General features: G+C 35.1%; 1 protein-coding gene across 1 annotated transcript; it reads right to left on the bottom strand.

Moving 5' to 3' along the window:
- Positions 1-24,745: 24,745 nt before the first annotated feature.
- On the bottom strand, positions 24,746-141,615 carry GPM6A (glycoprotein M6A). The gene is made up of 7 exons (XM_027635936.1): positions 141,009-141,615; positions 60,887-61,079; positions 48,265-48,421; positions 36,417-36,570; positions 34,271-34,347; positions 32,966-33,031; positions 24,746-27,005 (listed from the first exon to the last, which is right to left on the bottom strand). The coding sequence occupies exons 1-7, from the start codon at positions 141,043-141,045 to the stop codon at positions 26,853-26,855; spliced, it is 837 nt and encodes a 278-aa protein (XP_027491737.1). The 5' UTR covers positions 141,046-141,615; the 3' UTR covers positions 24,746-26,852.
- Between the last annotated feature and the right edge of the window lie 2,564 nt (positions 141,616-144,179).

Raw genomic sequence — 144,179 nt, 5'->3', positions numbered from 1 at the left:
TTATTATAAGATAATAATGGTATTATACAACAAAAGTGAGATCTCTTACACTTAAGAATCGTTAGCTGTTGCAAAATACTTGTCCAAAAAGCATAAAAGAACTCCTAATAGTGAAAGGAGAGATATTCTTTGTTATAACACTAAAACCATTTGTCACTCTCTGGGTAGCATCCTATATTCAGGAAGCAAGAAAAATAACCATATCTTAATCTTATCAGTGTCAAGGGAATTGTGGTTTTCCTTTCACAATAATACTTCTTTTTCACATAACCAAACTAATTATGTTTGAAGTTCATAAAATGTCTAAGAGGTGATGAACAAACATGTAATTTCAGGCAAAAAAGAGGTGATATTTAGAAATAAGGGTCTTTTTAAAAGTTTTCCTAATTATACTACTGGGAATCAGACCATAGACTCTGAGGATCATTCAATTGCTGTAAATTTCTATAAGATTTAATTGAAGGGCAGTTCATTAATTAACAGAACATGGATTAACTTGGAAAAAACAATGAATCTGCTCAGGTCATGTACAGAAATTAGATCAGAAATGTCTGTGATACCAGAACAAAAAGACAATCTCACACTGTATTCTTTTTTAACAAAGAAGGTTGTATTTTTTATTTTTTAGTAGAAAATTCTGAATTGTCATAATTTTACAGAATCAAAATTCTCAGAAGAGCAATATTGCAATCTCTGCAAAGAATTATCTGTTCACCTCTACACTCTGGCTATGGACTTTGAGCACAGATACACCAGTGTGTTTGTCCAGGTTTCTTTTCCAAAGAAATATACTAAATATACACCTGGTAAGGTAATTTTGGTTTGGTTTCTTTTTCTTCCAGCATTAATTACATTGCATTTCTCAATAGTGAACGTCTTTATAGTACTTTGGAGAATATTAACCCTCATTAATATTCAACTGAGCTTCAGAAGAGTGAAAGTACCTTCCTGAGTCATGGAAGTGGGCACTTTGCAAGACGCAGGAACAAATCAGCCTTTTTCTTAGTATTTTCCACATGTTTCAGTGATTGGTCATTTAGTATGAATCCCTGAATTCATACATACCTCCCATTTCCAATCACGGTATGTGATACTTGGAGATTTTATAGCTGGTGAGACATCTAAATGTTAGATATTGATGCCGTGATAATAACTAAATTATATTGTGACCTATTCAATATCCATCAAAGAGTCTAGGCTTCCCTGTAAATCTTTTCACTCATAATTAAACTGATCTTGGGAGCTCAACTAAAAGGAATCAGGTCTAAAATTTTATCTAATTGTAACAAAAGTAATCTTCATTACATTTCTTAATGTTCCTTTTTTGGGAGAATATTATAGTCCAGTCATAAAAATTTGTCTTTATTACATCCTCATGTTCATGAGGACCTCACAAAGAATGTAAATCTCTGCTTTCAAGAACACTGTACAGTAAAAAGTCTTAATTATCTATGTGTGGGAATCTTTGCAAAGGAATAATTTAAATACAAGACTGCATGAAAATAATGTTTTAAAACTCCTAAGTATTCATAGTGTTTCTGCGATTTTCTTATTTTATTTTCTAGTATTTTATTTATTTATTGGTTTTACCTCGCATAAGCATATGTATCATTTCAAGCAAATACCTTCCATAATGCTGATATGAAGAACCCATGAACTCAAACTTTCTGTATTCCCAAGTGACAAGATAAAAACTATGGAAAATTACTTTTTTAATATATAATAAAAAAATTATTTGTATTTTTATTCTAGACTAATTTATGAAGTAGAAAATTAGATGTATTTTCTAACATGCTATTTGTTTATATTTTTCCAACCCCAACACTAGTTATCTTAGTAGGCTTGCAACGACATCTTGTGGCTACTCTGGGCTGATTTCTCAGTGATTAATACATTGAAAATGTATACTGATTTTCTAGAAATCTTATATACATGAACAGAAAACTTGACCTCGGTGAAGAGCCTGCATAAGATGGCTGCCTGTGACAGTGGTGTCTGGTCTTTCTAACTGCTGAGCAAGCATTTCAGTTGCTCTATTTTGCTGTTAGTGGAAAATTAACTAATTAATTTTTCATTTAAAACATCTTCTGTGAAAGTGGTGGCTCTACACTGCACAAGTGACAGCTGAAAGTCTTCAGGTTGTTAAAATCTGATAGATGAGTTAAATCTACAACATTAGGAAGAAGGAAACCAAACCTAAGATAGTGATTTACTAAGTCAGGTTCAAAATAAATCCTTTTGTACAAACTTCAGAAAGTTCTAATTTAGTTCTTTCTGCAGCTGGATGGCTGTCATATTGGTTGGCTAGCTGCACTTTTTTTTAGCATCAGTTCTCAAATATTTTGAACAGATATCCATTCTCATTCACTTCCCTTTCTTCAAAGATGAATTGCAATAAACTTTTGGGACATGTAGGTTTACCTAGAGCTATATAGCAAATATTAATGTAACCATGACTTTTATCTGTCTACAGATTTCTCTGACTTATGCACTTTTGAACCGTTGAATATTTCTTCAGTGGCTTTTTATTTCATGTGAACTCCTTCAGTGACAGACTTGGGTTTCTTTCCTTAGATATTCTCTTTCTAATAATTTGGGCAAGGCAAATGTCACCACGTCACCTCCCCTCTATTGCTAGTTCACAGCTTCTGAACAGAAAATTCCTGATAAAACTTGAAGATTCGTTGCAAATGTTTATCTTAATATTTCCTCAGATCGTACTTACACATTTGCAAGGCAGTTTTCTGGTTTGGGATAGAACAGAGACTTTCTGATTTCACATTTTATGAATCTAGACTTCTTTATAAAAATAATAATAATATAATTTTCTTTGTGGTGTATTACTAGATTTCAAAGACTTTTTGTAATTTTTTTTTTTTTTTTTACTTTTGAAAGACAACTTCATAAAGGTAATTCAGAACTCAAACCCTTTCCCTTTGAACTAGGTATAGTGTACTATAAATACACACACACATACATATAGATATGCACATACATATATGTAACCAAGTATATATTTGAAGTCTGTGTTCTGTGGGGATTGTCAGGGAATTTATGGAAGACAAGCACTGACCATCCTTTTTTAAATCTACAATTTTTAAAACAATGCTTGATTTTCCTGAACATTATATGTGGCAAATCTGATGAAATGCTTACTTACTGCTTTTCACTGCACACAGGCAGTGCTATACAGGGTCTTGGCTGAAGTATGGATATGTAAAACCCATTTGGGCTTGGGGGGATCACTGGGGGAGCCATCAGTTGACTGAGGGGGAGGGGAAACACCATTTTACCGCTTCCAGCAGTACAATGGGAAGTTCAAGGAAGGGAAGGAGTTGGCAGGGTGGATAAGAGCTGGTAAGCTCAGCTTTGCCAGTGGCTGAACGTTTTCACTGAAAGAATCAACATCAGATTGGAAGCACAATCATCAACTGCATTAAGAATCAACAGAAGCATGATGTGAAGGCTGCAGTACAACAGTGAACAGCCAAAAGAAGAGGAGGCATGATGAGAACACAGTTCCTTCAACTACTGTTGGTTAGGGTAGCTAAATATACCTACTACTTACAAGACTGGGAATGAGTGGGAAGAATGGTGAACTTTCAGCTGAGCTGTCCAAAAAAGTTATTGTGAGATCCAGGCTTTAGCCCTAACATGGAGTTGAACACTTAGTAGGGAGCTGCAGTTTTTGAAATATTACTGGTGTGCAGTTGATGGACTAGAAATTGCCAGTGTTAAGAATTATTTGCTACTGTCAATAATATTAAACTGCCTATTGGTGTTGTTTAAACTACAAAATATAGGCTTGAAAACCTTTGGCAAAAAATAGCTGCCCATATTTGCTATGAATAATCCCATTTCTATTTGCTGTTAACTTGAGCTGATCAGTAGCATATGCAGCAATGCTATCAGATAGCTGGAAACCATAGGAACAGAATCCAATGTGTTGGAAGAGACCTCTGGAGGTCCTGCAGTCCAAGTTTCTGCTCAAAGAAAGTCAAGGTGAAGTAGGTTCTACTAGCTTTCTATGCAACAGGTTCCAGTGCTTGACAGTGTTTCCTCAGAGCAGAAAAAATCTTCCTGCCTTTGCAGTTAAATTTTTCCATTCACTCTATTTCTGTGAAAATTTGGTAGCTCACAAGATAATAAATGAAAAGTCCTATGCGTTTTTCACCAAATTACAGTTGCAGAACTTTTTGTTCATTTACTTAAACTGGTATCCCAACCAGAATAAAAATCCAGCAAAATTTGTCTAACTTTACATTTGGAGATGCCTTAGACATCTGCTGGCAATCCTCACTAAGCCATATGCTAGAAAGTACCACTCTTCTGGCAGAGGTATGAATCCAGTTACCTCGGGCACTTTGACAGTATCACACCTTGATTCTCTAAGGACACTGACCCAGTAAGCAGCAACAGACAAAAAGGAATTTATTTGAAATTATCCGATAAGGCAGAAAAAGGCCACCTTGTGCTGAACAGCCTTATTCAGGGATTTCAAAACACCTACACACAGCCAGCTTTTTGACATCTGTGAACAAGCACAAGCACCAGGAGGTTTTGTGTGACAGTAATTGTGCACATGTTGTTTTGTTTTGCTGGACAATAGATTGTCACTGTCAGTTGACTGTCAGTTAACATCAATCAGCTCATTAGAAGCTCTTGGCTTTCTCATCCAAGCTACTCACAAGGTCCAGTAACAGAATGAAGGCAGTCCTGGGCTGGCATTCCCCCTCAGGATACCGAAAGATGATCAAGACAATATTGTGTTGGTGAGGTGATAAAGATTAGAAGCAAGACTGAGATGAAGACATGGTTTCTGATGCTTCTGCAATCATGAATAACAATATTGAGGAGGTAGAAAAGAGCACGAAATTGGGTTACTGCTACTGTGAAAGCAGGGGACTAGCAGCATGTCTGCAAACCCCAAGGTAAACTGCATTTGGGTACATCTCATCCAAACTCTTCCTCACTAATAACTAGGTGAAAAGTTCAGATTTGCTTCCCGCACTTAAAAAGGAAAACAATAAAAAAAAAAGAGGAAAAGAAAAAAAATAATAAAAAAGAAAAAATGTGAGAAAAAGGGGAAGTTTTCCTAGTCATCAGGTCATTTATACAGCTTACTACAGTGTAAGACATTCTTCTTGTTCTTCCTTTGAATGTAGTCAAGAGTGTAGCTAAGAATATGAGTATTGCAGTCCTAGGCATGATGCTATATACAGCTACAGCACATACTTAAGAAGGTACAGCCTATTTCTGATTTGTTTATTGTAGATGGATTTTTGTTTTGTGGGTTTTTTTGTTTGTTCATTTATTTTGGTTTAATAAAAAAAATGTAATCTCAAGATTACAAACAGAGAACAACTTCAAGTCAACTTGGTTTCTTCCCCCACCGCTGAGGAGGTTTCTTGCAAATCACACAAATTTCTAAGAGATTTCCAAAATTATTGCACCCTTCACAGGAGGCTTCCCTGTATTCTAGAGTTCAAAGCCTCTCTTCAACCTTAAAACTGACAAGTCCTTAGAAAGAAGTCATGATTCTATTAATTGTAATTAAGGTATTAATCAGGTCCCACCACTTCATATTACTCTAATCATTTTCTGAAATTTTATCGAGGACACAAAGTTCCAAAATAACTGTTATAAGACAGAGTTTGGTGCAAATTCAATAGGAACAGTAGGATTCCAAAATTCACAACACTTTCTTGTGGCAAGGGAACTTGTGCCAAGCCTAATGATAACACATAAAAGCTGTCTGCTCAGCTTAGATAAATTCACCAGTTACTTTTTGGACTCCCTCAGCAGTGGGATTTTTTGCTGTAAAAACAGTCAAAGTAAAATCAAGCTTAGGTTAATCTTGCGGACTCACAAGTATGTTAAAGAATAGGTTTCATTTGAGACACAAAATATTATTATCACAGAAACACATGTGGGAATCCGCTTATTTTCTATTCCTTCATTCAGATTTCTTGAGTGCAAACTATAAATATCAGATTAGGACAGAATGGCCCCTCTCTTACATGTTTACTCCCCTGATATTTGATATCATAATCTAAACTCAATCTTTAAAAGAAAAGAGTGAAAAACTCATTAGACTTTATTGCTATTGTAAATTGTCCTTCAGTGCACAAACTATCCTTTTATTACTATCTTGATTACAACAAAATTGTGCTTGTCTTTGTATCAAAGTTAATGACCCAAGAGTATGAATGGAGTTGCTAGCAGCAAATAAAAGTGTTATTAAGGGAGGTATGCAATTAAATAGCTTCAATTAAAGTGTTTATGTCTTACTGATAGCACAACTATTCTTCCATCTACAATGAACTTCCATCATGAGAAGAGTTGCAGAAGCTGTATGTCTATGAATTTTATAGCAATAGAATTGACCAGTACATACCATGATTCAGAAGATCAAGAGCAATACCTTTAAAATTGAATGTAGAAGACAGAGCAGTGACAAACAGGCCTGAAAAAATATGAATACTAGTTACCAGAACAACATTATGGATCCAATTTTGAACATGTAATTTATAAGTAACTTCAAAATAAAATACTGGAAAAGATGTTTATGGGTTTAAAAGCAGTGAAAAGTATGTAGTGGATATTTGCAGTATTATAGGGAAAAGAATATAAAAACAAATCAATATGTAAATCTGTATGGTGTGAACTAAACACATGGTGCTGCTTATGAGTGGAATCTGAGTTTTTCCCTAGCAACCAGATGAAAGAACAAAACCGATAGAAATGTCATGATAAAGACATAATGCATAATTAATAGATGCCAGAAGAATAGATCAAAAGTCACTGATTTAGGATCCACAGCCCAGATCCAGGCTGCTGTATGGATGTAACTTGTTGTCACTTAGTGGGTCACCAGCACATGTACCAGTCACTACACTTCCTGCCTAGTCTATCATTCTAATGCAAAATAATAGCTCTGGTGTCAAGTGGAGTTTTGCTGATGAACCAGTTTTATCACATCAAAAGAGTTGTGAATGTCTTCCTGACCTATCCAGACCCTCAGGGAAGTGTTTAGTGGCTCAGCTCAAGTGTTTAGTGGCTCAGCTCAAGTGTTTAGTGTTTAGTGGCTCAGTAATAGAGGGTAATATTGAGTACCAACAAAATGACCTCTGAAGAAAGTAGAGGACTTGAGCAAAACAGAAACTGGAGGGTCCAATGTTGTGCCTTGGAGCATACAGACACTGTTCATGGGGATCACATATGTATTGTGATCCAACTGCATGTTCCAATTGTTCTGCCTAAATTGTGATTTCAACAGAAACATATCATGCTGCTTAATCAAAGTCCTGTGTAGAGTCAAGTGTCTTCAAAAATGTAAATTTGGTATTAAAACATTAAACTCTTCACGTGTGGAATATCTAAAAGACCGGTTCAGAAAGTATTGGACCCTGACACAACCAGTCACAGTTATGTATAATTAATCTAGACTGGAAATTTGTGTGCTCAGTTTGCCAACAGGCAACTGTATGCAAGTCTCTTCTTGATTTGATTTTGGCCCATTCCTCTTCTTAAGTCATTATATGCAGTATTTTCTCCATTTCTAATGGTGTGTAACAACACACAGCTAAATTAATATGCTTGATTAGTACTCAGATTCTAAGCCCATGAACTTTCTGTTTCCTGCAGCTCGATCAATCCACTGCTTAACTTCCTCCTAAATGATAAAAAGCTTTTAAAATGTTTTTCAAACAAGTGGGTGAGCTCTGAAATAATTTCTGTCTCTGCTAAGCTAAGTACTAGCCAAACCAGGTAAAATATTCTAGCAAAAGAACTCATTAATACCATGAAGATGTAAACCCTTTTATTCATATTATACTTAGTTCATAATATCCTGAGGTCTGAATTATGTGTATTAGAATTTTTTGCATTTAATTTTCTCTTCTAGAGCTGCAACAACTATTCTTATTTGGATTCAGCATTATAAGACAAATTTTTATAAACCAGCATATTTTTCCATAACTATAAAACCAGAATGTTGACATTTAAATGCAGCATAACAAAACATTAGGTGAATGAATCATAAGATCAATTTTAAATCAAAATATGCAGAAAATATTGAACTGAGCTCTTGTAGAACCAGTGCTAAGTAACCCTTAGGATTATACTGTTCAAGTTATTGAAACAAGCCTACATTGTACCCTACAACACCCAGTGAAAAGCTATTGTGCTTTCACTAATATTTTATTTGAATCATTGATTTGTAAGATGAAATTCCTCTTCCATAGTTTTCATACAGGATTACAAACTATAAACTATAAGCAAACTTCTTGACATGAAACATCACCTTATCCCCACCTTGTGGAAATTTTCTGCATATGCTATTACTTAGTGAAAAATAAATTTGTAGGTATGATCTGAACGAGTCTAGTAATGTAGCTGTAGCATGTAATGTATCCGTAGAGATCCTCTTACATTCACCTTGTCATGGAGTTTATAACTCCAAAATTGTTTTCATTAAATGAGCCTGTTAATCAGGAACACCAGGAGAAAGGATGCAAGGGGAAGAGGGGAGATCACAGCAGCAGAGCAGGTAAAAATTCAGATTTGGATTTTGTTCCAAAAACTATTGATTCCAAACTTGGATCTAAAACATAGATAATAAGAAATGAACTGAGCTGAAATTTTATTGTTGGATATTGTACGATACAGCTGCATTTCTGAGCATTAATCATATCCATTCTACAAACAATTCGCTGAAGTACTGAATAGTTCATTTATACAAAAAGAAACCAGGAACATGGAGAAACAATAAAAAATAAATTAATAAAAAAATTAATTCTTACCTTGATCTGGATTTGAATCCCATAGAGTAAAACTTCTTTAATTGACAGGTCCACTGTAAAATCTGCTTCTCCCAGTTCTCTTCTGGAACTGAAAATACATTATCTTCTTGCATTTAGAGGTCTGGATAAACCCAGAAATGCAGAAATAGAATGATCCCTGGCATCACTGCATTTGGTTCCTTTCTATTATTAAAAATAGCATAAAATAATTTCAAAATCACTATTAAGTTCTGTTTATGATGCTGAAAAGATAGTATTTTTTGCTCTTTCTATGTTGCCATTAGAAGGTTGTTAAAGAAAAGCTTTACATCCAAAGTTAGGAATCTTGGGTTTAATTTGCAGCCTAAAACGAAACTGGTTAACTTTTAACTATTTATTCTTTTTCTGATGCTAGCTAACTGACCAAATAACTATTTGTCCTTCCCTAGTATTCACTGTCACACAAAATTTCAGTTACAGACAAGAAACAAATTCTCTCAGTCTTGATCTGCTTGGCTAAATATGTTGGTCCCTTCATGGCCTACCTGGTCATCTTTGGAACATTTCCATGCATTTTTACTAGAATCAACTCCTTTGAACTGCACACAGTGTCTCAGTTAAGACCTTACACAAGGTAGTTCTGCTATCATACTGAAGCGTCTATTCTCATTTAGCATGGCAACAGAATCACTTTTCTGCAGAAGGTCTGTCCATTCTGCCTGCATTCAATATGTTCAGAAAAAATGTATGTTTTCTTTAAATTTTTTGTTTACCCTCATTCTGTTGGTAAGTTATTTGTTTATGTGGATAGGAGAGAAACAGCATTAAAATGAGAAGGGGGTTTCACATTAATTTTCAGCTAATAAAATACCATATCTTAAATGTTTTAGGTTTTTTCCGTAATCTTTATTTAGTGAGGTTTCAGATCTAATATGTATATATTAAATATGGTATTGCTTATTTCCAAGTCCACAAATGAGATGAAATTTTACTAGTCAGGTAAAAAAAACAACAGAAGCAACATACAGGGAAATAGTAGTCTTAATATTTTTTTTAACTGGTATATTTCTTTCTGCTATTCTTTACATGTTATTTTTCATTTCATCTTAGGGAAAATAAAAAAAAATTAAAAATGTTAAGTTTTTTCTGACTTTAGTGAAAGACAGTGTTTTACTTCTTGTATAAAACCTTCCAGGATTTTAAATTTCCTACTCCAAGCTATATCTTAATGGAAGAATGTCAAACCTTTCAAAACCACAGAATACAAGGTACTGACACCAAAAATGCTAACAAAAGGAAGGTTATGTAAACAAATAAACAAACAGAACAAGGCGAGGGACTGTTATCTCAGTGCAAATCTAAGTAGTACAGACTGGTCCACACTCATGCTGCACTGCTCTTGACTGTGCCTCTCCTCTAGCCCGTATCTGGTATCTTTACAACTCTAAAATATAATTGTTATTTTCTTTAATTACTTAAAACTTCACAGTGAAAAACATAAAATGAAGGACATATTGTAATCCATCAGAACATTTTCCATGCAGAACAGAGGAAGAGTGTCACAGAAATATGAAACTATGGAGAAATAACAGCAGCAAACATTATAAGTGACTGGTCAGGGACTTTAAAAGATTACAAACCAAACCTGTCACAGTCTCATCATTTTTGCCTAGTGCACATCATCCCAAAAAAATGAACCTTGGCATTGTCTGTCTGAAAATATATCGGCTGGCAAACCGAATTAGCAGTGAACCAAAATGAATAACCAGAATAATTCAGTGCTTAAATTCACCTTTCACTTCAATCAGAATGTAATCTTAAGGGCAAAACATACAAACTGGCTTCCTGTGGGGCATTGCAATTATATTTTCAAATATGGAAAGCAAGTGCTTCATTGGTGCATTGCTCCAACGAGCTCAACAAAGCATCAGTGTTGGGTGCTGGGTGCAGAGCTGGTGGCAGAGGACAAAAAGACTTTGAGCTTAGACTTCTAATACTTCCTTGATACATGACAATGTCAGTGATCTTTTTTGTTTTGGGGGGGGGGGGGGGATTTTTCATTATATTACAGTGAATACCTAGTTTTTATTTTCTCTTTGTCTGTGATAAACAGACATATTAGGCATATTTTATCTGCCTAAATCTACAGAAAATCTGAAAGCAGCTCTGAGAGATTTTTTCTAACCATATGTAATCATCAGGACCAGTTATCTGGAGGGATTCACATTCAACTCTTCTCTGTCTTACAGGGTCAAACAGAAGCCTCTTGCTTTTATTCCTAAATTACAAATTTTTCATTCACCCTATAAGAGATTTGCATACTTTTGATATCCTGCTAGGGAGAGGCAGAAATCCCTGATTTCGTCTCTCTGCTGAGGAAGTATGCCATCTTTACTCTGGTTAAAGCAGCATTCTGACAGCCATGGGTGTTTTTGTGTGGGTAAGTAAGAGATTTTGGGAGTGGTAGCTATGTAAGTATATGTAGAGCAGAGACCTTAACAGTCTTCTAGCTGACATTCTGGCACAGCATCTAATACCACTTTTTTTTTTTTTTTCATGTGAGTATTTGTACAAGTAAAAGGTCAACACAAATAGTGTATCATTGCCATTTTTTATATTGTTATTAAATTAGTCCGAAGGGTTTGCTGTTCTTTTCCAGTCTCATAAACAAACTCACATACTTGCCTAGCAACTGCATCAGACACTAAATATTTTCTCCTTGTTTGGAAAGTACAATATTACAAAACTAACACAATCCTATGGGTAACCATTCCAGCCACTCTGTGTGACAACAGCAGGTGGCAGCAAAGGATCTGGATTTAGTCTTTAGGAAAAAAAACAACAAAACATCACGGTTTACAAAGCATGGATACAGTAGAGAAACTGTATTTTCTACAGGAACAGCTCCTCTTATGAAAATAATTTCCTCCAATCCAAACTGCTATTTGGGAAAGCGTTTCCAAAATCTTTTTGATTGAAACTGAAATAAAATAATTTAATTTGGTTTAGTTCTACTTATCCCAAAGCTACCTGACGTGTTTCATTTCCAAATGATTTAAAAAATCCTAAGACACTAAACAGTTTCCTTAATTTAGGATGTTTAGGAAGACGTAACATGGGTCTACCTAGTTTCCTCAGCTAAGCTCCCGAATGTTCCAAAAGCAGTCTGAACATCGACAATACGGGTCAACCAGCTCTGACAGCTGCAGGACATACTGAACACTTCAATTTTCATTCATTTGAGGAAAAGCAAAATAATTTGATGACCATATAAAATACTTCCATTTCAGATATCCTGAAACAAAAGGCAATAAGAATACGGAAGGACATGTTTGCACTATGCAGAAGTCAATTTTTTTAGGGTTATTTTTTAAAAAAATTTTTGAATTTTAAACTATTCAATTTACACATTACTAAAACAGTAATATTTCTGAATTTCACTAATTTCTGGCTATCACTTCCCTCTGTCTATTCTAGTGTTCTCCGGCTAATCTGAACAGACCCTTACCAGAACAGACCAGAAACACTTGTAAGGAAGTAGGTAATCTTTCATAGCTTTCATTTGTTATGCTTGTATCACCTGGCATCCTCAGGTCAGCATATTTTTCTGCTTGTTGCTAGACAAATATAGGGTAAAAAAGGCTTCCTGATAGTTGAAAAATTGTATAGCAATGAAGATGCAGCAGACAAAAGGAGACTAGGAGATAATCCTAGCCAACACAAAAGGTTGTATGGACTTCACCACCTCTCAGGAGTCAGAGACAGCCACCACCTCCCCCAACCTTTTAAAGAAATGCTCTATAGACAAGTAACACAATAGACAATTCCTATTATGCAAAACAAATGGACAAAACAGATGCTGATAAGGACAACTAGGATGATTATATAACAAAATGAAGAGGTATTAGAAGAAAAGTATTGATGCTGCCTTCTCCTTCAGCTCATATCAGAGAGACTTCTGTGATGGATCTAGGAGGCTTCATCTGCATTAGTCCTGTTTGAAAGCTGGATAAACTTCTGTTTCCTGGGAGACTGTTGATTTCCTCCTGGTGGGACAGCAGCGTAGACAAATTCATTTTCCTTAAAAGATATGTCATACTAGAAATATGAAAGTATAATACTTTCTGAAGCTAAAAGCAAATATTTGCACTATGCTTAATTTCCTTGGTTTTGTTACATTTATCCTTTATAATTCCTATTCTTATCCTCCTAATTCTAAAACAAACAAAGAAACAAAACAAACCAAACAAAAAATTACAAGCAAGTGGTACCAGCCTAATCACATAAGCTAGAAAACCCTTTGTGATGTTCAGAGGTACATTAATAATTTTCTGATATGTGAAGACTCAGTCAAAATATGATAAGACATTTTTCATTTCCAAATTCATGGAGTAGAAAAACAAACTACAAAAGACAGAGCAAACAGCAGTATAAAGTACATCAGTACATTTGTAATTTTATGGAAAAAAAATTACCTTTGGGAATGATTGCTTTATTTCCTGTAATTATATACTGTATACATTTGTAATACTCTACACAACTTTTGAAAACATGGTAGAGAAGTCCCATTAGATGTTTGAAATCTTTTTGCCAGTTGCTATAAATCTGATGTCAGAAATAAATTCAAAAGGAAGTACTTTTATTTCATTCTGCTCTCTGGCCACAGGGGATCTTCTTCCTCAGTCTCAATGACTGAGTCACTGCAAAGTCACAGACTTACAGAGGAATATCTTTCTTCTTCCTTTTTGTTCGTTATTTCAGCCTTATTATAGGTGTCTGACTGCCAAGAGGTATTTTGTAAAAATGTCTCTTGACTCTTGACAGCTGTATTTTTTATTTTTTTATTATTATTATTTCAAGGTCCCACTGAGTTTGTAAGTTCCCACTGGAACTAGAAATTTGACTACAGATATTCTATCTTTGAATTTGTGTAATCACTTATTCTGGTGCCTTATTCTGGGCTTAGAGACTAACTGAATGTGCAGCCAGTTCTGAGTTACTTTTAAGAGGAAAGGTTTGTGAAGAAGGCAGTGTCTCAGCAAGTTCAGAAGGAAGTCTAGGTTTCAGGAACACAGTGAGGATCCTTTCTCATCACAAGTTCACTGGTTACCTCTCTCTAATCATTTTTTTTCTTCCTAAACTGCATGGACCAAAGTCCTGTGTTGCAATCTTTCTGCTCTATTTCATATACTCATACCTCTACAGAGGAAAGATAGAGCCTTTTGTCTCTTTTGTCTCTCCCTTTCCACTTATAGCTCTTGTTTCTTTGAAATTTACTACTCTTCCCTGTGCTCTGTGCTTGGAAATTTTGTTATGACATTTCTCTTGAGTTCTGTTTATTTCATAGCACACCTTTCATTTCACCTCCAGCCTTAAAATCTTAAAAATAAAACCCCATAATATCTGCTAGATGAATATCTGTTTGAGCCTGCAGTAAGGTAGAATAGGACCTCCAAGAGATAAAACAGCTCCAGGCATTTCAGTAAGTTCAAGATTTTTGTGAAGAAGGAAGAAAACAGCAGACCCAGCTCTGACATCCAAGCAGATATAGCTCGGCCATGGGATAATGTCTTGCTTTTTATCAAATGCCAGTTGCAAGAGCAGAGGAGACTTGTGCCTCAAGTTTCTTGATAATCAGATTTGGATTCAAATTAAACTAGCTTGAGTTCATAAGGCTGTACTTTTTGGTCTGAATTAGATTTATCACAAAAAAAAACCCCTAAAGTACTTATAGCATCTCTTTATTAGTCCTGGAACTCTGTACATTTTGGTCGTGTGTTTACTTCTCAAATAACACTCCTAGTTCTGGAAATTTCGGAACTATCAGGATGCTTGAACACCTGAGTTCATGTGTTTGTATGTAAGAAAACTGTGTAAGATCTCTTCACAGCTAATTTAGATCATAAGTTCAATTCAGCAGCCTGATTGTATGTAGAGCCTTATGAGATGATACTTTAGCATACCTGTGATGTGTGTGCAGAGCTGGTATATGAATCCCAGGAGACTTAGACCTTTCTGTATGGAAAACTGGAGGTCAAGTGGGACAGTCTACAACGGCTCACTAAATGCTTATGTCTAGACAACTGAATTAAGCAATATCAATAACAAGTGGAGCTTGCAGTAATACAGCCAGCAAGCTCCTGGGCATCGTCTTTTGCTGATCTGAATTGCTTTCTAGACTCATTGTACTGGAAGAGGAGCTTAGACACTGGGCAAGATCATATACACACCTCACACATACATATGCTTCTAGTTGTCTTCTTGTAGAGATGAATTAGTCTCTACTGTCCCACTCAAGAGCAACACTCATCTGTGATCCCACATAGATCAGAGAAGGATATTGTATCTTTTTTAGGAACACAGTAGTCAAATCATACATTCAGTCTGCTAATATATTAAAAAAAACCAACCAACCAACCAAACAGAAAAACCCAAACAGAAATGCAACTTGGTTTTGTTCATTACTAATGAAAAATGATTCTACTGGTTTTGACCCTGTGATGGGAACTTTCTAAAGTTGCTTCTCTGAAATAAAACTATATTCCAAACTAGTCCAAGTTACTAATGTTCTAAATAATATTTTTCTATGTGTGTGTTTAAAAACACTTAGTAAACATGTCTTTATGATTTTTCGGTCATATTTGCAATTACTCTTTTATCCCTAAACATTAATGACGCCCATGAATACCGAAATAATAATTTTAATGGGAATACTCTTTAAGGAAGACATTGCCTCTTCTTCCTTATTATCTCTAAGAGACTACTGTCCTTTTTGATTTTGGCAAGAAACATTTGTTGACAATTAAGTAATAAATGCTTCAATTAAAACCAATATTTTATACTCAAGATGCTTTTTACATTAGTTTTCCAGTTATAATAAGGTAATTTGCTACCATATTGTGGCATTAACCATCTATGTTTCCATATAATAATAGCATCAAATAATCTGTTAGACCTTTACATTTGGTACAGAAAGAGTTTGTATCACCATATTAATTCTTACTGGAAAATAAAATCATAAAAGTGGTCAAAATGTCAAATTCTGCATTTTCATTGATGTTAAATTTATAAAGATTTTACAGTAAAAGACAGTAATTTTTCATACTGGTCAAAGCATCTCTGGTAAGAGGTAACTGACATTTTTTTCATGAACACTGAACTAAATCAAAACTGTGGTAACAGTTACTGACCGGTTTTCAGGATATTAATAAATCATGTGCACTATGTCTCTTCTTGTTAGGAATCACAGAAAAAACAACCAAGTAAAAAAACTATTTATGTGAAATCATTGCTCTTTGAACCAACAGTTCTAAAATTCATAGAGACGCAAGGGCTTAGCTGAAGGGTTTCACAGAATGCTTCATTAAAGACAAAAGTACAATAACGTAAATTCAAATAAAATTAGTATGGATGTTTGGAAAGTCTTAACAAAGTGGGCTCCAGAAACCATAAATACATATTTATTATCAAGAAGGAAGTTCTTTATGCTTTTTTAGGGAGATAAAACAAGTTTTGCTGAGAAAGGTCTCCAACTAATCTTTACAACTGTTTCAATCAAGCAAGAAAACAACATGTAATTTATGCCAGCTATTGTCCTCCAGACAGGGTTTATATGCAAGTAAACTTAAGTATCTCCTAAAATTAAGCAGTGGCTAAGGCACATTTCCCATACTTAAACATATCAAGAAAAAAATTGTCAAGAACACTATTTTTGTGCTAGCCTGGAAGTTTCTTCCTGGAAAGGAAGAATGCATTGTTAAACTGAACTAAGAAAGAACTAAGAAAATTATATGTTTGGTAAGGCATTCAGTTAACTTTTTTTTTTTTTTAATAAGGCTTTGTTTCCCTTGCTAGAATAGTGTTTTCATAATGAATTAATTCCTGACAAGTTTCCCTACATTTGGGGAAAATACCATAAAAAACCAAACCACATCACAGCTGAATTAGTGTTTTTTAAAAAATATTTTCTATTTCAGTCACCAAGAAAGTTTGCTTTAGAAAGGCACCAGAATGTGAAGGGCTAAAGTTCTCTGCTGCCCTAAGCAGTAATCCTACCTATTTTCATTATTCAATCAGATCTATATTTTAATTATCTGTTAAGGGGAAATGCTATATCAAGAGAAAGGCTACACGTGTGATGTATGTACACGTTCCTCCAGCTGTGATTCTGTGAGAGCTGGAAGAGCCACAGATGGATTTACGTGTGTGTCTTCCTACCAAGGAGCCCAGGCTGGAGAGCTGAGCCAGGGACAGCAGCACAGGGCTGGCTCTACAGACTTTGCTATGCTGAGAAGCCCCAGCCAAAACACTGAAGATTTGGAGAAGTAAGACTCACTTACCTAAGCGTAATAACTTGGTGTCATTTTCCATATTTCAATGTTGGATACCCTTCACAGGTATCACACCCTACCAACAGGTGCGAGATGTCATGTTTGACACCCCTTCTGGAGAAGTAGCTGAAGACTAGGTGAGATACCCTGAGGCATCTAAAATGGCCATAAAGCATCATCTGGTCTATCCCCCTCCATGTTTTAGGCTCTAGAGATAACACAACTTACTTTTGGACAGCTGCTTGGCTAGGTAGATACCAAGGCAACTTCAATGTGTGTAGAGGTAACACCACTGACCACAGTAATTATCAAGCTGAGTTGCTCCACAATCCCATGGCTTTTGAACCAAGCACAGCTTAGCGCCACAGAAACTGTTCTTGTTGTTTTAATGCCAAAGGAGGTTTAGTTATATCTGGAAGCTGCTTCTACTGACACTCATTAGTTTATTAAATGTTCTATTCTAGAAAGTGGCAAAGTATTTCTAAAAGGCTAGTATCCCTAGTTTCCCACCAGGTAAGTCAGCATCATAAGAAGTATTTTTATAAAGTGTACCTGTAAAATAAAAAAAAAAAAATCACTCTACTATACAAATAAGTGTTATTTTGGGGGAGGTGGTGGGCAATGTATGCGTGATGATTCAGAGAACTATCTTGCAATGATAACTATGTACAAATGCCATTTATAAAGTAGATAGGAAAACCTGTTAAAGATTAAAAATCCTTTTAGAATAATAAGCAATGCCAAGAAGTCAGGTTCCCCACTGAAATCTTTTAATTATTCACTTTCTGTTACTTGACCAGTTGTGACTAATATTTAAGGGATGAATCTACTTATGTATATATACATATATATATATAAAATGACAGTGTGTTTGGATGCTTTTAAGTCGTGTTACAGAATAATTTTTAAATATACCGAAGTATAAAAGAAACAGATTGATCTTCTGAAAATGATTATTTAAAATCATACTCAGACTAATTAGCCACATCCTTTGGTTTAAGCAGTTTTACCACCAGATGTCAGTAGTTTACAAATTTCAGTGAGAGATTTACCACTGTCTTCCCCTTCAGTAATTTTCCTCATTGTCATTAAAAGCTACAAAATAATACCTGACATGTATAATCTCCTTGTGTTGTATTTTGTGAGGTTTTTTTAATATGCAAAAATACTTAAATTTAATCAGGAATAAGTAAGAAGCTCATCATGTTTTCAGTTTACCTACAATTGAGTCTATTAATAGAACACTCAGCTCTGTCATACAGCCAGGAAAAACAATCCATAATATTTTCACTTCTGTTAGGGTTTTCACTGATGTTTATTTAAATTACTTTAAAGAGGTGTGACGGGTCTGGTCATCAAGAAACAAACTACTTGAATTTCAAAGGAAGATTTCTACTGTTTATAGCACATGCTGACATGTAATTCAGGACTGAAAAATATGTCTAATATCCAATTTCAGTGTCACCACAGCACTTTTACTTGATTCCACTCTTTTTTTTTTTTTTTTTGTGAATCTAATTATTTAGGTAGAAGAAAATGTATCTGGTTCTTCAGATACATTTTGAAACTTTTAATGCTTCAAAAAGAAACAATAAGTACATTAAGTTAGTTTAGTTATATTTCTCAGTCTGAACAAATTCCTATAAAGAAATAGAGCTGGAATTATCGCATTTTCAAAAATTCATATGGAAAAAATTGTTTAAAATTGTAAAAAAGGGTTTTAAAATTACCAAAAAACTCAACATCAAACAAGTTGAATGCTATTGAGAAAGTCTCTCTACTTACAACACAGAAAAAATTAAGTTAAGTCACCCATAAGTGTATGAAATCAGGACTGTAGGTGCAAAAATAAAAACACAGAATAAGTAAGGGTTACTTCCTGTAGACAAGTGAGAATTTTAACACCAGATTTTCAAGGCCATTCAATCTGTTGATCATGACCTGTGCTTCAGAATGGAGAAGAAAATAATAATTTCTGCAACATTTATCAAATTGAAATGTAGCACCAGCTTATGCATTTGTTGCCTCTGCCTAACATCAAACCAAAAACTCACAAGTAGTAGCCAAACAATGTTAAATCAAACACAGATTATTTTCCACCCAGAAGGCTCTCTATAATTTTTTCTTTTTTTTTTTTTCCAGGTCGATAAAACAAAACAAAACAATTGAACTGTTTAGAAATACTATGATCCTAGAAAGAGATGCAAATTATGAAGTCTTCTTAGTTAGCCTCCTGGGAAAACCTGTGACACAGAGTTCAACTATAATCTTCTGGAACATAGTCAAATAGTCTGCATGTCTATTCATAAATACATGTTCAGCAGATCCAGCCCATATACTAGTCCAGGAACTGAGTGGATTTTGTTCTCAAGAATTTAATCCAGTTAAAGAGATTAATGCAGATAACAAACTCTTACTGCTCCTCATGGTACACAGGGAAACCTTTGGTAAGAGGAGACAACTTTCACAGTTCAATAGCTCCTTCAATGCACATGGTCTTCAATTATATTTTAATAAAATTAAGCACAAATGGATATATGAATCTGTGTATTTGTTGTCAAAACACAAAAATTTCACACTATACACTAATTACCAAAACATTAAAATGCATGCCAATTCTGAGTACTGTTAGTTAGTCTTGTACTTCAAATAAAGACAGTCTTTTAATCTCTGCTTTTAATAAACTTTTTTCCTTTGGAAAAATAATTAACATCTCCTACAGTTCATTTAAGTATATCACATAAATTATTGTATGAACTCACATTATTATTTTCAACATTTTCTTTGTAAACTTAGTGGATTTGGTTTTTTTATTATCATTTGCCTTGCCCCAGATAAACACCCTTGCTGATTTAGGAAAATATTACTTTGTTTAATATTACTATTTATTATTGTGTTTGATTTTAAAGAGAAACAATAATAAATCTTGAATATCAGTTGAAATGTGTTGCATATCACAAATTTGCATAGGACTTACTGTAACATGATATGTATAAACTTCCTGATTCCCCTTATGGTTACATTAAGATTATCGAAGGATGACAGAAATTTCTTTAAAGAGCTCAGATTTTTCTCCTTAGTTAGTGTCTTCTCCATACTCTTCTTCACAGGGTACCCACATGACCTCATATTTGAATAATCAGACTGAGAATGTGCTAGGAGAAGCAGGATGAATAACCATGGACTTAGCTGGGTACAGCATTGTGTTTGATCCAAGTCAGGTAAGGTTAATCCTAATGCCATTCTCAGTTGCTTGCAGGTGGAGCAAAGCAGACTTGCAGAGATCCAGGCCCACCATGGGTTTGCCCAGTGGCAGTGATGTGTGGGTGAAGGAGACACCGGGAAAATGCTAGGAAAAAGCGAGCATGAAGCACAGCACCTGCGGAAACACTCTGGAGGCTGTGCAGTGAGAGAAAGAACAGTACTGAACTTAAAGAAAGACAGGGAAAAATATCTGCTCATGCACGTACTTGCATATGTTAAATGCTGTCCTAAGTACTTTTGTGCTTAACATTTCTGTCTGGATGTTCGGAAGAGCTGTAGGGGAAAAAAAGAATAACACACTGAAGGTTCATAAAGAAAAGTCAAAGCTGCTATTATTTCCAAATGATCTTATCATTTGCACAAGTATGTGATGAATATGATAGAGTAAAATTCATGCCAATTCTTGTGTGAAAAAAAATTCACCTAATCATTGAATTTGCTCTTTTCCTTTAAGGATGGCATTAATATTACTGTAGCAGAGAGGTTTATTAAAAATAATGTATTTTATAAGACTATATATTGTATGTGTGTGTGTATGTTATGAGAGATGAAAGATGTAAGTGCTTAACTTTAACTACTACGTTACAAAAACCCTTAACATGTCTCACATACAAACACCAGACTTTCCAGACTGCTCAACCTCAAATCCTGACTTTTTCCCTTCTGTTAGTGAAAAACAATCTTTCTCCAGTGGGACCAGGATTATGTCTGCAGTGGTTGTCCTCTTCCACATCATTCCATGAGTTGCTTTAAATGGCACAAACTCTACCCCATTGTTCCATGCAGCTGCATATGTGACACATTCTGCTCTGCCATCGTGTTACTCATGCTGGGAAGAGATCTTGAGAACACATGGCCAGATGACCAGTGACTTGGTCCTGCTGTGACAGTTAAAGGGGACTTGCAGCTACAAATTTTCCTCGGCCATCTGCTGCTTTAAGGAGAAATATGGACTGTCCCAAATCAGTATGTTCCAAGCAGTATTTGCCCTTTGTACCTTGTCAAAAACTCTTACTACTCCTTAAGCCCTAGTTCTGTGAGGTATATTTGTATATAACGCTTTAATTGAGGCATAGGTTTGGAGCCCAGCTTATTAGCTTACAGCTAGGGCTTACTACGAAAGGAAAATCTTACATTTCCTATTCCCTGCCTTGCTTTTTCATTATCCTCATCCCTCTTTCCAGGCATGTGGTACATCACCACTCTGTGACATTGGTGAGATCTCCCCTTCTCAGTAGCAGTAGTTTTATGTTGCTTCAGTTTCAATTCAAATTATGTCACAAGGAACAGCATGTCACAAGGAAGAAGCAAATAATGAAAGGAGAATACAAATATTTATTAAACACAATTAAACACCTTAATGAGGTATTCCTGCCTAACACGTTGTTTCATATCTCAGAAGATAGCATCGAATGAGGCTTTCAACACTGCCTTCTTGGTAAAGGTTTACATCTGCTTAGTCAGTTCAAACCAGTCAGCTGATGAACTGACAATTTTCCTCTGTGTATAACCATGTGACTTAGTTTATTATTACAAAAAGAATTATACCAAAGTTGTGAGGGTGTGATTGTATATCCAAATTAAACTTGCTGAATTATAAAATTCCAGGAATTAATTTGCATGTTTAACAGGAACATTAATTTGTCAAGGATAAATTTGTTTCCCGATGAGATTTGTTCTTAAATTAATATTTATCCTTAAGAAGAAATACATGTGAATAAATCTGTTTAAAAAAATGCAGGACTTACTGTCTCAAAGACCAAAATATTCTTTATTAACCCCAGGAAAGTGATTCATGCATAAATATCCTTTTCCTGGACAACTGAGGAGAAAAATATTTAGAGCTTTTGGAAAACCTAGCTCTTATCATCACTTTTCTGGCTTACACAGCATTTCTGACTTGAGTAACTCAACATGCAGAACCATAGGATATTCATGCAAGTCTCTAGTTTGTTTGGTTTTGGGTTTTTTTAAATAAATCCTAAAGGAGATACATCCACCCACAAACCACCCCTTTCAGCCACAAGAAGTTCAGCAATGCCAGTTCAGAGATCAACTGAAATGATCTTCCCTGGGACTCACATTTATCTGACTAGGCACTAGTTGACTCAGGGAAAGAGTCCCCAGTAGCTTGTACAATGTGGGCAGAACCCTTTTCACAAGGTAAATTTCTCCTTGCAAATAGCTGTGAATGTGTTTAGACTACTGCAAGCCAGAGATGCTCCACTTCTCTACTAGTCACCACTCTCTTGCTGTGCCAGCAGAATCACTTACCTGTCATTGTCATTGCTAACAACTGTTAAACACAGAAGTAGCCCTCTGATGCGTTGGGATCCTCTGCAGGTACCTGAAAGAACAAGAAACTACAGTTGAAAACTCGAAATTCAGAAACTGCTGGAGTTTCTCCCTTTTATAAAATATAAGTTAGAAGAATTCATGTGGGACAGAAAGAGCTGTTACATATACTAAGTACTTTGAACTTGTTCTTTTTAATTGATAGCCGCCCCTAAAATGTAGGCAGTGCTGAAACGTGATATCAACTGGAGACATAAATTGGCTTGCTGCTTAACTATACATATATATGTGGAGTTTCTGTGCAACTCAATGAAAATGTTGCTTTTTTTTAAGAGAGAGTTCCTTTTCTCCTGGAATGAAGTGTATTATAGTCTGCTCTTCTATGTTTTATAAATTGAGCTGTGTTCTTCAGAAGACTAGCTACATTAGCACTTGTGGTAACCCAGAACTGAATAATTGAAAAATGCATTGGATTTTGGATCTTGATGATGTAAAAAACTCTATAAACTGTTGCCATTGATTATTATAGAAGTACACTACAGAAATATTCTGTCTTAAAATCTACTACGCCAAGTGAAGGTGAATTGCAACCATGGTAATGTTCAACAAATCCTTACAATCAATGCAAACATAATAAAATTTAAATAATTACACTATAATTAAGATTAATAATTGCATAGATTATTAAAAATAATTTATAGATATATTTCCAGTTATGGTTTAAATCCTCTTACTTTAGCTCCTGTGACAAAAAAAAATACTATTGTTAACTATTTAGAATTATTAAATTAACAAATAATTTCAGTGCCTCCTGCTTTTAACTATACCGTGTAACTATATGTTACATTGGCTTCAAGAATAAGGCTGTCTTTAAAATTCCCTTTCTCTCCACCCCTGGTGCAAACACTCAGCCCCACGTTTGCAGTGCACTGCTCTATTACCTGAATCATGCTGACTGAATGTTTTATGTGCTTGTGCTGGAAGCAGAAACGCTGATATGATCCTGCTGAGGGAGAAAATAACCTTATTCAAAAAGAAGGAGGTGATGTGAGTGGGGGAAAATGAGTGGGAAGGATTTCTACCTGAAATAACTTTTTGGATCTGTTTGGTAACATGCTATGAGCACTATTGATGGGGCATAGTAAACTGTGAAGAAAATGCAGAACTGAGTACCTAGTGCTGGAAACTTCTTAAACTGAATTTTTCATTTAACTACATCCTTTTGTGCAGCAAAAACCTGCACCAAACAGATTGATCTACAATGGGTTTTATTGTTTCTGAAAAGCACAATAGTCAGTGGTTTAGATTAAGCACAGAAGAGTCTATAGAAATCAAGACCCATGCAGCCTACCTCAGGAAAAATCAGCTTAGGGTGTCAACAAACAGAGAAGAGTCTGGAATAAACCAAATATGCACAGACTTTGAAGTGAATCAGTTATGACTGATGTGCTGTGCTATGGGAAGCTCATCTCCTCCCTTGGCTTGTGCTGCTCCTGAAAAATTGTTTGCTATTATGGCACATGTTCTCACAGAAAGCACATAAAGAGCTACATAACAGCTAGTTTACCAAGAATAAACACATTGTGGAACTGTATTTTAAATAATTTTCTTTAGAGATATCACGTTAGTGGGCACAGCTATAGATTTCTCTTAACCATTTAAGTTACTTTACATGCACATAGCAGTATTGTTATCAAGGTTTCATAGTATTAGCTACTGTAACATCCTGGAATCATTATCCTCAGCAACATTCAAAGAGATGTCAGATTAGCTTCTGTTGAGCTGTTCCAAATGACACTGCAGTAATGTTGTGCCCTGTTGTTCTTTTGACTGATATGTTAAAAATATAAGAATGGCTCATGCTACCTGGCTTGTCCTAGACCGTGAAATTCCGCTCTGAGAAAATATTTTACTCTCTTATTCTTAGGATATATAATTTCTGACACTAAATTCTGATTAAGAGACATATTTGAAGCAATCTGCACAATAGCAAGGTTAATAGAAGGAGCAAGCTGCTTCCCTTTTGGGTTACAATGATTTGTTCAGTATAGGCAAAGAAAACTACACAAAGAATTAACAAGAACACAAAGTACACAAGTGTGTTTATTACATTTTTGCAAGCACTTTGTTCTACATTTCAAAAACGCCACCATCAAGCTGTTGGCACATTTATGTACAAAACAGATTAATTGTAATGCCTGCTACAAAGCATTCTTTGTGAAAATACAAACTCTAATACCAGAGAAGAGCCAAAAGCATTAACATCATTACATGAGTTTAAAAGACATAGTTTTAAAAATCAGCACAAACATTTTAAGACACAAAACTGAAACACTACAATATAGAATCCAAAAAGAGGTTTCTAATACTTTTTGCAGAACTGTAATACCGGTACTGCACATTATCAGAAAACTGTTGACCCTGTAGGACAGCCTAAGTGTAAAAAAAAACAAACCAAAACCAAAACCCCAAATCAAAAACACAACCAAAAAACCCCCAAAACAATCAAAAGAAAACAAAAAGAAAAAAAACTCAACCAACTAATACTACTTAATGCATTATCATGCCACAAGTAACTATAGTATTACCTTCTACTTACTACAAGAATTGTTAAAAATTACTGATGATGCATGACTAGTAATAGTACAAAGAAGAGTTTTACTCAATAAGTTTTATTAGAAATGCACTTACACTGAGAGAGAATTCACAATGGTCCAATAAGTGCACAAAACTACCTAAGATTCTTAACACTGACAAAAATGTCTTGTCAGGCTACATCACTTTAAAAGACACTTTACAGCATTCTTGTAGCATTAGAAATAGGCAAAATTAAAAAAAAAAATCCACCAAATTTGGTCCAATAATATCGACTGTTCTTAAATAGGGTTTTTTGTTCTGTTTTTGATGTAGGTAATTCTTTCAAATTAAGATGACTTATCTTTCTGATAACATTTTCCTATCAAAATAAAGGTTCAAATATATTGCTACACTTTCAAATAATAAGCTCTGTAGTGGTCTTTCACCTTACTTCAACATAATACAGGTAAACCATTATGTGTAGGAAAGCTAGAAGCCAAGCTATAACATTTACGGAAGTCTCCTTTAATGTATCTTTGACAGTTCAGACAGGTGCAATCCATTTAAATTTTTAAAGCAGGTAAAAAGACATCTGACTCCTATGGTCACTGTATTTTTGATATATTACTTTCATAAATGTAGCCAAGCAGTAATTTCTTACATCATCACATGAACAGCTCCAATTTAGCATAACCAGCATTGAATTAAAGAGAGATCATTCTGTAAAAAACTATGAATAACTATATCACTTAATTAACAGTTGTCTATATACCATAACTTTTTAACAGGTAGCCGTGGTATTGAATTCCTCCAAAAGGCAAGTGGCCATGCATTGTTAGCACCACGGACTGCATGCTCACAATACAAACAGGAATTATCACCCATGGAACTTGGAACAAGAGAATATTCTTTAAAAACATCAATAATAATACAATGTTAACAAAGATAAGAAGCACTTTTTTCTTTTTTTTTTCCTTTTTTTTCCTTTTTTCTCTTTTTTTTTTCATTTTTTTTACCCACTATTACAAATTTAGAAATTGCACCTTTGAGTGTTTAAAACGTTCTTAGGACCTTCATTCAAGTTGATCAGGGTCCATCTGGCAGATTTTCCAAATATAAAGGAAAGTCATCAGAATGTTTTCTTTATATATTGTACACCATGTACAATGGTCCCTTTGAAGTATACCTGTAGTTAAAGTAGTTACTTAACTCAAAACTAAAAAGTATAAAAAGCTACTTTTTTTCCAAAAACATATAAGAAACGATGCAAAAGGTGTTATGCATAACACATACAAAGTGATTAAAAAAATCAAACACATAGTTGTATTTGACAATAGTTTAGTATCCTTGATCTATCAGAACTAATTAGCTTAAAAGGATTCAGGAAAGGCTATTTAGGAGCTCTGTGGTAGAGAATGGTCACACAAAGTAAAAACTAATTAAGAAACCAAGTGCTAGACAACCAAGAATTGTATGTAGGTGATATGTAAGTCACCCAAACTATCTTTTGTGAGAAGCACTTTCAATTGTTTTTAAAATGATTGGATGGCCTTTAGTTAAACAACAAAGCATTCACATGTTAGGAAGTAAAACAAGGTTTCTCTTATGTGTAAGCGTTGAGCCGCTCTTTAGAGCGAGTAGAATGAATATCATGAAGCTCTTGTTCCTCCTTTGATTTAATATCCTCATATTTTTGCATTCTGCAAGCATCTTTCACATAGGCCCAGTTGGCAGACAAGACCATGAGATAATGGACCTGTAAGAGAGGTAACAGAGTTAGGAACCAATAGATCTAGTCAGAATAGAGCATGTTCAAACTTGAAAGTTATAGGCCAGAGATTGGGTTCTCATCTGCTGGAACTAGGTATTCTTAAGTCAACAAGTAGTACAGCACCATGATGGCAAGTTCAAACTTGAACTTCATTAATCCTCAAATTAGTCATCTCACAGCTGTTACTGTTATTATGACTAGTAGTTGGCAGCAAGTCTTGAAAAAAATTTAAAAACTGAAAAACAAGAAATCATCCCTGCATTACTGTTACAGCTAGTCTGCAAATCTATGTATGAAAATGCCTTCCGGTTATTTATTGGAGACTTTTCCCCACCGAATCACTACTTGTTAAAATAGTTCTTAAAATAGAAATATGCGGTCGACACATCTGTAGTCTTATAGTTAGATACCTAATACGATTACAGAAAGTTTTGCTTTTTATTTTTTGTTAAAGTTAGCATTGTCTTTCCATTTAGCTGTGACTTACTTCTTTCAACTATAACTCTAACTATTTATTTAACCAGCTAATTTGTGAAAAAATTGTCAGTAATTGAAAAATAAATTCAGATAGGCAAAATGTGACAACTTATAGCTACAAAAAATTGGATGCACTCTTGACTTAGTATTCCTCCAGAAAATAAAAGTGTTCAATAATGATATTCAACTGGTTTATGCTAGGACCCTCTGGACAGTTATGCCTTCCCTAAGGCTTTCAGACACCTTCTGATGAGATAATCTCTTAAATTTATGTTAATCAACTGCCTCAGAGGCAGCGGATAATTTTCTGAAACCCAAAAGATTCCACCCCTCCCTAAGAAATCAAGAAGTTATACTGGGTTTCAATTAATTCAACTCCTGTTCATGTTGCACTGTTGTAGATATGAGCATCTTAGATTCATAGTAAATGAATGATCCATCTTAATAGGTTCTTTTTCTTTTGAAAATGCCAGTGTTGGCTTTTTTCACAAATGTTTGTTGGCAATTTTTGCCAATTAGTGCAGGCAAAAGTGCATTTGTTAATCTGGATAATTAAGATCAAGGGAAGCATTCTGAAGTCCTACAGCAGATAAAATATTTTCTGTATCTTTTTTGTCCTCATGTTTTATGGCAAGCACCAAGTTAATCCTTATGTGAGCAATACAGACTGGCTTGAGGACCCACAAAATGGAAAGAAATTGTTCAGAGAATCTGTCCTCCTGGAAAAAGAGTACAGAGAGTGTTTCTACATATCTTTAGGAGTTTCTTAATATCTATACTTCAGTATTAGCAGAACAGCCTGTGATGATAGTACAAGTGTTGCATATGGCAGCAATTAATGTGTCTCTGTGACACTTTCTGGTCATAATTTAGCACACAGGTAAAAGAAACACCTTCTATCTAAATCAGCTGTTCCAAAAGCTTTCACCATGAGTAGTTTCTGGATCAGGCATTTCTAGATCAAATGAGAGGCCCTAATGCTACATCCTCACTAGGTTAAATAAAATACCTTAAATTTCCTCCATAGTAAAACTCTTGAGAAAAATCAAAAGAAATAGGTAAGTAATTCTAATTCTGTCATCTCAGACAATTACAATTTGCATTTAATGGAAACATGAGTGCTGGTCCTCTGAGGGCAAGATTTCAAATAAAAAATACTATCTGAACCTCAAACAGATTGTAGACATGAGAATCCTAAAAGTGGGGGGTATTTGAGCAGTGTACTCACATCTTCCTGACGTTTTAAAACACATCTACCAGAAAACCTTGCAACTGAAAAATGTGTGATGAAAATGGAACGATGTAGTCGCATTTTTTATCCTCACAAAATATTTGGTAATCACTCAGTAAGATACAAATTTAAACCCAATATCTTGCAGTATCACTTGTCATTTTTCTTTTTTTTTTTATTAAAAAAAAAGGACAAACCATTTTGAAGGTACATTGGCCACAGTCTGACCTTCATTAAACTCCCATTCTTTGCCCATACCTTCCTTTAAAGTTACTAAACCAAACTACTAGAAAAACCATTGAAAACTCTTGGAGTTCACATTCACTGTAAGTAGGAAGACTTTCCTGGAAACAACTACTTTAGCTCATGTAATCTCAGATATATATAAAAGTTTTATAATGACGTATACATTGAACAGTCCTACCACCTCTTTTTTTTTGTTTAACACCAAGTTCCTAGATAACATTGCCACACTGAGGAGGTCATCTCTAAGTAGCTGTCTAATTGCACTTCACAATCCATGACCTGAATAGCCTGAAGCCCATGGGGTCCCCATCAAGGCTTATTTAAATTGAAGCTGGGCAGCTTCCACAGTCTGCCCCAGGATGTTTCTATTACAGACATGCAAGACAGTGCAGGGTATTTCCATACCTATGGAACATTCCTCCTTAGATTTCCTCATAAGGTGAAGGTTGGCTTCAACCTTCTCAAACTAGAATTGCAGCTAGGACAGGAGGGTTCTTGCTTTGTTTTGTTTTTCCATTCAGGACACGTCATTACTTCCGCAGGACCCAAGTCTAAATAACTTTTTCCTGTCTTTGCATCCATCTATTATCATGTAGAAGAGCACAATTATACTGGGGACAGAGACTAGACCACTTTTTTTCCCTTGTTCCTGTTTCAGGAGAATTCATTGCATCTCCATCTTACAGGACATAATTTCGGTGTAAGTCCAGGCAAAAGAGTATTGTTCACTTTTTGAAAAGGGAAATGGTGCATCTCATAATTACGGGTTTTTGTAGTGATTTTGGGAAAACATCACAGGTGGGATGGATACTGGCTTTACAACGAACTCTTTGAAATGCTAGATTTCGCATTTAAACAACTTCTGTCTTCTATCAGACACAAGATTGACAACAGCAAAATTAATACATATTTCTGCAATGATCTTTTCTGTATCCATTTATTATCCATTCAGACATAAGAAAGAACAGTACTTTTCAGAATCATACATTGCACAAATTATATATTATTCAAAAAAATGGCTATTTTTTCCATGATCAAGATCATAAAAAGCATTTACGACATAAATAATTCTATCAGGGGTTTGTGGTTTTTTTCATCTTGGTCTGATGTCTAAGAATAATAAATTTTCAAAGCAAACAATTTGCACATATGGTAAAAAATATGAGGTTTTCTATACGTCAGTCCGAACACATAGGACAATTCTCCTTTTGAACCCCAAACCAGCATTCTTCTTTGCAGACTAAATATTAACATTCATATACAAATCTGAGCCCAAGAGAGAGGTTAAATAGTAGATATGGGGAAATTGTGACTTGTGGTTAAATGTTTTTTCAAGTATTAACAATTTTTGTTGTGGATTTCCAATAAAAAACTACATTTTTTAAAAAATATGTTTTTAATATACAGTTTCATGAGAATTATTCTGGGGAGAGACAGCCTTAACATTTATGAACAAGCTGATTCTTTGGTGAATTTCGTAGAATCATATTGGCATTAAAGAGTTCAAGAAATCTTCAAATATCAAATAATCTGGCACTTGCAAATGTCTACAAGTCCAGAAGTGAGGATATAACAGAGTATATTAATGTCATGACTTAAAATGTCATTTTAGAGAGCAGATTTTATCAACTCGGTTATTCAGCAGTCTCACTGATGATGCACTACCATTAACGGCTGGCCATAAATACAGTACACTCACCACTTTAATCAGATGGACCTAATCTAGCTTAAAGTAACTGTTTGCAAGAAATGTTTTAAGAGGGTATTAATTTCACAAGCTTTCTTATTTGTAAAGGATTGGTATTTTAATCTCATTTTTCTATTAAGTCTTGTTGAATTTCACAGACATGGAGATCTGCTGCTGTTCTGGATATGCAGAAACATTATCAATTCATATTTGTGATTATTCTTGCAACAGCACATATAGTGAAAGGCATTCATTCTTAAATGGCTTACTTCACTTAAATGGCTTCTGCACACTTTGTTCTGTGCCCTAGCCCGCTGCTGATACATTACCTCCATCTACTAATTCAAGTGTGGATATTGGGGGAAAAAAAAAAAAGGGTTTTTTTCTTCTTCCTAGATGAGATATTTAGGACAAAAATTCATTTTTTCTCCTTTAAATTACTTTTTCCTTGGGAAAGCAAACTTCCCTAAAGGAAGAACCTGTTAATATCTGCATGTGCAATCACAAAATTCTGAATTTTCCCTCATATCCTGTCCCTTGTCATTGGGCTATTGTGTCAAATGTGAAGCACACTACTCAATCTATAAATGTGGCCTGGTATGCTGGATTTAGAAATTATCACCATCAAAGAGTGAAATGTGCTAGTCTTCACCAGGTACTTAACAGATCACAATGATGGGTTAAAAGCAAAAAATACAATTACAAAATTGAAATATATATAACATGGTTGCAAAAATTAAATAAAACTTTTATTTACCAGCATTGGGACACTACACAACTTAGTAGCACCTAGAACATTAATTTATATTGTTTTCGAAACAGTGTTATTGTGGCCGCTCTGTGCAGTCACAGAATCCAATAGAAAGCACACTTGGGTATGAGTAACACTTAAAAAATATGTGAATAAATATGCAGCATCAAAGTGAATTCCTAGGGGATTTGTTCTTCGTGTAACACATCTATGGCATCTTTGATATGGTAAGCTTTGAAGGGTGTTTTTTAAAACTTCATTGAAAGTATCATGTATTTAAACTATGTGGCTCAATGCACTACTTAATTTCCTTTCACTGAGGATGTGTTTCTTTTCATTGAATATCTTTTGCTGGCTATTCTGACTTAAAACTCTTCTTTGAAATGCAGAATTTTTATCTGAACAAAATAGTATTTGATAATTACCACTGATAGAATTAAAAGCAATAATGCAATGGAAAACTAATGATCTCCTGGATAAACTTTCCTGATACTAATGATATATTATAATAATAGCTATGTGGTCACAATTTTTGCAGCTGTAATGAGACTGTAAAAGATTGGAATGAGCTGTAAAAGATTGGAAAATCAATTAAATTATTAATATGAAATGTATTCTACCAATATAATTATTATTTGTGGTCTTGAAACAAAAATTACATTAAAATATCTATTTTTAATTTAGCTATCTTTGCTATATTGGCAGGCTGTCATGTAATACCGAAAAAAAAGAAGGGAAGAACAAAAAAGTATCAATAATATTACAGGAACACTAGATTCATTGAATATTCTCTGACTGTCCCTTTTTATAAATGTAATTCTGAGGATAACAAAAAAATCATGGCCCTAGGATTCAACAGAAAATGACTAGTATAAGTACTATATAGTAATCACCAACAACAACACTTTTCTTATGAACGCATCAGTACTACATAATAGTTATTTTTAATTTTCCATTCCAGTGTGCATAATACAAAGCTACAGTGGTACAGAATCACGAGTCTAAAAATATCTCTGTGTTTAAGCAGATACAGCAGACAAAAGGCAGAAGAGCAGGGTAAAAGCTTTTACACTTTTTTGTCAGTGGAACATTCTCATTGACAAAATGTCATCAAATTTAAAGTAATCTTCATTATAAAGAAGCAAAAAAATTAGACTTGACAGAAAAAAACCCACAACATTCACATATATTCACAGAACTGACAAAAATATTCTGCTCCTAAAATAGTATCACAGATCATAAAAGTATAATACTATGGTCATGAGGCAGACACGTGAATTCAAATACTTGTATGAACACAGTAAGAGAATAATAAAAATTCTTAGCATGTGCTTACGGGTGGTTTTTTATTTAAAAAACTAATCATGATATTCTACTTCAAAGGGAAATCATCAATATATTAAAAAAAAAGAAAAAGATAAAGAGTATTAAATTACAGAATTATATTTTAGTAATAGCATTCAGTGATAGTATGGAAGTGGAGCAGCTGATCCTCAGTCAGAATCAGAATGTATTAGCATTTCAGATGAGGAGTAGAGTATTGGTCAGCTTACCATAGCAATGACTGCTGCTCCAGCTCCAGCAAGTGCCACAATGAACAAGTGGAATGTCATATTTAGCTGTAAAGGGAGACAAAGAAAGGGACTTTCATGGCTGTACACCAAACAGAAACTGAACAAAAGTCAGAATAACGTAGTGCAAATAATTACCTTCCTGGTGCCTGACTAGGAATACTATTTCCAAGAAATTAACATGTACATCACTACATAATGCTTGTTTTTGTTACAATACTCATATTGGAGACAAAGCATTACTCTATTTAAAAACATACCATTTAAATAATAAAATATTAAGAAAACTATTTAAAAATAAACACTACAACATTTGTTTTTTGTTACAATATTACCCTACAGATTTGTGTTTGTGGTGGCTTCTCTAGAGCAGAGACAGCCTAAGAAAAACCCATTTTCCCGTTGTTAGCAATAGCTTTCTATCTTCATATGTTGATCTATTTTACTCCCAAATTTACTGATCGAATTTGTTTGTAGTGATATAATATAAACCAGGTTACTTGCATAATCTAAATTAACAACCTTCCTCACCTCATCCCAAATCAAATGATTACATTTGTTTTTAATTTCAGTGACCTGGTTTACACAGCAGCCACAGAGAAGAGTTGCACTGGAAGAGTTGCGCTGTATTAGATGCCAAAAGGTATAAGGGCAGATTGTGCACCTCCACTCAAAGATTTGTTCAAACACAGTAAGACCCAGTGAAACATTTAGCAAAGCACCCTTTGACTTCAGAGGGATAAACATTTTAGCCTCTCTTTGTTTTAGGTAGATGTAATTTTGTTTTGTCCCTCCTTCATCTTTTATAACTTAAAAAAAAGCCAGAAACCTCAGCGGCACTGAAACAGGTGGCATTTGCCCAAGGGAAAAACTATAAAGAAAAGTATACTGTTACCACCCTAGCACACTACAAGGTCTGGCCAAATCCATTTGAAATCTTTGCTCTCCTGTCACAATTGTAATCATAAGATCTTCAATCAGTGATTGAATATAAAGATTATTCATTGTGCAGCAGGTGTGTTAGCTTTCATAAAAATCTCAGTAACAAAGTACATGATAATGGAATTATTAAAAAATCCCAAACAAAAAAACATAAGTGTATTTAGAAAACAAATGGCTGCAGAATTTGACTAAATTTGGTATTTGGCAAAAGACTGTAGTTTTCACTGTGATTTTATTCATCACCATAAATATAACGAGAATATTAACAGTAAGAAAAAAAAATCAGCTCCTTCCTACTATAACATATACTATGGATTTACCAAAAATGTTATCATACTTATTCACCTCATTAGAGTCGCACATCTTGATGAAACTTTCTGATGAAGTGCAAACCTTCTTTTCCTCCCCAATAGTTACAATACCTGAAGAAGAATAAATATTCACATTATTAATATTCCTACTATATATATACTTATTTCATATGAGAAAAGCTAAGAAATACAAATTTTAGGCTTCTTTGAAGAACTTATTTTAACATTCAAAATCTGATTTTTGTTGACAGTCAGGGGTATGGAGCAACTCTCCTGTGAAGACAGGCTGAGACACTTGGGATTGTATAGCCTTGAGAAGGGAAGGCTCTGGGGAGACCTTACAGCACCCTTGCAGTAACCAAAAGGGGTCGACAAGAGAGACAGAGAATGACTTTAGACAAGTGCATGTGGTAACAGAACAAGAGTAAGGGCTTAAACTGAAAGAGGGTAGAGTTTAGATTAGATGTAGGGAAGAAATTCCTTATCGTGAGAGTGTTGAGGTACTGGACCATGTTTCCCTGAGAAGTGGTAGATGACCTAATCCTGGAAGTCTTGAAGACCAGATCAGATGGAATCTTGAGGAACCTGATCTAGAGGAAGTTGTCCCTGCCCATGGTTGGGGGTTGGAACTAGATGATCTTTAAGGTCTCTTCCAACACAAAATATTCTAGGATTCTATGATCATTTCAGCCACAGAGTTACCACATCATCTATTTAGTATAAGCCCTAGTAAAAAATATGTGAGTAATAATTTGTCAGGTATTTTTGAAAATACCTTAATTCTTCATTTTTATCAGAATGTGAACTTACCATGTTCACATTCTCTACCCTCATGTGGAGAAATTTGCTGTATATTTTTTTCAGACATGTTGATCAGGTACAAAGCTGCTTTCACAAGTTATAAAATAGTATTACCCAAATATATACTTTATTATAATGATAGTTTCTCTATCAGCAAGAATAAGTAGAATTTGCTACCTTGCTTCCTTTAGTTAATGTCCAGATAATAAAGACTAGTTTGAAGAAAACTGTAATAACTCAATTATCATGAAAAATGTACTGTTCTTTCCTGTTAATAATCAGTGGGTTTTGCACTGAATCTATAGGAAACAGGTACATTATACCGACTTTATACGTTAGTGTTCTATGCACATTTTAAGTACAATTAATAAAAAAATAGGCATGAATATTAGCAAAATAAAAAAAAATACTCTCGATGGGACCTATACAGATAATGACTTTCTCAACTCACCTGTCATGTAGTGTAGGAAAAAAAAAAACCAGAATCAAAAAATAAAAAACCCCAATTTTTTTTTCCCTCATGAAAACAATAATGCCAGATATTTTATTTCAGGTTAATTGGAATCTTTACTGTGAATGAAACTGTTTCATGCACAATCAACACAGTCTCTTTTATATATCAAAATAAAAATTAAAATCTACTGTGATTTTATATTAGACCGAGGCAACGAAAGAAAAACAAGGAACTGCCTAATGATAGTAAGATTACCAAAAGTTCTGTGGGTAGAGAAAACATTGAGGCCAGAACATCTAGAATTAAATCAGTCTTGTGGAAGAGAGGAATTGAATCACCATTACCCACACAAGAATTCTCAGACTTTTTAAGATTCAAATCCCTTTTTATCCAAATTTCCCATCCCCTCAAAACACATGTATGTGTATATTCCTCACACTATTCTAACCTCCACCATTCAGGTTTTAGCCCCTCTCTCTCTCTCTCATTCTTTCTCTCTCTCTCTCTCTTTCTCTACCAGCCTCTTAGACTGTTACAAATTGTATTGTCATTCCTCATCAAAACTTTTGAAAGCAATGAACCTTGTCCTGTCCCAGTTCACCTCTGCAGAGACAGATAATACCCAAGGACCTCACATCTCCAAGTCAGTATCCTACCACAAGATTTAAGAGTCATTCTTCAGGTAAATGACTAATTAAGCATTTTAGGCAAGCTCCAGCAATCTCAAAAGAAGACACTAAACAAAAGCTCCAAACCAAATTTTCAGTACTCTGGGAAGATGGACAAGGTTGACTCAATTTTATCAAGTCTGGAAATCCAGTTCATCTCTCATACACTGCCTTGACTAATGGGTAAAAGGATAGAAAGAGATGCTTAACAATTTTGTTAAATCTTGCTTTATATTCAATGTTCTTCATTCACATACCATACTGGCGAAGATCCAAGCAGAGATTAGCTCCATCCACTACAGTGGCATTTCGGCAAATGGTCCACAGGTTGAAGTACATGTAAACAGGCAGAGAAGTGAAAGCTGTAACGCCAAGCCAGGCCAACATAAAGATGTATGTCAGCATAATAAACTGCAGTAGAAAAGGAAAAAACAAAACCAGTGGTGAGTCAGAACTTAACTGATACTCCATTGCATAAAAAGGAACCACAAAGAAGTAACAAATGCATTTCTGACTGGTTTTGTCAGTTTCTGTCCTTACTGGAAAGCCAACTGACTAAATAAAGTGATAGCGAAGTCTATAACAAATATACAGTATCTTACAGTAGACTTTTTTGTGTCTTATTTGCTTGATATAATGGAAATTCTATTTCATCCATTGCAGGGAATATAGTCAACACAAATAAGTACTGTTCTGTACATGCTCTTTGTTTTTGTTTGTTTTGTTATTGTTCTTTTACTGTTTTCTTCTCTTTTTCCTCTCCATATTACAGTGTTAAAGCTAATGAAAAATCTTCTGGTTCATTCCCAGGCACTCATTTACAAATAAGTACTTTGAAAATTACTTAGAAATGTAGATTCTCTTCAGGGCTATGAATTTTCGACTAAAGTGCTACATCTCAGTTTAGTATCAAGCAAAAGAATTGCACGCATTTTTTTCTAAGGCAGGAGCAAGAAATAAGAAAGAAGACTACCTCAGTACAGACTTTAAATTCTCATTTGCCTATATTCTAGAAGTATTTTAAAAGTAAAACCAGCAACCTAGCTTATATTCTATGAGTTTGTCAAAACCAAGTAAGTCTGAAGCCTTACTTTTGAGCCTTCTAGAATTCGTGAAACAAGTAATATTTAATAAATTTAGTATATCTCTCAGTGTAGCACATCCATAATAATTTAATGAAGTCCTAAATCTTTTATATTAGTTACACTACTGAAATGTAATAACTGTTTTTATGACTGGGCTCCACACAGATTTGAGAATCCTCCTATTTTGTGGTTATCACCAAATGGAGGAAAAAAGATCAGCCTTATGATGAGAATTAAAATTCCTATTTAATATCTTTTTATTTTCTGATCCATAGCAAGGATAAAACTCCCTGTAGCTTTGCTTACTTAGGAAGCCTGCTGAAATAATACAAAGCATTGGTATAGCAAAGTGAGGAAAAAATTAGAGCTTATTAGCCTCTAAAAAAATCTGCCTTGGGTACAAAATAATAGCAGGAGAAAACTGTCAGATGATAGCTGCCTTCTCAGAGAGAATTACCTGATTGTTTATGGAAGGGATTCTTTTTTAAAGAAAGAATCTGATTGGTTATCTCAGAAAAAAGTGGCTCAAGTGATGATTTCATTTTAAAAACATATTTTAGAAAAGGAAGAACTTCCTTTCAGTCACTTTTCCTCTTTCAGTCACTTCCAACTGAAGAGCCAGTGACCAATTGCATGTTAAATTTCATGGTATAACACCAAGAAGACAGAGGGAAAAAATACAGAAACTTCCTTTGTTTTGAGTAACTAAAATACAAAACTTCAAGTTAAACCACTTGGTAGATGTGAGCTATACCTGGAAGCTGCAACCACTGATATCAGTAAAGCAAATCACAGAAATGTGATCTGGGCAGTAATATATTTCCTGTTGCAAGGACAGGAAGAAAAAGATTAATTTTGCACATTTATAAATTCTTGTTAGAATTGAATGAAATTGTGAATTATTAAATAAAAACCAAAACCAAAACCAAACCACTGGAAAGACTAAAGTATTTTTTTAGATAATTTTCTCTGCTATTACTATCTTCCGTCTTTGCTCTAGAGAACTTATAAGGAATGCTTAAGGAGTCTGTTCACTCCAGGAATTAAATTCAGAATTCAATCTCTGAGATTCAAAGGGATCTTTCTCCTTTGAAGTAGCATTCTGCTACGTGACAAGCTGAAGATTTCTGAAACAGCATCTTAAAGAGGTATCATAGTTTGTTCTTTAGAATGCTATCTATTATGTTTATAGTGAAAATTACTTTCTCTGATCAGTTTGATTCTCACTGTAAGAAAACTCAAAATAAACTGGAAGTGGTAGTGAAATTCATCTACTAAATCATGAAGATAAAAGTTCACTATTTGATACTCAGTTCACATTGCCAAAAAATAGCTAAAGTGAATAATTATTTGAACAAACAAATCTTTAACCTCTGTAGTGGTTATAATCTTGTACCAACACCAAGGCTGGTAAAACCTTCTTACCAGATTATGTAAACCTTTCAGTGCCAGTAATGGCTTTCCTGAGTTATCAATTATTAAAGTAGGCAAATCATGAACCTTCTGGAAAGATTTCTTTTTACAAAAACAGATCAATGTCAGGAAGTAGATGTTTCAAAGTGTATTCTGAAATGGTATGTACGTAGCACAACAGTTTTCATGGTGGTCATAGCTGGTTTAAATCCTGTTTCCACAGAAAACATTACCCAAATCCTATCTATTTTAATAAGATCAAGATTTCAGTTACTGCTTTATTTTTTCCTTCCTTCTTTCTAATTTATGGGTACTTGTCCCATGAAAAGCACATTCATTAAATTTCAAACACTGTTCTTGTTTTAGTTTTGTTATAAATATTTTAGTACCCCTGAAGAAACATTGTATGATGGCTTCAGTGACCCTAGGGATAGAGACAGTGAAATCATATCTAGAAGGTACTGTTACTACAGAGAGACATGGACTGAAATGGAAACAAACTTCATTCATTTTATTTTATGAAGACACTACTGCTTACAAGAAAAATAATACAGAAACATAACAACATATTAAGAAGTGCCCAAATAAAATTTAATTCCAGAAAACTCATGTTGTCATGTAATTTTACCTTTGTTCCAAAGCACTCAGTACTTACTTTTACACTTCCTCTCAATCTAATCATATAGTTATTTTATATGAACTCCCTGACATGAACTCTTGTAAAAAGATGTACACATTGTTGCGTTTATATTTCATCTAGATTTATTATCCTATGCTCACTCACACACACACACAAAATGTTTACTTCCAGCTGGATGATCTAAGAGGTTCCTTCCAAATCTCTTCATAGCCTCAGAAATTCCTTTTGACAGTTTTTGCCAGAAATCAAAACTGCATCTAAAGAGATCATGTACCTCCATCCTGCCCAAAGCCTATTGTACTTCATTATGAAACCCTGTCAGTGCTGGACATCACCTAAGATGAGTTCAGGGTTAGCTTGGCTTTCTCTTATGTAATACTGGGAAGTAGAGCAGCTGACCTCCACAGTGCATTGTGTGGTTGTGTTTCTGGGTGCATTTCCCCAGCTGCATGTAAGAGCAAGGCCCTGTGTACCATTTGATGGCCGCTCAGAGCATGAATAAAAAGAGCTTTTCAATTTCTTCCTGAATTACCCTGTCTCTCAAACATCTCATTCACTTTCAATTACCCATATATTTGATTTTAATATTAACAAAAACTTTTAAACTTTAGCACTTTGCCCAGCTTCAAGTTCATAAGTGACCTTGGCTTTCAAGCCTTCTGCCTCACGGTTGTTCATTTTTCCTAGAAGAAATTCCTCTGAGTTAATGCTACTGTCTCCTTACCCTGTGAGCATTCTGCATAAACACATTTACATACTCTTTTTAAATTATTCATTGCAGTTGCCACATATTTTCTCAAGTGCTGAAATTTGTCCTGATGAAGTTGTACTGATAGAGTGTACGGTTCTTTCTTCAGTTTACAGGAAGTCAGATTTAAAAGTACTAATACGTATTCCTATCTCAGACCTATTGTTTATTTGCATTCAATTTTTTATAATGTAGGATTCGGACTAGTACCTTATATCTCCAGTCCAGACTAAGTAACCTGCTTTTATCAATAAACTTTTACAACAGATTAGTATAAAGATTAGATATTTTGTTCCTGTTTATCATCTGTATTATTACACCGCAGGTGTTTAGTTCTCACTTTTGATAGGTTCAGAATTCATCCAGCAGACTTTTGCAAGATTTTGCATTTTTAAAGAATGATCTCTACATAAATACTTTAACTTCTTCCGAATGTTTATTTGCAACATTATCTTAAGTGTGAAATTCCCCATATGCAAATATGAAAGAGAGCAAGTGGGAAACTTTCTGAATTCCTCTGGAAAATATTTTAACAATGCAGAAGCTAAAACAGCCTTTGCTACTTAGTTTAAAGTGAACCAAAAATACTATGATTTATTTAAACCCAAATAAATCAGACACTGAAAAAATTACACAGATGTCTTTAAACTCATTGATATATCAATGTTACAATCATCCTTTGCCATCCTAACCAATCTCTCCTGGTATGCACAGACCCCCTTCTTACACATACAGTACAAAATCTAAATGTTTAAGAAAGACTGCTGACTAGCTTACAAGAAAATGGTCTGTAACATTCTAATTTCTGTGCTAACTAGCATCTCCAAATTCCTGTCTCATTCATCAAGAAAAGTAAAAGATGAAGCAAAATTTCAAATTATTGCATTTTACATACAGTGTTGCTGGAAGAGACTGTTGTTCTGATATTACCACTATAATGCACTGTAAATCACAGAAAATACACACTTACAAAGTCTTTTCTGCTTGGTCTATAATATCACTGTCATTGCTAACAATCACTTGTTGGGTATTTATTATTGTCTCTTCAAAACATGTTCATTTCTCTCTCTCTCTCTAACATATTATACTCCCAGGCACAACTCCAAGAGTCTTGTTGAAACATGACTAGATTTCATGGTATGCTATTACTGTCATATGGTTGATTCTTTTTGGCTTGTATTCAAGTCAACTGCTTAAAAAAAAAAAAAAAAGTCAATATTGGTCCCAATTTCTTTTCATAGGCTTCTTGGGTTTCATCCATATACTAAATACTATCAAAGTGTGACATTCATTTGATAGTTAAATTCTATTATCAGAAAGTTATTAAATGCCAAAAAATTGAAATTCCATTTTATGGTACAGTTTTGTTTAGGATTTTTTAAATATTTACCTTCTACAAATAGTTTAGATGGAAGAAAAACTGATTTTGTGAAAACTAGGAGCAATTTTCACAGTTAATTTCTGCCTTTTCATCTGTGAATACATTTTTCTAAAATTTCCTTTAATTTTGTAATTCAAGGTTGAAATATTCCATGCATTATGTCTATTGCTTTCTAACCATTTAGATGCACATAAAAAGCTGGGTTACTTTCTGATTTACACTGTTGATTTGTTGGTTGATTTACTTTTTGAAATGTTTTGTAAAAAAATCCATGAAATATCAGTTGGAAGAAGATGGTAAGACTAGATTTTCCCTGAAGATCATGTAATTTGTCTGTTAGGTACTTCCTGAAAAACCAAATAGTCTAATTTTTCCTTTATTTCTGAATTTTCTTTAGAATGGTGATGGTTTTGTAGCATTGTGTTGCTTAAAGTTGTTAGTATTAGTTCTTTTATATGTCCTTCAGGCAACAGTGTAATTTTTGTAGTCCAACAGGCTTCTGGAGCCCTAAAGAAATTTATCTTTTGATCTTTACTGCTACTTAACAAAATCAGAACTTGTTATTTAATTTTGCAGTCTTCCAGATAGGAATGATTTTTTCTCAAAATGCATATATTTTCACATTCTCAAAGTTATCCTCCTCGTTTTGGTTTTCTTTTTGGTGGTGTTTTTCTAACACTGTCTGAGAACATAGCTAAGCTATTGGTTTTGTATCTATATGTAATTAGAGATAAATAATCTGGCTTTAAAATTGCTTTTTTAAAAACGTGGAGTAGATATCTTCATTAAATACTCCTTCTTCATGGGATCTGCAGACTATGGCCACACAACTATTCAATTCAAAGACATAAAATATGAAAAATCAGTTTCATCATGACCTACTCCCTGCCAATGTAGGCTGGTCCTAGTAGTAAATTTTCCAGGTATTTTGTTTCCAAATAGTTGATAACCTATTTAAAAAATCCTGATCCATACTGTAGTGGTCTTCAGTGGTGTGAAGTTTTCTATACACAGAAGATATAACATTCAGTTGGGAAAAGACTGCACTATACAAATAGTTTACATTTTTCACATTGCCAAGATTGCGACTTCCGTTCAGGAAGTTTGCATGGATTGTACTTGGAAACAAGACAGTGGAGCTTAAACTAGAAAGCAGAAATAACACTTATAACTTCTCTAAACAGATGTGTCACTCGAAGTTTATACTTGGCTGTCAAAAATATGAACATGAGCTCTTTCCTTATATATTTTTAATGGGGTTTGAGAAACCTATGAGAGAATGAAGGTGCAGGGACCTTTCTTTCTCATTTGCTGTCTTACCAAGCATTGAAAGTCAATAACAATAATCAGCCAAGGAATTCTAAAAATGTGACATTTAAAAAGTCTTAAATAAAACATAACTTCTCTGGGCAGCTTTTGGTTTACATCCGGAGTGCAACACCTCCTTCCTGGGCAATCAATGCCAAAAAATATTTACAAAGATAAGTATGAGTTTATAAGACATCAATAGGAAGATGTATTTCATATGAACAAAGAACTGTTTACAGTTTCCATGGATTTTGTAGACAGTAACTTTAAGTGCGAGAACTGAAAAACAAGCAGGCTAGAAACCATTGAATAATGGATAATGATTACATCTTGCACCAAAAAAAATCATGAATTTATGATAATGTCACTGAAATTCAAAGGTTTGAATAAGTATAAAGAGAGTAAGATGTCTAGATGCACTGAAAAATAGTAAGGTAGACAGGTGCAAACAAGGATCAGGGAAAACAGTGACCATCTGATGAAGCATTCAAGTTAAAACTGAGAAGGATTATTTGAACATAGGGGAAATAAAGCTATCATCTTGAACAATATATGATGATCCATAATAGAAAGGTAAAGCCCATGGAGAAAGTGTAACAGCTCCCACTGTCAAGCACGCTTTAGAAACGTATGGAAGCACATTTTCAGAAAACAGTTTCATTAACAAAAGATATTTATTGACTGAGCTTACAAGCCAAGAAAAAATCTGCCCTTGATATGCAAGACACACAGCACAATCTGAAGCAAAAACCTTTTGTCTGGTTTATCACTAACAGTGACACTTCTGTCAGCAAGCAGCAAGACCAAGAGAAGCTACTGGTAAGGCATATAATAATGTCTGTCACACTCCTATATTAAAGGAAGTAATGAACACTGCAGTCCACAAAAGGACTGAATATACAATACATGGCAAGATATGTGAGAAAAAGAATGACTGGATGAAAGTATGATCTTATAAGTGCGATATCCCTGAGAAAATCTGGAAGTATACAATAAATAAAAACAAAAAATCCTGGACAGATTAAAGAAGTAAGACAGAACAAAACAGAAATATATAACAAAATAATTTCTGAGCTCACTGCAAAAAAATTCTCAAAGTATAACAAATAGAGAAAAAAAGCCCTTGCATTCTTTCTTCTTTTTAAGTAATCGTATGTATCTTAATAATGTAGTTGGAAGAGCAATGGCATAAAGATATTTCTCTCAACCACTCAGCTGAACTCTGAAGTATTACTAGGGCTTGTCCTTCCTATTTCAAGAACAAGTGCAGAAGATTGCAAGGAACCCAGTCCTCCAGAGAAATTCTAACACTGGTTAGTGTTAGTTGGTCATCTTATCCAGGGATAAAATGACTTCCAGAAATCTATAAAGTTGCTAGTATGTTTTATTTTGCTACTAACTCCAGTAGTGTTTAGACAGCATATGTTATTCATCTAAACTCCAACTAAAGGGACCAAGCAGGATACATCCAACTAGATGTAGACAGTTGATTTATGTGCTTAATACAAAGGACATAAATTTAAAGACTTGAGGGTTATTCTCTTTGCAGAAAATAGGACAGTCACTAGCAGAAAAATTCAGCTTATCTGAGAATGTCTGTCTAACCCTCTCTCTCCTTTAACTACTGAAGGAGCATGGGCCTTTCTCTTGACAACCTTAGTGACATTCCTAGTTAGGTGGAATACACCTGTGTCAAAATATATTCCTTCTAAAGTTGACTTCACCATTAGCTTCTGGGTGGATGATTTCTGGCAATAATTGATGTTTCTGTTTTTCAACTAGGCAGTCTAAAAGGCCAGAGCACCATATGAATCTTATCTTTCCAATTTCCCATGTCACTGTCTCAAACTACTTATGGCATACACTGCTTAATGTGTATGGGGACAAGTGGTTTTTAGATACTTTCCTTATTTGATTGGATTAAAGGATTCTAGATCCATAAGTACATCTGCTATCTTGGAGAGAAGGTCCTTTATTTCTCATAAATGAAGAAGCATAGTGGTATGAAGCATTCTGCATTCCTCAGATAGAGCAGTATTCAATCAGAGGCAAGGCCTCCCTGTCTGTCAGCTCAGCATTTTTGCACCAGATAATTCAGATATGGTATCTAATTTCCAGAAATGAGAGCTTCATTTCTTGCATTCAGAAATAATGCATCTGTTCTGGGTGGGAAAGCCAGATGAGCCTGCACTGAACTCTCTTCCTCCTATTACACAAAGAATCAAATGTCAATATGATGCAGTTTCATTATCTCTAGAATAACTGGTTTGGTAAGGACAAGATGAAGTCACAAGTTCACAGGTGGTTTTTCAAAGCACTTGTGCATTTGTGCAGCTTCAATGTTTTTTCTTGTAAAATAAAATTTGGAAATATTTTTTGAAATTCATGTTTTAAGGACTCATGAACTATAGGTCAAATAATACATAGGTATTCAGGTAGCCAAAATTATTTTCAAAGGCACAAAAATGCTAGTCATTAAAATAAAAAGTTCCTAAACACTAAAGATACAGAAGAAATATAAGTCAGTGCAATTTAAAATATAAACCATCTTTCTCTACAGCCTTCACAAATGTTTTTAAAAAGTAAGATACGAAGAAATAGAAATACAACTGTCAGGATGAAGTCTTTATACAAGGTTTTCTGATGAAATAAAAAACTCCAATCCTTCTTTCCCATTTCATAGCATAAAATGAGGAAGAAATCCTCATTGTGTTTCTTTCTTAATTTTTTTTTTTATTTTTCATTTTGACTCTTAAAACAGATATTCTAAAGCAAGGTGTAAATGAGACTTTCCATGATCAAGTTAGATGAATATAAATAGGGAGAGTATTAAATTGCAAACATGTGAACAGTGTTACAGTTGGCTTCAGGCCTGTCTCCCATTCTTCACTAATCATACTGCAGTACAGTTATATATAACTGTTCATTTAATACTCTAAAAGCATGTTCTGGCATTGAAAAATGAAGACTAAAAGCCATCTCTCCTGAAATGAGACTGGCATTGTTTTATTGCTTTTGGTTTACTTTTCACAGTAAATTAATTCTGCAAACGTTACCAATGAGACTTTTCATTGTCGCTTTCACAAGCACTGTCTCAGATCTAAGAGGTTATAGTCCATGGCAGCACTGCCATGACTTGGATGCTAAGCCTCTGAATACTCAGATCGGCTGATTAATCAACTATACAGTAACTGGAAAGGTTAGGTTGAACTATTTCTTTTTGCATTACTTCAGGTAAAAAAAATTCCTTTTCCCCATGCAGACCTAGAAAGTGAGCTATTTACAGCTAAGGAGGGAGGTCAGGAAGAGCACATGAAAAGTTCCTAGATAGATGTTGGCTATCGGTGCTCTTAAAAGCCTATTTTTCAAAGAATATATCTCTAAGAAGGAGAGAAAGATGGTACTTTTCTTATTTCCGTATATAAAAATACAGCTTATCATACAAAGTTAAAATAAACTATTCCTTCTTCAAAATTTTTAACTGATTTTTGTCTCCATCTTCATAAAAAGTTTAGTCACAGACATAAAGAATTTGTTCATGCAAAATATTAATGAGAAGGAACTAGTAACAATGGTAAAGCTGCAGGATTTAATTTTCAGATCTTATCATGCTAAATTGCTATCGGGAAAGACATCAACAAATTAGATGTGAAATTATACAACTGGATTTTTTTAAAAAGGTGTTTTTGATGTGGAACCATTTTTATAATTTTAATTCTTCAAAGCTACAAATATCCTGTGTGTGCATTTAGTTTCAAGGTATTGCTAAAAGAAACCAACTGTTTAGTTTTTGACAGCTTAGATTTTAATAATTACAAAATTACTATTTCAAAATTATATACAAGGAAGCTTTCTCACAACTTCTAGTATCTGCCAACCCCTTTCAATAGCATGAATGACAAGAATGTATTTAACTCAAAATAATTGATGGATTAATTTTATTTGCAATCACAAACAGTATACAGCCTTAATGTTAGCTGCATAATCAACCCAAGGTTTCTTAAAGTAAAACACAAGCATTGCAAATTACTGACAAGGAAAGTAAAATGCTGAAGGAATTGATTTAACAAATCATTAATAACAATAGTATTATTAACCATACAATAGTTGTTTAACTGTTCGTTTCTTCTAGACACATACTACAGAATTACAGTTAATACTGCAAGGGCATCAAAACTTTGAAAGGATGCAGCACTTCTCTGCTGCAGTATTGAGGACAAGCATTCATGGGAGTTGCGAAGAAAAATAATTTTCTGAAAATTTTGCTGCTCTGTACAAAATTTGAACTAGCTTAGTAGGTTCTCAGTGAATATAGATTAGAGATTTCTTTCCAGGAGATGAAAGCAGTATTGGTATAAGCAATAACTGCTCTTTATTTAAAATGTTTTCAGTTTTTATTTATATATTCATTTAAAAGTTTCAAAACAATCTTAGTCAAAGTACCAAAATCATACAATGGCGCTTGACAGGAACAACTGAAAAAAAGGTGAAAACACTGGATTGTTGAGGAGCGTGTTACATCTGTGAAAGGATGGCATACATGCTGTATTCCCCAATTTACAGTGTGTACATCATCTGTGTTCAGTTTAACCTTAAATGTCAGGATATCCAAAATACTAGTTTGATAGTCTTTGTATGACTGGAAGTATCTACTGCTTATATAGTTCTTTGACTATATTCCAGTTTAATAAATATTGACAGTTGTAGTACAATGGCAAACCCAAACCTTGCTACTATTTTATATATCATTTGTTGTTAATAAAGCAAAAAATTAAATGTACCATAACACCAAGATCTACTTGGCTGTATTTAATCATTTACTTTTCATCACAAACATGATTTGTTGATATTGATAGTATTTGCAGAAATATCCAACTTCAACAGCTACCAAATGCACAGACCTCTTGCCCTAGATGCAGAAGAGTCAAATACCAAAAAAGTTAGTTACTTACCGGCTAATGAACAGAGATGGTAAAATAATCCCAGGTCAAACAGTCACCAATTTTAGTGTGACAAACTTGCATTTAATTCCCAGCACAAATTATAATTTTTTGAATCTAGGTTTTCCAAGGTCATAAGCAAATGGTCTCTTCAAACCACAGATTAACATAGAAGTAAAAATTGGCTGTTTGCCATTTAGAAATGAAATAAAACCTGATGACAGGCCTCTACTTGTTCCAAAGAGGAACAGGAAAGATTCCTAAAATAACTGAAAATATTAGTAAGAAAAATTTCCTGTCCAGTAGAGCTGGAGGCATTATACAGTTTTAGTTCTGTCCAGAACAGTTTATGTTGCTGAGCTAATAAGCTTTTCCATTCAACTGGTGGAATTAATTGCTCCTAACTTAGTGTTTAACCAATACAGAGAACATTTGTAGTGCTCTGTTCTGCTTTGCTATAATTTTTAACTACTAAACTGAAGCATCACAAAATATTAAAGAAACATAAAAAAATTAACATCACAAGCCACTAAAAATATAAAAAAGATGTTGAAATTTTCATAAGTACAAAAGCTTTCTTAACCACTTACCCAGGCGCTGACACATCTGCCACAAGTAGTGATTTTGAAATCCCCATAGAGATCCTTGATGGCACCAGTTGTAAAGAATCCCTCCACCATCAGCAAAATGCCATATACAAAGAATGCAGCTGCTACACCATATATCACATACTTGAAGATGTCAATCCTGTAAAGAACAGAAAAAATTAATTATCTGCATAAATATTTAAAGCTTACTCTGAAATTTCAGGGTAAGATAATCAGACCCATTAAGCCTCAAAGTTTTTACACTGGAGTGAGCTTAAGTGCTGATGTACCATAATGACAGCTGAAGCTGAGAACAGGGGTGAACTTTGAAATAAAATAGCATTGATATAAGAAACACTGGGCCATTTAATTTAATTAAACATAAAAATTATTGTCCAATGGACAAACAGTCTAACAGAATAATAAAGTCATAAAGAGACATCCCTAACTTCAGAACAGAATCATATTATTACAAAAATAACATTAGATCATCTGGAATTCTTCTATAATGAGCCTGTAAAACATCATTTCACAGACCTAGAGCTGAAGGAATGGAAGTGTGGCTTGCAGTGTAACATGCAGAGCCCTCGAAGGCTCAGTCCATTACAGACAACATTACCTGGGTTGTGTGGTTGTTCTGTCCAGCATTGCCTAAAAACTAAACACTGGCTCAAGGAGACTCTGCCTCCTAAATGTTCTCTCATTAACAGAGTTTTTGAAAAGATTTATGGCAGTGCCTCTCCATCTGAAATGTTTTGTCTAAACTTGGAAACATAACTAGTAACCACTGCTTTGGATCAACAGGTTTGAAAGCTTCTTACTTGAATTTCTCTGAAAACTAGCCACAGTAAATTTCCAGTTTATCAACATGACATGGAAGGAGCTGTGCAACTCTCTAGAAAATGGTATTGTGCAGATTTGACTAAGTTCCAGTCATATTGTCCAGCAACAACTCATAACAACATAAGACAAAAAATATGGCAGAGACCCATTAGGATCTGCCAGATTAATTTTGATAAGCACCAAACCACTACCCACACTTGATATTTCTTAAGACAAAGATTAATACTTCTACTGTTATGAAAGGCAATATTTAATGCTATCATTTTCTTAGGAGCATACTTTTTATCATCACCCAAAAGACAACTCTCAATATTCATTGTATGCGTACAATACAATAACAAAGCTCAAAAACCCGTTAAAAACTCATTAAAATATCTTTGAGTTTGAATGGTTTTCAAAAGATTCAGAGCCAGGTTCTTGTTTATAGTTGATACTTCAGACATATGACTATGTCTACAACTTTATTGAACATATCTTAAGCTTGCATTAGTCACATAACAGTGCAATAAACTTCTGACCTGACTTGGGGTGGGAGAAGTACTGTAAATGACAGGATATGTTTTTCCCTAACATTCCAATAACAAATCTCTTCCAGTTTTTTTTCTACATCTTTTTTCTTTTATACTCCAGTGAAAACTAGGGTAAATTAAGATACATGAACTATTTAAAATGGTGAAAAAAATTTAACACTATAGACAGTATAAGATGATGCAGGTGACATTTATTTTAATATATATAAATCCTCATTACATTGCAAAAATCCCATTTTCCTAATTTTTTTAACAGAAAAACTCTGGTTTAATCCCTTCTTGTCGCTACTGATAAAAAGAAAAATCACAAAAATAAATAGCAAGTTTGTGACTATTCCATAAAACTCTTCATATTCCTATGTTATATATCTTAAAAAGTTGTGATCTTCACCAGTGGTTGAAGTATGGGAGTTCTGTTAGCAGCAGCTCCTCACAGACCCCTATGTGCTCAGTTACAAGTCATCATTGCCCTAAAGAAATCAAGACTTTCAGGAAGTCCGGAGACTATTTCAGTCATTTCAACAGCCCTTTAAACCATCTGTGCTGAGTCTCCCACTGAGCTGCTTGTGTCAAAAATTGTACTAAGAGATCTCTCCTTTTTCCTTAGCCTTATGTGCATCTACAGGAATAACTTTCACTTAAGGCTTCCTTCCCCAAGGAAAAAATATATATAGCTATACACTAGCCAAATATAGGAATCAATTTCTTCCTCATACACACATTACAGAGAGAAGTAGTAAAATCTCTACTGATCAGACTACATGAGATGAAATAGCCAGATTTATCCCAAGGCAAAAGGATCTTGGATATAGCAAAGAGTAAAAAGAAAAACAAAAATTATGAGATGATCACTTAATTACCTCTTTAAAAGCCAGATAGAATCATATTGGAATATAACCACATTTAGTGTCTGCTGTATTTGAAGAAAACATATTACAATAATAACATTATATATGTATATACATAGTTTTGAAGATAGCCTTGCTATCAAATTATTCTGCAGGATGTAATACAGTTCACATAAACTTTTATTTTCTAATTAAGTTATAATAGATAATAAAAGACCCTGTAAAATGCAAATTGCCTTTCTTTAAAATAAAATGTGATTCTTTGTGGATGAACTCAGGGAGATTAATTGCCATCTGTGCTTCAACAAATTCTCAAATGCTGCAGACAGAGCTTAAGAGCAACCAGGGAGGTAGAAGGGAATGGCAGAAGGGGTGATGAACATAAGCCAATGGGTAAGATGGGTAAGGACAAAGGAAAAAGACAAACAGGGCTTACACTTGTGTAGGCTGGAATGGAAGGAAAGAGGTAGGTAAGGAGCAAAGAAAGGAGAAAATCATAAAGATAAATTTTGTACTCCTGACAAGATTGGAAAAATACCTATTTGGTTAAGGCTAAAGCTACTCTAAATAAGTTGAACAAAAAGAAATCTTGAATACCTAGTCATTAAACACAGAAGTCCCATTAGTACTATATAATTATGAATTTCAGGTCACTTTCTACTGAAAGTCAGACAATTAAGATTATGAAGATAACCTAGGTTGCTGAGTAGAATAAGATGAATGGTGAGCTAAACATAAAATAATTGTGAAAAGCATCCTGAATTTTTTTTAATATAGAATAATCTAAATCATATTTTTCATACTGTATTAATCTGGCAGATGGCCCACAGATTCTGGATCTGCTTTTCCTCACAACACTGTGTTCAGAAATGCTAAAAGCACAAACATCACTGTTTTCAATTTGTGATTTAAATCAAGCTGATCTTTCAATTTTTAGGTCTTTGCTGCTGGCTCATTAATTATTCCATATTAAGGAGATTCCCTAATTCATCAATCTAAAACTGGATTCTATCCAACAAGATGAATATTAAAATATCTCTACAGAAAACACTTTCTTCTTCTGGCAGAAAGTATTGATGGAAGCCATCAATGCTAACTTCTCAACGAGCAGGTTGAAACTGAGTACTGAGTAGACTATCTCAGCAGAGACAAGTCAGAGGTGAGTAAAAACATTCTCAGTGGGTCAGATCAATGTTGCAGATTTCCCACTGTGTATTTTCATTGTGTTTTGGCAAATTCAAGGATTAAAAAATAAAATAAATCAGCAAGCAATATGACAATTTGTTGAACGATCATGTCTATGTGTAGTAGATTTTTGTGAAAAGTGTGCTAATAATGCTTTGGAACAATCTACGTACTTGTTAGGGATTTTTTCTTTTTTAATTTAGTTAATACAGAAATGTAGTGCAGACATTTAGCTGTAATTAACAGCAATTAAAAGACCACACTAGTCTGTCCTGTGACACGCAGTTCTCATGCTGTCCATAAAATCATTTTATTCACTTAAATTATCTGTTCACTTGAGCCTGAACAAGTGATAAAAGCTTTATATTGGAAAGGTTTTCATTGGCCTAGCCCACCAGAGTACTAAGTATTACTGTGGGACTAGTTTTTCAGCATTTATAGTTCTGCCTCACATTTCTCTTGCTGAATTTATAATATAACTTCTCCAATATATAGTATGATACTAAGATATTACAGATGTTAAATAGCACATTACTGCTGGTAAACTGTACCTATATTCCCTGAACACAAGTAAATTCAGGCAATTACATCTATTGCTAAGCTAAAAAAAAACCCAAACAAAAAACCAATACAATAGGAAAAATTAAGTACCAAAGTTATCAAAGTACTAAAAAGTTAGTAAGATTACCATAGTACAATTCCTAACTAAAAACTTTTCTTTTTAGCTGGCAGAGACAATTTAGAAAGATGAGAAACATATGTAAATGCTACCATCAGGGTAGGACTGCTTCACCAGTTTTGGGTGTTTGTGGTTTTCTTGTTTATGTGGGGGTTTTTTGTCTGGGTTTTTTCAATTACAGGGAACTTTGAATAGTTCATGTTCACATCTAGAATGCACAATAATCTCTGTTACTCTGTAAACCAGCAATGCTGGCCTCTGTACTCATCCTCTTACCCCCTGAGGGACTGATCCTAAGAGGCTGTTAAGACACTGAGGTAGCAGCCTCCCCCCTCAAGCTGCCTCAAGCGTGTAGAAACAGTTTCATAAATGTGTTTTTAGGAGACAGACAAGATATAAGGGGATGTTTGCAAGGAAGAAGGTCTGTTTAGGCTATGCAAAAACCAAGCCACACGCAAGTTTTTAAAAGATGTGCTTAGGCTCTCCTGGAAACCAGTTGGGAACAATTTCTTGGTGTAAATTCATGATACTATTCATTTAAACAGATTGAGCAAAGAAGATAATTGGTAAAAGGCCAGAAATGTGACACCACCTCCCAAGTTTTGCTCAGGTGCTGCTGAGCTGTTCCAAACTGCCCACACTGGGCTCTGGAGACAAGCGTACAGACTTCTAAATTTCAGGTGGAAAGAAAACAAAATTGGTGTACAGAATGCTGAATTAAAGTTTGTCAGGAAATGATAAAAAGAGAAAGGATTAACTGGTAGACAAAGGATAAGACCAACAAAAACCGAAAAGTAATTTTTAGTAAAGTAGAAATAAAACACATTAGGAAGAGAACAGAGATTTCTAATTCTGTATTTCTTAAAGAAATTTTTGTATGTAATCATACAAAACATTTGATAAAAACTAAAGCCAGACCATTAGGATTATTTAAAGAAGAGATCATCATACTATAATATGCAAGTTACATTTGCATTCTGCAAGGGCCAGATTTTCTCATTCTACTCTGAACCAAAGCTGATGTGACATAAGATCCCATTGATTTTAATTTGTGATGTACAAAGTCTCTACAGGTATGCAGAACAAAGCCTAAAAGTTTGATTGTTGCATCCTTCTTAGGAATGGGACAGTTGAGTGGAGATTTCACGGAGCACCTCTAAAAGCAGAGGAGAATCCAGAACCTAACAGAGGAAGTAGCACAAACCACAACTCTGCCCTAGGGATCCTGTTACTTTCTTGCAACAGGAAAGGATCTGGTATATGAATTTAAATAATCATGAAATCTTTGAGTTCAGAACACAAAATTCTGACATATGGACAAGGCTGCTTCTCAAAGTTGGGGTTTTTTTTATAATCTAGTCTTGTTCTGTCTGCTCACCTCTTGCAAAACCATTTTCTTAAAAACATTTTTAGAAATGTTAATTACAAAAGAAATCAGCAGCCTTCTTTGCCTGAAGAAGGCAAAAAACCCTGTTGGAACTATTGTACAGCAATATGCTGACTTCTGGTGGATTTACATGATGGTTTTTGTGTACTATGGATACTGAATTCCCAGGCAACTTTCTATAGCAATAAAGTGTAAAAAGACGTGGTAAAAGCACATCACAGGATTTGTGAGTGTTTCTTCATTACAGCTATAAACTTGGAGACACATAAACTACATACTGATAGTGTAAGACTGAAAACTTGCTACTAAAAGTCCAGATTGGGATGGTAATAGTGAATTTTACCCTTTTCAGATCTCCTGTGGAACAGTGAGTTATCTTAATTTTATATGGCACTTAAAGTAAAATTTAGCAATATGTATTTTACATAGGAATGTACGCTTTCCATTTTATGTCTATAAAGTGAAATAAGACTAAAAGGAAATAAAAGTATTTAAAATAGAAAAACATACTTCCTATGGAGAACCTATTGAGAAAGGTCTATTGCAAGTCCAATCACAGGTATGCAGTGATTATAGCAAATCTAAGATTCCAGTCGCCCAGGAAAGAAAACTGCTTAACACTGCACTAAATAATACAGATGTTTGCCCGAAAGTAAGAGGCTGTATTTGCACAGATGAAGACCAATAAATTCTTTATATAGGATCATTCTGCTGGTACAACCGTGTGCTGCGATGAATTTCCTTATTCAACTATTACATAAAATGAGGACTACGTCTTTGCAGGTACTTCCCAAATCCTAAATTTTACTTACATAGGTTCTTACTGGTGTTCATTCTAACAGAATATAGAACACTAGGCTACATAATACTGCTGAGTAGGTAGTAAATATGACTTTTCAGCACTGTATAATCTTTTAAAGGTCATATTCTCAGGTGCTGCCATTTTTTGTCAGATTTGATGCATCCACAAATCAAACAGGATCTAAAATGCTATGTTCTTCATCTAATCTTTAATATGATCTGTTACAATATATATGTGACTCAACCATTCCAATGAAATAGAAATGTTCTCCTTAAGTAAACTGCATCAATAACATTGAGGTCTCTCTTCTGTCAAATTACAATACATGAATAAGACACATGGGCCAAGGTTAGATCTTCCTTGTAGAATTAACTTCATTGTTCTACACAGTCAAAATCCAGGTGCAGGAACTCATGGAGTGCTGCTAGTGACAACTCTCATTAGCCTAGTTAGAAGTCACCTTACCAGTGAATGGTTCCAAAAACACTGTATACATCTCCAACAAATGACTGTACGTGACTGGAGTAGCCATCCTACTTGTTTGGTATATGCAAATCATGTAGACATTCACTTCTTTCCTATGTCTTCTTCCTGTTCATAGGCTCAGCTAGCTGAACTGGTGCCCAGCTGAATCTTTTCATTACAGAACCAGTGAGATCATCTGCCAGGGCTCTTTAGAATGGCTGCTGTTTCCAAGCATGATATGACACAGGCCTGCCTAAGTTAACAAATGTTTGTCCTAATGCAGAGCCTTATATGTTTTGCTTCCCATGATACAAATTTAAGTCCAAATTTGAAAAATGCCAAGCTTTTTTAAGAGAAAAATGTGTCTCTTAAAAAAAACCCAAGGATAACCAGGGAAAACCAGTTTAGTACTATTGATTATAAAGAAGATGACTTAAACAGAATCATCACACAATTGCAATTACATTGTAATACCTTGCACAGTATTCCATTAGTAGTAGCAGAAATAAAAAAGATGATAACTAATATTTTAGTGCTACCTGTATTTAACTTGTTATATCTGCAAAGCCAACAAAACCAAAAAAAGAATAACATCCGCTTATCTACCTCTCAAAACATTTGATTTTATCACTGAGGGGAGATATAAAAGCTTCTACACCTGTTCTTTTGTTTTTCCTCAAAAGAAAACAGTTGCACATCCATATGTATATTACTAAACAATATCATCTTAATAAACACTGACTATACACTAACAGAAAAGTTATCAGCAAGCATCAAACTAGGCCACAGCAGTACCTGAAACACAGGTTTTCACATTCTGAAAGGAAGGGAATTTTTAGCTTGAGGAAGGTGGCTTCAGTGAGTGTCTGTGGCACTTCCAACAGAGAACACCGTGACAACAGATTTACAGATTGTAACTTCAGTTAGTTTACTATTTGATTTCACACCTTTAAAAGGAAGGGAATTTACAATAACCTGAAATAGCTTTGACTGTAGTAGGAAAATGGTTTTAATGTTTCTATCAGGGAGGTTTCTTCGTTTTCCATTTTAAGAGCATGATTCCCTTGTTCCGTGGCCTATATATCACAAACATGTGACAGATGGCACTAGCTGGCCCTGCATACTGAAGAGAAAGAACTGCAAAAAAATGCTCTTAGGAAACACACCCAACATATCTTGTGCTGCTGATTTTCTAAAAAACTTCATTTGGAAATTGTTCCAAAAACCAGAAAAATATAAAAATCCAGCTGATACAATACATGCTTGATAATCATATGTCTATTTCTGCTGCATTAGTAATCTTCTCGAAATCAGTGATTAAGTAAGCAAATCTAGTAATACCTGTTACTTTGTAGATAGAGTGTTCACTGCAGTTTATTAAGTTACAGAAGAATAACTAAATCCCACACCTAAGTCAAGCAGATTGCTCAATTTTAGCGAAGCCTACAGAGCTCTTAAACTGACAAGATAGGCAACATAAAACATTAACCTCTTACAGTTAAAATGCTGTAAAGGCAGTTTTCAGGGTAATTTAAACCATCATATTTATTTTCTTTGACTCTCAAGGAACTAAAATAACTACTCTACAGCCACTGAAGGAATTCACATTCCAAACAAAAGATTATGACTTCTGCAAATTCCTGAACAGGCATTTCTTTACTCAGTGGGGGAAGGGAGGCAGGGGGAGGGGGAGCAGCTACCATTAGAATGGTGATAATGTTGATAGTGAAAAAGTCTGGAACTATAGGGAACGAAGTTTCACAAAACTGATTTAGAAAGCAATATAATTAGAGGTTAGTCCCAATGAAAAGGATTGATAATTCCAAATCATTTTATAACAATCCAATTTATTAAAAGTTGATGGATTTAGAAATGACTGTTTAAAGAGAGAAGAGCCTACCGTTGAAATTTGTGATTTTTGAAGATATGTCCTCTCCATAAGGAATACCTATCTATACAGTATGTGTTCATATGAATTTGAATACATTTGATTTATATTAGCTTACAAGAGTTTAAAGTATCTGTTTTACTTGTGTCACCCTGAAGAAACTAAAGTCAGGCTATAATCTAGCACTTTGAGAAAAAAATACTGTAAAAAAATTTCTTTGTCTTTTTTTTTAGACATTTTGGGATTTGGGGTTGTATTTTCCCCCTTGAGACAAGCAAGCAAAAAAGAACTCATTCTACCCTACCCAGAATCTCTCTAGAATCCCTCCAGTATTTTGGAATTATTGACCATGATCATTCCATATTTTAACTTGGAAAGAAAATCATAAATTTGAGAAAATTGCTGTAACTGCCTGGCATTTAAAAGATTTAAAAACAGCCTCAAATTTGCTTAATTTTTTTTAAATTATAAATATTTATTACTTATCTACATTTCTAAAGTAGATATGAACTGCAACTGGTATATACTATTCAAACTCAGACAAGAGTCCAGGGAGATGGAATCAGGGACCAATCTGCAGGGCCAGCACTCAGATCACCTCTTCTATTTCACAGGGCTGCTGTTCTTGGCTGAATCCCCAAGGGCTGAATCCTCCAAGGAAAGTTCATGGGTTATTGCAGGTTCTTAATTAATTCAGCTCTCCACAAGCCTCTAGACACCATGCGGGATGTAGGCTCCCCATGGAGCAGACAGGGAGTAGGGCAGTTGTGGCAGCCAGGGCAGCCCCAGCCTCATGGTCAGGAGAGTCTGTGGTGAGGGACTGAACCCCTCAGGCTTCACTGAAATGGGGTCCTGGACTAAGGGAAGGGTGAGGAGAGGCCCTAAGGGAGGCCAGGCAGGAACAGTCAGGGCTGTTGATGCCCTCAGGGGCATTCATATAGACATTTCTAAATGGCATTGTTGGATCAAGGTACTTTGGCTTTTATTTTAGGCACTTCAGGAGTGCTGTGGCTGTTCAGACTTTATTTATGCCCTCCTTATGCCCTACTTTCTCTACAGGGGTCTGTTACTTTTTTTAAATTGCAGTGAGTAGCAACACTGACAAAGATAAAAGATACAGGGTGGCTTGTGAGTTGTGTTACTTTCATTCAGAACAAACGCTTGTGGACACAGTTAAAACAGACCTTATCTCTTACCACTCAGGTAAGTAGCTGTCAGATAGGGACTGATTTTTATTCGAAATGACATTTGAAATCCAGCATGCTAATAAAAACATACATAGAAACCATAAGTGTGATTAAAGATAATCTAACGCACTTCACTCCACTGCAGCATCTGCCTAACACGTTTATCACAGAAAGTCAGGCTGCAGGCCAATCTGAGACACTTCATAGCACTAGAAGCATTAAGAGCCCAAATGTATTAAATAGTGTTAAAAAGGTATAATTTAGTAGAGCACACTGCTAGATTTTTTTTTTAATTCTTATAATTTCTAATCAGCACTTTGAACAACTAGCTTTTATTTACATTTCAATATGAATCATGATGTAGGCAATGCAGTTTACTTCTACTTACATATTCTTCCTTCTGCTTTTTGGCCTTTCAAAACTATCATTATCATAGGGCTTTTGTACTGCCAACTGCTAATCAATAGTCATGACAAAATATCGAGTATCTTTTCTCCCTACAAAATTATTTTAAAAAGCACAGTAGTATCTACTTAAACAGGTAGAAAACTAATGTGTGCAAATTTCTTTGCAAGTCACATAGTTTATCCAGTTCAAAGCAATGGTTCATCTGCTTTTAGTCAAAATAGTTGCTCCTTCTCCCTTTAAGACATAAGTTTAGAGACCTCCTTCACAACTGAATAAACTGAAATTTCAAATACAGTATGTCTGCTAAAGAAAGAACTGGGTTTACTATATCTTTTAGTAATCAAAGGAAACAAACAAATCAAAAAGCTACTAGCTAAGACAATTAAATACCAAGAAAAGAAAAATTACCTTTATAGTTCCTTGATCTTTTACAGTGAATTATATGCATTTGAACTATGCCCCCTGACTGATATTTTCACTTAAGTATTTGACAGAGAGAAGCTGGAAAACTTGCTATGAAGAGAAAGCATCGATTTGTGGCTGTTCTGCACTAATGGCTTCCTAGGGAATAATAAAATAAGTTAGAGCCTAATGAAATGACTGATCTTTCGTTCAGGATAACAATGAACCTTAGCCGTCGAGTCAAGTCAGACTCATTATTCTAAACGACAAGCCAAAAAGGTAAAGCAGAAATTACATCTTCCTAGCAACCCAATATATTGTTATACAAGGGCATCTAAATTCCTTGATCCAAAGATGAAATTTTAATATGGCATAGCAGTGACATACTTACTTGGTACATGCTCCCTTCTGGCTACTAATCCCACAAAAAGTACACTTAACATTCACAGAGAATCTTTGAAAAGGATGTTGATAATATAGCCCTTGACAATTTAAGAAATTTAAGATTCTTTTTCTAGTTCTCATGAAAACAGTGGTACCCAGTTGGATCAAATATATATATATTGTTCATTTTCCTACCTCGAACAATGAATAGAAGGAAAAAGTAAGAGCAGGCAAGTTAACAGGATAACCCCCAACACTATTCTAGCCTCTGGGATTTCCTGAGTTGGCTAAGTCATTCGACTGTCATTAGAAACCATCAATGGATTTGTTTTCCAAGATTATCCAGTCTTTCCTCGAGCCCATAAAAGTTGTTGACATCCATAATATAATCACAATATACAACTAGCTTCAGAAATCTTTTATGAAACAATTGAAGAACCACCACTTGTTCCTTCTGGACCTGTTTCCTCTGATACCTCAAACTTCTTGTACTGGAATAGAAAGACAATCTAACCTCATGCACCATATACATCATACCCTGAATTTACAGACCTTTAGCATAACAGTTCTTCATCATCCCATTTCTAGGCCGAAGAGTCCTATTATACTCAATTTTTAACCATATAGCCTCTGTTCTATAATTCTAATCATCCTTTTCTGCCTTCTTTGGGGCACTAATATTGTATACAGTATTAATGAAATGGATGAAAGATGTATTTACACAATGGCATAAGTATGTTCTCTGTTTCTCTTTGATTTTTCCGGTAGTTGGTATTTGGTTTGTTTTTTGACTGCTGCTAAGCCCTGGGATGTAGTCATCATGGAACTATCCATAATAAGAAGTCAGTGTTTTGACAGATGATCAAATCATTTCACTTCTCAAAAAAAGGGTCATGAAATAAAATATTTACAGATTAAAGGATAGGATTCTTCAGCTTTAGTTGCAACCATTAGCAGCCAGGTAAGAATTTGGATTTCAAATACCTAAAATCATTTTTGAAAGAGAAAATTTTAAAAATATTAGAAATATGTAATTTAATTTAAGGATACAGTAAACTATTTTGTTAAATGTAATAAATTTAACAAAGAAAAGGAGATGCTCAACAAAACAAAGGCCTTCCTTAAATAGGTTTCCAGGAGTAGCAAAGCATGAAGCCTTCAAAACAGATTAATACTAGATATACCAAAGACAATACAATTTTGACATTTCAAGTCTCAGGGTTCTGCACAACTCTTCAGTTACTTCTGTATTGTATTTATTCCCAGAACTGTTACTTGTTGTACACTCCTGTTTTACCTGTTTAGAATATAGAATTCTGGGGGGTTTTGGTTTGTTTTTTTTTTTAAAGCAAGAATGTATGGTACAAATTCATCAACATCATATGAAGTACTCTTCAGTAAAAACTTAAATTAAAACTGTGGGATATTAAACAGTATTACAAATTGCTTGTAAATAGTAAAAATATCAGCACAGTCGAAACTTTATCTGCTGAGCTTGTCCAAATCATTCTTTCTATGATTTTCATTAAAAGACATTTTCTTGAATCAAATTTATATCTCTGGAGGAATTTTTCAGCAGTTTTAAAAGGAAACAAGTGAAAGAATCTAGTAACTTACATGGTAAAGACATCAATAACATCTCCTGCAGCTCTTGTCATCTCAAAGTAGGTTTGCAGAATGTTGACAGTTCCTGAAAGTGCTTCATGTCCACAGCCACAGAACAGTGCAACTCCAGCATACAGTAGGATGGTAGCAATCAAAGATGCATAAGGAATACCTCCCAGGCATTTGATGCAACACTCGAAGCATCCTACAAGAAAAAAAAACAAGTTCCAGACTATATCAAGAAAGCAAAAAGAAAGCTTTTACTCTTGAGAAACACTTTCGAAAATTAAAGACGTCAGGCCAAAGAGAGCTTGGGTCAAGTTAAACAATCCAGACCGTCAGAAAATCTGTGTAAGGTTAATTCAACTTCTGAGTTTCCTCAGTTCCTTCTTGACCTGTTAAATGTAGACACGCCCTCTGATTAGCATGAAAGGTTAGAAAACAAGGCAAGGCCTATAAATTTTAAATACTTATAGAGACAATGACCAATTAAAACTGACTTATAAGATGTTCAGCAGGTATAAGCCAATGTATTTTAACATGCTCCAAAGGCTTTATGCTGTGCTAAATCATAGGAATACCACAGATATGTTAAAAGAAAGAAAAAAGGCACAAAAAAGCCATTGTCTACTTTTCTGACATCTAACTCTCACATGTAGCTTTGACATGTAATTTCATAAGTTGGTAAGTTTCTGTTTCATTTAGGCTAGATAAGAAAAGTAAGAATTTTCTGTCTGTTCAAACATTCATTCATTCATTTACTACTTTTAATGAACAAATATAAATCTGTAATATATATATATATTTATCATATATATATGTTTAGCAGCTGCTTATATGCAAGATTCTCTGAAGAGAAGAGTTTATGCCATTTTCAAATATACACACATTTTCCTTAAATATAAACCTCTTGATATTTTTGTACATGTAAAGAATACTACAAAAGGCAGTATTCCAATGGCCGGATAGTTCCTGGTAGAAAAATATAATATACCGAATATTGAATATTCTAAACATGTAAAAGACAAAATAATTTCCAATTATGTATGCTAGTTTTATAAAAATATAAAGAAAGTTATAGCTTTGAGACTACTTTTGGTTAAGGACAACTTGCTATAGCAGAGCCAACTGTAAAATACCAGATGTAAAATGTGCAAATTTGTGTATTTTATCTGCTGCCAAAGTTTTGCTGAGTAACCTGTTGTACAAGTTGCCCACCTCCAGCAGCCATCACGCACATCCATGGGTGTAACACTTTCCATGCTTCCAATACTTTGGTAATAGCATTTCATTTTCTTCCCCCTCTCTGAGCCCATGCAACTCTGGATGAAGAACACATCTTGCAATTCATGTCATTCTACTGTAGTGGCAGTGGGGAGCTTTCATATTCAGCAGCACAAAGCTTTGAATGCCCAGTGATCAGTTTGTGTCTTTCTTCACAGTGATTGTTAGACTATGGGGCTTTTATACCCAGAAACTCTGTGGGTGTTTCATCAGTGCAAGGTCTTAGGAACACTAGGAGGATAAACAAATGCTTTTGAAGTAACTAATTCTGCATTTTAAGGAAAACTCTTAAAATTCTTTTGGTTCTGTTTTCTAAGATTACCCTTAATAATAACTGTGGTTAACTCCTCAGTGTTTAAAAGCCTACACAAATACTAGAAAAGAATCATTCACTGGAAAATCTCCTATCTAAAAGGTAAAAAAATTAACATATATTTAAAAGATATATATTGAACAAGAACTACAGGTAAATATGTAGTTACTTGACATCAGAGTTTATCAAAAAATTCCCATTGTACATTTCAGCACAGAAAAAGCCTCAAAATTAGTACCATTGTAAATCCATAGGCTTTATATGAAAAAGTAAAAAGAGGGGGAGAGATGACAATAGACTGATAATGAGAGTGATGTATTAGGGCTTGTAAAGTCAAAGATGAAAAAATAAGGTACACCTAAATATTTTCAGGGACACATAGACTGTGGGAAGAGTGTTTCTTGATATTGCAGTAGCTTAGGGCAGGGTAGTGGAAGAGAGATTTCATAAAGGTTTCTTTTTCCCCTTCCAAGAAAGACGAAGTTGGAAGAGAGAAAGTTAAAGAAATGACAACACAAGAATACGAACAGCTAATAGTCTGAAAAAGAAGAAGTTTCATTAAGGCCACACCCACATAACACTGCTGTATTTAATACTGTGAGCATTGCTATGCAGAAAAGGCTAGCTGTGCAATGCCTCCTGCAAGCTGCTGCATATCACTCTCTAGGTCAAGTGAGAGTTGAGCACACACCCAGAGGTCACAAAATAAGATGTCATCAATACCCAGAGTCACTAATATTGATTTAGCTTTATTATAGTGAAATATTGTAAAAATATAGTAAAATGTGGGTTTGTAGCAAATGTGGGTTTCGTAGCAAATGTGGGTAGAGCCCTTCCCAAATCTTCATTCGCGAAGCCTAGCCATGATTGTAAAAATATAGTAAAATAGCATAACAAAGTAAAAACTGTATAATACAATAAAGTGATGACATATAAAAAGGAGCAATACAATGGAAAATTTAATCAGAAATAAATCCTTTTTTTTCCCCCAATTGTTTCAAAATTTGAAAAATAACTGAAATAGATTCATAGTTTTTGAAGAAATGCTTCTATTTATCTCTTGCATTACAACTGTTCACTCTCATAAATCTTTGAGGGAAGCTTTTAGTAGTATATTTTACCATTTCAAGATCTTTTCACTCATTAAAAAAACTCAGAAAAAAATTAATTCAACCACATTAAATTTTCAGATAATCAGGTATTCTCAAGGCCTTGCTCATTTATTCAGCTCTTCCATAGGCTTACTACCTTTCTCACTACTCATTTCGTGAGTAACTCTAGACTTTTTGGGGTTGTCAAACCAACTCAAAACTAGAGAAAACCAGTGAATCAGGACTAGGATTTTAAAATGGCTATCACACATCATTCATACACCACGAGGTAATGTGCTGCAGGTAGCATTTGCTCCAGTTCTTTTCTTTCGGTTGTTCAGAATTTGAAAATGGTTGTTTAATAACAGAACAATAGAAATGCTATTTTAACTTGCACAATGATATTGAACCACCAGTACAGAACTGTGACTCAGCTGCGCAATGTTTGAATGTCTGTGTGAGACAGGCAGTCATTCACCGCTCTGAATATCATCTTCACAAGGCAGTTAAAATATACAATCACAGAAATAATTACTAGGAAAGATGAAAAAGACTCTGTGTTGCTTTGATGTTTGTTTTCATCTTCAAATACAGTTTTCAGTACTTTTCACAGAGTTCACTTTTCACAATAAGCTCATGCTATATAATTCAGCATCTACTGTACTTATTTTGCTTATATGTACCAATATTTTTCCATCAGGTGAAAATCTAGATCTCCTGGGACCATGTACCTTTACTAAAACCATCAGAACTCATCAAAAACACTATTCTTTGGAGCTTTCAACATGAAGAACTGTACTGTTCTTTTTTCCCTTATTTTATCAAAATCATTCCATAGAGAAAATTTAATCATGAAATACACAGAAGATGACAAGACAAGGATTTTACATGGATAAAATAAAACTCCAAATACTTACTATATTCAGCTATCAAAATGAAGTACATTAATGTTGCATTATATACATCTACCTTCCAGTCAGCAAAGATCTCACAGACCTTTGCTCCTCTTAGTACAATTATTAATCTACATCAGAAATATACTTGATGTAGATATCTAAACTTCTGCTTTAAAGGGCTTGTAAAGTGTTCCTTATATAGGCAAATCTGTGCACACCTCTTCTAGTTTCTGGGTTTTGGGTGCAAATTTTCTAACACATCTCCAAGTGCCCTAGCCAAACATAAGTTGACCTTCTGTTTATACAACCTCTTCTCTACATTAAGAAGGCAAAGGATTTAGATTTTGAGCAGCAGAAGAAATTGTCCCTGTGATTTACATCTTATTAGGCACACAAATTGCACCACCACAATAATTTCTTTGTTTATGTGTTAGTGGCATCTGAACTCTGCCTCCTCAGTACAGATCAGGAGATACACCTGACAAATAAAACACCTAATCTATTTCTGGCCAGTACATTTAAAAGAAGGAAAAAAAAGATTCAGGACTTACATCTCTTCCCACTTCTGTCTGTGAAATTGAAATTTAAATCAATGATGTCAGAACCAGTTTCAAAATGCAATTATGCTACTGTCTTTTACGTTAGTGGTTAAGAAAACCCATTCACCCTACACATTAACATGAAGAAAATAAATATTAAAAAATATATAAAAAATAAACATAGAGAATATGGTTTTTCATAGAGAATATATCTGGTTTTGCTTTTTTCATTCTTTCCAAGGCATTTTCAGCTAGAACATCTAGGATGATTAATCACACACAACTACATCTCCAAAGCATTACTGATTAATCACAGATAATTACATCTCCAATGGGAACAAGTACCTCTGAAGATAATATAACATTTTAATAACATTTTTTCTTATTTTTATTAAAGAATTTTTTTTCTTATATGAGGAGATAGGACAGCAGAGCCAAAGTAAAATGCAAGAGAACTACATAAACTTGAAATAAACAAAGTAACAAAATTTTCTGTGCCTTCCATGCCTGGTTAGGTATGCATTTTCTTATATCTAAATTTGTACCACTTGTCACACAGCTTTCATGGCAAATCAACTCAAATACAGAAATACAGTTTCACAGACCATCATGAAACATGCAGATTAAGTTCTGAATTCTGTTAAGGTAGACTTAACCTCAAGAAGTCAAGCTACTGTTATGTAATATTTTGATTGATAAATACACCCATCAAAACACATTGTACTGAAGAAAAAGTAACATATTTTACTTATATCTAGTATCAAAACCCCCTCAAATTATTCAGCATGTGGTCAGACTTCCTGATCTGAAACTGGTCACCAAGGAATCACAGTATAGCAACACACAGAAGCAATCCAGCTCCTTTAATATTGTCCCAAGTACAGAAGAAAGACAAGACATTCAAGATGGAGTTTTACTAAGCTGCAAATGAGGTGAAGCAACATTTTGGAATGAGTCAGCAAAGATCATCCTTGTACTTTGATCTGAAAAATCTGTTCGAGAAGGGTTTCATACACAATCCCACATATTTGCCCTCTGTGTCCCAGGATAATTCATGGGATACACCCCCACCCTGCTCCCACCCTCTACTGTTATACAAGATGCTAAAAACTAAAATACCTTTCTTAGTCTCACTCAAGAGATGACTTCTCATTTAAATTAGTTTTCAGTTAGAATGATTACTGTTACAGAATTAGCTATCAAGCAACAAAAGTACTTTTACCACAAAATTAATTCTGAGATCCTGACTGCTAGGACTACAGTGGAAAATTAAACTAGACAGTATTTTGATCGAATTGTTAAGCATGTAACGCAACATGTTACGTCAAAAAGCAAGAATAATGTTCCAACAAAATCACAAAAGGATTTTCAGGAAAAATGCTGACTAATTCCAAGAAAATGCAAAACAAATATGCAGGTATCTTTTACATATTAAATTGTGTATCATTACTGGATCTACTTTGACTTGTTATCTCCTTAGATGCTAGCTAATCAGGTATCAGCTAACACCAAAAATCAAAATCTTAGTCCCTAGATCTTTACAGTAATTTTGCAGTTAATAGTCGCATCAGTTACTGCACTCAACATGGGACCAAGGCTAAGAGGAATCATAAAGACTTTTTCTTATTTAGATGCAAAATTTATCCAACTGAATTGAAATACCTAAGGTTGTGCATTGTGCATGTTTGCTCATAAGAATCCCCCTGCCCAAGGTGATAACTTTAAGTAGTGGGGATGTAATCCGGTTATACTGTATCCAAAAATTCTCCCTCTGTAGAAACATAACTTCACACAACTCCTCCATTCACATATTTACCTTTGCAACATCTATCCCAATTGACTGTGATTCTCTAAGCTTCAGTCATCATAAGAAAATTACTTAAGATATTTAAATGATACTGAGATTATCTCACCATGGACATGTCAAGTCTCCACACAGCCCCCACTGCCCCCCAGACCAACAATAATAATGATAATATTGCAGCATAAAGATCCACAATTTTCTCTCATATTACATACCATTACATTTTGTCTTTTGGTTATACAAAGAATTTTCACCAACATGAAAAAAATTATAAAATCCTTAAAAGGAGTTTCAAAACAAAAATGAGAAGAAAAATTGCATACATATAATAAAGTGGTCTGAAAATGGAACCTTAAGAGACTGAAGAAACTGAATGTGTATGTGAGGAATTTTTTAGTAACAAAAGATGCACAGTTTTATTGCCAATTTTAAGAGTTCATGTTTTCTTACAGGGCTAAATGCTGAAATGCTTGAAATTGAAGCAGTAAAGGTGAAATATTTGGTCCTTCAGCACATTTTGAACTGCAGAAAATATTTAGAATCTTGTCTATAATCAGCAAAAGAAAAGGAATAGCATTTTTTTATTAGTAGGTTCACAGAAATAAAATTGAAATAATCAACTGTTATTTACTCCACCCTATATCAATACAAGATTGCTCTGCACTTGTACTAAGAAAACACAGACCAACAGATACTGTTGTAGAAAGCCCTTTTCTAAACTGAATTTAATTCTTTGAGAAATTTTATTTAGAGATATAAAATTCTAATACCATCTCAGCTCAGTAGTCCAATGTAAATTCAAATGTGTCATGGAATGCAAGAAAATTGCACAGCAAAACATTTTTTTTTCAAAAGGAAAACTACTAAGACCTTCAAAGACCTGATTTAAAAACTCATTTATGAATGTAAAATTATTTTTTTCATTTTTATTTTCATTTGAAATGTAGGGATCTTCAGATTACATGGTATTTTAATAAAATATAGTACAGTACACAAAATCCTTCCCTCCCTTACTCATATGGATGCTCTCTTGATCTGAGTAACAGAAAATAATAATTAAATCTGAACAAAGGCAATAGAACTTGTACGTTTTTGTACACTGCTTAAAATCAGCTATGATTTCATCCAGAACTGCCCCTTGTTCTTGTTGTCCCTTGTCCCCTGTTAAACACTCAGTACTCCAGTTCAAATTGCAATGTTTAAAAAACTGTATTCACTAGAGAAAAAAAAATTAATTCAGCAAGCTCAGTACAAATCATGGTATCTCTTACATCAGAAATATAACTTAGATTTGCATTTTCATCATATGCATTGAACACATTTCTTCACTCATATTCAAGTTAATTAAATCTTGAATGGATTGCTTATATAGATTCTAAATAATCAACTGTTTTAATGTAGCATGGTAGTAAAATGAAATAAGCTATTTTGTCAATGAGTACAAATATTGTTCCAAGAAATCTTCTATAACACTGAGTTATTTAAACAACTATATTTAGCAAATCAATATAGCAGAGATCTATAATTTCTGGGTTACTGTCACCTGATACAATAAACTTTCAAAGCCAAATTAAAGATCTATTTTATATTTGATCTAAATTATATTAAAAATCAATTGTCATCTAAGTTTAAAGACAGAGATAACACGAAGAAACATGGTTTTAATTCTCATCAAAGACCAAAGTATGGCAACTTAAACAAGGAATAAGTGGTCATCTCCTTCTCCTAGTTTAGGAGTCATGTATGTACTTATCCCAAGATAACAAACATGCTTCTCTTGTTCCATCTGTCTTAACTGCTCTGAAATCTGAAGGGAAAAAAAAAAGAAAAAGAAAAAAAAGAGAAAAAACCAAACAGGCTATCAACAGTCTCTTTTCCTGGATAACTGAGACACAGTTGTATATGGATAAATATACAAATAACATATATACATATATATGCACACACACAGTTCTACTATAGTGTCCAGCAGGAAAGAGAATTAAGCGAAAAATCTACCAACCTATCTGTTGAAGATATGTAAAAAGGTAAATCTGAATTAACCACCATGTACAATAATTTCATCCCGTCTTTCACTGGTCATACTTCAGCAATATTCAATGGTAGAAGGACAAAAATTCATTTTCCATCATACTGGATTGTATCAATGATCAAATAGCTTGTTGAATTCCTCTGTTGCGCCACAGTGTTCTGCCAAAGAATTTGTTGCACTTGGATAACTTTCTAATGCATGATGTGAATCACTAGATATCATACATTAATAAAAAAGCACTGTGAAGCACAACACCTGATTAGTACCTTTTGGTAAAATGCAGATCTAAGCTGTAATGACAGCAGAGAATCAGTGGCTTGGCAGTAAAGCCTCATCATGAATCATGATCAAAGGTCTAGATTTCATGTAGTGAAGGTGCATTCCAAGCTTTAGCAGAGACTGCACAACATCCCAAAGAGCTACTCTGTATTTCTTTCCTCCTCCATAACTCTCAACAACAAAGGGAAGCTATCTTGGATTAAATGGAACCAATTTTTTAAAGAAAAATGTCTCATTTTCTTTACCAGACAGACAGGAAACTAGCTTTTTCATCACTATTTTTTTTTATTATTTGATGAACAGGTAAATCATCCTGCATGCTGTATGCCTCCTTTAAAGTATCAGTGTTACCTCTCCCAGCCCTGCCAATTGTAATTTTAACAAAGAACTAATTTAAGCAAAAGCTCCTGGCTGCACAACTCATGGCTTGTCAAAGAAATTGGCTCAGTTACTATTTAGGTACCTACAAGGCTCCATTTAGTAAGGTATTGAGCATGTGCTTGACTGAAAACATGTGGCTTGTCTCATCAACTTAAAATCAAATTAACACTGTAACTTCAATAAAATACAGAATATGAGGTAGATATCCAGAACTAAATGGCATTATACCAGTAGATATGACACCTTTTTTGTTTCACATTCAAAGAAGAAAAATTTACATATGAGATATTTATAAATATCCATACTAGTTTTGTTTATCTTGGCCCAAGTAGATAATGCTTCTGATGAGAGAGGAACAGATTATTAAGTGAAAACATTGGAAGAGGGATCTGTATGTGCTTGAGAAGATTGGTTTTACAGGCACTGTTATAGCTTGTAATGTAAAAAAATGCAACTTTTCTAAAGAAAGTATTAACTAAAATAATATATGTATATACATGCAAGAATGAACACATATCTTTGAAAGAAACTACAAACGGAAATGAATACTTATATTTGGGATATTGATGATTATTTCAATGTACAGAAAACTGTGTTGTGACTAGCTGTTATAAAGTCTTCAGTACATTAGGTTTATTGCTGTTTAATGAGACAAATCTTAATCTAGCAGTTAATAAGTATTAAGTTTACTGACACAGAGCAGTCACTGCCTGAAATACAAATTAGTCAGGCATAACACAGTCAATCTTTGTAATCTTAAAAAAACCTTCTGGCTGATTTAACATAGACAACATTTGTCAGCTTCAAAATCATCTAAAGCTAAGGGGACAGGAATGAAACAAACTAGTTGTACAAATGTGATAGAAAGAATGAAGAAGTGGGTCAATTAATTCAAACAGTTTGTCCATTACATGTATTTTTTATATATCATGTATCTTAGATTTGCACATTAAATAAAGGTGCATGATTGTTAATAAATAGGTTATAAACATGCTAATAATAGGTTGTAAAAATGTTATATGTATCAATAATGCATGGATGATTATTGAAACAATTATAGATGTTTCTGGTTTGATCTGATTGAAAACAATAACATTTTGTAAGAACATTAATTCCACGCAACATTTAGTATATGCTCATTATAAAGTGAATGACAGGGCTATGGATCATAAAACTAGAAAATAAGTATCCTTTTCATCTCTCTCATTTAGAGTTCATAGAATCAATTCCTCAATTCTTTTCCTCAGCCTTGAAAAGAGCTATTTCTTCCAAATGGAAAGCTACTATGGAGAATGTACTGAAATGTAATTCTGCACTAATTTTTTCTCATTCACTAATAGACTGAGACATACTGGGCTTTAAACACCATCTTTTTTCTTCCATTTTCCAAATCTTACAAACACAGAAAACATTGGACAATGAATATTCTGTGCACTCATCTGTTTAAACAGAATGTTCTACAAACCTCTTATATATTTAATAGGTATTTGTGGTTTTAAACATCTTCAGTTTAGAGAAGGTAGCATCCTCCTTTTTTTTTTAGGTGGTGTAAAAGAGGAACAAACAGGTTATTTGCCAAGTGACTTTTCAGTTTGGCACTCAGAATAAGATTAATATGACTTCTCAGAGTAATTAGACATATATAGCTCTTTATATAATGAAAGCACATTTTGCTGTTGACATTTCCAATTCTCTGTGCTTAAAACTCAGAAATAACAAAAATACAATTAAAGGTAAGTTGTAAATACTTCAATCTCAGGAAATTTTCCAGCAGTTGTGCAGGGCATAGTGGTCAGAAGCATATGAATAAAATACCAAATATTCAGCTGCCTTAAATGATCTTTTTTACCTTACAAATCTTTTCTCTGCTGAAGCAGATAGGGGGTGTAGGTTGTACAGCTATTAGCTGATAGCAGTGGATTTCTAGAACTCGAAAAGCCTGGACCTTTGGATACAGTAGCAATTAAAATTTTTATTTACTTGGCATTTTAAAGCCCTTTCTCTTTATTCTACATCATATGCAACTTGTGATTCTATGTCCTCATATTTTATATCACTTTTATCTCAAAAGTTTCTCTTCGCTTCATCTGCTCCTTTTACCCTCAGGCTGTCTTCATCTTGGCTACTCCTATTTCCTTGAACACCTATTTGCTTAAGAAACAATTAGAGCTGATAATCTTGCTAATTCTCTTCAAAGCTGGAAGACAGAAAGCTCATCTGCTCTGTGGAATGTGCACTTCTCTCCCGCACTCTTGTTTTACCTGTCTAATTCCACCACTCCTCTCCAAGGCATTGAGATAACATTGAGATATTCCTCAATGAAACAGACATGCACAGGTTGTCACATTTACTACCCAAAAGGGTAGAATAACTCCAACTAAAGTAGCAGAAAAAACAGTTATAGAAAGCTTCAATCTGAAATTCTGAATTCTTCTGGAAAGAAAGCCATAACCTTTTAATAGAAGCATTATATGACTGTCATTCTTACTTCTCAGAAAGGAAAAATATTAAGAAATAGATAGGGCAGATAGCCATTATCCTTCAGGACATGACCAGTTAGGTGGAAGACTGCTCCATGAAACTAATTAATGCCATTGTACGTATTTTTCAAAAAATTCATGTGAATGTGTATAACACTTTAAAATGTACTACTTGAACTGATCTATATAGTAATTAACAGCTTAATCTCATTTAAAACCAATAGTTTTCAGACATAAATAAAACACAAAAGTGTTTGCCAGTGAATTTAGAATTAACAATCTACAGGTATCATTTAATCAGTGCAAATTTACATATTCTTTATTTTTATTGATAGCAATTTTAAAGATACAGGTCATAAGCAAAGTCTCTGTGGACCAGTGTGTTACATAATTTCTTAAATCTACAACTAATAATCTTAGTGATATCAAACAGAAAGGTTTTACTAGAACAGAGTAATTACATCCTACCAAGATCTCAGGTTAAGTAATGTATTTCTTGTGAACAAAAACATCTGCAACCAACTTCTATTGGCTTCAAATAGACCATATATTTAAAACCTAAACTATCTCCCACTGGAGTTAAACAGCCTTTATTATTGACTCCAGCAGGAACAGAAAGCTCAACAAGTATTTAATCTAGTGACAATTTTTAAAGTAAAGGAATTAATAACCATATTGAGGAAAATGACTGTCAACCAAACAGATTAGAACCTAGTGAAAGATCAATATGCTTTAAGCATGTATTTCATTTTCACTCTTGATATATAATGGAAAAAGCATTTATACTTTTGTATTGAAATACTAAAAGATATTTACAGCTAATATATGGGAAACAGACAAGAAAATTTCATTTCAAGAACAGACTCTAAAATAGTATTTCATATAACTCTTACTCATCTGCTCTTTTTCCATGAAAACCACTTTCTTGTTTCACAAAGGTTCTTTTGTAAGATACCTAGATACAATTACTTTCATTAAAGTTTATAGTTTAGTCAAAACTCGATAGGATGCTGAAAGTCACTAACAAATTCTAATATATTTTCAAGTTAGACATCCTGTAGCTTTCCCCTTTTGTAGTTCTTTTTGCCCCTAAGTCTTTCTTCAATGAAAAAAAATAATTTTTTTGAAAGGATGCAAAAAGTAGAATGTTCTACTGATTCCGTGCTTTCTTGAACCTGTTGATCTTATTTTCTTAGCTAAGAATAAATTTAAGAATGAGAAGGTAATATAAAACACTGCAAAGAGTTCTTGAAGAGCATAGAACGTGAAATATAATTATTATACATCAGAGACTTTTTTTTCCCCTCACAGAAACCTAAGGTAAGGGAACTTTTTTTAAGACAGGCACACAAGAGAGCAAGAAAAAAATCAGTGAAAGAGCAAAGACAATAAAAATTGGGAAATATGCTAAAAAAAATAAAAATGAAGTTTCCATTTAATATTTTTATCCTATTGGTCACAGACTAATCACTTTTTTAACCACTGATTATGAGTCCAAGCAGGGCCAACTTAAACCCTACACTAAATGGTGTTAAGACTGTAACTTAGAGTTAAATAGAGTTTTCTTTCTAAAGTTTCTAAATTTCTTTTTAGAAAGAAATCAAGTATTACTTTATGGATTTCAGATAATGTATAATGAAATATATCTACACTTGATTTGCTCACAATGTGATACTACAAGACTGCATGAAATTCAGCAGTACACTGACAGTCTGAACAGATACAGATATCACCTGATATTTATATACCAGTTGAACCTTCCTATGTCCTTACCTAACTTTAAAATAGGAAATACCTACAGTTTTTATGTATGATTTATGTTGGCTTTAGAATGCTTTATTATTACAAATTTTGTTTTTTTCCTAAACTCCAAATACTAAGGAAATGAAAGGTTTTACATGAAACAGACAAAATATAGGCCAGTCCTGAAATAAGAAAGTATTTTCCAGAAGCCATGATACAGGGTGACTGGCTCTCATTTCTATCTCCTGTTCTGCTGGTTTGCTCTACAAAGAGCTCTGTAGTTCTTCACAGTTACACCAGTGTGAGAGGATGCTCTCTACTGTCACATTTCACAGCAAGCAATAACTACCTTCCAGTATATTATTTAACTGAAGCAGTTCCAGAAAAAGAAATCAAAGCAAAACTCAAGAAGACAATATAACATATTTGGAAAGAAAGCATAGATATAAAAAGATAAGTTCAAAAGAATATTTTGAAAAAGGATTAGTAGTTTGGTAGTGAAAAAAATCTTTCAAATTCTATTTATATATGTAAGATTTATATTGGATTTTCTTTACGTAAAAGATTTGTAGCTATTTTATTGTGGTTAAACACAGAAAATTTCCAGAGAATGTATTAGTTTGTTTTTGAGACACAAATGATTTTTCTCATATGCTCAAAATTTTAAGCTTAAAAGCTTTCTAATGTAACATATTATCTTATAAAATATGCTGGTGCTTTAAGGTAAGGTCACTACAGAAAGGGAACAACAGGTACTTTAGGAACACATACCTGTTATTACTATGCAAATAAAAGGTATTTGTCCTTTTTACAGTAGTGATCTTTACCTAAGATTGCTATTATAAGTCCTGTGTTGACTATGGTCAAATTTGGTGAATATTAAATTTGTTTTCATTTTATTATGTTCAATTTAAAAGTTAACTTACTCACTCAATAAACATGATGAATAGCATTAACACTTGTTTGATAAAGCAGTTTAATGTTATGTATAATTTTGTTAAAAAAACCTTTTTTTTTGAAGAAATTAAAACAAGTAAACTTTTACACTAAAATTAAAGCCACAATAGTTGTAAATCAATATTTTTTTAAAGCTTGAAACTGTCAAAATTAATCCATTTCATCCTTTCTGCACTAATTTAATTAGAATAGCACAGCTATCTCTAGAAGTAAGCCATTTAGCGTTATAAAAGGTCACAGTCTCAGGAAGTCTTATTGAGCTCCTGTACAGTCTCTTCATTGTATCACTATGCTAAGAGCAACATATGTTACTCCTGGGAAGTGAAACAAATTTAGAAGTGAAAAGGTCAACAGGCAGAAAAGTTTGAGATTAAAAAAAAATTAAAACAAAGACAAGCACATTTGAAGAAAAATAATTTGCTACTGTAAAAGATATGGATCTATGTGTATCATTAACATACTTACCCATAAGTATTTATACAAGTTAATTTAGGTTAAACTCTGCAGTTTTTTGAAAAGCAAATGGAGAATGTGTCTTTTCTACTGTATAAATTTGTATGTTCATGGCAATTATATCTAGGATTGAGAATGCAAAAATAAACAATTCTACCTGGGATTTCCAGTATGCCTTTGCAGTGCCATTATTCCAGGCACACACTTTTACCTACATTTACACGGGAAACTCATCACTTGCATATGAGAACAAAGCTAGGTTGTACTCAAAAGCTGTTACAGTGTGATAACAGGACACCATCAGGCTACTCACAATGGGAATATAGACAAAATTTTTAAAATGGAAGAATCAGACACGTTCGTGATCTAATATAATCCATACAAACTACAAGTAGACAATTCATTTATTTTGGCTGCCACTACACTTCTTTTTGAGGTAGTGAAGGAGCTGCACAGAGCTGTACAGACTGGCAAAAGAGTTTTGACTACATTAAGAGGTATGTTGAGCAGTGCTTTCACCCACTCTCCCCAACCATTCCAGAAAATATTATTCCCTTAAACTAATCTGTTGGAAGGGAAATTATGATTTTCACAGATTTTTCAAAGGGGTTTTTTTGTTTGTTTTTAAAATGTTTTAGCATTTTCAAATGGATGTTTAAATTTAAGCTAATTTTCTTTTTTAACTGTTTTTATATTGAAGATTTGAATAAAGCCAAAATTTAAAAAAAAGTTTTTGATAAAGCCAAGTGATTTCTCTGAGTTAACAACTAATAAAACAAACTGAGATTTCACAACTTTAGCTGTTTCGGGATAGAAAAGTTGTATATAGAATATACAACTGATGCTCCTTGTATTTTAAGACTTCAAGGAAACAAGACAGGGAAAGGCTTTGGTTCACTATATAATTATCTATTTCTGGTTTTTTTCCAATGAATTCTAAACAAAGTATTAATACAAACTTCCTACTTTGCCTCTTGCATTACCTACTCTGCTTGGAGGTACTTGAAGAGTTCTGAACTTTTCCTTTGTAATAACTTATACTGGCTGCTTCCTAGACAAGTTTATTCTGATTCACTTGCCAAGCATATGGACTATGTCTTCTCTGAACATGCAACACAGGAAAAAAACTGAGAGCAGTAAACATCATATAGAGGATTAAGGATTTGGAAGAGAGCTGTTTTGCAGACCAAATCCTCAATGTATGTGAAACAAAATAGACTAAAATACTGAATTTTAAGTGAACTCCAGCTATTCTGATCAGATGTCAACACCGCTGAAAGCATACGAACAAGAAGATTAACTATGCATAAAAAAGCCCCCACAAGTTAATGACATTCACATTTTGATAAAAGTTTGCAACCAGATGTCATAGATGACAGCAGAAACCAGGATAGTATTTTACTATTTAATTTATTGAAACAATATTGATTTGAGAATTTCCGTTTTATGAACAGGATATTTTCAACGTGGAAAGTTACAATATTCTCTGTTTGCTAAGACATACAAAGCATGAGCAAACTGCAAACAACTCACATATAAAATGTTATAAAAATGTTTGAATTACACATACTTTGCCAATAACATTGACGCAATATTGGTATGGATTTATAATGTTGTTTTTTCAGTTTACTAAAGACAAATCCTTCAGATTTTTTCATTACACACAGTCCAATCTAACAGTGCCTCAGTGCAGAAGAATGCACAAGAGTTCTCTCCAAAGTCAATGATCTCCTCTCTACATGAAGATTTTGGAGCTGTGTATGCCGAAGGCAAACATCATTAGGGAGCATTAAAAAAAGTTTTCTAACTGCTATTGTAACAACTATAATTAACTCTAATTCTACGTGCTGCAGATAAATATCATGGGAAATTTCCAAAATTATGCTCAGATCACTGTAGTCATTCTGCTGCATTCTTATAAAAAAATCAGAATCTGACATTCCATTCCATCTTAATCCAAGGAGCATATTGGCATGTTACCTAGGTTTTGCCAATCACTTTTCAATCATGGATTAATAGTAACCAAGCTAGGTTACAGACACTAGCATAGGAATAAGAATTCATCTGCCTCCAGGGATTTCATCTGCTTCCTGGGCTAGTAGAAATCATTCAAGGAGATGATGGAAAAAAATCAATTTGCAGTAAATGATTCCCTTGTGTAGCTCACAAAAATCACTGAACACTGTGAGCACAGTTGTTTTTGAATATTTAGACAAATCCTGATGGGCAAGTCTCAGCATGGATGCAGGACGCATGGTCAGGGAGGTAAATGTGCACTTATTGAGCATATTAAAGAGTAAACATGTAGAGTTACAGCAATGCTACAAGATTACCTTACATGTAATACCACAAAGGCTCCAAACAGACATTACAGATTAGCTTCCCTATTGAAAATGTAGACACTGCATATAGAAGCTAAGAGGCAACATCTCCCTTTTCATGTTACATAATTTCTTGTATGCCTTTCCTTATCCTTATTCAACATTACACACCAAGAGAGGGTTTACATAGCAAAAAATATACATTGCAAAAAAAAAAAAAAAATTGTTGTTTTCTGTTTTGGTTTTGGTTTTTTTAATGGAAAACACTACCAAAATCTGTTCCCCAAACTTGGCAAACTGAAAATTCAGGCCACTACCAGTGGACTCAGATTATTGAAGATTCTGAGTGAGGTCAAAATCTCAAAATGTTTACATATAGCTTTAAACAGAATTTTAGTATCCAAAGCAGAAACTGAAGGAGTCCATAAGTAAGCCAAAAAAACAGGTAATATGAGATCCAAAGCAATGCAGATGAAAATGGACACTACTTTTTTCTTCTTTTTTGAGGCATGACCTGCTAATAGTATTTGAGAGTACAAATGCTTCTCCTACAACAAAATAAATAACTTTATAAACACTTTAAAAGCAGTGAATTGATGATATAAAAATAAGGATGATGTGTACAAAAGAAGAAACAATCCCATTCCTGAAATCAAATAATTACATTCCTGCAGTTCAATGAGATACCAAAAGAAAGGAGCCCAATGGCCTTCTGAATAAAATATAGTAAACACTACCTACAATCACACAAAGTGGTCTCCTGAAACTCATCCTTAGAATTTGTAGATTAAAGTTGGATTTTTTTGAAGTTGGCTTGGGTTTGGACTCTGAGCCATGGAAGAATGGTACACGTATAGTAGAAAGCAATTCGTATTATACAAGTAGCCATATAGTTTTATGCAAATGAATTTCCATTAAAGGGCAGCTCTCAGAGAGAAAAGCAAAGAAAAAAGTTCCATTTTCCATAAATTGTCAAATATAACAACCAAAAACTTGTATTTGCTGTCAGAACAGAAGATTCACACTTCCTTCTAAACATTTTATTCTAAAGTAAGACAGGTTATTCTGCTTACATTTGCAAATAAATATAAATTTCATACACCTAAAATGCTGACAAGGAGGGCCAGAAAAACAGGGCCAAAACAGTATGATTTTCATTAGATCCTCAAACCAAACAAACTTTTCTAGAGGTTAAGGGAGCACAAAAACATGAAGGCTAGCAATACATTTTGCCAACAAGTTCCAGTGAGCTCAGTAAAAAAATCCTAATGAATCTGCAAGTATGCATCCTCTAGTGGAAGAGCACTGCTCATTTCCACAAAGCACAAATAGCAATATGTTTACATGAGCTCATCTAAATGACCTTAAGAGACTTTCTTCTGTTTTCTCGAATAGTACCTTCTGAGGAAAATCACTCTAAAAGACATGAAAAGGTCAATATAATATTTTAGAGGACTACAAGGAACCTACGGATTCTTCTAAGACTTGGGCATACTTTCAGACAGGAAGTATACACTTCATATCCATTCAATTAATAAGAAGTCAAAGACTGCAGAAAGTATTTAATGTGGAAGGGCAAAGACAACAAAGGAAAACTGCAAAACACACGGCAGGGAGCATCTTTAGCCACACATACTGCATTCTAGTAAAAATCCTTTCTTTTGGAGACCAGATGGTATTTCAGCATGGAACAATTTGCAGCTCTGCCGATGGAAGGTTTTTTGTAGAGGTTTTTTTTGTTTTGGCCTTTTTTATTTTAAACCTTACTACAGCTTGAAAGACTCCTACGAACAGGCTTTTGAAGAACTATGCTGGCTCAACGGGTTCCAAAATTGCACTAAAAAAAGAAGACAGTTCATTTTCTAGATGGTGCCCGTGCCCACACACCTAAAGTTAGGATAGTTAAGTATCACCAAGATGTTGTTCACGTTCTGCTCCATGTGCAATTTTTGTCAGAGTAAACAGCCAGTACATTGCCTGGGAGTCTGGTGAAACATTTATTTGTCATGCAGTGTTAAGGTACTCTGTCACACATACAGTTTCCCAGCCTGAAAGGCTATTCCTGGCCATCATACTGGTATCCAATGCCAGATGGGCCTCAGAAACCACTGAACATATTCCAGTTAATTTATTCACACACTTTCTTGCAAAGAAGGGGATTATAATTTCTTATTAGAAAGACGGACTAAAGCTTTAGTCTCCTGGTCACAAAAACACACACACAAAAAAAAAAAGGCTAATGGATATTATTTCTGGTTGTGTTCTCAAGATATCTAGGAATGGTTTTTCTGAGGGATAAAGATCTCCCTGAAAACTGCCCAGCAAAAGCTGAATATTTTAAAGGTCAACAGCAGTACATTACAGGTCCTCATGAGAAGAGTATTTCTGCAGTCATCAGTGTACCAGTATTACAAGGACAAGACAAATATAAATGCAGAAATAATGTAAAACAATGAACCGACTGGAACAAAGAGAAAGCTAACCTGTCTTAATTCACAAGTTAAAGTAGAAAAGTGTTGAAATTGCAGAACCATTATTATTATTGTTGCTTGCTCTCTTAAATAGAAAAAAAATTTTAAGAATCTTCTAGCAAAAACCATGCAACATCTTTGTCTCAGTAAATGAAAAATAAATTTACAGTGACATTGGCCACAAAATATGAACTTACTGCTTGTCAAAATCAGTTAAAATGTTAGAAGCTACTTCTATTGTGTAGTTTGCATTTCCAAGTCTATATTCTTGTCTTTCCCTGTTCTGTGTTTTAGCCGTAGGCATTTGTGTGACAACTGTAGGTAAAAAGGAGATTTACAGTACTGAAAGTCTCTAGGAGCTGTATAATCTAGAAGATTAGTTTTTAAGTCTTCAGGAATAGTCTTATTCTGAAACTCTAGTACTTTATACAGCTATATGAACACGTAGATAAGATTACCTTAAAAAAGATCCTAAGAGATCTGTGTTTCTCCTAAGAGAGAAACACAGGCTCGATAGGTCACCATGATTTTCTCTATTAAAATGCATATACATGCATATGTATTCATGATGCTATGAAAAACACTTTATCACCAGAACCAGGATTATATGTCAATACTTCTGCTATTTGCAGAAGAATAAAGATAATAATACTGCTCTTTGACTGATCACAGACATCTGTCAGCGTATGGGTATTCTGCAGTTTGCTTCCTCCTAACCCCAGATGTTTCCCAACTGGGATCCCTTCTTTCCTCTCTAAAGGCCTCATAACTAGATTTACAATGTCCAGTTTCTCCAATACCCGTGATTATCTTCCCTAGCTACACAAGTATTTTCCATGGATTATGTGTATCCCAAGCAAATGTACTACAGAATGAAAGTAAAAGAGTTGTTGAGAGAGCAAGGGGCAGCCAGTGCCCCTTGGGCAGGGAAAAACAACTGTACTTACATGAGAGGGGGATATTTAGTGGACAAAACCAAGACAATGTAAGTTAAATTTTATGAAACTTCTTTCATCAGTTTTTTTCATTAAACCATGTTCTTAAAACCCCATGAAGTTGTTTATGTTGCTTTAGACTTCCTTTCAGGAAGAATAAAAGTCTTAAAAGAAAGACAGAGCACAGGAAAAAAGCATGGGAAGAAAGACTCAGAACAGATATTCCCAATACTAAGGAGGGTATATACTTTATATATGCTCTGTACAAAATTTTTTAGAATATTTCAAACATAATTTCATATTCTTCTCTGAAACATTTTTGTGCCAAAATCACTAGCGAAATTTAATTAGGTTGAGATACCAAATAGAAATCCTTTAGTCTTCTATTATTTCAAAGTATAATTTCATATTTTGAGTACTTAATATTAATGTTTTTTTTTCACAATATTCCTTCCTCTGCATTGCCCCATGCACATCTTTATGCCGTGATACCAAAGTGCTCTGGAATTCTTTTTCTTTCTAATTATGCAAAATCAGCCTAAAGCATGCTGCAACAAATTAAGTCAGTCCAAAATACATAATAACTTAGTTTCTTTTTCTACTGCTTTGCAGATTAAAAAGGATTCCAGAATGTAGGAGAAAAGTATGTCACTGTGATATCAGTGTTAGCATGACACTGATAACTGCAACTACACATTTTTGTCTTGAACTGATAAAGAAAATCTTACAAGCTTGTTGATAATCTAAAAAGAAATTATTTTTTTTCTTCAAAAAGGGTTGGGCTGATCAGTAGTAGTTTTGCTTAAAAAAGTCATTGCAAAGAGGCCAGTTCAATGGGAATAAAATATTTTGCAGAAACGTATCTGTTTTGATAAATTTTCTTTTGTCATTTGTAGACTAGAATGTCTGTTCAAAAGTACAGCAGAAAAACAAAGACCTGCCTTGTGGTTACATTCAAAGGTAAGATGCAAATCTATTTTAGAAGGTAGATATTTTCTTGCTTTGATGAACTTTAGTTTTGTTTTGATAAAAAATATCTGGAGTCCTAAACCCTGAAAAGTGGAAAGCATGTTCTCTGTTCAGATCTTGCAGAAAAGTTGTCTTTAAGCACGTCCCAAATAGTGGAACTACTAAAGCATTTGAAGCTCAAGTTCACTGTTGGAAATTACTGTATCCCAGTAAATTTCTGTAATTACTGTACCACAGTAATTTCTGGAATTCTAAATCATAGAATCATAGAATCATAGAATCATAGAATCATAGATTGGGTTGGAAAAGACCTCCAAGATCATCAAGTCCAACCCCTGATCCAACTCCAATTACTATATCATGGCACTAAGGGCCACGTCCAATCTCTTTTTAAAAACCTCCAGGGATGGTGAATCCACCACCTCTCTGGGTAGGCCGTTCCAATGCCTGATAACCCTCTCTGTAAAGAATTTCTTCCTAACATCTAATCTAAACCTCCCCTGGCAGAGCTTGAGCCCATGTCCCCTTGTCCTATTGTTGGTTGCCTGGGAGAAGAGACCAACCCCCACCTGGCTATAACCTCCCTTCAGGTAGTTGAAGAGAATGATGAGGTCGACTCTAAACCTTCTCTTCTCCAGACTAAACAACTCCAGCTCCCTCAGCTGTAAGCTCAGGTATCTCCATCAGAGCAGTTGTGTTATCACATAGCAACACAAGGTCCATAATCCGCCTGAGAAACCCACTTGGTTGTTGGTCTAGATTCTTTCCAGTGTACACTGATAAGAATGCCAAAGCAGTTTTTTATGCATGAAGGAAGATCAGAGATGTCTCCAAGAGCCGCAGTCATATTTTAGCTTCTTATTTCTTCCTCCCTTTAAAAGCACCGTCATTTTACAATAGGTCCTCTGGACACATCTATCTCGTTCTTGTATCATTGTGATAAGAAGATTCTGGATCATCACAGAGAAGGTGAGTAAGCTAGGTTGCTCTAATTGAATTTTATTTTATGTACATACTCTATAACTTTTATAGTAAGTTTATTTTCTCTCTCATCAGGCTTAATAAGCTAAAAATGTTATTTTTCTGGCATAAGTCTGATAAACAGTTTTCAAAAATTTATAGTGATCATTAGATAAATAAAGACATGCATCAGACAAATGTTTTTTTGCAGTTGGTTTAATTTGACATGGCCTATGCAAAGGCAAAGGAATAATTTAAGGATAAAATGCATCTACTATTTCTAAGCAAGTCAACAGAGGTGGTGGCAATCAAAGTAAATGGAAAATAAAGTTTACTACAGTATGAAACTCATCAAATATTTACCTCCCTCCAGTGTACAATATCCATGGGACTGCACAGGCTGAAAATATTTTCCCCATTAGTCTGAGGGCTTTAGCACATATTCATTTCTCAAGCACAGTTTTCCTATCAAATCTTATGCATGTGTTTTGCCCTAATGACAAATTTTGATAGTTTACATTATGTGTAATTAAAACAACATTGATAAATTCAAGATATTAAAAGTAAAATAAAAGAAGAGAGGTAATAAGATTTATTTCAACAAAGAATAAAACTATTGCAATTAAAATATATTCAGTGTTGCTAAGAATGGATGAATGGATGCAAAGGGACTTTTGCTAATACTGTAAGATTCCCATCCAGAAAATTGTCATATTCCATTGAAAAAAGCAGAATCCACACAAATTAAAGTGATAATATGTTCTGGTATAACTCACCCTTTTTTCCTATACCTAATCAGCTACCTCACCACTTCGCACTCTTCTTCCTCTTTCTGGATTTTCTACTATAAGCTCCAAGTGTCAAGATTTATTTCTATGGAGCTGGATCAATGAGCTCTTTTGCACTAGTTCTGAATTTTATCTCATCTGCCAAGGTTGCAGAATGATGTGGAATAAATGAACACCTGCTCTTGAAAAGGAAGCTATCTGAAACACCAGGCTTTGGCAAGATCAGTATAGAATATGCATGTCACCCAGAAAATCTGTTACAATGGCCAGTTGCCAAGGCATTTGTTCCCAGTGAAGCACAGGTTAAAACTGCTGTCAATAATTTACCATAAGACAAAGAACCCAGCCAAAGGGGGGAAAACCCACAATGTTCATAAAGCATATATTTGAAAAAAATTTGCAAATAAATAGATTTGAATTCCTTCTTTCTTACTACTTCTAAACAGCTAGAAATATCTCATTGATACACTGAGTAATGATTCAGTCAGAACTGAGTCATAAGTTCATTATTCTCCTCAGGGGGGAAAAATTGTTCAACATACTTTGTAACAAACTGAATTTGATGGCAAAAAAGTGCTACAAAACCTCCCTTAAGCTCCTGTATTTTGTAGTGATGTAAAGAATATTGAAATTTGTATCCAAAGAAGTTTGACTATTTAAATTAATGTTTGTGTGTTCTGGTAATGAAACATATAGGAAAAAAAAAAAAAAAGAAAAAAGTGAAATTCAGTATCAGAAGAAAGAGAGAGAGAGATGAAATTCAGAAGAATTTTATTTCCAGTCTCAAAATGTTTAAAGAAAGAAAAGAAAAACAAATTTGTCTGGGAGAGAGTTACTTATGACAGAACAACACATACATATCCCATCACAAAATCACTGCAAATAAATTCATGCAGGTTGAATTTCATTCTCTCAAGAAACTGTAAGCTACAAATAATACAAGTTTAGTCAAACATTTTTGTTTACTGTGATTTTCAATACACAATGAGTTGACTAATCCTAAATTATCACCTTTAAGTAAAGCATTCAGATAAAATGAATTCTTCTGCATGGTCATTTCCTGATAAAGCACTAATAAATATCTTCAGAAGTCTTAAGAATTATATATGCTAAAATTCAAAAACTATTTCTGCAAAAAAAATAGTGGCCTAATAAGTTTCATGAGAATAGGAAAAATTTTTTTCTGTTTATAAAGGAAATTATTAAATAAAACAGTACCTTTCTTCTAAAGATACCATCAAAAAAATTATGTTCTCATACAATTTACGAAATTTCTTCTGGCTTGGTAATTGTTTAAAGACAGAGTCTTCTCTTCCAGCATCTTTCAGAAATGTAACTGTCTTTGATAATCAGAGTCTTAAATTTTGTTTTGAATATTTTGAAAAGATAGGAATATTTTTTTTCTGTTTATAAAGGAAATTATTAAATAAAACAGTACCTTTCTTCTAAAGATACCATCAAATTCTCCTTCTCCTTACTTGAACATAAAAGACTGTTAAGGGTTGTTTTCTTTCTTCATGACAGCATTTGGCATATTCAGGACTAAAGCATGTGCTTGCTCAGCTGACCATTATTTTGTCTTCAACCAACGGTCAGATATTAAAGCTTCACCACATTTTCTCTGTTCTCTTCATATTGTCTCTGAGTATTGGTTTCAGAGTGAGACAGCTCCTTACAAGATTTCTACTGACTTCTTCAACAAAATATCTGTGTTCTTGATGACTGCAAAGTCAGATCATTGCAGAGTTCAGTTGAATGTAAGATGCAACTTTGGCATGTAAATCTGGAAAAACTTGCACTAGATTTGTAAAGAGAGCACAAAGTCTTGTACAAGTTAATAAGAAAGCAATCTAGATGAATGTCTATTTACGTAACTTTAGGGTAGGGTAGTTTTTTTTCTCCTACAAATAAAGAGGTTAAGAGTTTTTGTTCTTGATAAGACTCATCTGTCTTATTGATTATTAAGTTATTTGCATGTCCAATATCAGAGCCCTGAGGTGAAGCTAAAAGTGGGACTGACTCCCCAGCCAAAGAGAAAGCTCTGAGAGACAACTTTACAGAATATCCTGCTCTGCCCTCCAAAGATACGGTGCTCTTAAAAACCAGTATAGGGTTTGAGGGAGATTTAATTATGTTCTTGACAAACTTGGCAAGCAAATGCCAGAGGGTTTCTTGATCTTAAGTAAAAGCTTCCTCTAGTCTGGTTAACATATTATTTGGTTTTCGGCAATTAATTACACATGTTCTCCACTACAGAAGTAGAACACTAAATTCTCACTAACCATGTGAGATCAGTAGAGCAGATGTCAATTTTAAAGATAATGGCCTAAAGATATTTTAGTGTTTACCATTGTACAATTAGCTCAAATTTCAACTTGTATGGATTTCTAGTTGCAGTAACCTTGCCCCTGCCTAGCAAAGCTGATTTCACTTTAGTCTTTGCCGCACCATTTTATGAAACTAAAGGTATGAACGTTTTTTTTCTTTAATTTTCTGCTTCTTTTCCAAAGGATTTAATGGCTTAGTGCTCAAAGCAGTTACATTGGTCATAACATGGCCTACACAGCTTTAGCTCCTAGAGGGTCCTGGAACTTCATAAACTGTGAAAAGCAGATTTTGTTCTAACATATTCATTCTTTTCGTGACACTAAAAAAACCCCATAATGACTTATCAAGCTCACAGAGTATATGGGTAATTTCCAGTCCTAGCTTACTGATGACACTGAGTTGTAGTGTTCTAGTAGGTGACATGACACCAGTATAGGAGTAACATATGCCGAATTCTCCCCTTTCCCCCTTTATTCTTTTGTTCATTTGTTTTAACCCAGAATGGTAGAGCAGAGTTGTCTGGAACTTCTATATGGACAAGAGTATAGTATGTAAATATTTTAATTTCTATAATATGTAGTGGAGTTTTGTGGCTGGGGGGTGCTACAGGGGTGGCTTCTGTTAGAAGTTGCTAGAAGCTTCCCCTGTCCCGTGGAGCCAATGCCAGCCGGCTCCAGATGGACTTCCTGCTGCTGGCCAAGGCCAAGCCAATCAGGAGCGATGGTAATGTCTCTGGGATGACATATTTAAGAAAAGAAAGTTGTGGCGCAGAAAGAATTCAAGCCAGGGAAGAGTGGAGTGAGAACATGAGAACAACAATGTAGACATCAAGGTCAGTGCAGAAGGAGGAGCAGGAGGTGCTCCAGGTGCCGGAGCTGAGGCCCCTGCAGCCCGTGGTGCAGACCATGGTGGAGCAGCTGGGTCCCTGCAGCCCATGGAGGACCATCGGGGTGCAGAGACCCACCGTGCTGGAGCAGGTGGATATCCAAAGGAGACTGTGACCCCCTGAGAGGCCAGGACAGAGCGGGGTCCTGCCAGAGACCTGTGGCCCATGGAGAGGGAAGCCCACGCTGGAGCAGGCTTTTCCCGGGTAGGACTTGTGGCCCCTGTGGGGGACCCACGTTGGTACAGCTCATTCATGAAGGACTGCACCCCATGGAGGAGTGACCCACAGGACAGCAGTTTGGGAAGAGCTGCTGCCCGAGGGATGGACTCATGCTGGAGAGGTCCATCAAGGACTGTCTCCCATGGGAAGGACCCCACAGGAGCAGGGGAAGGACCCCGCTCTGAGCAGCAGCAGAAACAACAACTGACTGTAACCCCCATTCTCCATCCCCCTGCACTGCTGGGGGGGGAGAAGGGAGAATATGGAAGGAGGGGTGGGGGAAGGTGTTTTTTACTTTGCGTCTATTTTGCCTGTGAAGGTAATCAGTAAGTGACTTCTCCCAGCTCTTATCTCAACTCATGTAACCTTAGCTGCTTTTTTTTTCCTCTCTTCTCTGTCTGGATGCAGAGGAAGAGTGACAGAGCAGCTTTAGTGGGCACCTGGTATCTGGCCAGGGTCAACCCACTACAAATATGAAAAAGTAGAGGCCTCAAAGAGCTGTCTAGGCCATTTCCTATTACCATACAGAAACAATCATACCCAATGGTCTTATATCAACTTTCTAGTATGCTGACCAGAAAACTTCTTACCAATAGATATTCCATATACTTCCTTTTAAACAGATTTGTTTGGATTAGCTTTTCCATACACCTAACAGTCATCATTCTTGTCTATTCATGTAACAGTTAACAAAGGTATGTCGCCTCTTCTTATTTCAAATTCAAGACGGTAAAAGAATAGAGGAAAAGTCTTTAAAGGTAGAAAGGGTTCTAGAAGTAAACCACGAATACTCGTGGAAAACAGATCTTCAAGGAAAAAAAAAGTCAAGAGAAATGAAGATCCAAGCATTACATTTGTCCACAAGTATAGTTTAGGTCAATCATCATACTATTAGGTCAATCATTATTCCTTTCTTGTTAAATATGAAAATTATTTAAATATATTGATATTAATATAATTTCATGAGATATGAAATTTAAGACATATCTGAAATTCTATGTAGTAAATTAAAATATGAAACTCTTGTATAATGAAAAACGTATCAGGAAGACAAAAGCAAAGCTAGGGAGACAACACATAAGTTGTTCTCATACTTCATATGACATCATTTCATCACTAACTGTTTATGAAGAGGAAATGAGTCACTAAAAAAGTTTTCTGGCCTAAGACATTTCTGTAAGCATGCAAATATTTTCAGTTGCCAGTATTTTTACACCAACTAATTGAGGACTTTTCTGGTACAAACAAATGTGTGCTCAAGGTCTTACAAATCAAAAAACTCCCACAATATTTGGGTTAACTACCCTAATAAAAAACATATTCCCTGAAATTTCAGAAAATATTTTCATAGTAATAATTTCATATTTACCTGGATGCTTATATTCACAGCCAGATCAGTCAAATAACTATTTCAGCACAGTTTTAATGGCAATATGTCTTCCCTGATTTTAAAATGGTAAAGAATATTCTGTAGGAACAGAATTTCTTTCATTTAAGGAAGAATTACGCTATTGCTTGAAAGATCATTGTTCTTCCATTATTTACTCATAAACCTACAATAAAACAAAAACAAAACAGATTTTCCTTGAAGTTTTTCCAACAATAACTGCAGAAAGGTATTTGGGGTGCCAAAAGTTTCTGTCACATGGCTGGTACAAAATATCTGAAAACCTTGACCTTATTTTGAAAAGAATCAGAGAGTGGAAAGCTCTTCTCTTTTTCATAGCTGAAGTGTTATAAATAAACAACTTCCTGACGCCTGTTTCCTGATGGGTCAAATATCTCTTTCTGCATCAGCTTAAGAGAAGATCAGAAGTATAAACCGAAAGAGAGAAGAAAGCATCCATCTTGCTTCCAAACGGTATGCTGCTATTTCTGTAGGTATTAACACCAGTATTAATCTTGCGTATTCAGTGAGGTAACATAGATAAAAAACAGGTCTTTTCTGATCTTATTCGTAAATTTAGTTTATTCTAATCTCTACATCTTATCAATAACTTGACCTGTCAGAACTGAGAGAGACAACTCCTCATAATGGTCTTCTAAGTGTGTAGAGCTGGTGTGAAAAAAAAAGTAAAAAAAACCCCAAACATCATTACTTTAGAGTCTCAAGGTAGGCAGATTCTAACAGAGGATATGAAGTAACAAATGAAACTTTAGCAGTATCTTTGCTTACAAAAATACACATTAAATGCAAGGCGGGATCTGGAACCTACAATAATTTCCAGAGGAATTTTCAGAAGGTTGTATATTGCAGACAATTTCACTTGCGCAGTCCAAGGAAATGTTCCAATGGAAGAACTGCCTTATTAAGCTCCCTCTACAGCTGCAATCTAGAAAAAGGTTTCAATACAAATAAGAATTTTTTTCAGCTGTACTCCCATTTTTACTGGGAAATCTACTGGCAGAATAATGCAAAATGGTGTTGAAAAATGCTGAATAAAGAGAAAACCTTAGCATCTCTTGTTTTAATAGAAGAGGAAGAATCTTTCAAGAGGAAGGAAAAGCAGGGGCTGGGTTTTTGGAGTTGATAATAGATATAGATGAGGAATCCACTGAGCTCTCTAGGATGTTTAGAACTCTGTCAAAACCACAAATCCATAAACAGTATGGATTTGTACAGGTTGATTTGCACTTCAGGTTATTAAAAGAACTTCCTTAGCAGGAATGAATACTTGGTAGAAGAAAGTTATCATATGTACATTTCTTGAGGCTGAAGACTTCAGGCTTCACTCTGCAAAATATAATAAACCACAATACTACGCTCTCTACAGCAAATCCACAGTAGGACTTAAGAAACCAGCTCCTGAACATTCAGAAAAACCACTAAAAATTTCCTCAGCTGTAGCAACATTGTAATATTTCGGACTATTTTAGCCTGAGGATTTTGAAACATTTCTTTCTCCAAAAACCATCTAGTTAGTGTCAAATTCCTTCATTTACTGCTCCATTCATTTCTACATAAACTCATACCATACAGATAGGAGTTACAACAGCCAATTTTACTTGAATCTTTTTATTCCCATTAAATACCTGGTGAATGCCAAAATGCCCCCTCCATTAGCTGAAAAACGTTAACTATGGGAAAGAACTTCATCTTGCACACTTATGACACAAGGCCATTGTCTTCTAGAAATTTTTCAGGTTTTAAAGGAAGCTCAGGGTAACAATGGAATTAAACTCTCTCTAAATATTAAGGAAGAATGAATAGTGTCCAATAAAACCAGAATATTTTGTTACTTGATGCTTGTTGTTTCAGTTTCATTCACAGCATCAACTCTTTATATATTTGTCATCATTACATTTCTGGAACAAATATTTTTTAATGGAAATACAGAGAATATCAGGCAATAATCCCAGATGCTACCAAAACTACAAGTTTCCCTGAGTATGCTTGTTACTCACTTGTGCCTTTCTGACATGTGGCATATCATGCAAGGAAATCTGCAGGTATTCAAAACAAAAGAAAATCTCTCACACCAAAATAAACCTTCCAAAGATTTTATAAATATTTGTCTTCATTATGGACCTACACAAATGGCATTTGGGGATATGGTTTAGGGGTGATTATGGTGTTGCTAGGTTGATGCTTGGACTAGATGAAAGTCTCTTTCAATTTTGATGACTCTGTGATCCTGTGATTCTGTGTAACAGTGTCAATAAGAAAGAAAAAAATTGTACTCAGCAAACTTGGGGATTATTTTTGGGTTTTATTTTGCATTCATGAATTTGTCTAGTAATAGTAGTTGCTTTATTGACCCACATAAACATATGTGAACACTCATGATGTTTATAGAAATTACTAATGGTCATATTCATTTAACTTCAAATGCTAAATGGCAAACTATGATGTAAAGTCTGAAAATACAGAATCTGTTTTATATCTAGCATTAATGAAGAGAAAGAAACATCAGAAACATATTTCTGTACTAAGCTAATTTTAGCAACTAATTTATTAAATAGAAATTCCATGTAAAAATATTTAAGATTTTTACTCATATCACAGAATCACAGAATATGCTGAGTTGGAAGAGACTCAAAAGGATCATCGAGTCCAACTCCTAGCCCTGCACAGGACTATCAATGTAGGTAGAAGACAACATAAGTTAAACATCAGCCTTTCAGTCAGTGAACACCAGCCTAGGCATAACTTGGACAAATTCTAGATCATTGTTAAAATAAATACACTTTGACTCATTTTTATGCTTATTTATTCAAATATATAATCCTCCCATGCTTGATATATAAAAATTCAGAAGCAGTAGTTCCTACCATTTATCTACAATTTCTTAGTGACTAAATCCTTAGACAAGCTACAACTAGCACAGTTTTATGCCTGAAATCATTTGACTGGACTCACTTCAGCTGTCACTGTGGATATGGCCAGAATACAAATTCTCTTTAACACAAACTCCTTGAATGAGCTTTTCCTATAAGACTATCTTTACTTGAAATTTAGAATTCAGAATGTGTGATAGTACAGTGGTTAAAACAAACAAACAAACAAACAAATAAATAAACGGTTTATGAAGAAATAGGAGATTTCCAATGAAATACTGGCTGTCAGAAATACTGTCAAAGAATTTGTATACTCACTTGATTTTGATGTGGGCTCTTCTGTATATTTCTTCAGTGATCTTTCTAATGCACCAAAGTATAAAGGCACTTTATAAATGCTCATTGTCAAAAAAAAAGCGTGTGCAGTTATAGAAGTCACAAAGGATGTCTGTACCATATAAAGATTGCATCTGAGATAACTGAAGACTGCTTACTCTAAGTCAGTGAAAACCATCAAAGTACAACCAGTGTTCTATTAAATTTTTTATTTATCACATAGTAAGAAACCCCCCACCATTTAAATTACAAGTACATTTTTATATTTATAAGAAACTAGAAAAAAAAAACATTTCAGGCATTTTGATTATTCTTGCAAAATATGTAAAACTTTCCTTGCTTCGTCAACTCTGGCTTAGTAGGGTGAAAAAATGATTTGAAATTATAGTTTGATAATACTGTGAACTATTTTAGCTGTACTTCCCAGGCCAGAGGTGTGTGAAGGTTTGTATTTCTTCACTAAAGTGCTTCAGAGCTTCAACATAAGACAGTTACACAATGTTATCAATGAGATTATTGATGGGAATTATTTTCTGTGTAGTCCAATAATGAGAGTAAAAATTTTCTTAATCTTTCTTATGCAGTTATTGAAAGTCTGATGTCATCACCTACCTTCAAACATTACTACACCTTTAGGGTGGAGCTCAAAGGAACTTTGGAAAGTCTTCCCCTCTACTGACCCCACACACCACCCAGCTCTAGGGAAGGGCAGAGATGCAGCAAACAGCATGGGGCTGGGTCAATCTGCAGGACATTCAACTGCAGATATTTTAAGAGTATCAGCACCTGTCATAGACAAAAAAAAATCTTCCATCTTAAACTGAGAACATTAACAGTTGCAAGTTAATTAGGTGTGTGTGTGTATAGGGGAGGTGAATGCCAAAAACTCAGGTTTTGAACTTTCAAGTAGAAGTTTGCTATTTCCCAGCAGCAAGTGCAGTCTGATTGTAATTTTTTCTAACATCTATATGCAAGTGGTATGTCCTACATATTCTAATTTTTAGAAACATAAGACAGAAACACAAATTAGGATGCTGTGCTTAAACTGGGAGGCCTGGGGCCTTGGGATTGTGGAAAGAAAAGTAGGACGAAAATGAAGGGACCTGGAGAGAAAGTGGTGAAGATTCTGGCTGCAGGAAAGATCCTGGAAGTGAGAGGAGATCAGGCAGCTGCATGGAGATGAATGTTACGGCAATCCAAGGTCCTTGGCTAAAAATGCCAAAGATGAGTAAGTACAAGCAGCACAGGAACCAGTACAACCTTCTGCCCAGCCATCCTGGAACAGTAACAATTTCTGTGCAGGAAAATTTTGGTCTACTGAACACATCTCTGTTGCGGATCTGTGTTGGGGAGACAGAGGTGAACAGGGCAATATGAGTGAGAGAAGCAAGTGGAGGAAAAGCTCTAGTCTGGTTGGTTCCTAAATAAACCAACAAATCAACTATGGGTTATTTACAGCATCTCACTCATGAGACCACCTAAAAACTTAGGTATAATATATATTTTATAATTACGGTATGAGTACCATATCTGTATATCACTTTCAAGTAAAATGAATGGATTTTTTTTAAATGCAAGTAATTTCAACCACACAAAGCAGGTACTCTGATGTGAATTACAAATGGACATAATAAAAATTTTTAAATGATGGAGAAAAATGCCCTAAGGTTTTTCTGCCTTACAGACCAGAGAATTCTACAAAGTAAATACTGAATTGTATTTTAGTCACATACTGCAGTAACAATTTTCTACTTACCAGTTTTTCCTCTGTGTAAACATTTCAACATGATACAAGATATCAACAACAGAATTCTGGAGGAAAATTCAATTCTCAGTCTTATCAGGATTCTACTCAAGTACAATGATTGTTGCTCTGCCCTCCTGCTCCTGATTTGCAGATTTTCACAGCTGCAGGAGCTTAGAAGAGCATAGGAATCTGCAATGCATTGCCAGGATACACTGAGAGCCTTCTGGAAAGAACTGGCATAGGTTTCCTGAGATCATGATTAGAAAAGACATTTTTATTTCCAGTGTTTCTGCCTACTCAGAGGGTAGGACTGTCCACCTTCTGCTACAACAATCAATAGTCATCACTTCCAAGGCTGTCAATTACAGGAATTAAAAAAATCCTCTGCCTTAATGACTCCTGCTTCTTCATGATCTTCAGACAGTGACATCTGCATCTCACATCTCCACTTTCTCTCGCTGCTGCATCCCTATAGGCACTCCAAAAACTCTCCAAATAGAAGAAACAGAGAAATTCATACTTATCTACTTCTTTTGGGTAATATTTTTACTGGATGAACCTGAGGAAGACAGTATGCCAGCTAAGAGACCTGGTAGATACCAGTCTCTTCATTTCAATTTTTCTTGTGATCAGTTACCTCACTCCCCTCAAACAGCAGCAAATTCAATAAGGAGACATGACCACAGATCAATCAGGTATCTCGCATGATGATGCTCTACCCCATGTGCAAAAGATTACCTACCCACCTGTAGATGCTTGCATAACTGAGCCTTGCGTTCCTTCAAAATAAAGTGTTCCTTGAAAAATGTAACAAATATCACATCCAAAACCATAGAGAGAAACAGATATTGCTAAAATATAGAACTTAAAGAACAAAGACAAAAGATTTAAATACAGTTCCAAAGTTACATCATGGATAATACCATATAAACTTTCAGTCACAAAGACCTCATTTCAGACCTAAAAAAGGATTTTACTTTCATTGCATATCACAATTTGTGAAATCCAGGTTATATTGAATTTGTAATAAAATTTGAAGGACCCTCTCACTGCAATTAAAGGAGCTTTCTAGTAGCTTTTAGAAAGAAGATTAATTATCTTTTAAATTTAGCTTTAGATAGGGCGAACATCCCATTTAAGATTATGAGAAGACTGTGAACATCATCTAAGCATACTGATAAGGACTTGGTAATAATCCAGTTTATATACCCTGACCTTAAATCCTGGACCCACATTAACTTTCCTTAGGTTTACCTGCATACACCAAAAACAAAGCCCTTGAAAAATTCTTCCATGCAGCGTTTCAACCTAACAAAATTTTAAGCTATTAGGTACACACATGCCAAATCCACATCAGGTTTCCTTCATTGTCTATACACAGCTAACTTGGACTTGGATTTGTTTCTAACAATTTACTTCATGACAAGTCATTGGAACCAGATAGAAATTCAGCTCATCTTTAAGGCCTGCAGTATGTAACATGCAAAACATTAGTGGAGTGCCAGGAATATACTGGCATTTTTGACTCCCCATTCAGTGTTTAACTGCTCTCAAACATAAATTGTCTTCTATAAACTACCAAACAAATTTACAAAAGAGGGGGGGAAAAAGGACAAATATTCATAAATTATGTCATAATCTTTGTACAGTTACAAGATAAGCAAGAAAGTAAAGAGGTAGCTATGATGATGAAATATTTGTTTAGACCACATTTCCCTGAGTAATCCAGAAAGAAACAACAGGGATTTGTGACATTCCTATTCATACTAGCTAAACTTCTTCTCTGACACTTTTAATCAGTACAATTAGCAGTCTATAAATTAATATTTCTTTACATATCTGGGAGGCAATAATTAGCCTTGTGAAGTGATGCTTACAAAGGCTAATGCCAAAAATTCTTCTAGAACCTAAAATACGTACCAGAAAGAAAGTTACTAAAACTACATGTCTATTTTATATCACTAGTTGAGCAGAAAGACAAGGTTCTGAGCCTCTGGAAAATGTGGTCCGTTAAGGGAAAAAAAGAGAAAATATATACATGAAGAAGTGGTGTAAAGACCATCAGCAGGATGTCTCAGTGAGTACTAATGATCTTTCCAAATGAATATTAATATGTTTAATTCCCTGCATGTCATCTTGTATTATATGTCCCACATTTTATAGTTATTATTTTATTAATATTAAAATAAAAAATGTATGTGTTCATACTATCCATCTGTGCCTAAAGCCAAAATCTTACCTATCACGTAACACAATGCACAGCCATGTGCTCAGGCACCAGGATTTTCTCCTATCCAGCAAGTCCACGGACCAACGATTTTGGGCACCCAGCCAGCTATGCACAGCATTCACACATGACTTGTGTGCCCTCAGCAATATAAAGACTGCTGGTGCAGTATGGAGACTTACCAAAATAGGGAGGATGAACAGCACCAAGAAATGAGTATGAGGGACTTAGAAAATTTCCTACTACGACAATGCTACTGGCACAGTAAGTTTTCACTAACTATGGGTAGTTTTCACCAAAGGAAGAATTTGGGGAAAGCCAGTCAAACTTGTTTTCATGTCAAATGACAGTTGTCACCCACTGAATGGAACAAATGAAGGAATTTCAAGAAAAAAGATTAAACCTGAGAAGACCTGAAAGAGTGGACTGGCAATAAAAGCAAAACACAAAATGAAAAGGCATGAAAAAATGCTGATATTATTGCTATCATTTGGTCAAGAAGGAAAGAAGTTCAGATGAAGAAAAAAGAGGAAGAGCTTTATCATGATATAGCTCCATGAATATGTAAGAGCATTATTTGTTATGATTCTTTACCTGAGCATTTTATAATAACTTGTAGCCATAATGCCTGACTTATACTTGCAGTTTTCATCCATTTAGTTCAAGTAAAATATTATTTCAGTGAATGGATAATGTCAAGGAATTTCTCACAAAAAGTGCATGGAGAGTTTATAGTTTGTAAGGCCTTAGGTCTTCTTAATTATATCCCCAGCACATCCTCCACAGTATCAATCAGACGACAAAAGTGGGACCTCACTGGAGCCGCACAGGAGCAGATAAAATCTGGGGTCAGCAGCAGGGACCAAGAGAAGTGAAAGTGTCTTGAGTAAGGCTTGAGACACTCTGGAACTCAGTAAAATATTGGATACCTCCTTCACTCCCAGTGCTATGGAACTGAATGTAGGTACTGAAACAGTAAGGAGTCCACAAACCAAAGCAGGGTGTTAAACTACACAAGGTGACTATGACTATTAGAGAACATATGTTTGGTCTTTTGGAGGTCTTCATGTCATATTCAGATTGAGAAAAAGCATATTATAAATTAATTATAAAAGCAAAACCAACAAGAAGACTAATTTTGTGCAGATTGTATTTCTAGAAGACCTTCCCATTTTCTGTTTCTACTGGTTTCCAGTGATTTGGAACTGGAAAGTGAATATTTGCATATAAGCAGAAAAACATGGCAATTTCTCACATTCATAACAAGGAAAAAAATTTCTACCCTGTGAAGCTAAGGTAAGGTATCACATAACTCATGAAAAGCTAATCCTGAGCTCTTGTATGGCATCAAAATTTTAGAGCCACTTGCCCAAACAACATCTTAGGAAATAAGCTGTAGAAAATAAAATCCATTCTCTTCCACAATAAAAGCAAGAAACCAAATCTTCTGCCTCACATGTGAAAGTATTTTTTTCTTCCTTTTTTTTTTTTTAAACTTTTATGAGCTATAATTTCTGTGGGATTTTGTGGAGAAAAGAGAGAAAGGAGAAAATCAAGGCCCACTTTTCTTTCAAATTTCTAAAAGAAAAATGTAATTAAAAAATCAACTGATTAAATCTTAGTATTTGGGACTAAGTTTTTCTTCTTAAAGAAAGAATAATTCAGTTAACCTACCTTTCCTAATATGGTTTTATTTTCTCTTTTTGCCTTCATACTGTTCCAAAAGCTTTTCATAGATCCTCTAACCTTTTTTATGAAAATGAAATAATTTTCCTTTTATGCTCTCCTTATTTTCTTCATTTCCAGTTTAACTAATTCTGACATATTACTTTGTTGCTTTCCTTTTCTTTTGGTAGCTATTTTTTTTCTTATCCTTACATCTTTAACTGCATCATGAAGGCACATGGCTTTTTTTCTGTTTCTTTCATTCTGTTCACTTGAAGATGTGATCAGTCATGCCTTAACCAGTGTGCTTTTTAAGACTGCTCAGCTATGTTCCATTTTCACACAATTTTCTTGCAGATTTTTCACTTTACTAACTAAATTTCTCAGTTCCTTTAAAATTTGCTTTCCCAAATTCTAAAATTCCTGTGTGGATATATGCTATTAGAGCTATTGCATCCAGTCTGAATCAAAGAAGGCTGCTAACACTGGTATTAAATGCCCTAATTTCATACAATTTCTGGTAAGAGTTTATTTTCTGTTAATTTTTTTTGTAATCAACTCTTCCTATGGCATTTAACCCCCCCAGAGTACTGTACCTTAGGAAAAACAAATGCTCAATCATACTACAAATATTCCATCATAGTACATATGTTGAAAACACACTAATAATGTCATGCAAATGCATTGTGACTGAAAAATCACATTAAATAAATATGCAAATGAAGAAAAGCATAATATATATTTTTGATTAACAAATTGGAATTTAATTTCTCATTCACCAATTATTTTTTGCAGTTTTTGTGTTACTATTCAGATAATACTATTATTATGCTTGGTACTTTACAGATGTCTCCAAAAATGAGGTCACTGCCTTGAAGAGCTTATAATTAACCCCCCTGTGAATTATGTACACAGTAAGTGAGGATAGCGTATCTATCTGCCCATGAGCTATATAAGCAACATTATTCATGGTTGCATATTACATATTTATATTACTTTGGGTTCCAGCTTGTGTGTTATCTGACATGAAAATAAAAACAAGTGAATGGTGGAAGATTTAAGAAACAATTCTAGCCAGATTACTGTTTTCTCATTTGCTTTTTCATAGATGTAAGCAAAGTGAATGGGTTACCAAGACAACCGTTTCATAAAATCAGATTGTCAAAACCTGTTAGGAAACAAGCAGTCTATAATATGAGCCTTTGGCTAAATGAAGTCATCTGATATGATATAACTGCATAAATTACCTCATTTTCAATTAAAACAAGTTGCACCCATTTGGTCTCTGAATGTTGACCACTATCATAGTCTGCAATTCTCATTCTCTAAATAAATAGTCAAAATCCGGGGAACAGATTTGGTAACCCTTCCCCTTCTGTATTCTTCGATACTCATTTTCATTGTGCTGAACACTGTAACTGAAAGCATATTTTTACAGAGCTAGCATAAAAAGGTTAACATTTTCCCAGCCAAAAAGCTGAACTGAGGAGAGTGTTTAGTATTCACAACATCACTTCTATCCTTCCTTGCCCTGTCTAGGCAACTAGGGAGTTAGATTCGTTGTATATAAACCAAAGAGAATAGCATGAGAAGAATAAAGGCTTTGCAATTTCCACTTATTTTTGTCACTCCATTTTCACTTCTCTTTTTGAAGTTCTCACATCTAAAAGAAGCATAAATTTTTCACTTGCCAATACTATGAACTTGCAATCTGTATTACTATCAAATTAATGATGCACTATGAACATCACAAGCAATCTCCCATGGAGTGTATATCCTCTTTGTGACACTAGTCTTATGTATTGACCTCTTTACAACTGGGAGGAAAAATAATTATAATAATAATAAAAAAGTGCTAAAGTTTATTTATCTTTGTTTATATTTGGAATATATGCATTTTGCATGCATGTAAAAAGCATTTTGTATATTAAAACACAGAAATACACACACAGTTCTTTAAAATTATGTGCTGCTTATTTCACATTGCTTTTCCTATAAAAAATATTTAAGCTTAACTAAGCCCCTGAAATGTTCTGGTTTTTCTTTTGGTAGATTTCTAGAATCTCTGGAAAACACTAAGAGCTCCAGATGGAAGAATTTTTTGAAATGCTTGATTCAAGAGACTTCTGAATTTTGGCAGATAAATGCTGCATATGTTGTGTGGAGGTGATCTCCTGTGGGGAACAGGAAGATGATCTCTTAATGCACACCAACTGTCATAAGGCTCAAAAGAATATGCATGTATTGTGCAAAGATACTTATCAAAATTTCAAACCCCTGTTTTCCACTGCAAAAAGCTAAAATAAATCTTAAAAGTGAACTGTCGTGTTCTTCAGGGGATGAATTAAACATGCTGTTAAGAGTATACACCATTGGGAAAAAAAGTGGTCCTTTTTAACCCATATTTATATAACTCTTTAAAAATACACACTTCCAAAAGCATGTTTTATTGAGAGAAAAAAAAAAAAACCTGAGCATGCATGATATTTTCAGCCCAACTGAATGTAAAATTCTAAACCAAACTAACCAGACTAAATGAAATAATTAACTAGGACGAAAAGTTAATTCTGTTTAAACAGTGGCAGTACACTAACCTCTTCACTTAAAAGGTTTACTGATTTAGATATCTGTAATACTTTCATTTCAGATTTTCAGATCTGTGGCCTAAATACACAAAAAAATCACAGAAAGAAAGTGAATTCATCATTTCTTGTCAGGCTTTTCTACTGCAAAAACCCTCAGAGCTTCCACTGGGACAAAACCAGATTTAGAACTAATTCAGTTGTACCACTTGTTGACAATATACATAAAGTCCCCTCTTCATCCAATAGGTCAAGTGTTTATATCAGGCTGCAGTGCCATAGCACATAAGACTGCTTCGGAGAATATTAATAAGAGTGTTTTTCTTAGTAACCAGGGAATACTCTTACAGGATGCAGGAGAAGTAGGATTCCTATTGCAAATGGGGATCTCAGTGCTCACAAGGAAACATTAGTCCCCAGAGGGCCACTAACTCTTTCTACTGTTCTGTAAACTCTTTTAGTACAATCACCAAGTTCTTCCCTGTTCTGCAGAGCCACACACAAGATTGGTAAATAGGTTTTAAAATGCTAAAACCATTAACATATTACAGAGAAAACCCCACCACACAAAAGGCCTTGAAAACATGGCTTATATTCCACAGGGAGATTAAACACTCACACCTCCCTCAGGCCATTAGGTGAAGCCTGTACCATACCATTCTTTCTTAGTAAGATGAATTATACTTACAACACAGAGCCCAAACATACAAAAGTTGGAGAGTTCTTATATCACAGTCAAGATCCCATGAACTATTTCACAGGACACAGAAACTTGTTAAGGCAAACAGCCTCAATATTTTCTTTGCATATCACAATTTTGTGGAATGGAAAGCAGGCAGCAAAAGCTTTCACATCAATTTATTTTCTTAAAGAATGTATTCAAAACTTCTAGATTGCAAATAAATAATTCTTGATAAGCAGACATGATTCATGCATATACTGTATCACCTTTGAATGTGAAAGGCACAGATAATGGAAAAATAGGTACCCATTGCAAAAACTGCCCCTATGTTTGTCTGAAGTTAGTGTAGGGAGGAAGTCTCATGGGGGAGGTTCCTTACTGTACACATTGAAAATTAATTATTCAAGTTTTAGACGATGCCTGAGATTATTTTTCACACATAAAAAAGAAAATATTATTGTTGTAATAGTAAATGGAATTATTTAACAAAATATTCCCCAAATTTAGAATAAGCATTTTTTCAGAAACTAATTTTATATTGAGAAAAAATAGAGAGTGCCTTGATCTAAGTGGTTGAGGTTTAGTAGCTTTAGCATCTTTGACCTCTCATTAAAAATCATTATGAAATAAGTCTGGTCAGTATGTCTTGATGAGGAAACATGAAACACACCAGGTTTTGAAAGAAGAAAGTGCTCATAACTCCATAACTGGCAATTATACTAGAATTATGAGGTTATGGGGGAGATCCAATGGAAGAGCTGAGTCATTTACTCCACAACAGATCTAAAAGCTACACATGTAAAAACTTCCAAGCAGCTTTAAAAAATGCAATTTAAAACAGGCCCAGCTGTTGTTTTGGTTCCCAAGATGGCCAAGACAGCTCAGGGAGATCTAACATGGGCCATAACTTATGACTGGTGAAAAAAACATGTCCCAAAAGACAAAGCTTGTGAAATACTTCTCTAATGGCTGCAAGGCAGTATATAACCATACAATAATGAGCTGTGCTGCCCCAAAGGTTTTACCAGAAATCTTAACATCCTAGTCTTCTATTCCCTAGTATGGAAAAAGGTCTTGCTATGAGGGACACTGCTTATATATGAAGGATAAAATAAGCTGGAAAACGTAGTTCAACAACAAATTATCTCTTTCATAAACTCATTTTAGTATCTACAAGGAAAAAGAATGATCACCAAATAAATTTTTAAAAATAAAAATAATTAAAAAGCTTTTACATACCTACAACTAGGTATATTTGACAACTTTATTAAATAGATCAGAACTGTCATTTTTCACTGAATCTTACCTACATGAGTACCAAGGCATGGTATTTAAGTACATTAACCCCATTCAACTACAGCTCAAATGATATTTTCTAAGTGGGAATTGTACATTTTAAAATATTCAAAGGAAATGAATGTAGTTTCGTTAAAAATTGCCAAGATTATTTTTGAAGAGGCAAAAGCCTCTTGTTAAATCAATTAGCAATAAAATTTTGTTGCTATGCAGTTAATTTCTAAAGCATTTTGAGTCTTTAATACAATTTTTAATAAACATTAATTGGATCCCAATTACAGATTATTTTAAAATTAGGAAAAAAAGAAACTGAAATGAATCCTTTCACTCAGAAACCATTTGATTAGCCCATCCACATATTTTTAAGCACAAAAATCTGGATTATTTGCTCAAAAATCAAAGGAAGCAAACATTGTATTTATTCAAAATTATTTTTTATCAAATTGATATCAAATAACATACTTATCTAATGTAATACTTTGTAGACAATTTTTAACTGAGGTTGAGTAAGAAACTCCCTGTACCCAATTTATGATTTTTTTGATGGTCCCAAACTTTTGCAAATTGTACTTCTAGAAACACTGGACAATAAGACTCACAAACATATGCACTAGTACTTTTATCTCTGGTTATATGGGAATCTTATATTAACATGATTGTCTTGAGAATATTTTAGATTACTATACAGAGCGTTGAAACATCCAGTAGAGGGATACTCTTTTACTCAGAAGAAAAAAGAAATCAGTCTGAAAGCCAGACAAAATTTGATTTATTCCTTCAAAATAAGGCATAAAACTACCACATATTGGATACTATTCATCTGCTAAGTTCTGGCAAAACTTTATTTTTCAATAATGATGACATTTTAGTTCAGAAAGAAACTGTTCCACATGAGTTGAAAATGCAACCTTCATTAGGCAATTCTCACATCCTTAGGTTCCTGGCATGTTATTCAGCAATGATTTTTTTTTTTTTTTGCTTAGAAGACAATGATTTAGTGATATAATACATCCATAGATTCATAGGATGGCCTGGGTTAGAAGAGACCTCAAGGATCATCTAGTTCCAAACACTCTGCCATGGGCAGGGACACCTTCCACTAGACCTCGTTACTCAAACCCCATACAACCTGGACTTCGACACTTCCAGGGATGGGGCATCCACAACTTCTTTGCACAATCTGTTCCAGTGCCTCACCATCCTCACAGTAAATATTTTTTTGCTAATATCCAATCTAAACCTACTGTCTTTCAGTTTGAATTCATTCCCCCTTGCCCTGTCACTACATGCACTTATAAAAAGTCTTCTCCGGCTTTCTTGTAGGTTCTTTTCAGGTACTGGAAAGCCACAGTTAGGTCACCCGGAAGCCTTCTCTTCTCCAGGCTGACAACTCCATCCCTCCAATCATTTCGGTGGCTCTCCTCTGGACTTGCTCCAACATGTCCATGTCCTTCTTGTGTTGAAGAACTCAGAGCTGGATACAAGTCTCCAAGTGGGGTCTCACCGGAGTGGAGCAGAAGGGAGTAGCAGGAGAGTATCATCTCCTCGACCTGCTGGCCACGCTGCTTTTGATGCAGCTCAGAATACAATTGGCTTTCTGGGCTGTGAGTGCACATTGCTGGCTCATGTCCAGTCTCTCATCCACCAGCACCCCCAAGTCCTTCTCAGCAGGACTGTTCTTGATATGTTTATCCCCCAGCCTGGATTGACACTGGGGGCTGCCCTTGTGCAGCACCTTGCACTTAGTCTGGTTAAACCCCATGAGATTCCCATAGACCCACTTCTTGAGCTTATCAAAGTCCCTCTGGATGGCATTCCATCCTTCAGATGCACCAACCACACCCCTCAGCTCAGTGTCATCTGCAAATTTGCTGAGGGTGCACTCGATTCCTTTGTCTATGTCATTAACTAAGACATTAAATATTGGTCCCAGTACGAACCTTTGAGTGACCACTTGTCACTGATGTACATCAGGACTCTGAGTCATTGACCACTACCCTCTGGATGTGACCTTCCAACCAACTCCTTATCCATCTAACAGTCCACCAATTAGATCCTTCTCTCTCCAACCAAGAGAGAAGGAAGTTGGGATGACAAACAAAGGCTTCACAGAAATCCAGATAAATGACATCTGTAACCCTTCCCTTGTCCACTGATGTAGTCACTCCATCATAGAATATCAGTAGGTTGGTCAAGCAGGATTTGCCCTTGGTGAAGCTGTGCTGTCTGTCCCAAATCACCTCCCTGTCGTTCGTGTGCCCTGGCATAGCTTCTGGGAGGATCTATTCCATGATCTTCCCAAGCACAGAGGTGAAAGACTAGTACAATGTTTCACTTTTTCCAGTTATCTGAGGCTTCACCTAACTGCCATGACTTTTCAAATATCATGGAGAGTGGCTTGGCAACTATGTCAGTCAATTCTCTCAGGGCTCTGGGATGCATCTCATCAGGTCCCACAGACTTGTACATTCAGGTTCCTCAGGTGGTCATGAACCAGATGTTTATTTACAATGGGAAGCACTTTTCTCCCCTAGTCCTCATCTTGCTGTCCATCCACTTGAGAGGTGTGGGAAGAGAGGTTGCTATTGAAGACAGAGGTAAAAAATTTGTTGAGTACCTCAGCCTTCTCCTCAATATGAGCAAGTTTTGCCATTTGTACTCTATAAACTGAATCCAGGGAAAGACACAGACAGCGTTGCCTTCAAGCTTAAAATTATTAAAAAGCTAAACTTAAAAGTAACAAAAAAGTGTAATTAAGGCTTTGTTTCAAAATATTCAAAAGATTTTAAGGTTATATGTAAGTCTTAGAACAGAAATATAAATCTGGGCATCTTTTTGTATAACTTGGTGCATTCCTGTGTATTTACCAAAAGTATGATCATACTCTTCTTATTCTCTATGTTTTTTTCTTTCTGTGGCCAAACATTTAATTGTCTTAAGTAATACAACATAAGAATATGCAAAAGTGAGAAAATCATATCACATATCTTTTTCATGTAACTCATACAAAACTAGGTATTTATGATGACACTTGGCATACAAAACAGTGACTCGGCTCGTTAGGAACACAAAGGACATAAATTCAGGTGGGGTTGGAAAAATAGAATGATTTAGACTAATTAGCACAGTTCAGAAAACTGAAATTTGGATTGGTTCCAAAAGAAGACAAACATTTCTGCAATACCTTAGCTTAGTTTGTGCATAACTTACTCGGGTACAGATGCGGGAAACATTACAAGTATAGGCTTTAATAAATGATAAAGAACTGTCTTTGAATAAATAATCTTCTCTGTTATACTACAGACAGACTTCCCTTCAATGCTGAAACATTGTTACCTTTTCTCCCTCGCGTTTCCCTCTGGAAACCTCTGAAATGGACATCATAGCAGAACAACTAGAAGAGTACTGCTAGATAAGAGGTACTACTTTTCAGTTGCAATTTGGTGTTTTCACTTTCAGATAAGAGTTATACATGCTATAACATCCAGAGTTATGCTATGCAAACCACAGATGGGTTAGTTACTGAAATGTACAGCTTTCATCTGGAAAGTTAAATGTAGACTTTTATCCTCCTCACAATATATTTAGAACTATGTTTTCCACATACAAACAATTAATGCTGTGGGCAGGGACTTTATGCTACACTTCATTCTAACCACTCAGTTAACACTGCCACACCATCCAACCAGGATACAGCTGTGTTTTGCTAATAAAAGACTTCTAAAATCACAGAATCATATAAAAGCTCATGCTGATTCTAACAAATAACTGCCAGTGAGTACTGTATTTTCAGCTGACCGAAAATGTTGCTTAAAACTGTTTTCGAATGTGTCTAAAAGAGCTGTCCAAGCACACAACAAAAAAATAACCAAGACTAGAGATGTACAGCACCAGTAGTACTTGCACCAGTAGTCCTTGCAGAGACAAGTAATCTCTTGGGGTCTCAGAAGTATCACTGTAATGATTATTGACATGAAGAGAATGTGAAGAGGTAGCTTTTAAAGAATAAGCCACAAATGCAAATTGGTTTTGTCTTGAATGAGCTGCTGCCCATATGAAGCTGAAATGTATGCAAAGCAGTAGTTTTATCACATGCTAACACAGACAGAACACCAGACATGCTAATGCATAAGACCTGACTAGTACTTGACTTTACAGTTCAAATAAAATAGACAGGATTTAAATGGATTATATCACAAATACTCTGTGCATAGGGAATGCCTTCAAAACCTTCCTAGCATGAAGCCACTTTCAGGTAAAAAATATTCCATTTTACTAGCAAGCCCTGAAAAGTCAAACCAGATAAATATATTCAACAATTTATCACGCCAAGCATTTCAAATATCAACAAATTTAGCATGCACACACTGAGAAGCTTTGTGTTAGTACTGAAGTTTTTAATAAGGGCAAAGTCATATACATACAAATGTAACATAAAGCATTTGAAAGTGAAAAGTACATCACTGTCTACCATAAATAACTACTACATATATACTAACCCACAACTCATATAAAACCAAAACATCTGAAACACATATCTAACAATAGTATGCATACACTGAATATCTGATTAATTGTGATTAAAAAGGCATGCTGATAGGCCCACCACCAAATGTTTCACAACACTGTGTTACCTAGAATATTTCTAGAAGGAAGACAGCAAATAAACAGGGTTAGGTACCTGTAACAGTAGCGTTTTCATAAACATTATTTTGCACCTATGAATCTCTTCTGCCTCACATCTAGCATATGTGTATTCTTTGCCTTCATCAAATTATTTCCTCCAACTGACTTGTAGGATGAATATTCATTTTTTCTGTGATCGTAATGCTTGATAGACCTGCTAAGCAGAGGAGTGATGACTGGCTACATGCAGCAGAGTATGGTACAGTCAAGGCTACCACGGTCTGACATATGATTGTGTGTCTGGTTAGACAGCTTCCTGACACCTCAAAGCTCAGAGATCTATACTCTTCCTCAGGATATGCAAATTACTAAATGAAAATAAGGCTGAGAGATTCTTTAAATCTTACTTGCCTAGACTGTTTATTTTAGCTTTCACATTTAAAATTATGGCAGAATGTAACTGAGCAGGTAGGAGGGATGCCTAGAAAAGGCATACCCTCCAGAAATATATGTTTCTACTACAGAATGAAGGAGTATGCTCACACTAAACGTGGCTTAAGAAACTTAAGTAAAATTTAAGTAGCCAGCTATCTTACTGAAGATTAATTGATGGCCACAATCCCAAAAGAACAGCAGTTTTGAACTAGAAGAAACCACTAACAGTTAAATAATTGTACAGGCATGGCACAAAAGCATGGTATAGAATACTCTTAATGGAGAAGACTGTATCAACAGAAAAAGCAACTTAAACAACTGCATTTGATTCTTCCTCTGTGTAAGTACAAATCAGCAGTGTCACCATCATATGCAGCAGTTTTCTACTGGTAAGGACAAGAAAGATTATCAGTGGTCAGAGAGACAATCCAAACTTCTTAGAAAAAAATTCAAATGTGGAAGTCAGTAAGACTATCAATCACCATGCAACCATGTCCATTTAGATGCCAATACAACTATCACAGCTCTGTACTACAAGTGCATTTACAGAAATTTAAATTTGATCATATACAATGAAAAGAACAGAAAATCAAATATTAAAAAAAATCAATACAAAGAAAGAATAAATCAGTTTGAGAAAGAACTCCAGGTTCAGATTTCAGGAGGACAACCAGTTGGAGCAAAGTATTTTTGGGAAGAAAACTGTTTTTTACTATTTCTGACTGTACAAGACAAATTAAAAGTTAATGGACTTGTCTTTGGTCTCGCATTGTTATTGCATAGACAATAACAAGTGGAAACAAAATACTCTTTTGTCATATTTTTGTTTCACAATTTAGAAAAAAAATGAAAAGCAAAAGACTTCATTAAGTCACAGATTTTTGTCTAAACTCTTCAAACAAATCAGTTGCCAATGTCTCTATTAGCCAGCATCAGAGTGATTTAAGTCTGTGTCCACAGCTTCGTAATGTGGCAAAGGTGAAGGTTACTCGGCTGCTGGCTTTTTTAAGCCAATAAAGACAGACAAATCAAGGATCCCATGTGGCATATTTCTCATCAGAATAATAGACTGGGTTAAGGAACAGGTTTGAGACTTGGATGATTTGATGGAGCAGAGATTAATTCAGTTAGGAGAGTCCAAGATGGACTCAAGAGGAAGTATGTTTTCTGCATTAGCTTCTCCTATCCGTTAACACAAGGAAGCAAGCACTCTGAACTGAGTACCAAAGCAGTGTGATGCTGCAATAACCAAGGGTAAGAAAATATAACTAAAATTCATTTCAAATTAACAAAAAACCCCCCAAAATCCAAATCCCTAGCCCCTGTCATAAGAGCAAAGTTCTCAAAAAATTTTGTTTTCTCAGTTCCACTTAATAAAAAGGTAGGAGAAGCAAAACACCACTGCAATACTAAAACTACAACACTAAAGCTGCAATACAAACCTAGCAGTAAAGAGGTTAAAATCACAAGTTGCATAGCAGTTTCTGTAATGCTGTCTCAGCCTTTCCTCATAGGAAAGTAGCTCCAGCCCTCTGATAACTTAATGGTCCTTCTCTGGACTTGTTCCAACAGGTCCATATTTTTCTTGTGTCAGAAGTGCCAGAGCTGGACAGTTTTCCAGATGGGGTCTCATGAGACAAGAGCATACTTCTTTTGATGTACTCCAGGATGTAGTTTGCTTTCTGGGCTGCATGTGCACATTGCCAAGACATGTCAAGCTTCTCATGCACAAATCATTTGCCTTCAATACATTAAGTCATTGTACTCGGAAAATTTTTTCTGTGCCATCTTAATCATATATTTTTTACTAGCAATCTAGGCATCTTCAGTTTAATTAACTTGGATGCTTCTTTGTATTTTCTGGACACTGAGGGTAAAAGGAAGGCATATTTTAAATCTTAATAGGTCAAATAATGTTTTAGTTGATCAGTGTAGCTGAAGTACTCTAGTCAGGCAGAAGATTAATTCTGACTGCCAGGGATGGGGCAACCCTGGATTTGTGTATAGACTGGATAACGAGAGGTTGGAGAGCAGCACTGTGAATAGGAACCTGGGGGTCCTGGTTGACCGCAAGCTGAATATGAGTCAGCAGTGCCCTGGCAGCCAGGAGGTCCAACGCTGTCCTGAGGGGCATGAGGTGAAGCATTGCCAGCTGGTCCTGCTCTGCTCTGCACTAGTGCAGCCTCACTTTGAGTTCTGTGTGTAGTTTTGAGGGGAGACCTCATCACGATCTACAGCTTCCTCATGAAGGTAAGCGGAAGGGCAGGCATTGTTCTCTTCTCTGTGGTGACCACCGATAGAACCTGAGCGAACAGCATGAAGCTGTGTCAGGTGAGGTTTAGGTTAGATACTAGGAGAAGGTTCTTCAGTCACAGGGTGTTTGGGCACTGGAACAGGGTCCCCAGGGAAGTGGTCACCAAACCTGACAGAGTTCGAGAACAGTTTGAACAATGCTTTCAGGCACATGATGGGATTCTTGGGGCTGGTCCTGGGCGGACCAGGAATTGGACTTCAGTGATCCTTGTGGGTCCCTTTCAACTCAGCATGTTCCGTGATTCTATGAAAAGTCATACACAGTGGTATGAACCCAGTGGAGAGAATTATAGCAGAATAAAATAGGTAAATTAATATCTCTTCCATCAGAAAGCTATTGAGTGTAGTTGTAATAATACAAAATAGACATTTAAGATATTCATCCTCTTTCATGTTGGTTTAGTTCTTTTGTAAGCTCAGTATGAGTTACGGTTGCTAACTAATCCATTTTCTTCATGATTTCTTCCCTGTCCTATTTAATACCAGTTACCAGAAATGCATCAGAAAGTGATTTGGATCACTTTTTTTTCTAGTTTTTTTATGCACTCATAAAAATGAGATGGACAATGAGACAACAGATTAGAACAATTTAAAATTTATACAACTTTCTTACTTTATCACATTTCACAGAATTATTCAAGCCTTTTTAATGAATACTTCATTTACTAATGATATATAAATAAAACAACTTCAAACATGGAAGACATCAGAACAAAGCATTTCACTGTTTCCTTTGTGATATCTCACTCATTATATAAGCTTCATTTTCCCCCCAGCACATTTATCCTAAATCATCTTCCATTAATACTATGAGCTAGTACTTTTATTTTTCTTTCAAATATCTCAAAAGAAAAAAAGATTTAAAATTTTAAGACACCTAATATTTGCATAGGACTGTGTCAGCTACATGCTTTATTTTCATCTTTCACACTTCATTTGCCACAATATTTAAGATTTAAGCTTTTTAGGAAAAAGGTTCCTTTTTCACATATTTGGCTAGAATCTAACAGATTGTAAGTGCTTTATTAACATATAAAAAAATGTACCCATTAAAATCTTGAATTTAGTGTCCCATGTATCCTAATGCTATAGAACAGACTGAAAATAAGTGTACACTAAACTGAAACACTCTTTGAAGATTCAAAAGGACCAACAGCACTGGAATCAGCTGTATTTTTAGAGGGTTTTGCATTTATTTTACTGTTTCCAACTCTTGGGACATAAGAAGGATAGGGACCTGTTGGAGTACATCCAGAGGAGGGCCATGAAGATGAAGATGTCTTCTCCTATGAAGACACGCTGAGAGAGTTGGGTTTGTTCAGCCTGGAGAAGAGAAGGCTTTGAGGAGACCTTTTAGATGCCTTCCAGTACCTAAAAGGGGCTGACAAGAAAGGCAGAGAGGGACTTTCTGTTAGGGTTTGTAGTGATAGGACAAGAGGGAAGGTTTTAAACTGACAGTGGGAAGGTTTAGATTAGATGTTAGGAAGAAATTCTTTACTTTGAGGGTGGTGAGAGACATACAACCTGTTCCAAACCGGTTGCCCAGAGAAGCTGTGGATGCCCCGCCTTTGGAAATTTTGAAGGCCAGGTTGGATGGGGCTTTGAGCAATCTGGTCTAGAGGAAGGTGGTGATCGGAAATGGATCATCTTTAAAGGTCCCTTCCAAATCGAACCATTCTATGACTTAAAAAAAAAAAAAAAAAAAAAAAAAGGACACCTTTTTTATGGTACATAGTGGTTACTGTTCCTATATTCTTCTTTCAATAATTTATTTAGTGATATCTAATTTAAAATATGCATGCAAATGCTAGTCTTTATCATCATGTTCTCTCTAATGTTCCTTTTTTTCTTTTCTTTTCTTCCTCTCTGTATTCTACTGAATCTATATTTTCAGTAAAACCCAACAGTTTCAGCAGAGATGGAATGGCCCCCATTTCAACCTGACATACAGGTCAATTGTTAGAATATATTTAGGGACATAGGAAATGTGGGTGAGAAAGGAATTGATCCCAAGCATATGCTGTATCCATTAACTTAGCACTCTCTGATGCATTTTCAGATCACACTTCTCAAGATGAAACCTGTATATGAGCACAGGCAAAGCTACACTCTGCACATAAATGAACTGCACAAAGATGTGAAACCACTAAGCCCATTACTGGCAGCCCCACATCCAGGATGTCTCTAATAAAACTTAAGATATTTTGGTACATACACTTTTTAAAAGACACCAGGATTAGGTAAAACATCATGAGGTTTAGTGGGGATCAGATTAAAATGCACATACCGAAACTCTAACTCGCTTTTGGATGAGTCCTAAGTCTTCCACTCCTTTTATACGGACAACTGCAAGAGATTCAGGTTGGGAACCTGAAAATCTAGCACTGCTGTCCATCACAGCCGACATGAAACTGCTGCCACAGGAAGCCTCCCTTCTAGATCCAATCCAAAACTGTGGAGGTTCTCTGGGGACAAGCACTTAGGAAACTTTAGAGGAGGAGGAAGGGGGAAAAATAAAAGCCCACAAAAAAACAAAGCATGAAGTCAAACACCATGATCAGAAGCTTTTAGATCTTCCCCTTGATACTAGATAGTTTTTATTCCCACTCTACAAGGAGCAGAGCTAGCTTTTCATTATTTTAAAATGCAGATATGCTTTAAGGCAAGCCTCTTTGGAAGTTCATGACGTAAACACTTCATACAAAGCCTTGAGGAGGACTGTTGAATATTTTGTGGCAGAAAATGTCCAAGTGTATTGCTAACATATCTGTGACTTCAGGTTGCATACATGTTGAAATAGAGTAAAGGTATTCATATTTTCTTCTGCATATGAACTCAGACAAAATTATTGTCAGCTCCCAACATTTCTACTGCAGAAAGATATCACAATAAGAGTTGTGTTTCCTTCCATTCCATTCAAGTTTTTTGACTTCGGCTTTTATTCTGTTCCACTATAGAAGAGAAATGGGGGAGGAGGAAGAGGTCTCTGAGTTTTCAAAGAAACTTTCAAATAAAAACAACAGCAGCATAGGGTACAAAAACACTGTCTACTATGCAGATAAGAAACATGGAGAGAGATGTGGCATTCCATTAACTTTAGTGGCATTCCATTAACTCTGAAAGATCTTAAAATACAAAAAAATGTAAATAGGCTCTGTGATGTTTTGATCTACTAGGCTATGTACCTAAGAATGCAGAAGTAATATCTGGCACTTTCAAAACCACCAATCAAAGATAATTGGAAAAGATACTGGAAGAAACCCCACCTTGCCAGAATCCAGCGAAAAAAATGGATCTTCTCTGCATCTCTTTACAGTGCTTTACGTATCTGTTCTACCTTTCGCTTCTAGTAGGCTATTCAAAAGATATGACAGTGAGGCCAAGAAAGAGGTGTGCATTGCACCTTGAGTTATAATTAAAATATTTAATCAAAATAATTTCAAAATAAAAATGCATTTCTGCTCTGGAAAACCATATGTCATTTTATTTAGTTATGCAATAAATCGCTTGACAAAAATCAAAGTGATAGCATTTTTAGGTTTATTTCATTTGGGGGACCTGGGCATTTTTGGTGCAGGAGAAAGTTATTTTTCCTTAACCTCTTGAAGATATCCTTATCACTGACACACTTTGCTGTTTGGAAGTTGGCACCAGCTTCTTGTACGCTCACTGCAGTCCATCTGTTAAAACAGACATCCAGTGAGAATTTAGGATATGCTTTGCTACAGCTACTAGCTGTAGCCACATACATGGTCTAAGGGAGGAAAGGACATTACTGGAGGTGACCAAAATTGAATTCCCAAGTATTTTGACAATCAAAAGTTAATTTTGGAAAATATGCAACACATTGAAAATAACAGTGAGATAAATGGGAATAAACAGGAAATAAAAGCAGAGAAAGCTGTGAGATTTAAGACTGTGCCACATGTCCTCCACTGTCTTGTGCACCCACTTGAAAATAAACTCCTTAAGCATAGCCTCTAGAAATTTGAGTCCTCCCTACTAATGGCTGGAGTTGTGGCCGTTTTATTTACTGTCCCTGGCTTTTTTTGCAGCTCCGTCACTCACATTCTGTAATATGTTACAATGAAATACGATGTTTTTACTCATAAACCTGGAGAGATTTAAAGCACTGCAGAGGTGAATAATTTAAGATCTGACTATACATAAGTGAATTTTTACCAATTTCTGTAAAAGCAGAACAAAAAGAGTTAGAATCACAGGACTACTGGAGTCAAACTGAACAGTAGTGTGTCTACCTATTTTGCTCAGAAGAGAAACAAACAGCAAGACAGTATTAAAGAAATAGACTACAAGAAACTGGAAACTTCCTATAGAAAGAAAAAGACAATTCTTTTATAAAAATAGTAGTAAAAAGTTGAAAAATTTTTTTACACAAGATTACTTCCAATTTATCAAGGAACAAGCAATGTTTTCAAAAGCCATGGAGTTTCTCAAAACTTGAATTTTAAACGAATGAAAAGGAAAATTTTTCTCTTCTCTTTTGATGAAGAACAAAATATAGACTTGCTACTATATGTATGCCAGCCTTTAAAAATGCTTATGAGTGGTTGGTTTTATTTTACTTCCTTACTAAAAACATACCTTTAATTGTCTAGGTGATAAAGCATTAAAAGTGAAAGGTTAAAACAGTCAACTAGTTTAGAAACTGTAATAACATTTTAAAAAAAATCAAAACCTCCTGTTCTTCTCCCTTTTCATTATTATTAGTAGAATAATCAACTAATTTTTAGTTCTTCTATTCAAAGGTTGGTTTAGTTAAACTATACAAGGCAAGAATTAAGTCAGACAAGGAAAGAAAGATTAGCTACAAAGAATATTGTGAGGACCAAGACTTTTTAGCTCCACGTTTTTTTCCCTTTTGTTTAAAATATATACAGAGCATAACATGGCATTGCACCAGATCATGACTCAGTGTTCATCTAGCCTCAGTTTTAAACTTTAATAATTTTTATAACTCATTTGCCAACCTTCTATTTTCAGCTATTTTGAACTGAAGCCTACCTACTTCTTATTGGTCCAGTGTGCCATTGTTTATTAGCGCATTTACTTAGAAATACTTTTATTACCCTTCTGATATCCCCAAGTAGTTTGTATTCTTGTTTGTATATAACAAGGTTTCCAAATTGTATTTTTGGTACTTCTAAAACACCTGCAGGCCCAAAACATGAAGTATGAAATATTGCATTTGATGCAATGTGAGTTTACTCTTCAGCAGAAGTAATTGCTATCGATTAGCTGATGAGGATCGATAGCATATGAGTTGTGAAGGTGACAAAAGCTACATTCCATATCAGGTCCAGATGTGCAGCATTATAACATTGGCATTCTTAGGGGTTTTTTTTAATAGCTGAGACCTGTGTGAAACATACAGTCCTGGCTTCCCATGTTAGCATGAATGGCAAAACAGAGCTGGCTGTTGCTACTGCTGCTAGCTCCATGGTTGCAGTCATGAGAAATTCCTACCTGAATACAATTATTTTAAAAAGCTTTGTCACTAGAGAACATTACATTCCCTCAGCTCTGTACAATGCTTTTATTTCACAAAAATAGATGTTTTTACCAACACCCATATCTCTTCCAGTCATCAGCTACTCAAATGAAGCAAATGAACACATAGTCCATGGAGCATTGTCACTAACAAAGCTGTTTCCCCCAGATGCAGGACTTTCATTGATGCTGTGACATGGTCAGTGGGAAAGATTTTAATCTCTCTTCAATTAAAAAATTCCTTCCTTTTCCCTTCACATCCTCTCTCTTGCAATTTTAGTGGTAACTTACTGATGATCAGTGCTAACTGTAGAAATCAACATTAGATCAACAGTTATTACTATGAGTTTGTGGATGTTCAGATCCAAGTTTTCTCTGTGCACAGACTACTTTTCACAAACTGTTATGAATTTAATTATCACTGATGTTTTTTGAATGTTAGCATATTTAAGAATTCCAACATGTGGAATTCTGCTTCTTTTTGGATTCATGTAATACAGCACTTTATCAGTTGCTCTTCTGTACAGTGTTGTGGAAGAGGGGGCGGAGAGAATAATAAACCATTGCAAGATCTAAAGCAGTTATGAAATATTTATCTTTCTTCTGTCATACATTAGAACAACTAGGTCCAACTGATGTATAATGTATTCAATCCCTCCAAACTAAAATAATATCCAAAGACTTGAGAACAAAGCAATAATAGAGTCAATTGCTGTGCATTGCTTCATTTTATTTGTAAGTTTGCATCTCTGTCCCTCCCACCGCCACTGATAGACATATTAAGAAAAACAAGGAAGAATCCGTTCGTTGCCTGTTTCAGCATCCAAGGGATTTTTCCTCCTTGTTATCCACTGAGACCCTGTGAGAGCAGCAGTCCAGGAGCCTGCTCTGCGCATGATTCCTGGACCACTGCTGTTGCCTTGCCAACGCAAAGGGAGAACTCGGGGCTTACATCGGGCATTTCAATGCAGTGACCCACTTACTGTCTGTCAACAAATTCACTGGGACAATAGTGAGCGTAACACATTACAGAGATTAAATCTCAGAGACTGAACTACAAAGATGCCTGGAAAAAATCTTTGTCAGTTTGAAAGGCTAGAAGACTATAAACAGAGTTATCTGTTTTAATTCTCCAATGTATTTGTTGCATTAAAGAAGAAATTTCTACCATAATAATCTGTATTCATTATATGAGTATTTATTTTTTTAACTAGGTTCACAAAACTAAGTCAATATTGCCATAAGAATAATGGGAATAAAATAGCTTTTGTATGTTGCATTTTTGGCTAGAGCTGAGGAGAATTAAGATATAAAAACCTTCTTTCAAGTGCTAAGAATCTAATGGTTAATTTAGAATATATTTGTACAGATGGCCATCGTAGGAGCAAATCTTTAAAAAAACCCCCACAGTGATTTCTGCAAGACAGTTAGATCATGCACTTATATTTAAAAATTAAATATGTGCAGGCTAGTTAGAGGTTTTACATTCCATTCTGCCCCTTCACGAATATATTACTGAAGGCATGGTCAAAAATCTTCCCCCTCCCTTCATTTCCCAGTTTCCTTCTGTTCTTTTTATTCTCTGCAAACAGATTATTCAAACACAAATAATTTGCTTGAACACACTGGCAACTACCAAGAGAAATATTCATAATGGCATATTACCAAATGCAAAAAAATATATATTTAAAATACATTTACCTACATTATTCAATTTCTTAGCAATAATACTCTGTCACTTTAAATGAAAGTCAGCATTTTTTTTTAAAGGCATGTGTCACCAGTTACCAAATGGAATTATCTGAGGAACCATGCAGTGAGCAAAAAATAGCTGCAGCCTTCTGTATTATCTGTAGAAAATGCTATTTTTTAATCCACAGAGGCCTTATCTATATGTTTACTCCTAATGTTTTGTACATTTGCATTAGTTGCCTGGCTATAAGAACCCATAATGTAGCAATTCAATATTAACAAAATTCTTGTTTTGAACTGTTTCTCCACCACCTACATCCAGCAGAAATACTTTTCTGATTAACACCTAAGAGTGGGTATTGCTTCACATCTTGAAACTGATGGTTCCAAATCTTACGTGGCTTGCAGACACCCATAGTTCTTCTATAACACTTTTTATTTTTTTGTAAATTATTGTCAGGAGGTGGGGAGGCAATGCAAATGTTCCTTATGCCTACCCAAGACCACTGATATCAGACAAACTTAAAGATGGAAACTTTATTCTAGAAAATCCAGCATAAGTGGGTGGTAAATAGATTATACATAATATCCCTGCAGCATTGTCTAATAGTTCAGCTAGCTTAGAGATATGGTGAACCACACACCACCCTTTTACTTTCAGACACGTTTCCCATGTACATTCTTTATATTCCACACTACTGAGCACTTGGTCCTTCCTCTGGGCTCTTCCAGTTTTATTTCTTTTCACAAAATTAAATTCTAAATCTGTCATATCTTCAAAGGGCTCCTTAGGCCTATGCTACTATGCCATGCAAAAGTAACATAGAGGCTCTCCTTTCTATCTTCCAGGAGGGTTATCTTTGTTTATAATCTTGCCTTATTCCCTACACAGTGAATTCATGTCTCCGTTTGCTGTTCAAAATATCAGAATACTCTAAAGCCACATAAGTTAAATACACAATACATATTTTATCAAATCCATAATCTCTCATTCTTTACAGATATTACATACTAGTAATACAGATATTCAGCTGTGTTGATTTCCTCTTTCTGCTCTTTCTCCCTCTTCCTTACACTCAGCTTCTCTCAAATGTTGGGACTTGTATCATTATGCCAATATTTTCCAAAGTGAAACACTGGTTTTATTTACTAATTTTTCAAAATCAATTATTAAGGATGCAATTGGTTATGCATGGTGTCTCTCTAGGCTGTAATCTCTAAAGTTACAGCCAAAAAGCCTCCCACTATTCCAAAGAGTGAAGTTAAAGAAAAACATATTAATTTGTCCTCAGGGGTGGGAAATCTATCAAGCTTTTCTTTGAACAACTTCAAGATTTACAACTCTAGATTTACAGGAGGGATTTGAAAATGGCAGTGGGATAGGCATAATCTCAGAGGTGTACTCTTTGAAACATTCCTAAAAATTCCCTCAGACTTGTTCCTTGAAATTAGTGGTACACACACACGCACTCAGAGTTATGCTGTGTCTGTGGAACGACTGTTGTCAGGAAAGCTGGGGCACAGCACAGCATCTCCTGCATCTCTGTAAAACAGGACATCAGAAGAACCATCCTGAACTGACTGCATCATATGGAAAGCCTATGGTGCCCTTATGAAGAGAGAGTATCTGGTGGTTTACCAAATGCTCACCATGATTTCCAGTTCTTGGTGACTCTGTAAGAATTAGTACAGCCCCGTCTGCTGTTCTTGATTGCAAGACATACAAGGTTTCCAGTTCCCCTCTGCTCCCCACCCCAAGTCATCTGCTTTGCATCTGCCAGTGACTAAGAGATGCCTAGGTTTCTACTCAACACATCCTTAAGTGAGAATCTTTGTGAGAAAATGATTTCAGAATTTTCGCCTCCATGGAAGTGGAGCTTTCCAAATGCCAACAATGCCAAATCGGAAGGAAAGTACTACTTCAGCTTTCTCTCCACTTTTCAAACCACATCTCCATGAGAAACAGCAGCAAAATACTTTAAATGGTAACAAATGCCTCCTGATACTATGCTGCATTTCCCAAAGCCAAAGACTGAGGCCAGTAAAAATGAGAAAATTCACTCATTTGTAGTAGAGGAACATTTTATGATTAATTGCACATACTGCATTCAGCTCTTGGGAAGTAGCACCAAAGAACAACTTTAGCAGTGGATTATGCTGAAGTTGCTGCTCAAAGCAAAGTAATGTTTTTGTAAATATTAATATGCATGTCCTATGCAGCACCGCAAGCTAGCTAATGATACCAGATACCTGGAAGACCATGACTGTGAGAATGACCAACTTCCAGATGATCCGGAAATTGTGTGGGATCTGCTGCACCAGTTGGATCCCTACAAAACTATGTGGCCTGATGGGATTCATCCCAGAATCCTCAAAGAGCTAGCTGATGTCATCACAAAATCTCTACCAATGATTTTTGAGCAGTCTTGGGAATCCGGAGAGGTTTCAGCTATCTGGAAGCTGGTGAATGTTGTCCTGATTATCAATAAGGGCAAGAAGGATGACCCTGGAAATTACAGGTCTGTCAGTCTCACTTCAGTGCCTGGTAGAGTTATGGAGAAGATTATTCTGCAAGGTATTGAAAAACACCTGAAAGACAACACAGTCACTGGTCACAGCCAGCATGGCTTCATGAGAGGAAAGTCCTTCTTATCAAACCCGATTTCCTTTTCTGACAAGATAATCCACTTAATAAATCAAGGGAAGCAAGTTGATGTAAAGCTTTTGATACTGTCTCTCACAGAATCTTTCTGTACAAACAGCTGGATCAACACATCATGTGGTGGGTGAGCAATTGGCTCACGGGGCGAGCACAGATATTAACAGTGAATGGGGTGACATCAGACTGGTGACCTGTCACTAGTGGCGTTCCACAGAGCTCTTAGGCCCAGAGCTCTACATATCTTCATAAATTAATTGTGTGTAGGTCTGGAAGGGATATTAAGGAAGTTTGCAGATGACACTGGGAGGAGCTGTTGACTCCCTCAAAGGTAGGGAGGCCCTGCAGAGAGACCTCAACAAATTAGAGGGCTTGGCAATAACCAACCATAGGAAGTTCAACAGGGGAAAGTGTTGGATTCTGCACTTGGGATGGGGCATCACCGGATGTTTGTACAGACTGGGGAATGAGATGCTGGAAAGCAGTGCCATGGAAAGGGATCTGGAGGTCCTGGTCAATGGCAAGTTGAATATGAGTCAGCAGTGCCCTGGCAGCCAGGAGGGACGACCATGTCCTGGGGGGCATCAGGCAAAGCATTGCCAGCTGGTCGAGGGAGGGGATTGTCCCACTCTGCTGTGCACTGGTGTGGTCTCACTGTGAAGGAGCAAGATTCAGGATGGGAACAGTTCCAGGCATGGAGGAAGATATACAGTAATTGACAAGACTTTACTATATGGACTTTACAGTTTTTATGTGCTTATAAATATACACATTGTATGTTGCCCCTATATTTATATTTCCCGGGTATGCCCAGGCATGCCTGCTTCCCTGCTCCCTGCTTCCTCGCTCCCCTCTCTAACTGGCCAGCAAAGCTGCAGAGAGGAGGCAGCCACCATTTGCCCTTTCCTTCCCCGGCTCCTCCCACATTCCTTCCCCGGCTCCTCCCACATTCCTCCCCCTTTTGCCTGTGTCTCTATCCCGATTTGTTCCCCAGTTTGTCTGTCTCATGCTCTACCCCATGTTCTGGTCCTTTCCCCACCTGAGCTGATAAAAAATCCCGTGCACGCCTCAATAAAGCTTTCCATCTGCACCCCTACCTTGTCTCCGAACCCATCTGTGCTATGTTACTGCCCCATCCCCTCTCGGACCGAGGCACCTCACCTTGAATATTGTGTGCAGTTTTGGGCACCAGAATATAAGAAATATATTGAGCTTTTACACTGTCCAAAGGAGGGCAATGAAGATGGTGAAGGGCCTTGAGGGGAAGCTGTATGAGGAGTGGCTGAGGTCACTTGGTCTGTTCAGCCTGGAGAAGAGGAGACTGAGGGAGACCTCATTGCAGTTACAACTTCCTCATGAGGGGAAGAAGAGGGAGGGGGGGCAGACACTGATCTCCTCTCTGTTGTGACCACTGATAGGACTCAACCACACAGCCTGAAGCTGTGTCGGGGAGGTTTAGGCTGGATATTAGAAAAAGATTCTTCACCCAGATGGTGGTTGGGCACTGAGCAGCCTCCCCAGGCAAGTGGTCACAGCACCAAGCCTGCCTCCCAGAGTTCAAGAAGGATTTGGACAATGTTATCAGGCACGTAGTGTGATTCTTAGGGTGTCCTGTGCAGGGCCAGGAGCTGGACTCAATGATCTTTATGGGTCCCTTCCAACTCAGCATGTTCTGTGATTCTGTGATACAGGGCTAAGAGTTCATGGGAACTCTACAGCTAGGAGCAGACACAGCATTTTCTGTCTGTCTTCTGCTGTTGCCTGGGGAAATTGCTACAGTCCTTGAAACTTCCTATCTGACTGAAGTCTGAGTGCCAATGTGGCCCCAAACAGCTTTGCACAGATCCAATATAACTGCTACAGAAACGCCTTCTAGATGAAAAGTGATTTTGGTTTTCTCTCAGCTTCTTGCTTCAATAGCAAGTAGCAGAAGTAAAATATCATGTAGATATCATTTCACATTCCCTAGACACAGAATAAAAGATGGAGACTCTCCTGTCCTAACAAATCCCTTTCTCAATTAAAACACTCCCAAACTATATAGGTAACTAATTTGCCAGCTGCTGGCAATTGCAGCAGCTATCCACCCTCTGACTCCATGTAAGATCACACAGCCCCAAAAGTCTCTGACCCATCAGACGTGCTCCACTATACAGCTCCTGCAAGTGCAGATCTTCATTGAATAATAACCTAACACTTCACACTGACTCTATCCCCCCACTGCATTTTACTACATCCCTAGATACAGAGCCTCCAATTATACGTCCTCAGTAGCCCTGTTATGAAAATAAAAGGACCTGCTAAAGGACAGCTTTTACTCAAGCAGCAGCTGCAGGGAGTAACAAGCCTTACTATCATAAAATAGTTAACTGTATAAGAGTACATCAATTGTCATCAACTGTAAGCAACTTAAAACAAGTTGGGGTCTTCTTGTTTTGCCTTTGTGTGTGTGTGTGTTTGTATTTTGTTTGTTTTCTAAAGGGTCTTCTATTCTTTCACTCATTTTTTGGTTCCTGAGCCTTAAGAATGCACCCATTTCATACTTTCAAGATGTGTCAATTTTTTATTACATTAAGACTGATATTTTCATTTAATCCTTATTACCAATTCCTTGGAAATTTTGGAAATATAAGCAGACATGACATATAGCTTCAGGCAGCAGCCATCTTACGTACTGCATAGATGTTCAAAATTCCCTCCCAATGAAAGTCCTCTTCACTCTTTTGTTGTTCTTTCGTTTGCCAGTGGTAATGAATAGTGGTAATAATTTGTTTCTTCCAGACTAGTTCATCCTCAGATCTACTTGGCTTTGCTGAACACTGGAGCATGAGAAACCTCCAATCACCTTCTATTTTCCTCTTTACTCATTTCACTTGGTGAGGGATACCAACATACAACTGTGCTCTACCTCTACTGCTAGAACAGAAAGTCTTATTGGCCTGCTTTATTTCATGACTCTGAAATATTATGGCTTAAAGTTTGATTCACAACAAAGGCATATATTCTACAAAATGCATTTTTTTGTCTCAAAATATACTCTTGAAGCCCTGTTCATCATAATTTATAATTTGTTCATCATAATTTGTTCCACAGAACTGAGAAAACTAAACTGTTTAGCAAAATGTTATATACCCTGCTTTTCTAGCAAATACAGTATAGTTATTTTCAGAAAATAAAATAGTTATTGCATAGCTAGTACAACCCACTATGATTATAACCCAAGATTGCAAGCTCATGTTACATTCTTTTTCTAAGCATCATTTGATACTACTTCACCTGTCTCTAGACAAGACTCAGAAAAGCACTGTTTCATGACTAAACAATTCATTCTCTGTTTACTGTCTCTTCCACCAGTATATCTCTCTCCCACAAATAACTGTGTTTACTTATGGTCAAATAGTTTTCTATGTGTGTGTGCTGGTTTTGGGCTGGAGTAAAGATAATTTTCTTCACAGTGGCTGCCATGGGGCTGTGTTTTGGATTTGTGCTGGACACAGTGATGACAATATAGAGCTGTCTTTGTTATTGCTGAGCAGTGCTTACACAGAGCCAAGACCTTTTCTGCTTTCCATGGTGCCACACTCGCAAAGAGGTTGGAAGTGCACAAGAAGTTGGGAGGAGACACAGTCAGGATAGGTAACTTCAGATGACCAAAGGGATATTCCATACCATCACACTCAGTATATAAACTGGGGGGAAGAAGGAGGAAGGGGGGGACATTTTGAGTGCTGGCATTTGTCTTTCCAAGTAACTATTACGTGTGATGGGGCCCTGTTCTCCTGGGGATGGCTGAACACCTGACTGCCCATGGGAAGCAGTAAATTAATGCCTTGTTTTGTTTTGCTTGAGCATGTGACTTTTACTTTTCCTATTAAACTCTCTTTATCTCAACCCATGAATTTTCCAGCTTTTACCCTCCTGATTCTCTCCTCCATCCTACTGATGGGGGAGTGAGTGAGCCACTGAGCGGGGCTTAGCTAATGGCTGGAGTTAAACCATGACAGCATGTCTCAATACAAAGAAAGCACTGCACTTATGTATGGGAAAAAAATCAAGCAGAAACCCCTTTCAGGCTTCCCAAGAAATTTCTTTAAGATTGGATAGAATTTTGAAGACAAAAATCTTTTTGAATTAATAGATAGATTTTCATAGGTTAATATCAAATTTGTATAAAATTAATGCAGATCTTTCTTTTGAATACTTTTTCTTGAAAAAAAAATAGGAAATAGTTGGAAATATGCTTCAGTGGACTGACTTAGCATTATCATCAATCCTCTCTAGCAAGCTTACCCTGCTACTACAATTTCTGACTGGATGTTGAATAGGAAGGTCCATCCACTTTTCCTCAGCCCACATACTACAAGAAAACTTCAGAAAAATTTATGTTCTATACTTCATCTGTTTAAACTGTAATAAGTCCTTCCTGCCTACTTTTATATCTAGAGAAGTTTATAATAGTTTATAATTGCTTTCAGTCATTCTAATTGCAACATTTGTTGTCTGAGGACAGAACTGCTCTTCAGTATTACTCAGCAAATTAGTGGCAAACACTAGATCCATCATGTGCTTTGACATTAAAACTAAAATACCAAGAGCTGAGGGCTACTCTTATTTATCACAGAAAAAAAAAAGAAAAAGCAACAAAAAAGATACAAAAACCCCCAACATGTTTCAAATTATTTAGAACTATGCAAACAAAAACAAGAATAGGCCCATGCATGCTGAAAGTATCACCAGCACTGTCAGGACCTCCATACAATCCATATTCTATTAATATAATATATTATATATTAAGGATTTTAAGGATAACTTTTTTATTGAAGTCATGAAGGCCAGAAATTTGCTTTTGTAAGGAAACTGCTGAGATTTTGTTCATATAACATGATTTCTGGAGCTGCTATATATGAGGACTTCAAACTTGCAACAAAGCAAAGGACATGAGGGAAGCTGCCAGTTTCAACAACTAATCTAATCGTACATCTAGTTAGCAGACAGCAGTGTTAAAGAAAGATCTATAAATAACATTTAAACAAGATAGCCTAAATAGCACAAATAAATCTTGTTGTAACAGTGCAGAGCTCACCACAGTGCACTCTTTCCACTAAGATAGATGGTGGCGCTTACAGTTTCAGATAGAGACTGGATGCACTGTGACATGATGGGACCACATCCCACGCACCACGGAAGATGCTCAGGGACTCTCTTTGCATGGGCAGTACACCAAATTTATTTAAAGAAAGCAGATACATTTAAGAAACAGTCTTTTGAGCATATTTCTATTAAGATTTAGATCTGTTAATTTTCAGCCTGAAATTTTCTTCATATTCAGGGTTATACTTTATCATGTGCTGATATAACAGTCTTTTTCTGCTGCTGAAGACAGAATAAATTTTGTCATCATTTCAATAGCTGAGAAAATATTACAGTCACCTTCCTAAAGAAAAATAGTCATTCATCTGAGAAAAATGTGTATTTTTAAAAACAAATAAGGAAACACAGGCTAATTTTTCACTGTTGGGTATCACTTCTGTAAAATGAGTAAAAAACGCACTAATCCCTAGTAGAATAATATCTGTCCTGACCTTTCCATTCCACATGTCTATTATCGCTAAGAAATTCAGTTCTTTTGAAGGGGATGAAGTTAACAACTTTCCGAACTGTTCCTTTCTTTGGCATGCTGTACAGACATCCACCATATGTATATCACAGCATTCTGCCTTAGATTATGTCACTGCTAAAAATCAAAGGTCTGCCACTCCTCATTTTAACAACACATATGGCACACGCATAACAAATGCAACTCCTTTAGTTTTGCTCATTTTAATAAAATATTTGGTTAGAAATTAGGGTGGGACAGACAAGAATCTTCAATTACCCTGTATTTCACCTTTAATAGAAAAGAACATTTAATGCCTGCAATTTGTTTATTTATTTAAAAATCAGTAAGTATTCCCTGGCATAATTCATCTTGCTTTAGTACCTAGAGGCCTCAGCTATGATTTCCATAGTAGAAATATAAAGACTACCATCTATTAAAGTGATAAGTCATAGAATGAGCGGAGGAAATGAAAGCTTATTTATGTCCTATATGGCTTTTCACAGATGGGAAATCAAGTCACAGTGTGTTCCACTAAGACTTTTCAAGGGCACAGATAATCTGTTTCAGATAGTTCATATCTCAATTCAGAATCTTAAATGATGTCCCAATAATTTAAAAAAAAAAATCTCTAAAATAGTAACTTATAAATTACTGACTGAAAGAAGAGCTTACTTTTTAATCCAATAACATAATTTTGATAACCTCACTATTTCATAACAATTTCATTCATCAGAATTACCAAATATGATGGAAATTATTGCTGTGACATATTTCCTTTTTGTAACTGTGTATGCTTAGAATCTTAGAATCATAGAATATCCAGAGTTGGAAGGGAGACACTAGGAACATCGAAGTCCAGCTCCTAGCCCTGCACAGGACCAGGCCCAAAAATCACATCATGTGCCTGAGAGTACTGTCCAAACGCTTCTTGAACTCTGTCAGGTTTGGTGCTGTGACCACTTCCCTGGGGAGACTGTTCCAGTGCCCAACCACCCTTTGGGTGAAGAACCTTTTTCTAATATCCAACCTAAACCTCCTCTAACACAGAGAATACATACAATGTTTGTACTTACTGAAGCCCACACTACTGAAACTACCTTAAGGCCTTTGATCGGATTTTTTTTTGTTGGTTTTTTTTCTTTTTCACTTTACCCCATTTGTTGTAAGGCAGTTGTTGGTATTTTGTAAAACTAGTACACTAAAGCAATTGTTTTTACAACAAGTTTATCCAAGTAATTGTTCTGCCTCAAGAAGCCTGGGGTATGGCTTTTGTTCATTAAGAAATTTATTCCATTTTCCCTAGAGGTTTGCTTTCAACCACATTAACATTTTTATGTTTCTGTTGCAGGAATTTCATAACTCAGTTTCACAAACAGAAAACTATCACCTCAGTACTGCTTTCTTTAAGTGTTAAAATAGATTAAGATGAGCCGGGAGAACTCACAAACATATTCTTATTAATTTTGGCTGCATATTCCATCTCTCATTTACAGAAAGTGAGACAGTTTCCCAAGTTGCATTGAATACAAATGATCCAACTTCTTGCTTTCAGTGTCCATTACCATTACAGTTGCAAATGTTCTGGCTAACTACCCACCTTATTAGCTCAAATATAACAAAAAAATGAACAAAAGCATTTTGTGCTGTAAGGAATACAGTTGAATGATCTAATTTTTTTCCTTCTATATCCTTTTGAAAAAATCTTGAAAACACTTTTAATTGTGTGATTTTTTTGAGTTTATTTTCTCTCAAATCCAATTACAAAGCTCAAAAATTTCACAATATTGTTGCTTACCTTACACCACCATTACCAGTATTTAAGTTGTAAGTTAGCAATTGGAAGATTTTGCCAGAGGATTTTTGTATCAATAGATACTGAAAGACTGTGCACTAAATATAAAATCTTTAAAATATACAGCACTCCCAGTTTTCTCTATCTTGATAACGTATTATTTGTTTGTGAACTGGACTCGGCATTTTGTGTTTTGATGGCCACAAACTACATAGATAAACTAAATCAGCTGTGGTCCTCAGTGCACTAACTGTACCAAAAAGGAAGATAAGTTTATGATAAACTAGGGAGAAGGAAAATAAAGAGCAACTAAGCAGGCAGAATGATGCTCTGGCAAAAGAAGCTGAGCTGATAAACCTGAACCAATGTCAGAAGCACACAGACATTGGCATTCTGGCCTACATGATCCTTTCCTTCTACAGAGAAGCAGGGGGGATTTCATTCATTTCCAAGCTGTGCAGTTCACCAACACAGAAACATAAGAGTGGAACAGAGATAACAAGCCAAAAGACAGTATTTCACTAGCTGATAGCTCAGAATAAATGAAAGTATAACTGATAGCAGCAAAATAAAAAAAGCATACACTTCTGCACTACCCTGATATTGAGGAAACTGTGAAGTTTCTTTAAAGTTCTTTTTCCTACATATTTGTCCTGAAATAAGAACAGTATCAAAATAGCAGAAAACAATATTTTAAAGTTCAAAGAAACTGTCCTTGGGCATTACATTTTTACAGTACAAAAAACCTCCAGAACTACCAACTGTTGAGAGGTTTTCCTTAAAATATGCTTATTATTACTTTGAATATTCATACCTATTTTTCAACTTCCCTGAACTGTTAATAAGTAGGATCAGCTGAATATATCTCTAGGCTGAGTAATTGAGATACAGAGCACTTATTACACCACTGCTATTGAGGATGTAAAAAGACTGAACTGATATCAGTATAAATACATACTACAGAACCAGCTCCATAAGCTGCTTTAAAAAAAAATTCTAAAATGTCAGACATTAGAGCATATATCCTCTACATATACATAAAAGACCAATTCTACCCCTACTGAATACTTCAGATTTACAATAGCTTTGTTGGAGTGTACAAGAAATACAGGAATGAATAACAGAAATGTGGATATTTTATTAGCTATCATAAGAAAATCATATACTGACACGAGTATTTGTCAGCCATTATGTCATAGAGAAACCTAGTTTCAGTTTTAAAGCAAACGATTGCATATTATGAAATGAGAGCACACTGAATGAGTCATTTCCATTAAAACTATGAAGTAGAATTGCCTAGCAACCAAGAAAATTAATTCAGAGATTAAAATAAACACTGTGACACTGACAGAACAACTGCTATTCTACCCCAACAGTCATAAAGACACTCAGAAAAGAGGTGGGTTTTTAATTCTTCTTGACAAAGGTAAAACAAACAATTTCATAAAATGATTCATAATGCACAAAGCATAAAAACAAACAGTCAAAGCAATGGCATCATGCAATGCAAATAATTACCCTCTTTTACATAACATCATTAAAACGAAAAATATTGAAAGTTTCTCATATTCTGACAATAGCAAACAGATTGCTGTGGAAGTTTCTAACATGTTTTCCCACATACAGAGAGAAAATTTGTTTCATTATATTCATTCTATGTTTTCATTCTATTTGTTTCATTATATTCATTCTATATTTTACTACTTACTAGTTTAATTTATTATAGAATTTATGACCATGCCTACCTGAAAAAATTCTGTATCATGACCCACTACTACCCCTAGTCAAATTATTCTTAATCACACTTCTGTAGAGAAGCTTTTAAATTATACGGTTTATCACACTGAGGTTGTTATGGAAAAAAAAAACGTTAACAGATTAAGCACAGTAAGGATGACTGCAATAATTTAGTATAATGGCTGCTACGTTATATTGCTTGTTACATCTGGACCATCGTGTAATTCATTGTCCCTGAAGGATCACAAAAAGCCTAGTAAAATTATCCCTTTAGAAATAAAAAAACACATTCTGTAGCAACATTGAAATCTATGACCTTGTCAGGATATTAGATTAGAGGAATGATTACAGATCAGCAATTCTGGAGTGCCAGTACTTTCATAGCTTTAGTAGGAGACAGTTCATCTTTCTAACTTGAGGTACAGAGTTTGTACACAGTCAAAAAAAAGATCAGGAACGATGAAGTCAAGAATAACCAAAGGAGAAAAATGATATCCCAGAGGATATCACAAGATTTAGCAACTGCAGCAGCTACATCAAATCCAGTTGAGTCTACACTAAAAGATAATAACAAAAATAAAACAGTATGAGGAATAAATCAAGACAGACAAGCAGGAATAATTGTGTATTATAAGGTAAATCCCCAGGCACAGACATAGCTACTTCTATCAGGAGCGAAAAGTGTATTTTAGCTCTTTGGTTGTGTATAATAACAAAACAAACACACAGCTAGCTACAGGTACTTTTAAGTCTTGAAATCTGCATATTAAAATCTCTAGATCCAGTTCAGAGGTATTTGAACTGGACTTTAGAAGTCAATACTGTCAATAAATATGTAATAAAGTACGTGTATGCATCTTCTAGAAGGGGATATGACAGGTAATAAAGGAAGGATATCTGCTGGAAGCACAGACAATACAGATGATATAGACATGAAATAGATCAAATGAAAAAAATATTAATAGCAAAAGTCCCCCATGTGCAAACACATCCATAAAGCAAATAAAAAAGCTCAAATGTCCTTAACAGGTTCCCCTGTGTCTTAAATATTTGATGACTGTACCAGATGGGAAGGGGGGAGAAAAATGTCTTGTCTGAACCACTAACATAAACACAGCTGACCTAAAAGACCTATTCACCACTGGGTTATAATTATTCCAGTGTTTTCACTAGTGAACAGTGTCCATAAATCTAGAGTAATTTTGAGAGATTGAAAGATAACATCTTTGAGAAATGGTAGTCTCCATATGCTGTTGTGGCCTTTGTGCCACTTGTTATGGGTGTGGTTGTAGCATACATGTTTTGCTGAACTCTTAGGATAGTCACAGTGATGATCACCTTTTAAATTAGTTTTGTCTGTATAATTAAAACAGTATAATAAAACTAGAAGATACACAAACTCTACATATAGCTAAAAATAGTATCTTTTTTCCCTTTAAAATTTTAAACAGCACAGTTTTACGATAAACATGTCAGAAAAAAAAAGCCTACTGCTAACACTAGACATTGCCAGAGCCCAGAACCTTCTAATAACAGAAAGCCTTGTAATAGATCCTCAGTTCAGAAGGATTTATTAAATTTACTCCATCTATCCCAAAAAACACAAGCAAATAACCAACATGCTGCTCCAGACCTGCATTCAAAGACCAAAAGTCTCATCTATAGTTTGTTACAAGAGGACAGCACAAAGGATAACACCAGTGTTAGCCCTTGCACTAGCAGCAGACATTTAATAAAAGATAATCTTAGAAAGCAGACTGTGACGATGTTGCAGGAAAAAAAAGGTAAAAAGAAGGTCACTAGTAGCCTGCCTTGGGAAAAATTCCATCTGCACAGAAAATTTGATGATCATTTTCGCTTAAGTATGTGAACAAGACACACTAGCAAAATTGTTCAATACCACTACAAAGTCCAGTATACCCTGCCCAGGAGTAAATCCGAATTCTGCTAATTCAAAGGAAAACCACAAACAAAAACCCTTAAAAAATAAAGCATTTAAGAAGAAAAAAAAACAATTTTGGAACCTGAAGACAGCCACAGGAGACCCCAAAGCATATTAATCACTGTAATACCACACAAAACAAAAAAACCCCTCAGCTCATAAACAAACTCTACTCAACTTTCCTTCTAGTCTCCTCTCAGGTCCTACTAAATTGCATCGTCATATCCTTTCACAGATTTCCTGCCAAAACCCTGACAGCTACATGCAAATTACTCCATGGCATTGTTAGGTCTTAATCTTAGAGACTAGATGTGCTTCCTTTTTGCTAACATTGGTATAAAATCAATTGGATTACTCACAGTGCAGGACATCAAAGGTGCCTGTATTTAAGACTTTGCAGAATCAGAGCCTTGATCATTGATTTTTCAGATTTTTAAGTTACTAATATGTATAATTTTGGAAGTAATCAAGGGCAATATATGCACTTACAAGCAAATCCTAGTCATTGCCCAACATTAGTGGGCAGTGTGAATGAAAGGGGTTCTTCATGTTCTACTAAGACTATGAATTTTCCAGCAAAAGACAAGCATTATGTAGCAAATATAGTCAAGACTAAATAGTAGAGATGTTTTACGGCTCAGAGGAGTAGATCTCCAGTTGATTATGAACACTTGGAAAACAGGATACTGTTTCATTTCAATCTAGTTCAGCCACCTCGTTAAGTAACATGCCAATACCATACTTCACTAGCATGAGAACTGCTAAGAGAATCTGCAGATGTTTACAGGGAACTGCAACCTACAACTAAGAGGAAAGGTGGGGGAAATCATGGTAATGTTTTTTTATAACGTCAAATGTGTGTGTTGGTCAGAAGTAGTGGTCAACCTCTCAGTAAGAAATCAGAAGGCTGAGAAAGTCTCTGAAGATTATTGTACTGCTATATTGAAGCACCACAACAATTAGGAAAGCATTTTATATATCTAATATACACTATTACATGATAAAGTAAATCACTGTATTTGTGTCATTCAGCTAGAAATGTAAGTTCCTTTTCTATACAGAAGTGGTTTATCAACAAGTCATGAACACCGGCAAACCGTGTTAAGTGGGAAGCATTTCACACTAAAGCTACTTAGTTTAAAAATCAATAATACAACATTCAATAATATAATTGAATACTTTCATGACCAACACAGTGGTTAGTAGTCAATGGTCCTTTTCTCAAGGCAATTTCAGACTCGGTTATGCATATTTTGTTACTATTTACAATGACTTATCAACCTACTAAACCCGAGTTCAAGTCTTTCTTGGTATATAACCTTTCTGGAAAATGCTATACTTCTAAAGTTTATAAGTTCGTTCATACCGTATGCAGAATTGAGAATATTATTTATTGTACCATTATAATTATCAGTAAAAATAAAAATCCATTTACAGATTAAGGTTTTCCATAATGCACTAATCCAGCAGGCAAAGAGGTTGAATTTGGGCTCATTGCATCCAGTGGCAGCTACTGCAACCTCTTTCTTCTACTACAGCTGCCTGACCTGTTTAACATTGTACTCAGGCAGGGCACAGAAGAATTTGTCTGCTCCAAGTGACAGCAGCACCTTCAGCTCAGTTGTTCCCCTCCTCCTCCATTGAAAAGGGAGCATATCAAATGTAAGCATCCCACAGACCAGATCCCAACTCCAAGTCACACCATGAACATGGCAAATAAATTATTTCCAACTACAAAACGTAGTTGTAAATAACTGCTCATCATAGAGGTCACAGAACAAGCAGGCCAGTAAAGAGCAAGGAGTTGCTGAATATAAATCATATAGTTTATATGACGTGAGGAAATATAATGGTATTTAACTGGCAAAAGGCAAGGATTAATTTTCTGTAAAGGTTAAGGTAATTTTACCTTGTCTATTGGCATTCACTGACAAGGAAAGGAATCCTCAACTGAATGACTTCACAGTTAGTTAGGTAACCACAAACACTCCCCAAGCATTCAAGGTACTGAGAGTAACTTTCATTGAAACAGAGTGGAAGATCTTTTGAAGGTCGAAGGTTGTTTGGACTGAGATGTGTCACAGAAGGGTAAAAGAGATGGGGAGCAAAAAATGTGGAAGATAGAAGTAGAATATAACAGCATGTATGTATCAGCTTTCTTCTGGAGAGACAAGAATTTGAACTTTGTACCATCCAAACATAGGGATGAGTACGTACTGTGGATAGGTTTTGTCATCTCACCCTGCGATTCCAATAAAAACCATGGCATCGGAAACTCAGGAACTACTCCTGTATAAAAATAAGCAAGCCTAAGTTCTTAGATATGACCAAACATATGAACTCACTTGAGAGCTGCAAAGATATATGCCAAGCTCTTCCCATGGTTGTTTTCTAAAGGCTTTAAAACTGATTCAAAGTTATGCCAGGTGCTTGCTATTGCATATATCTTAATAGAGTAAAGAAGATTTGGTGGGAAATCAGAGGGTGGGAGGTTTTGATGAACTACATAAAGAAAGCTAAGCTGATTCACCGGTAGTAGAGGGTGTCACTACACTGTAGAGCTTCCCACACTGGCTACATCACCTTGCTAAGTAAGGGTATACAGTACCAGCTTCCCTCACCAGTGAAAGCAGGCCAACAGGTCAACTGTGATAACTCTTTTTCATGAATGTGAAGTGATATACTTTCCTTTTCCAACTAAAAGAATCTTTCCCAACTCTCATCACTTTAAGATAAAACCAGACTTGCTCCCCCTCTTTCCCTCACCTCTAACTTCAAAGAGCTACAAACTGCCAACAATATTGCCATAGTAATATTACAATATTATCATGGTAGCCATGAACATGGTTGCTGTTTTACTTGGTGGGAAAAAATGTTCCTAAAATTATATATTCACTATTTTAAAAAGATAATCCAAATTTATGCCCCTAATAACTTTTTATAAAACTTGTCAAATATTCTTTTAACTCTAATATTGTCTTCCACCATGGTTTAGTGGTGGAGTGCTGGGCTTATGGTTGGACCCGATGATTTCAGAGGTCTGTTCCAACGTAAACAATCCTATGATCCCCCTATTTCCCTATCAGTTTCAAACTTCAGAAGCCCTCCAAAAGTCTTTCCAATTATATTGCTTACTACTTTCTTCTTTTCATCACATTACCTCTCTTGAACATCTATCAGCACAATCATCAATCATCTCTACTTTTTTCCCATTGTGTCTCAATGCAGAGCAATCCCTGAAAATCCCTGCAATCACTGTGCTACTATACTCTCTTCCTTCAAATTCCTCCTTAATGTCCAATTTTACCTGTATAAAGTCATTGTGCTGCAATCTGAGAAGTAGGATGTAACCAGCTATGACTTAATTAATAAACATGCAGCACTTGTCATCTTATATTACATGTTCCCAGAAGAAATTGAAAAATGTTGCAGAATTTAATTTCCAAGCCTTCCAGGTGCTAAAAAGAAAGTGCTTCCACAAAAAATTGAAGAGCAGGATAGAAATCAATCACAAAGAGCTTTTTTTTTCAGGAAGAAGAATAAAAATTAAACACACTCTTGGGGTAAAAATGGGAAGATACTGACAAGTGAGGGAAGAAAAATAGTATATTTTCCTCCTAGTTTGTTTACATTCTGGCAGTAGCACCTCTCCTCAAAGCTCATATATGAAAAGTGCAGCAAATGCATCTTTTGTTGAAGTCTAGTTTTATACTAGAACTGCAGCAAATTAACTGCTCCCCTCATGCTACTATTAAAAAGACAAAATTTTGTTAAAATTGATACAAAATTTATTGTGATATTCCTTTGATGTACAGTTTTATTGTTATCACTAGTGCGAAAAAACCAAAACTTTCACTATGTGAACCAAATAAAAAATCTTCAGAAACTGTCCAAGTGCAAATATCAGGCGTATTATAACTGTAAAGAGAAGAATAAAGCTTGCATTGAGTAGCAGTTGTATTTTAGAATCTGTTATTTGAAAAAATGTTGTCCCAGATGGCTGCAGTACAAATTTTGGGAATAGTACTAAACTCCTACGTGATAACTAGTACGAAGGAGATGAAAAAAAGGAGGAAAAAAAGAATACAAAATTTAGCCTTCTTGAGACAGTGCATTGAGGCCTAAGGGTTGTTATGGACAAGCTAAGAGAATACTTGAGCCATTTTTTTTGTGTCAGTGCTGTTCCTTCATAAGGCCCTAGAGCACATGTACAGAAAAATTCAGTTTTGTTAATTCCTATTTGATGTATATTTCTGACCTTCAGAGTTTTGATGCTCTGAGTTTGGTCTCTCTGCAACTGAGAAAATGACAAGACTTATTCCTTGTTCCTTATGCAGTGGAACTGAAGCCTCTATAACTCCCCACTCCCCAAGCAAAAGATTTGTAACAACACATCAATTTGAGACTTGCTGTCCTGTCTGAGAAATCAGCCATGTGATAAGATATCAACAGGAACTATGCATTTTAGTTGTTTGAATTTGCTGAAAATTATTCTAAAAAGAATAATTCAAACAGTTCAAACATAATATGAACTGAAAAAATGTTTGATATAAGATCAATATTCCCTTTTGCCTTTTTACATTCTGATTTTCAAAGGCTATCAGATGCTTATATTCTTTATAGGTTTTATAAAATCATTAACAATGTCTACAATCTGAGGCAGAATGGACCAAAAATGTGTATTTTGTTTCTTTTTGTATTTTCCACTTAATCCACTGTATAAAACTACTAGGAGGAAAAAGCATATTATCACCTGCCTATATAGGGAGAATTAATAGCTAAAAACTATTGTATCAAGAAAACAAACATCGTTATGTGAGGCCAGCAGCATTCCACCCGTTCTTCCATCTTGAATTTTAGTGCAGTGGTAGGCAACTCAAAACAGATTACAAAGTCACACTGTTAAATTTTTTGGAGTACTTATCAGAAATTAATTCATAGTCACAATCTAAAATTAATAGTTTTCAGATATTAGGTATAACAGTCCCTCAATCATTCCCCAAAAGAGCCTAAGCTCTAAGCTGAATCAAATTTAATTTTGTTGAATATACAGTATTGTATTGTCCTTACTAGAAATGCTTATTTTTTCAGAGTAATAAGAAAACCAGAGTAGCCTTTTTCCCCCAAAGGTGATCCTTTACTTTCACAAAGGGTAGAAAAAGTTTTTTATAAATTCATATTGCTATGTTGACACAGTATATTTTCAAAAATTATCATTAATTTAAAATACATTCAACACCTTTTTTCCTGGGAAATTACATCTCTTATAAAAAATCTTTTTGACATAGCTTATTTATGAAATTGACATCCAAGTCTCAAAATTGCCATGAAGACTTAAATTTTCACACATTGAATTGAGGATTCCATCTGCCTTAGGGCAGTTGGAATACTTTCTGCCCTGTAAGAGTGTATATAAAATTTCAATTAGGTCCTATTAATGCTGGATTTTCATGCCTAGGACTAGTATGTTAAGCCTGTAAGAAATACAAAGTTTTCTAGCATTAACAGAGACACTTCAATGTTAAAGATTAAAAAGGCAAGCAAGACTAAATTTATTTACATCATTATCTATGAATAAAAGCCTAATGTATTGAATAATAACATATTCAAATTCCAACTCTCCAACTCACTGCTCCTAATGTAAGAATATTAAGTAAGGTAGCCTGTAGTTACTACATAAAGGAGAATAACTCTTACAGTATTAAAACAATTAAGTTCAAATTAATATTGAATGTTATTGCATTTTTCTTTAATAAACCATATTGATTAACTACCAAGGAGTATTAAGCAGAAATACAGCGAGATACTTTTCACCAGATGCTAAAATTTACTTCCATATTTAACATTGATTAATAAGGAAAATTATTTACTCTGTTAGGGACTTTGTAATTAAGTGAGTGAATATTTTATCTGATGCTCTTATAACACACTCATTTATGAACAGGCAACAATAAATGTGACGAAAGTTAAGATCATTCTACTCTGCAGCAACTTGCAAAAATCCAATCTGACCACAAGCTTAGGAACTAAGCCCACAGTTGAAAATATATTCCCAAAGTAAATAAAGATTGACATCTGCCCACAATGTTTTCTTTAAGAATCAAGCATTACAAATCCATGTTTTGTATGAAGAATATCAGCTAGCAAATGTCTGCGACTTCCTACTTAAAAGGCCAAATTTAAAAACCCTTTCCAAATTGCTCATGAAACTGATTGCACTTCAGAGGTCCTATAAGACTAGACATAATACTAACAATATAAAAGGATCTTACTGAAGATAATATAAAAAGGATCTAACTGAAGATACAAGAATGGCCTACACTTAGTGTGACATATGCATTAAAGAATGAAAAATAATTTCTCTGCTTTATTTACAAGTATAGTCACCAAACAAAGTGCAAAATATTGATATTTTCTCATTTTTATTTTAACCAACTTTGTGGCAACAGTCAAAAGAGAAACTGGACAACTCTTCTCTCTTAGAAGTAAATAAAAATATTTAGAAGACTAACTTACAAAGGATGCCAGTAGTGTTTTGACTATTTGGCTGTTGGTTTATTTCTTAATATGAAAAAAACACATCACTTTCATCTAGTCTATAGAATCCTACTAGTCAGAGTCTGCCATTTTCCAAAAAGTAAGAGGAAGTAATTCAAGCTCTAATGGCTGAAGAAGCAGGGGCTGTGTGTACATAGTACTGATAGCATCCTAAACTCCTTATGATTTTCTTCCAAAACTCTACTTAAAGCTCTCCTTTAATGGCATGCTGTGGCACAAATGAAAAAGATCTGATAACAGGCTGCAGATCCACTTATATCACTAATGCAGACTAAATACTAAGTCATTATTTATTTTCTGGCATTCAACCATTTCTTGTCACAGATAATACTACATAGTTTTTTGCTATCAGTGGAACCTTGTCTGTGTTTGTTAGGTATACTACAGCCAAGAGAGCTAAAGTAAAATTAGTTTCTTCCTCATGTTTGCTGCTGTACAAACACAGATGCTCCATCCATTCCCAAGAGTTTGTTTTATAAAGGAATCCAAACTACAAAATGAAGTTATGTATGAATTATTAAAAAGGCAAATTTATTTTCAATTTAGTGCAAGTGGTATGACTTACTATGCTGCAGAATGTTTTTTTTTTTCTGAAACAGATTAAGAGGTGAGAGTAATCCTTAACTTCTCTGTACCAAGTCCCTTATAATTCAAAAAATTACAGTGCCTGCCCTCTGAAAAGTTCTCTGTGGAGATGAATGGATGGATAACTGGGGCTGGGAACATCATTTCAATCTTAGTGTTTTCAGAGAGGGAAGACCTGAAGTGCAGGAACTGGACCTATACCTTTTTCCACATAGCAAAGCTAACAGTTTGACATCACTGTCTTTCAAACACTGGCAATTGAGACCTACCACTGCCACATACAAATTTAGGCATGAAGTTTTCAAAATTAGCATGCATCCCTAAAGACATCAGTGAAACTTCTGCTTCTAAGTGGAGCTGATATTTTTTGAAAAATAAACCAGTCAAATCCATTGCAGGCTTTTGTTATCATGAGTTTTCCAGACAGCAAATTTGCAATCAAAGTCTTAGTATGTTACCGGTCTAGGCATGTAGCATAATGCCAGTGTCATGGAATATTTGGAACGTGTTGATATTTCTGAGATGTTTTGAATTTGTACTTCATTAGAATATATTTTAGGGTTCATATACCTTACGTTTCAGCCAGATTTCCTACACTCTTTCAGTTCTTAGACAGCTACAAACAGCTGCGTAGCAAATATCTTAGAAACGTTCTCCCCAGCCTGTACTGGCTTCCTAGCAAAGGAAATGTGGTATCAAGGGGAAAAAAAAAAAGGAGGTTGGGGGGGCACAACAAGTCTTCTAACACTTTTAAAAAGGAAATGTATGAATACAAAGTATTCTTGTTTTCAATGTTTACATCTTTACCCATGAGAACTGCTGGACAACAGCATTATCTCAATTTACTATATTAAGGGTACTAACGCCAGTATGAAAACACAATTTCTGAGGCCAGTAAAAAGAAAATGAGTAGAGGGGGAGATGTCCATTACTTTGAACTATACAGTGTCTAGTAATTAATTATTTTCAGAGAAAATGAAAAAAGGAATATATTTCCCTGCTGACAATTTTCCAAGATACAGACATAAAGAAATCGTAATTCTTAAACATTAGAATGTTGAGGGACTGTGACAGAAGGTAATTATTTGGAACCACTATGGTAAGAATTATGTTTGCGCTTAACAACATCTTATTGCATAAAATTCTCAAAAATAATAAGACTTCCAAATCTGCTAGAGCTATCTTGATTGTATTTATGAAATGCATCACTATGAAATTATTCATTTCCATCATGGCTGCTAGCAAGACGTAATGCTGTTCAGTGGGAGGTTCAAAGCATCTGCTATGAAAAGCGCAAGAGTTGATAAGCAGTGACAATTTATACTCCCATTTATTTTGTAGAAAGCAGAGGAAAAAAAGAAAGAAACATTTCTATTCAAGATGGTAGGAGGATGAAAATCAGAATATATGAATTACAACTACAGTTGCTGAAACACTACAATTAGAAAAAATAGTCCAGATGACCTGGAACTATACCGTGGATATCCGTTAAATGCATCGTGGATAGATCATGCTAAATAAAAGCAGAAAAACCAGGAACTATTAAAGAGAAGTATCGAGTCATTCTAGTACTGGTCAATATTTTTCAAGTGCAAAGTGCAAAACTTAAATAGATCCCTGATTTCATAATCATCCTTATACTTCCCTATCATCCCAACATCTGCATTCAAGCACCCCAAAAATTCAAAACTGAAAATATTTTTTAATTTCCCTTCTGAATAGCAAATTTTCTTCCAACTCTAACTACGTTTTAAAAGTTGTCATAATCCAAAGAGGGAACACGACATGTTGACATGACAGGTTCACAGGTATGGTCACAGAAACTAAGCAGCATCCCTCTCCACACCAATAAGGAAAAATACATGTGATTTGTGAGGTCTTAACATTCTCCTGCCACTGTCTGTGATGACAGCTGCATACTGCTAAAGGAAAAAAAGGCTGAACACATGGCATTGCAAATGGGGGGTGGGAGGTAAGTAGCGTTAGCTGTTGTAATCACACTATTAATCACACCATTTTGAGTGGCTATTGGTCATTCAAATGCTTATCATATGAACAATGAGGACTCAATTTATCAGTAACAACATGTTCTTTTAATATACAAAAATTATTCTTTTTTTCTCTTTTTTTTTCTCTTTCTAATAAGAATTTAAGAATCTTGAATTTCTCACTGTTTCTTCAAGCGACATCTTTTGGTAACAATAACGTATTTTGATTCATTGGTCAAATAGTTCAATTCACTTGTTTCTTGTTTTAGGAAGGAGAACACATTTCAGACTTAAAAAAAAAAAAAGAGCATGTCTTCAATTTCTAAGTGTAAACCACCCTAAATAATTTGAATCATTGTAAAAGTATTGATTTTACCTTCAGAAAAAAAAAAAAAAAAACCAGGAAAAGAAAACAGAAAAACTGAACTGTCTTGTACTTTCCTGTTCTTTCTGTCATTTACAAATAATAAAATTCAACTGAGGAAACTGCTGTAATCACCAAAGAGATACTAATCTATTTATCTATAAACATACATATGTATACACACAGAGGGGGCACATATATCCTCCTTTAATGTTCTTGTCACTATCTACTGTGCATCTAGATCAAGTCAAGACCATAAACAATTCAAAGCTGCATTCTGCCTAAATGGGTCACTTATAATGAGAAAGCACGACATTTACATGTAGGAAGCAGATTGATCAAGGAGCAGAAAAACAGAATATGGCATCACTGCAGAAAAATATGCCTTCACAGGCAATTTATATTACATTATTTGGTGAGTTCCTATATCCTCCTCAAAAGTGGAAGTGAATTCAAAATAAATGTAAAAGTATAAAAATTTAATATGGCAAATATTCACTAGGATTACCCTTTGTGCTTGCAGTAAAGTAAAATGAAAAAAACATTGGTTCCTTTCACTACTGTCGTGTCGCTTGCACAGAATAACACTTAAATGAAAAGACTGAAAACACTGTATGTATCAAAGATCCATACCTTAAAAAATAGACCACAATCACTTTAAATTGCATCTTTAAGTGCTAACACATCCCTTAACATTCAGTTATTTTCAACTTGACCAGAAGCTGTGGAACAGAAATGCTCTGAATATGCTGTGTACATCTTGCTAAAGCAATTTCAGCTGCAAACTGCAAAATTCATTTCTGCAAAATGCAAATCCGTTCAATGAAAATATTAGAACTATAGCAAGGCTGCTTCAACACATTGCAAAACCAAAGTGGAAAAAAGGCAGAGGGAAATTTCAATGCTGCCTAAACATGTACAAAATATACTCCATGTCTTTGTTCAGCCTAGATTCTCATTCAAGGTGTAAATACCGGTTACATTGTTAGATATCCAACTGCAACTGGCTCCAAATATTGTGTGAGTAGCTCTCTCATAGTTCACACTAGACTCCCTTGACCCAGCTAGACAAGCGTGAAAACATGAAATAAATGAAGGTTAACAAAGACTGGTCTGGGAAGCAGGCTGCATTAAATGCCTGCAATGTTATTAGTATACATGCAAAATTTGCTACTTAGATTCTTTCAATACTAGATATCAGATGATAGTCCCTATATTAAAGCTAGGTGCTATTGCAGAGAGACAAATGAAGTAAATGATATGAAAAAAATATATCTTTCCCCATCTGGCACATACAGATATTCCCTAACCTTGCAGCATGCTGCTAAAGCAAATAAGGAACGGCAAAATAATTATCTCCATGCAAAGAAAAAGCAAATTTAACACAATACCTTTCTGTGTTTGTCCCTCTTCCATATTCTCTTCCATGGCTACCTTTCTTCGCTAGAAACAGCTACAGAGAATTATCAAAAGCTTCAGTCAGATGTAGGAAAAAGTGTGGATTTTTTTTTCCCTGGGAAGCTCCAACAGCAGAGGCTTAGGCAAGTCCTCAGAGCTTAGCTAAGGCTTCCTCACTCTCCTTGTTTGCTTGGAGACAGGCTGTCAAGTGTAATTTCATTCAAATTACTCTTCCGTGAAGATTATCAATTTTTCTTCTCAAAGATGCCCATTGTGTACCACTGTAAGCAGGTATTCAAATGAACAGCCTGTGAATTTTGGGGGGAAATTTGGTCTGAGCCTTTATGGCAATGACACTGATTCATAAGCCTCACTTTGCATATAAAATGGAGTAAAGAAATTGAGGTTTGTATTGAAATCTGTGTTTTAAATTGAAAACAGGCTGTACTGAAAACAGATGGAGGGGTGTCCTTCTAACGGGAAGCAGACCACCAACCCATTATTCCCCCTATTTGCTACTGAAGTGGGAAAGCCCAAATGCCTGTGGGTTCTTTATGCTGTATTACTTGTCTTTCTCTCTCTCTCTCTTTCTCTCTCTCTCAATCTCCCCCCACCCCCGCCTCTCCCCTCCTCCTGTATCAGCACATTTAAGAATAATATGACTCTTCATTTCCCTTCTTCTCATATATCTGTATCATCTAGAACTAGCAACAAATATACGCTGTTACCCTTACAATATTCTAAAAAACATGATTATAACAATACCATTTTGTATGTGTGTATGTGTCTACACACACATACAAGCACAATTTAACATACGACATTAATCACTGCAAATTATATGCACCCTACACATTATCTGTCAATGTCACAGTAAACAGGAATTTAGAGGCAAATTACTGTTTAAAACAGTACTTGCATCAATTCCTTTTCTGATTCCTAATATCTCAAATTAGCTGTACTCTTCAAATCTCTACTAAAATAACTGGATCTTGTTAAAATGGTGAAGCACTACACGTGCATATGTACGTGAGGAAGGATGCACAAACACATATACTGTTAGGAATTTGCTCAGGAAAAGCATAGATTAAATACACTGTGAGGGTACCTACTAATTTGGGGAGCTCTGCAGTCTGATTTGGAATGCAAATTGGACGCTGCAGTCTAGCAATAAATTAGCATTTTTGTACCTTAGTCTACAGAGTAATATATCATCATTTAAGGACCTTCATTATTTCACCAAAAGTGGAATTAGAACACATGTCCAATTTTCTTTACTACTTTAATTTCTTGTCCTTCTGAGGGAAGTCACTAAAACTTAAACAAAACTAAAAACTACTATGACTGAAAATTCACATTTACATATAAATGATAAGTAGCTCATCCATTTACTTTATGCTATATAAATACATTGACTTGATGCTGTCTTCTGAGTCAGAAAAAAAAAAAAGAAAAAAGATGTTGGTTGGTTGGTTGTTCTTTTTCTCAGTTTTGGTGGGTTTTTTTGGTGGTGGTGGGCTTTTGTTGATGTTGGGGGTTTTTTACACTATTTGCATATAAATCTGTTCACATGCAGTTCACATAAGAATAATTTTTATATATGAAGTTATATATATATATATATATATATATAATTAAATAACTGAATTAATATTTACAACCCAACAAATTTCTGACCCTTTTTTTTTCCTTTTTAATTCAACTTTCTGGGGCTCCATTTTCTGGAATAACTGAAGAAAAATAATCAGCTTTTTTAGTTCTCAAATCTAATTAATCAGCTTTTTTAGTTCTCAAATCTAATCGATCATTTCAAAATCAACACATTGAGAAGGTCTATATGCATGGAAGTGCTGCAAGACCATAGCATCTAAGTGTCTTCCATCTTTCTAGGAGTTATTCTTTTAGTCAGTCTTTTTAAGAAGGGCATATTTCATTTAAAACAAGACATCTCCTGTGTAAGTCTCTCCTACTATTCTTTCTTTTCAAAATATTTTCTTACACAAGTATTCATGAATCTTCATATTTTAAAAAGGGTCTGGCAAATATTTTACCTAGGGTGGGAAATTGCTTCTAGGGTGCAAAGCTGTGTTTCTTGATAGCACCAAATATTTGAGACATCCAACATCATCAACACTGATGTTTGTAACAATAGAATCTATAGGTTGCTGATGAAACCAAATGACCTTGTTTCTTGAAACAATCATATAACCTTTGTTTCAAATATAAAAAGAATCCAAAGAAAGAAAAAAGGTTGGAAAGAGAAAACTGGGAGAGGTTACAACAAAGATGGTACAATCATGACTGACATAAAACAGTTGAATAAGAAACAACTTGTTCAATAAAGGGAGAAGACTGCAAAGAGAGTAGAAGAAAACTAGGGCATATTACACAATGTGTAGTTAAGTTGTGGAAACTTGTTGCGGCATGGTGTTGTAGATGGAGAAGAACTCCCAAAAGAAAGGGGAGAATCTGAATCACAAAGTTTCATGGATACGAAGTTGCACATCTGGATCAGATCCCTGAGTTGCAAATTATTGGACAGTAGAGGAACATTTTGTGAAAAAGTTTTAGCCATTTCTTACACTACTTTGAAGGCAGCCTGCTTCTGTGCACAAACATGAGATGTTGAGCTGAATGAATCCTTGATCTAGTTCCCACTATGGTCATTTTCACCTCAGGTTCACACACACCTTAATTTTAATGATAGGATTTTAAACTTCCTAAAATGCCTACACTCAAATGTCAGAGGTTAAGATGAAATCACTGTAACTGATAAAGCAAAGCATAAGCACTGCCAAATAATGGCTTTAAGTTTCTCCTCCAGCTCTTCAATAATCCATTATTCTTTGTAAATATTATTGTCATGAAGGCACTAACAGTTCCTCCTGTTAAACAGCAACTCCTCCAGATCATGGAAGTGTCAAAGCTCCTTCTTACGAGAACTCTGCTTAGTTTCAGGTGCTATTAACTGGTCATCCACAGAGCTTGTGTGAGTGTGAGCAACATAGAGAATGTGAAAGAGATTTCATGTCAGTTTCCTTCATATTTAACTGCATTTTATTACCAAGTTAAGACTGAAACAGAAATCTGCCTCCTAGATGTTTCTTCAAAAACTGTTCCAAGGATCTTTCAAGATGAAATTATGAATAATGTTATTCCTAATC

Source organism: Corapipo altera, unplaced genomic scaffold, assembly GCF_003945725.1.
Source record: "Corapipo altera isolate COAL_440 unplaced genomic scaffold, ASM394572v1 22b, whole genome shotgun sequence".
NCBI classification, from domain to species: domain Eukaryota; kingdom Metazoa; phylum Chordata; class Aves; order Passeriformes; family Pipridae; genus Corapipo; species Corapipo altera.
Note: the sequence above shows the minus strand (reverse complement) of the source record. Positions and strands in the feature narration are given on the sequence as shown.

Excerpts from the sequence above, each read along its gene's own strand:
- GPM6A (XM_027635936.1), bottom strand. The coding sequence starts at position 141,045 with ATGGAAGAGAATATGGAAGAGGGACAAACACAGAAAG. Across the intron at positions 61,080-141,008 it reads AGAGGGACAAACACAGAAAG|GATGCTTCGAGTGTTGCATC; the intron begins GTATTGTGTTAA and ends TTTTTCTTGTAG. Across the intron at positions 36,571-48,264 it reads GCAGATGTGTCAGCGCCTGG|TTTATTATGCTGACATACAT; the intron begins GTAAGTGGTTAA and ends TTTCTACTGCAG.